The 114,964-nt window shown below is 36.2% G+C and overlaps 4 protein-coding genes and 2 long non-coding RNA genes across 21 annotated transcripts; 2 read left to right on the plus strand and 4 right to left on the minus strand.

Moving 5' to 3' along the window:
* Positions 1-4,640: 4,640 nt before the first annotated feature.
* LOC123556954 (uncharacterized) lies at positions 4,641-23,810 on the plus strand. 4 transcript variants are annotated; one of them, XR_008370964.1, is made up of 6 exons: positions 4,641-8,731; positions 9,068-9,950; positions 12,869-12,959; positions 14,784-14,913; positions 19,750-19,903; positions 21,176-23,810. It is a non-coding gene; the product is annotated as an uncharacterized LOC123556954 (long non-coding RNA). The 4 variants fall into 4 exon arrangements; XR_008370962.1 differs by having other exon boundaries at positions 9,068-9,186; positions 12,865-12,959; XR_008370963.1 differs by having other exon boundaries at positions 4,641-9,950.
* Positions 23,811-32,883: 9,073 nt separating this feature from the next.
* LOC123558918 (uncharacterized) lies at positions 32,884-36,869 on the minus strand. The gene is made up of 2 exons (XR_006687838.2): positions 36,734-36,869; positions 32,884-32,986 (listed from the first exon to the last, which is right to left on the minus strand). It is a non-coding gene; the product is annotated as an uncharacterized LOC123558918 (long non-coding RNA).
* Positions 36,870-39,712: 2,843 nt separating this feature from the next.
* On the plus strand, positions 39,713-56,109 carry LOC123556955 (ubiquitin-conjugating enzyme E2-17 kDa). Of its 2 annotated transcripts, none has more exons than XM_045348076.2 (5): positions 39,713-39,903; positions 40,033-40,113; positions 48,624-48,739; positions 49,293-49,381; positions 53,538-56,109. In XM_045348076.2, the coding sequence occupies exons 1-5, from the start codon at positions 39,860-39,862 to the stop codon at positions 53,679-53,681; spliced, it is 474 nt and encodes a 157-aa protein (XP_045204011.1). In that variant the 5' UTR covers positions 39,713-39,859; the 3' UTR covers positions 53,682-56,109. The 2 variants fall into 2 exon arrangements, with proteins under 2 accessions (XP_045204011.1, XP_045204010.1); XM_045348075.2 differs by lacking the exon at positions 53,538-56,109 and adding an exon at positions 50,411-53,017.
* A 2,383-nt stretch (positions 56,110-58,492) lies between these two features.
* Positions 58,493-63,275, minus strand: LOC123558919 (solute carrier family 25 member 43-like). The gene is made up of 4 exons (XM_045350756.2): positions 62,606-63,275; positions 60,468-60,658; positions 59,974-60,108; positions 58,493-58,824 (listed from the first exon to the last, which is right to left on the minus strand). The coding sequence occupies exons 1-4, from the start codon at positions 63,135-63,137 to the stop codon at positions 58,552-58,554; spliced, it is 1,131 nt and encodes a 376-aa protein (XP_045206691.2). The 5' UTR covers positions 63,138-63,275; the 3' UTR covers positions 58,493-58,551.
* Positions 63,276-66,469: 3,194 nt separating this feature from the next.
* On the minus strand, positions 66,470-95,107 carry LOC123556957 (glutamic acid-rich protein-like). Of its 12 annotated transcripts, none has more exons than XM_053543276.1 (10): positions 94,859-95,105; positions 79,325-79,363; positions 78,172-78,417; positions 75,267-75,353; positions 73,262-73,480; positions 72,527-72,652; positions 71,412-71,630; positions 69,216-70,490; positions 68,745-68,870; positions 66,470-68,183 (listed from the first exon to the last, which is right to left on the minus strand). In XM_053543276.1, exons 1-10 carry the CDS (start codon positions 95,007-95,009, stop codon positions 67,972-67,974), a joined length of 2,700 nt encoding a protein of 899 aa, XP_053399251.1. In that variant the 5' UTR covers positions 95,010-95,105; the 3' UTR covers positions 66,470-67,971. The 12 variants fall into 12 exon arrangements, with proteins under 12 accessions (XP_053399251.1, XP_053399250.1, XP_053399249.1 ...); XM_053543275.1 differs by lacking the exons at positions 71,412-71,630; positions 73,262-73,480 and adding exons at positions 71,104-71,322; positions 73,803-74,021; XM_053543274.1 differs by lacking the exon at positions 73,262-73,480 and adding an exon at positions 73,803-74,021.
* A 3,659-nt stretch (positions 95,108-98,766) lies between these two features.
* LOC123556959 (N(4)-(Beta-N-acetylglucosaminyl)-L-asparaginase-like) lies at positions 98,767-113,805 on the minus strand. Its single transcript, XM_045348088.2, has 8 exons — positions 113,615-113,805; positions 111,930-112,083; positions 109,568-109,680; positions 108,497-108,609; positions 108,052-108,239; positions 106,078-106,185; positions 101,035-101,168; positions 98,767-99,849 (listed from the first exon to the last, which is right to left on the minus strand). Exons 1-8 carry the CDS (start codon positions 113,772-113,774, stop codon positions 99,752-99,754), a joined length of 1,068 nt encoding a protein of 355 aa, XP_045204023.2. The 5' UTR covers positions 113,775-113,805; the 3' UTR covers positions 98,767-99,751.
* Between the last annotated feature and the right edge of the window lie 1,159 nt (positions 113,806-114,964).

Here is a 114,964-nt window from a genome sequence, read left to right on the forward strand (position 1 = left end):
TAGACTGTTTATTCTAAATAGTAACGTGCGCCGTGCATTTAGTCTTTTCCATGGCGGGAAACTAATACTTAACCCTTGCGCATGCGCCAAATTTCCAATATGTTGTTTTATTGAATCGGGGATTCTCGGTAATGTACGTTTATCACGGATATTGACGGAGGTTCCCGAGGCAATTCGTCCATGCGTTTGTCCGTGCAGTCTTTGTGAACACTTGTCATGTATGTCCAGTCGTCTTGTTTGACGGTGTATGAATGAAAGATAGAATGAGAGAAAGAAATACATATAATGTGGTGGAATAAAATGTATAGATCCATGTGCTTATTTGACTCGCACATTTCACGTTAGCTATGACTATTCGAATTATTAGTGTCATGTTTAATAATTTATTAGAAAATAGACACTGCATTTTCATTCACAGTTCATTAAATTTATTTTTCATCGTACGCCCAATCAGTACGCCATACTCAGGTTATCAACGTGCAGACCTACCACGTACTTGAGCGCTGCCCAGTGTAGCAGTCGTTCAGAGTATTAGTTAGCCGTTGGGATGACTGTCGTCAATAATATCCGTTTCGATATTGTCCTCGGCGTAGCCATTATAAACGTCCATGTTAGTGTTGTCACCGGGTTAGAAAATTGCCGTTGTCTTTTATATTACCGTAGTGTGTTGCCGACATCATCGGTATCGCCGCCGTTGAAGGTGAAGTCGTCATTTTTGATATGGATCTCTGCACCTGCTAATCAGGAGTTGTTTATCTCCTAATAAGGACTTACTTAGTCATGACTGGGAGTATCTAATGTAGTAACTTCTAACTCAAAAGTACTTACTAAATCCTAATTAGTAGTAAAAAATACGAACCAAGTTTTACACACGTGGCACTAGGACGCTCATAATCATATTTCATGAAATAATATACATTAAAGACCCACCACGACTTAGTGACTTACTTTTTGCACCCACACAAAGGTAATACGCAGCTATACTACAAGTTTTCAGGTGGACAATTTAGGCCGTTTCTGAATAAATGTGTTTCAACAACTTCATTTGCAAACTTTCTCAGTCAATTTCTCTTCAGGATAGTTTTAAGAATATAGATGAATAACTATCTTACACTGAAGTAACAAAATGCGATTGAAAATAAACTAAATACACTGATTTCTATACATATTGCTACAATTCAATGAAATGTTAAGACATTATTCAACACATTGTCTTGACCTTATATATCACTGTCAATTTATAACTAAATATTTGTATATCTCATTTTTTTTCATGCAAATCCTGTATACTTAAGAAATAATATATATATCATTTAGTGATTTGTCGCTGAATAAATCATTGTTTGGAGTTCAGATGTGAAGGCAATTATTCTGACCAAATTTCATGAAGATCAATTGAAAAATACAGTCTCTATCGCATACACAAGGTTTTTCTTTGATTTGACCTATGACCCACTTTTTGACCCCAGATTGCCCATTTTCGAACTTGGCCTAGATTTTATCAAGGTAATCATTCTGACAAAATTTCATGAAGATTAGTTGAAAAATACAGCCTCTATCGCATACACAAGCTAACTATTGACAGACAGACGCCGGACGTCGAGTGATCACAAGAGCTAAAAATCAAAGAGTACAAATATGCCCCCAAGAGTAAACAAAATAGTGTGGAATAAATTTATTTCAAGGTAAATACAGTATTACAGCAATATAAGTAAATAAAATGCATTTTCATATTTTATCTGTAGATCTTCTATAAAAACTTGAAAAAGTTAACTTCACAGCGCGACAGTTTGCACAGCCAGACCAGGATTCGAACCTGGAACCTCCCCAAAACACAAATTACCATAGTTTTTTACGTAATTTCCTCAATTTTGGGTTGCTCTGCCAATTGAGCTATCTGGCCAGTGGAACTGCAATATCCTAGCAATATCACTTAAATTAAGATAAATTTTCGATTTCTGGTTTTTAAAGCTGAAAGGGAGCACTAAAATGTGGAAAAAAAATGGTATTAAATGGGGATTTTAGTAATCATCCAAGCTTTCTAATGTTACAGTTATTTTTGACAGTCTGGGCCCCTAAATCAAAATAGCTAATTTATATCCCTGTTACTGATGCTCTAAAGGAATAACCCCCTTATTCGTATTTTTTGTACACAAAAAATAGTTTCTGAAAGGTCCCACTTAATAATAAAATCAAAAAAAATATTACTGACCTACCTACCTATTTTTCTTGAGCATGTTACTGGAAACAAAATTTTTTAGGCCTTACAGTACATGTATACTAGCTAAATTGTAGTCATATAGGGTATCTTAAACAGGAAAGTGTGCAGATTGGAAATCATACACTGTTTTTCAAAGTGTATCATGTATTTGAATGGGACTAAAATTACATTTTCATTTTTTTTATTGAATGGGTGTGTAATCTCTCTATAAATCTATATCTACGGAAATACTCCCAACAATCAATTTCTGATCATAACTGGGAGGTCGGGGCAGTTGTTAAAAACTACAGAAATCTTCAAATAAATAAATGTAGCACAAAATATGCAATTAGCTGCGGTCTCTTTAGCAGAAAAACCTGAAAAATGTATTAATGTCATAATCAAGGACATTGACTTTAATACCCTATAAATCTTCATCATTTAAATTCTATGTCAAAAGCACAATTGATTTGTCATTCATACACATACAAGTGTCCAAAACACAATTTTCATCTTGTAATCAAAACTAGCAGAAAAGTAGTGGTTGTTATTTATCATCAGGAAGTACGTACCAGAAGACTGAGAGTCAAAATTTATCACGAGGTCTCAAATCGCCCATTATCTGGACTATCATTGGACTTTATAATAAGATGAAATGCCCCCTTGTGCAGGACATTGGAATATGTTTAAAAATAGCTCGCTTTAATAATAAATTGGAAAAACCTTGAACAGCGCCACCTGCCGAGTGTAACATATGTACATGTGTAGTAAATTCGCGCCATAAGTCACATAGTCTATTGTTTACACTTTTCCGTCTTCAAAAAACTTCAAATTTATACTCATAAAAATTAAAAAACTTACATCAAAATGCTACTCTGACTGCAACTCACCTCTATAAACCTATGCAAAATCCATGTTATTTATTTAATATTAAAGTTTATTTAAACTAGGTCATCACTTTGGGTGACTTGCTAGGACTTTGGTTTATTCTACAATTTAGTTCCACACATGAATATTCAACTGGCACTAAAAATGCACTAAAAACTTAAAACCTGTATGTATTGTCATTGGACTAGCCTTAAGTTACTTCTTTGGCTTTATATACCGGAATGACTTGTTTTATGAAATAAAAAATCACAGGTTAAAACGGATATCTTCCAGTTATAACATGCATAGATAAAACAAATAGGAAAATCACTAATTTTTTCATATTTTCCGAAAATTCTGAGTGATCCATATTGGCAGAATGTCTGCGAAACAGGTCTAGGTTTTAAAATATATACAGTACATATATGGACAATCCATGAATTCAAAGATTTTTCAGTCTATAATTTTACAGAACATATGAAATCCTAGACCTGTTAATTTATCTATCTCTTTAGACAAGCTTACTGTCGCTGAGTGGCTGCTTTTTTAATTTCTGATATTTGGCTTTGCAGCCTCAGTTTGACCGTCACAATTATATAAAACAAACTATCGATGTACGTCGGATCAGTTCGACTATCTATCTCTTTAAAGTACTGCCTCGCGCCTCTTATTACTAGGAGTATCACTGTATGTACAAATTCTCTCTGACACAGGGGCGGTCTCAAATTAATAAATTAAAATGCCTAATGTTTCAGTAACTGCAGGACATTCGGATATATTTATAAATAGCTTCGTTTAATAATTGGAAAAACCTTACACAGCGCCACCTGCCAAAAGTAGCATTTGTACATGTATGTGTAGTAAATTCGCGCCAAACGTCACGTGGTCTATTCATGTTTACACTATTCCGTCTTCAAAAACTTCACATTTATACGCATTAAAAATGTTACTTTGACTGCAACTCACCTCTATAAACCTATTAAAATGCGTAACTAAGCAAAAAGTCTTCTAAAGCATGCTATTCATTTATGTTTCCTATTGATAGTGTAAGTAGGTCATCACTTGGGGTGACTCGCTAGGAGTTTGGTTTATTCTACAATTTAGATCAACGCATGTGAATTGGCACTCAAAATGCAATGTTGCCAAAAACAAAATTGTTGGTAACTTACCTTGTTCTTGACAAAATCCACTTCAAAATATTTTAATAAAAAAAGACGTCACACTGACATGTACAGCAAGAATGACATAGTTTTCACTGCGCATGCGCGAATAGCTGTCTGTGCGTATAACTTGAAAGGCTGAAAATGATCAAATCCGATTCAATATAATGCAAATTCTACAATTATTGCAAAATATTAACCTGAAGGAACAGTATCAAATAATATCAATTCCATTATTGTTGCGATTACACGTTAGAATATTCACTTTCCGAGTGCCAAACGAAATTTTAACAGAAAATATGACTCGAAGGGAAAAAATTGTCAAAACCGAACCCATGGCACATTCTTAAACCACCTCTATATGCCCGGCCCTGATGGGCCGTGCAATTACAGTTGAAGGGAGGTAACTCAATTTAAGAAAAAGACCACTAAAATCATGCCCTTGCTTAATTTTATTGTGGCAAAAATTTATTGTGGTAAACAACATTGTTTGTTTTTAAAGAAAAGTTCACTCTATTACAATTACCTGATGACTTCAAGTAATTACACGTGACTGTGACCTTGACTTACTGACCTATTTTCTTGTTTTTTAAGATACAGCCTTTAAATTCTGATGACATACACAGTTTTGCACACCGATCTTAAAACTGACTTTCAGAGACCATGAATGTGACCTACTGACCTGCTTTCTTAATGTTTCATTGAAACATGTTCACTCAACTAAGAAAAGATTTCAATGCTAACTTATTTGACTTTCTTACCTGATCTCTTACACATGTCCATGTAGCTCAAATTACTCAGGTGAGCAATCCAGGGTCATCGTGACCCTCTTGTTTGTGAAGATCTTGAGTATATTTTGTTCTTATCATAAAATCCAGATTTTCTTGACAGACAGACTGGTAAAAATAACATTTTAACATATGAACTGAACATTCCATTATGTACATAATTTAAGAGTTTCATCCATTTTTGTTTTGCTGATATATATGTATGAAGAAATGAGAGCATTTTGAACACAACACCCTTTGTATATAAGTGATGTAGATTTGCATTAAAGTAAACATTGTTTGCATTGTAAATATTGTCTTATATTCTTTATACCCCCACCAAACATGTTTGTGGGGGTGGGGGCCTATATAGGAGTCAGTTTTGTTCCGTACCGTCGCATTGCGTTCCGTCGCGTCTCGAAATCTATTATCTCAGTTACTACAAAATGGATTTGGTTCAAACTTAAAACAGATGTATCACCTTATCATCCACATCATGTGACACAAGGTGCATAACTCTGACACCAACTTTTCATGAATTATGCCCCCTTTTACTTAGAATTTAAGGTTAATTTTGATGCATTTTCACTATATCTCAGTAATTACTGAATGGATTTGATTCAGACTTAAAATAGATGTTCCACCTTATCACCCACATCATGTGACACAAGGTGCATAACTCTGACACCAATTTTTCATGAATTATGCCCCATTTTGCTTAGAATTTTAGGTTAATTTGGAAGCATTTTCACTATATCTCAGTTATTACTAAATGGATTTGATTTGAATTTAAAATAGATGATCCATCTTATCACCTACATCATGTTACACAAGGTGCATAACTCTGAAACCAATTTTTCATGAATTATGCCCCTTTTTACTTAGAATTTAAGGTTAATTTTGATGCATTTTCACTATATCTCAGTAATTACTGAATGGATTTGATTCAGACTTAAAATAGATGTTCCACCTTATCACCCACATCATGTGACACAAGGTGCATAACTCTGACACCAATTTTTCATGAATTATGCCCCATTTTGCTTAGAATTTTAGGTTAATTTTGATGCATTTTCACTATATCTTAGTTATTACTAAATGGATTTGATTTAAATTTAAAATTGACGATCCATCTTATCACCTACATCATGTGACACAAGGTGCATAACTCTGAAACCAATTTTTCATGAATTATGCCCTCTTTTGCTTAGAATTTAAGGTTAATTTTGATGCATTTTCACTATATCTCAATTATTACTAAATGGATTTGATTCAGACTTAAAATAGATGTTCCACCTTATCACCCCCATCTTATGACACAATGTCCATAACTCTGACATCAACTTTTATGAATAATGCCCCCTTTTACTTAGAATTTAAGGTAAATTTTGATGCATTTTCACTATATCTCAGTTATTACTAAATGGAATTTATTCAAACTTAAAACAGATGTTCCATCTCATCACCCACATCATGTGACACAAGATGCATAACTCTAATACCAATGTTTCATGAATTATACCCCCTTTTACTTAGAATTTAAGGTTAATTTTGATGCATTTTCGCTATAGATAATTCTGATTGGCTTAAAGCCAAAGGGAAGTAACCTTTTTTTAGCTCACCTGTCACAAAGTGACAAGGTTAGCTTTTGTGATCGCGCGGTGTCCGTCGTCTGTGCGTGCGTGCGTCAGTCCGTAAACTTTTGCTTGTGACCACTCTAGAGGTCACATTTTTCATGGGATCTTTATGAAAGTAGGTCAGAATGTTCACCTTGATGATATCTAGGTCAAGTTCGAAACTGGGTCACGTGCCTAGAAAAACTAGGTCAGTAGGTCTAAAAATAGAAAAACCTTGTGACCTCTCTAGAGGCCATATATTTCTTAAGATCTTCATGAAAATTGGTGAGAACGTTCACCTTGATAATATCTAGGTCAAGTTCGAAACTGTCTCACATGCCTTCAAAAACTAGGTCATTAGGTCAAATAATAGAAAAACCTTTGGTACCTCTCTAAAGGCCACATTTTTCATGGGATCTGTATGAAAGTTAATCTGAATGTTCATCTTGATGATATCTAGGTCAAGTTCGAAACTGGGTCACGTGCCGAGAAAAACTAGGTCAGTAGGTCAAAAAATAGAAAAACCTTGTGACCTCTCTAGAGGCCATATATTTCATGAGATCTTCATGAAAATTGGTCAGAATGTTCATCTTGATGATATCTAGGTCAAGTTCGAAAGTGGGTCACTTGCCGTCAAAAACTAGGTCAGTAGGTCAAATAATAGAAAAACCTTGTGACCTCTCTAGAGGCCATATTTTTCATGGGATCTGTATGAAAGTTGGTCTGAATGTTTTTCTTGATGATATCTAGGTCAATTTCGAAAGTGGGTGACGTGCCTTCAAAAACTAGGTCAGTAGGTCAAATAATAGAAAAACCTTGTGACCTCTCTAAAGGCCATATTTTTCATGGGATCTGTATGAAAATTGGTCTGAATGGTCATCTTGATGATATCTAGGACAAGTTTGAAACTGGGTCACGTGCCTTAAAAAACTAGGTCAGTAGGTCAAATAACAAAAAAAAAAACTTGTGACCTCTCTAGAGGCCATACTTTTCATGAGATCTGTATGAAAGTTGGTCTGAATGTTCATTTTGATGATATCTAGGTCAAATTTGAAACTGGGTCTACTGCGGTAAAAAACTAGGTCAGTAGGTCTAAAATTATTAAAATCTTTTGACATCTCTAGAGGCCATATTTTTCAATGGATCTTCATGAAAATTGATCTGAATGTTCACCTTGATGATATCTAGGTCAGTTTTGAAACCAGGTCACATGCGGTGAAAAACTAGGCCAGTAGGTATAAAAATAGAAAAACCTTGTGAACTCTCTAGAGGCCATATTTTTCATGAGATCTTCATGGAAATTAGTGAGAATGTTCACCTTGATGATATCTAGGTAAAGTTCAAAACAGGGTCATGTACCTTCGAAAACTAGGTCAATAGGTCAAATAATAGAAAAACCTTGTTACATCTCTAGAGACCATATTTTTCAATGGATCTTCATGAAAATTGGTCAGAATTTTTATCTTGATAATACCTAGGTCAAGTTCAAAACTAGGTCACTATATGTCAAATAATAGAAAAAACGACGTCATACTCAAAACTGGGTCATGTGGGAAGAGGTGAGCGATTCAGGACCATCATGGTCCTCTTGTTTCTATTAGTCCTATGTAAAAAGTAAAGACTTTTTTCTGTGGTAACTTGTGTTGGTAAAACATTTTTTTGTATTCATTTTTAGTGTATCTCTTATATTAGAGATTTTTATATTTACCTCATCCCTCATTCTGGGCACATATACTAGTATTACTTAAAAGCCCAGGATGAAGTACTCCAAAGAAGGGTAAAAAAAACTTTTAAGTATTAATTTTTTTTACGTTTTATATTATTCTAAGTATTTCTAAAATGTCTTATGGTTGATGGTTGCCATTCTTCTGTGACAGGACCGTATGATGGGGGTATAAGTCACTCATGTGACAGTTCTAGTTTAGTTGTACTTTTATAAACTACTGTTTATGTATGTCATAAGATATAACTTTAGGAAATATCTCTTTTCTTTTTGAGGAGAAATATATGAGGTTGCTGTTGTATACCATCGCAAAACCAAGAAGTTCAGACTGTTTTGCACATACAACATGTACTTGGATTCCTCATGTATGGCCTTGAAGGGACAGTCATAGGAAAATGGTAAGAAAGATGCATGTGTAAGTATACGGTATGTACTGGTGTAAACCAAGGAATCAACATTTTAAGCTCAACTACACAAAGTATCTGGAGAGCTATCCAAATCTTCTGGCACAGTTTTGTGGAACTAGTAAATCTAATACATGTATATAAATTGGATTCTATGATTGAAGGGAGATAACTCAATTCAAAACTTTCCTACTATTTAATTTTATAATAGTAATGTTACAATTGCCTTTCTGCAAATATCACTTTAAAGGTTGAATAATATTTTAAACAGCAAGTATTTGTATGCCTTGTATTAAATGAAATGAGTTTTGTCGTTTTTTTGAAAACAAGTCGTAGTAAAACAAAGAAAAAAAGCTACATACAAAGAATTCTAGGCATACAGGGTTGTAGATCTTCGAAGGATCTTGTTGTGAGATGGAGGGAGCTGCCTCGCAGATTGAATGTATAAGGTAAGAGACTTAAGTATTATTGATTAAAATTTGCATTCTTAAACTAGGTTCTGTCTTTAGGTAAAATGAGATTAAACATGGATGTCTCGTAAGAAGAAGTAACTAGAAGTTTTTTTAGCTCACTTGTCACATAGTGACAAGGTGAGCTTTTGTGATCACCCTTCACCTGTCGTCCGTTGTCAGTCAGGACATGCGTGCGTCCATCCGTCAACAATTTCTTGTCTGCACATTAGTGGTTTCATTTAATATTTTATTTTAACCAAACTTGCACACAACTTGTATCACCATAAGATCTCGTTTCCATTCTTGAACTGGCCAGATTCCATTATGAGTTCCAGAGTTATGGCCCCTGAAGGCCAAAATTAGCTATTTTGACCTTGTATGCACAATATAGCAGCTTTATTTATGAGTTGATTTTTACCAAACTTGCACAAAACTTGTATCACCATAAGATCTTGGTTCCTTTATTGAACTGACCAGATTCCATTATGGGTTCCAGAGTTACCGCCCCTGAATGGGTCAGAATTAGCTATTTTGACCTTATCTGCACAATAGCAGCCTCATTTATGATTTTATTAGCTCGACTATTCAAAGAATAGTCTAGCTATTCTACTCACCCTGGCGTCGGCGTCGCCATAAGTTTATAAGTTTTTGCATGCAAGTACATACAGCTATCATTTAAAGGCATATAGCTTTGAAACTTATTTTTTCTTTTTCTAGGTCAGTTACCAACCTCACTGGGTCAAGTTCCATAACTCTGATATGTATTTTGAGCAAATTATGCCCCCTTTTGGACTTAGAAAATTCTGGTTAAAGTTTTACATGCAAGTTACTATCTCCAAAACTAATGCAGATATTGAATTGAAACTTCACATGTGTCTTCGAGGTTATAAAACTAGTTGATAGCATTGAGTTCCATAACTCTGACCTTCATTTTGGCCAAATTATGCCCCCTTTTGGACTTAGAAAATTCTGGTTAAAGTTTTGTGTGCAAGTACATACAGCTATTACTAAAAGGCATATAGATTTGAAACTTATTTTTTCTTTTTGTAGATCAATTACCAACCTCACTGGGTCAAATCCCATAACACTGACATGTATTTTTGGCAAATTATGCCCCCTTTTGGACTTAGAAAATCCTGGTTAAAGTTTTACATGCAAGTTACTATCTCCAAAACTAATGCAGATATTGAATAGGAACTTCACATGTGCCTTCGGGGTTATAAAACTAGTTGATAGCAGCAAGTCCCATAACTCTGATACGCATTTTGGTCAAATTATGTCCCCTTTTGAACTTAAAACTCTTTTGATATTTAACATTTTGGGTAATATTTTCCTGCTTCGTGGACAATATTTCGAAAAGTCGAGCTTGGCTGTGTTATGGACAGCTCAAGTTTTAACCAAACTTGTGCACAACTTGTATTACCATAAGATCTTGGTTCCTTTGAACTGGCCAGATTCCATTATGGGCTCCAGAGTTATAGCCCCTGATAGGGCAAGAATTAGCTATTTTGAACTTGTCTGCACAATAGCAACTTCATTTATGTTTTGAATTTAATCAAACTTGCACAAAACTTGTGTCACCGTAAGATCTTGGTTCCTTTCTTGAACCGGCCAGATCCTGTAATGGGTTCCAGAGTTATGGCCCCTGAAATGGCCAAAATTAGCTATTTTGACGTTGTCTGCACAATAGCAGCTTCATTTTTAGCTCACCTGAGCCAAAGGCTCATGGTGAGCTATTGTGACCACTCAATGTCTGGCATCCGTTGTGCGTCGTCCATCCATCAACATTTCCTTAAAAGATCTTCTTCTTGAAATCCACTGGGCAGAGTTACACCAAACTTCACAGGAATGATCCTTGGATGGTCTTCTTTAAAAATTGTTCAAAGAATTGAATTCCATGCAGAACTCTGGTTGCCATGGCAACCGAAAGGAAAAACTTAAAAAATCTTCTTCTCAAAAACCAGAAGCCTAGAGCTTAGATATTTGGTGTGAAGTATTACCTAGTGGACCTCTACCAAGTTTGTTCAAATCATGACCCCGGGGTCAAAATTGACCCCCGCCCCAGGGGTCACTTGATTTTACATAGGTAAATCTTAAAAAATCTTCTTCTCAGAAACCAGAAGCCCTGGAGCTTAGTTATTTGACATGTAGCATTGCCTAGTGGACCTCTACTAAAGTTGTTCAAATCATGACCCGGGGATAAAAATTGACCCCGCCCCAAGGGTCACTTGATTTTACATAGATTTCTATAGGAAAATCTTCAAAAAAAAATATAAAAAAATAGACCAGAAGGCGTAGAGCTTAGATATTTGACATGTAGCATTGCCTCTTGGACCTCTACACCATTTGTTCAAATCATGACCTCCGGGTCAAAATTGACCTTGCCTCAGGGGTCACTTGATTTTACATAGGAAAATCTTCAAAATTTTTCTAAAAATAAACCAGTAGGCCTAGATCTTAGATATTTGACATGTAGCATTGCCTAATAGACTTCTACAAAAAACTTTCAAATCATGACCCCGGGGTCAAACTGACCCTGTCCCATGGGGTTACTTGATTGTACATAGAAAAATCTTCAAAATTTTCTAAAATAAACCAGAATGCCTAGAGCTTAGATATTTGACATGTAGCATTGCCTAGTGGACCTCTACAAAATTTGTTCAAATCATGACCCCTGGGGTCAAATTGACCCAGTCCCATGGGGTTACTTGATTGTACATAGAAAAATCTTCAAAAATTTCTAAAAATAAACCAGAATGTCTAGAGCTTAGATATTTGACATGTAGCATAGCCTAGTGGACCTCTACAAAATTTGTTCAAATCATGATCCCCGGGGTCAAAATTGACCCCCGCCCCAGGGGTCACTTGATTTTATATAGGAAAATCTTAGATATTTGATATGTAGCATTGCCTGTTAGACTTCTACAAAATTTGTTAAAATCATGACCCCCGGGATCAAATTGACCCCGTCCCATGGGGTTACTTGATTGTACATAGAAACATCTTCAAAATTTTCTAAAAATAAACCAGAAGGCCTAGAGCTTAGATATTTGACATGTAGCATTGCCTAATGGACCTCTACAAAATTTGTTCAAATCTTGAACCCCAGGGTCAAATTGACCCAGCCCCAGGGGTTACTTGATTGTACATAGGGAAATCTTCATAAATTTGCTAAAAATAAACCAGAAGGCCTAGATCTTAAAGCTTTAGCTAAGAAATTTGTTCAAGCAAGCAACTCGACTCAGGTGAGCGATATAGGGCCATCATGGCCCTCTTGTTTTATATCAGAGTCTCCTACTTTTCTCCTACTTTTTCATCAAAGGTCGCTTGAAAGCCTGCAGTAAGTAAACTGCCCTGTTTCTATTGCTATGTTATATCAAATATAGACCAAGTTTATTGTACTTACCTGTAGAAATATTGTCTAGAAATGATATCTGTTCCACCAGCATGGCAAAAAAAGTAGTTCGACTGGTAGGGATATTCATTCAGTCTGATATTTTGGGACAAGGGGAAAAAGGCACATATATAAACCATACACTCGATTTTATACAATGTTGCAAGTCACTATAATGTATGGATGTCAATTTAATGAAGAGAGAGATATGTAAATGAGATAAATTTTCTTTTATAGCAGTGTGTGTCTTCTTGGTTATAATGTTCGAGATTTTTTTATAGGTAGATGACCTAAAAAAGACGAGATACAGCGGGTACAAGTTCTCAAAGAGAGGGAGGTCTGTCATGGTAAAATCAGAGTTGGGCATTTAAAAAAGGTATTGTGATGCACAGTTTAATAATAGCATTATGATATTTGCTGTATGCCTTTTATCAGTAAATCTATGAACACATTATTATTATTATTATTATTATAAATCTTGTATAATAATGATAATAATAACACATTAAAGGATTTGAGTCAACTTTTAGTTGGTCAAGGTCAAAGTGACATGATATCATCATCATCATCATATCCTGTGTTTATTTGTCGACTGCTGCAGGTGTCCCAGTAACTAGGGTAGGCAGCAGGTGGCTAGATTGTTTCACACCGAGTCTCCATGCTTCTCTGTCATGTGGGTCAAAGCTGTCAAGGTTGTAAGCCTTCAAGTCCCGCTTGACACATTCCAACCAGGTCTTTTTAGGTCTCCCACGTCCTTTGGAGTTTGGTATGGACATACTCAAGATCGAGTTGATGCATGAGGATGCACGAATGACATGACCATACCACCTCAGGCGTCTGGTACGAATAGCCTCTGTCACCTCCTGTAACCCCAGCTTTGCGTACAGTGCTGCTATGGGTACGTCGTCATTGGGTTTGATGCCACAGATCCATCGGATCATTGACCTGTCGTTTCGACGGAGCCGCTGTAAATCTGGAGCAGAAGGCGCCCACGTTTCACTACCATGCAGTAGGGCAGAACGGACACATGCATTGAACACTTTTCCACGAGTCTTGAGGGATACATGCTTAGAAGTCAGAATTGGCAGGAGTTTCTTGAACTTTCCCCAGGCAGTACAACATCTGGAAATGATGGCAAGTTCACAGCCTCCACCAGCACACAGCATGTCGCCAAGATAGCAGAAACTGGCTTCCACGTCAAGCAGAGTACCATCCACATCTACTTGAGTGACTGGTTTACCATCAATTGGCCTTGCCTGGCCACAGCATCTAGGACATACGTATGATGGATTGGCGCTCAGTCTTCCAATGATGCCACTGCACTTCTTGTGAACCCAATGTCTGCACTTGGAACATTCGATGGAGTTTACCCCAACACCACTCCGACAGACTGCGCACGGAAAAGCACCGGAGTCTCGCAGAAGATCCAGACCAGAGCCAGAGATCATAAACTTGGTCTTCTTCATGTTCACTCTCAGACCCTTGTCTTCCATACCATTCTTCCACGCCTTCAGATAACTGAAAATAATGTCTGATCAATAACTAGAGACTGCATGGGCTTACAGTGGTCAAACTTGAATTTCCAGTGTAGTATGCTCACTAAATGACCCTTTTGCTTTAAGGGTTGGTAGGTCAAAGGTCATGGTAATGGTGACATGTGGACTGGAAATAGTCTCTGGTCAGTATTTATAGAATGCTTTGACCTATGGTAGTCAAACTTCGAAGGGTGATTACATACGGTCAGTTGTTGACTATATATTTCCAGGTATGTAAGTTAAGTTCAAGGTCATAGGATATTTGAAACCAAAAATTACACACACGGTTACATTTGTATAGCCATCAAAATGTGTTTAACGAGCAGCTCTTTCATTTGTAATAACTTAGTGTTTAGTGGTTAAGGTTGCTGGTCCCAGACCAATGTGAATTTCAAACCTATCTTAGGTGTAGAATTCTTCATGTGAAGAAGCCATCTGCCTGGCTTATGTATGGTCAGTAGTTCTACCCAGATGCCCACTGGATCCAGGAACAATGTTCAGGAAAGAAATTACATATGTATGTCATATCAAAGAATTAAAATGTTACAAAGAAAACAAATATGTAGGCATTTTTAACAATTCAGTATTAATTAAATTAATATTTAAAAAAAAATTGATAAAGAATTTGTACAAGTATATGGAGCGTATTATTTTCATGTTTCCAGTCGAACGATTGTTATTGTCCTTTGATTACTCAACATTAGAATACATAAGTGTCATCCTTGTCTGGAGCATTTCTCAGCAACCTTTGGCTGGAATTCAGCAAAAATTCATAGACAGCTTCACTGTCAAAAGGTAATGCACATATTATTTTCATGTTCTGCTCCAGTGAATTGAGTAATTGCCCTTTGATTATTAACACTCCCAGATGTAGTGGTGGAGACATATTGATTTAGTGCTGTACATCTGTCTGTTTGTCCGTCAAAGAATTTGATCAAGTAATTCTCCAATGCCACTGGACGAATTTACACCAATCTTCACAAGAGTTATTGCCAAGTCCTGTTGTGCACATCATCAGTATTTTACTGTTTGTTGATTTTCAATAGAGTTATGTCCCTTAGTTCATCAAATTAACGGTGGCCGAGTGGTTATGGTCGCAGACTTCCAATCACTTGCCCCTCACCGATGTGGGTTCAAGCCTCTCTTGGGGCGTTAAATTCTTCATGTGGGGAAGCCATCCAGCTGGTTTACGGAAGGTCGGTAGTTTTAACCAGATACCCGCTCGTGATGAAATAATGCACGGAAGGGCACCTGGGGTCTTCTTTCACCATCAAAGTGGAAAGTTGCCATACGACCTATAATTGTGTCAGTGCGACGTTAAAACCCAACAAGCATCATCAAATTCACTTCTCTTATATCACTGGACAGGCTTCAACCTAACCTTACAGGAATGATCACTGCTAAGCCTCAGTGTTCATATTATTGATATGTTCTTGTTTGATGATGTACAGCAGAGTTATGGCCCTTGATTCACCCAATTTTATTATATTTTGGCCACTTCTCTTTTATTATTGGGTGGGTTTTCACCAAACCTTACAAGAGTGATCAATGCCAAGTGTCATTACACCTTTTGTCTGCATGTACCAGTTCTGTGATATTTCATGGAGTTATGGCCATTGATTTCTTGTATTTTCACCTTGTCCTGACAATTGCTTTGAGGAATTACACTAACATTTACAAGTGTGATCATTTCCAAGACTAATTGTGCATATCTTAGGCAAGTTTTTCAGCAGATTTATGGGCCTTTATTTGTCAAATTTTATGATACTTTGGCAACTTCTCTTACACCATTGGGCAGCTTTCAACCAAACCTTACAGGGGTTATCAGTGCCAAGCCTGGTTATACATATCGTCAGATTGTTCTGATTTAGTGATTTTCAGCAATGTTAAGGTCCTCGATTTGCCATTTTTTAAGTGTTTACTCTACTTGCTGTATAATGTTAGGTCGAATTTCACCAAACCTCAAAAATGATTGTGTAAAGCATAGTTAAACATGTTATTATTATGTTCTAATTATTTTCAGCGGAGTCATCTCTGATTTTTGATTGTCAAATTCTTTGATATATGCTACTTTTCTGATACCATTGATTGGAATTCTACCAAACTTCGCAGGAGTTATTACTGCCAAGCCTGGTTGTATGTATAGTTGGAGTGATAATTTGTTCAGTGGTTTTCCCTGGAGTTATGGCCCTAAATTTTCATCATTTAACAATTTTGCATGGTAAGAGGTGAGAGAGATACGTTTTTACTGGAAAACAACATCAGTATAATATAGCATCATTTCTTGTCCAGGGTATTTCTACACTGGCTGGAACTCAGGGAAACTTCATAGGAAGCTTCACTCTTAAGAAGAGGTGCACATAATTATGTCTCCCCCAGGAGACATATTGTTTTTGCCCTGTCCATCCGTCCGTCCGTACGTCACACTTCATTTCCGAGCAATAACTGGAGAACCATTTGACCTAGAACCTTCAAACTTTATAGGGTTGTAGGGCTGCTGGAGTAGACGACCCCTATTGTTTTTGGGGTCACTCTGTCAAAGGTCAAGGTCACAGGGGCCTGAACATTGTAAACCATTTCCGATCAATAACTAGAGAACCACTTGACCCAGAATGTTGAAACTTCATAAGATGATTGGTCATGAAGAGTAGATGACCCCTATCGATTTTGGGGTCACTCCGTCAAAGGTCAAGGTCACAGGGGCCTGAACATTCAAAACCATTTCCGATCAATAACTAGAGAGCCACTTGACCCAGAATGTTGAAACTTCATAGGATGATTGGTCATAAACAGTAGATGACCCCTAACGATTTTGGGGTCACTCCATCAAAGGTCAAGGTCACAGGGGCCTGAACATGGAAAACCATTTCTGGTCAATAACTAGAGAACCACTTGACGCAGAATGTTGAAACTTCATATGATGATTGTACATGCAAAGTACATGACCTCTATCGATTTTGGGGTCACTCCGTTAAAGGTCAAGGTCACAGGGGCCTGAACATTGAAAACCATTTCCGATCAATAACTAGAGAACCACTTGACCCAGAATGTTGAAACTTCATAGGATGATTGGTCATAAAGAGTAGATGACCCCTATTGATTTTGGGGTCACTCCATCAAAGGTCAAGGTCACAGGGGCCTGAACATTCAAAACCATTTCCGATCAATAACTAGAGAGCCACTTGACCCAGAATGTTGAAACTTCATAGGATGATTGGTCATAAAGAGTAGATGACCCCTAACGATTTTGGGGTCACTCCATCAAAGGTCAAGGTCACAGGGGCCTGAACATGGAAAACCATTTCTGGTCAATAACTAGAGAACCACTTGACGCAGAATGTTGAAACTTCATATGATGATTGTACATGCAAAGTACATGACCCCTATCGATTTTGGGGTCACTCCGTTAAAGGCCAAGGTCACAGGGGCCTGAACATTGAAAACCATTTCCGATCAATAACTAGAGAACCACTTGACCCAGAATGTTGAAACTTCATAGGATGATTGGTCATAAAGAGTAGATGACCCCTATTGATTTTGGGGTCACTCCATCAAAGGTCAAGGTCACAGGGGCCTGAACATGGAAAACTATTTCTGGTCAATAGCTAGAGAACCACTTGACGCAGAATCTTGAAACTTCATATGATGATTGTACATGCAAAGTAGATGACCCCTATTGATTTTGGGGTCACTCCATTAAAGGTCAAGGTCACAGGGGCCTGAACATTGAAAACCATTTCCGGTCAGTTACTTGAGAACCACTTCACCCAGAATGTTGAAACTTAATAGGATGATTGGTCATGCAGAGTAGATGACCCCTAACGATTTTGGGGTCACTCTTTGAAAGGTCAAGGTCACAGGGGCCTGAACATGGAAAACTATTTCTGGTCAATAACTAGAGAACCACTTGACGCAGAATGTTGAAACTTCATATGATGATTGTACATGCAAAGTAGATGACCCCTATTGATTTTGGGGTCACTCCATTAAAGGTCAAGGTCACAGGGGCCTGAACATTGAAAACCATTTCCGGTCAGTTACTTGAGAACCACTTCACCCAGAATGTTGAAACTTAATAGGATGATTGGTCATGCAGAGTAGATGACCCCTAACGATTTTGGGGTCACTCTTTGAAAGGTCAAGGTCACAGGGACCTGAACATTGAAAACCATTTCCGGTCAGTAACTAGAGAACCACTTGACCCAGAATGTTGAAACTTCATAGGATGATTGTACATGCAAAGTAGATGACCTCTATCGATTTTGGGGTCACTCCATTAAAGGTCAAGGTCACAGGGGCCTGAACATTGAAAACCATTTCCGGTCAGTAACTTGAGAACCACTTCACCCAGAATGTTGAAACTTAATAGGATGATTGGTCATGCAGAGTAGATGACCCCTAACGATTTTGAGGTCACTCTGTGAAAGGTCAAGGTCACAGGGGCCTGAACATTGAAAACCATTTCCGGTCAGTAACTTGAGAACCACTTGACCCAGAATGATGAAACTTCATAGGATGATTGGTCATGCAGAGTAGATGACCCCTAACGATTTTGGGATCACTCTGTTAAAGGTCAAGGCCACAGGGGCCTGAACATGGAAAACCATTTCCAATCAGTAACTTGAGAACCTCTCGACCCAGAATGTTGAAAATTCATAGGATGATTGTTCATGCAGAGTAAATGACCCCTATTGTTTTTGGGGTCACTCCGTTAGAGGTCAAGGTCACAGGGGCCTGAACATTGATAACCAGTTCCGATCAGTAACTTGAGAACCACTTGACCCAGAATGTTGAAACTTCATAGGATGATTGAACATGCAGAGTAGATGACTCCTATTGATTTTGGGGTCAGTCAGTTAAAGTTCAAGGTCACAGTGGCCTGTTCATGTAAAATCATTTTTTGGAAATAACTTGAGAACCACTTGACCTACAATGTTGAAACTTAATGGGATGATTGGACATGCAGAGTAGATGACCCCTATTTATTTTGAGATCACTTGATCAAAGGTCAAGGTCACAGGAGCCTGAACAGTGACTTGAGAACCACTAGGCCAAGAGTGTTGAAATTTAGCGGGATGACTGGCCATGGCAAGTAGATGATCCCTATTACACCCAACCATCAGTGTCTCTTTGACTTTCGCTCCTGACCCCTATTGACTTCTTGCCTATAGGACTTTGCATTTGGGGAGACATGCGCTTTTTTACAAAAGCATTTTCTAGTTATTATTTTAATTTTCCTCTAGATGATTTTTCCTCTGATTTTCTGGCTTTTGATTATTCAATCAGTATACTATAGTGTTGACCTTGTCCAGAGTATTGCTCAGCAACCTAGGGCTTGAATTCAGTGAAAATTTATGGACAGCTTCACTCTCAAGAGGAGATGGGCATGTTGTTTCCTTGTTCCAGTCAGATGATTTTTCAGTGAGTTATTGTCCTTTGATTATTCATTCTTTGTAATCTATATTGCCATCTTTGGAGTCTTTCTTGATGAATTCCACTTTTGTGGTTTTAAATGGTCATACTTTGGTGAGTATCCATTGGGCTTTCCCAATATTTTCTTGTTAGATAAATAAGTTTTGAAAATTTAGACTATAAAATGAAAATTATTTTTTAAAAGTTGTTTCTTTTAAGATTGAAAGGTGGAAGAACCATTGCTTGGGACAGTGGATGACATTGACTTAATTTTTGAAAGCATGAGACCTTGTCATGAGTACAGGTTGATGGTCTAAGCCAAGACACCATCCAGTATAGGCGTCACCTCCAGTGTCAGTGTACACAAAACTTGGTGAGCTGATTGCTAAGTCATATATAAGTTCTGTGTTTTTTCTCCATGGTCTTTCAGATTGTTTAAAAGCTTATTTCTAGTGTCATTTTACTTTAAGATGTTTGTAAGATTTCTATCAAATATTGGAGGAATTATTAAGTTCTTTTGTCATAATTGTTAAGTCTGTTTAGATGTATGCAAACAAAGGTAACTAAAGTGTAGATATATAAGCTAATTGAAAGAACTTGATTTATTTGTGCAGAGAACACAGTTATAATAAGCAGTCTAACTGTGGTTGTGTGTTTTTTTTTTTTTGTTGTTTTTTTTAAAGCATACTTTTACCTGCTAAATCTTACATTCAGCATCATAAATTTTTATTTGTGGACACTTGTAGCATTTACATTATTTAATAGAGTTAAACTTAGTCTCCTACTGGTTGAAAAACTATAGGATTGCGCTTTTCCGTCATTCTGTTCGTAATTTCATGTCCGGCCCATAACTCTTGTCATTCATCAAGGGATTTTAATATTACTAGGTCATTCGCACAACCTGGGCCTTAGCTCAAAGGTCAAGGTCACAATTGGAGGTTAAAGGTCAACAGGGCTTTCCCCTGTCCAGTCCATAACTCAGCCATTCCTGAAGGGATTTTAATATCACTTGGTATAAATGAACCCCATAATAAGATGTGTCATGCACAACATTCAGACCCCTAGCTCAGAGGTCAAGATCACACTTGACAGTCAAATGTTAACAATGTCATGGACAGGGTCTGTTTCGTGTCCAGTCCAGAAATCTGTCATCACTCAAGGGATTACAATATTACCTGGTGTAAATGTTCCCCATAATCAGACCATGTGTCATGCGCAACATTCAAACCCTATCTTAAAGGTCAAGGTCACACTTGGAGATCAGAGATCAATAGTGTTTTTGTCCTATCCAGTCTATAACATTGTCAATCAAAACAGGATTTGAATATCAGTTGACACAAAAATTCCCCTGTCATGCACAAAACCCTTAGCTGAAAAGTCAAGGTCACACTTGGAAGTCAAAGGCCAACAGGGATTTCCTGTTACTTTTATTGCATCACCAATAATCCATTATTACTATCAAGATTTGTGACGCTTTAGTTGTTTTCCTTTGTTATTGTATAGAAAACTTTAATAGACATCTCAGCATCAAATGAGTTCAGAGTGTTTTTGACAGAAGTAAGAATGGAAGAAAGCTATATATCAAACCCAGCCTTGCTTTAATTTAATGGTTACATGTAGTACATAAATTTCTCTTTCCTTTTAGCCAAGACCAGGGAACAAGTGGACCAAGTAGAAGTTGTTATGTATGAAGCAGACACAAGGAGTATAAAGACTTCATCAGAATATTTTGTGATACAAGGTTGATAAGGGACCTTTGACGTACCAGGAACCACTGCTGCTTGAATTTTAAACATTTATTACTGGTAGTTACTCGATCTAAGTTATTGTCTCTTGCAAAGAAAGCAAAAAGCTATTTATATTTTAGTTGTCCAATTTCAGTTTCTCTATCCGTGGTTCACAAGTCAGTTTACAAAGAATTCATGACCCAGTGAAATAGCCATTTTAGGCAAAGCCAAGAAATTTTATACCCATGAAATTAATCAAAGCCTTGATAAACCCGCAACCAATAAACAATGACAATGTTTAACTTAAACACAATAGCACGCTGATAATTAGATGTAAAAATTGAATTTTTCATATGACATTATATGTTAATTAGAAGAATTTTTTTTAAAAGATGCTTTAGACACAACTCCCACTTTTTCATAAAGATTTTGGGACAAAATGTTTCTAGTATTTGATCATACTCTAGTTTGTATATGTGTATCAAGACTAAAGTACCTCTTCCACTTTTAAGCTCAAGATTAGCTACTCTGATCACTAACCGTCATGCATCAGTTTGTCAAGATTTTCTTCAGACATTTCTTTTGTAACCATTAGTTGTTACTTGGCCTGGATGCTCCTTGGGTAGTCTTGTTCTAAAGTTTTTGAACAGTTCCTCATGGTTGCATAATATTATAGGTTCCACCCCAGAAAAAAAAGATAAAACTCTTTGAGTGATATCTCCTTAATCACAGCTCTGATTCTGAAATTATTTCACAGAAATTGTCCTTAATGACTCTTTACCAAGGTTATTATGCCCTCAACATAATGTCGGTGCTGTTCATACATTCGTCTGTATGTAGATCAGAAAGTACATACGTCACAAAATGTTGGTGTCCAACTCCTCCAACACAATTAGTCTGATGTGCTTCAAACTTTTACAGATGAATAAGCTTGTGGATGAGGATGTGAATAATCTGTAAGGAGGAATTATTTGATGAATAATCTGTTAGGAGGAATTAGTTGATAAATAATCTGTAGGGAGGAATTATTTGATAAATAATCTGTAAGGAAGAATTATTTGATGAATATTCTACAAGGGATAATTATTTTATGAATAATCTGTAGGGAAGAATTATTTTATGAATACTCTATAAAGGAAAATTATTTTATGAATAATCTGTAGGGAGGAATTACTTGATGAATAATCTGTAGGGAGGAATTATTTTATGAATAATCTGTAAGGAGGAACCATTTGGTTTAAACAATATTTTATTAATCAAATAGCATGTATTTACAAAATATTTTTTCAAAAGCTAGGGATCGAGTAGAAAGCTAATAAGCTTTTTTAGAAACTCTTACCCAAAAATCATTTGATGAATCATATGTAAGGAGGAATTATTTTATGAATAATCTGTAAGGAGGAATTTTTTGATGAATACTCTACAAGGGAGAATTATTTGATGAATGGTCTGTAAGGATTTATAGCGTTAAGCTATAATCACACTGCACCGGATGGGCTTGCGGATGAGTTCCAGATAGCATCCGTAGAACTCCTAACTCATTCGTAAGTCATCTAGTGTGTCTGTTCAGAAATAGGGGGCATCCGGGGCAAGGGAATGTTGTTCAAGTTGAACATGCTCAAAATTTTGCCACGGATAATACATCCGCAAAAAATCTGTAATAAATCTGTAACAGTTCTGAAAAAGATCGTAACTGTCCGGAAGACGATCACTGTGGTAAAAAAATACGAGCCATTACGGTTTTATTCCGGTTCTAATAAGGTTAATTAAGGTTCTATTAAGATTTCATTAGAGAATTATAACGTAACCAATTCGCAAAATTCATTTCTTGCACATCCGGAGCAATCCGGGGACGGGAATCAGGAGCTCGTCCGAAAGCCCATCTTGGGCAGTGTAATTCTATCTTTAAAATAAAATACCTTTTATATCTTCTGAACTGTTAACTGTTAAATGTTAATCAAGTTGAATAAAGAAAGACATGAATCTAATATTTCTATTATCTATACTCTCTTTGTGAATATTTGTGTTTTTAATGAAACAGACAATGTATAAAGATTCCTCATATATAACAGGTATGGTCTGTAAGTTATTTAAGGATTGACATGGCTTAGAATGAACTTTTTATTAACATTACGGAACAGATTGGTGTATGTCACCACTAATCTTTTTTCCTATCGCACTGGACCCAAAATATAGCTTTAAGTGAACACATTATATAGTTCACTACTAAATTTTCATCTATGGTCCAAAAACAGCCTTTTTTACCATGGGTATATTAAGCTTTATTTATTACCTGGTTACAGTGCTAACATATGTTACAGTTAATGATATCGTAATGGATCTGTGATGTCACCGATAAGGTCTGCTATCTACAAGCACAAGATTGAATGTGCGTACAAACGATCAGTGCATTCACCATACAATAGCATAAGTAAACCATAGATTTTGCTGTTACTGTTATTCTAGTATTCTGTTCATTTTGTTACACATCCGAAATTAAAAAAAAAAAAGTTTTAGAAAAAAACATACTCGTACAAATTTATTAATACTAAATTGAAGGCGTTAACCAAAGAAGTATAATTTATTTTTATGGCTCTTTGCGTTAACTAATTTAAAACAAAAGTGTTCATGGAGCAGAAAAATAAATCCAAATTGTTCTTAGTTACCGTCATATATCAACATCATTTTATTTTTCGGCGACGCCGTCTAAATTCGTTTTCGTTACCTATGCCACGTGACTTCAGTTTGCAAATCAAACTACTTGATAACGCATTATAGGAATAAGGTCAGTAATTCGGTCGAAAATGTGCTTCCGTCGAAAGAAGTCCATAATAAATAGATCCTAATTTTCCCATTTTCTGCGCAAATTCGTGTAGAACGAGTGCTTTAATCACACTTTTTCGCTACTAGAATACATTCTGCATGAAATGAGACGGTTTTCATGTTCATACAACCCACATGGCAAGTTTTGCAGATCGAAACCGGAAGTAGGTGTTTATTGCGCGGAGGAGAGCAAATATGCGCCATTTTTAGGGTAGCAGACTACAACTGACTGGCATTTCACTAGGAACTATTCAACCCCCTATTTCTTTTCATTTTTTCGTTAATTTGTGATAGAACTTTCATGAAAAATTGGTGTAGGAAAAAGTGATGTTCTCTAAAGATACGTAAAGACGACATGAAGTTGTCGTTTTTTATATGAAACAAAGAAGGATTTGAATTACTGATCTTTCAAAATGGAAGATTTATGCAACACTGCCTGATTGGACGAGAGAGTCAATTTCTTTCACTCTGTTGATTGTGCTACGCTGAGTGAAATGTAGACATTTAGCGTTTATCCTAAACGACGCTGTTCACAGTTTTAAAGCTAACTTTGGCTCAGTATATTTAGCAAGAATATTGATATATCTCAAAATGATAAGTAAGTTTAATAAATATGATAAAAACCTGTTCAAATACTAAGATATATCAAATTAAAGAAAGAGCTGAATACGGTCTGCGTATCACATGAATAAGGGTGTGATAAGAGATTTTTATGTAGAGAAGTGCTTTTTAAAAGATTTTCCTTGTTACAATTGTCGTCTGTATATGAAAAGGTTTCTTGCTTTTGTGACCGTTCCAGATTGCATATTAAAATGAGTACTTGTTTGCTTTGATATATTTGTTATAAATTATTTAACTAATTTATTATATATGAATATTTTTCTTTAGTATGGTATGCAAATATTGAACTCAGTTGAAATCTGTTTTATTATATATATGCTATATAATGACTGAATCTCATTACACTGAAATGAAGGTACGCTGCATACAGTTTATCTATGTGATATGACTTCGGTTAAGCTTTGCTTATAAAATAGAAATATTGAATTAATTACAATTGTATGTTTTGCTTGACCTTCACTTTTTATAGTTGTGACGTCATTGTCCAAAGATTCATGAATAGCAAATATGCTATTTGTTAAAGCGGGATCAGTTGGCCTATTTTAGAAATAAATAAAAATAATAAATGAAAAAATCCTTTGATTTTTTCTCATGTATTCTAATCAAACTTGATTTGTAGCATCTTTATTAGGCCCGCAGCAAACTTTGTTCAGCTGGGACATTTGACCCATTTTAGGGGCTGCTAGAGCTAAAACTAGAAATGCCTTTATACAGTGTCTCATGAACAGCTTGGTGGATCTTTGTCATACTTGGTCTGAAGCATCATTATAAGGTCCTCTTCCAAATTTATTTAATATATAGGAACTTGGGCCCTATTAGGGACCACTATAGCTAAAAGTAGATATGCCTTTCTTCGCATTAACCACTAAAATTTAATGGATTTTTATCAAACTCGATGTGTAACAATATCGTAAGGTCTCCTGCTATTTTGTTACAAATGGGGATAGGGACCAATTTAGCTAAAAATATAAACACGTTTAATGACCTCTTCTCATGAACCGCTTCATGAATCTTCATCAGACTACTGCTGTAATTATTCGTCTAAGGATAAATGAAACAAAATTGCAACCCTACGAAACCTTTGCGAAAAATTAAAAGAGAACCATTTAAATTGTTAAAGTGCGGTGTTTAGTTTTGCAATTTGAAAAATGTTAGATGAAAGATGAATGTTAAATGAACAAGAGCTGTCTCCATAGGATGACACATGCCCCCGATGGCACTTTGAATGAATAGTTTTGGCCAATGTTAGAGTTTAGGACCTTTGACCTACGGACGTGGGTCTTGCGCGCGACACGTCGTCTTACTGTGGTACACATCCATGCCCAATATTTTTAAAATCCAAGCGTGAATGACAAAGATATGGACCGGACACACCCATCAATGCACTATGTTGAAATATGACCTTTAACGTCTAAGTGTTACCTTGACCTTTGAGCTACGGACCTGGGTCTTGCGCGTGACACGTCGTCTTACTGCGGTACACATTTATGCCAAGTTATTTGAAAATCCATCCATGGATGACAAAGATATCGACCGGACACGAATGCACTATCATGAAAAATGACCTTTAACGCCTAAGTGTGACCTTGACCTTTGAGCTACGGACCTGGGTCTTGCACGCGACACGTCGTCTTACTGTGGTACACATTCATGCCAAGTTATTTGAAAATCCATCCATGGATGACAAAGATATGGACCGGACACGCCCAACTATCATGAAAAATGACCTTTAACGTCTAAGTGTGACCTTGACCTTTGAGCTACGGACCTGGGTCTTTCGCGCGACACGTCGTCTTACTGTGGTACACATTCATGCCAAGTTATTTGAAAATCCATCCATCGATGACAAAGATATGGACCGGACACGAAAATTGCGGACAGACTGACAGACCGACAGACTGACAGACGGTTCAAAAACTATATGCCTCCCTTCGGGGGCATAAAAATTCATAAACTTCTTTCCTTATTACAATTCGCCGACCATCATTTTTAAAGATATTTCTTGTTTGTAATATGTTTCATCCATTAATTGTTTATAAAGTTAACACATGTGAATTTTGTAAAGTGTGAAAAAAGCCTTATGATCGGGCATAATTTAAATTTAAAGGTACACTGAAATACACAATTATTTTTGACCCAATATTCAGTTCTTCGTTGAAACAACTAAAACTAAATGAAAAAGTTTCTGTTGGACTCTCTAATTATACAGTATGCTCCTTAAATAACTGACAGACCATACCTGTTATATACGAGGAATCTTTCAAAATATCTGCCACACAATTTACCAATCATACAAAACCTTTTTTACTATGATAAAACAATTAAGTAAAAGAAGAACTGACTTCTAAGTCGGTAGTAGAAATGTAGCGGTGTGTGTTACCATGGCAACGGTTGATGAAACTTGTCAAGTTCGAAAGTTCAGATTAAAAAAAAAAAATGATTTCAAACTAAAACTACTTGATATTTTTTAGTGAAACTTGACATACGGTATTATTTCTTTTCTGACAGTTTTAATAGAGATTTTAGCACAAAAATAGCAGTAACATGAAATAACGCTATGAATCTAATTTTAAAGAAGAAATCGTTAAAAAAAAAACAAATTAATAATTATCCACGTGCCAACTATCTAATTTTGCACGTGCGCCACAAATCTTGCTCAGCGAGATAGAAATTTCCATTATGTTAAATCTATGTGATGGGTACTTACTGTCTTTTCTTTCACATTTGATCACAGCGCACTTAAAAAAATAATAACCGGCCACTTTAGTCATAGAAATACTTAGTATATGAGACATACATGACAAATACAAACACGGATAGAAAACTACAGTCCAGAAAACAGCGCGTCTAACAGTGGCAAAAATTGCAGTCTACCCACAGAAAAAGACCAAAAATCGCGATCTGAAAAATAATAGAAACATCGTCGGTTAATTCAAAACATGCATTCATATAAATACGACAAACAGGAAGACGACAGAAAACGGCGAGTCGAAAAATGCGCGTCCAAACGCTGCAAATTTTGCACTCCATCTGCGAAAAACACCGAGATCGCGATCTGAAAAGATGAATTCTTTCATGTCTGCATGATTCAGAAAAAGCTCAAGAGGGAAGGGGCGCAAATACCTTTCAGTTTCTTCTGGATTCATTTTAGAATTTAATCATGTAAATATATAAAGTATAAATATGTCAAATGTAAATATATAAGTTATATAAATAAAGTCAATAAATTAATTTTACAAACTGCCAAACACGAAGAAACTGCCTTAGCCTTTAAAAAAAAACCTCAAGTCATCAGAAATTCTTTCATTAGTACAATTATGATGGCAAATGCAAACACGGATAGAAAACTACCGTCCAACAACAGGGCGTCCAACAGTGGCAAAATTTGCAGTCTACCCACAGTGGCAAGAGCGTATTCCGAGGGGGTGCGGTGGGTGCGAACGCAATCCTTTTCCGACAATTAAACTTCATTACATCAACATACTTTTTAACCCATTTCTATATGTTTCTATATTTCTTCCGGCTCGCGTATATACTTACGTTATAAGTTGTCGCATATGCAAATTGTCTGCATGCAAAACAGTTATTAGGCCTACTTTACAAAGATTGCAAATTGTACCCCTATCAGCCGTTTTATATAGTTCATTAGCCGGTCGTATAGTGGATTTTATTTAGTACATAAAAAACATGAGGTACAAAGTTCTTTAAATATGATTTATTCATTCCAAAGCCCGAAATTATCCTGAATTAATTAATGCATAAAATCTCTCTCCCTAGATGCACATTTAAAATAAATAATTCATTCTTAAATTAATGTATCCATAGTTCCAAAATAGTCCTTTAAAATACGATAAGTTTAATAATAATAATTATAATTTAGAATCTTAAATGCCAAAACTGAGAGACACCCATCATCTTACAGCTCTGTTCGAAAGCTAAGGCGCTCTGCAGCAAAAGCGCTGCCTAGCTAAGGTGCTCTCGACATCCTACATCCTAAACCCACATATCAGTCTATCAGTGAGACAAGAGTTATATAGCAAAACCGTAAAGGATGATGTGTCAACTGCTGACCATTTCTCATGCCACCTTAGTGAAATCAGTATATAATATATTCTAACAAGGTATATTTAAGGAAAACTATCCAGTAACGTCTTATAATAGTGATTAATATCCGCACGCCGAATAGATACCACTGTGGCATTTCTCATACTTATCTAAAATTGCTGACCCCTAAATTAGTCTCGCCTTTACTATAGTCGAGCCATCCTAAAGGAAATGAATATGATTTAAAGTTTAGAAAATAGGTAAACAATAAAAACTCTCGTTAATAATTACCATAACGCTACAGTCATAGTATTATAAAATTTTGAATCTGGCGAGCATATACTTTTGATAGCCTAAAATTGAGATTTTAGTCAAAACTCTCTGCTCGTTTCGCTCCCACAACTTTAGTTCAATGATATGTAGTTGGAACAGACAGTAGTCGGATCAAAAGCTATCCCCTTGTTCAAATTGCTTTTTGAAACTACAAATTTAAAAGATGACATTGTCTCAAATATTGATGTTCAATTATGTCCAATATAAGTCAGACTGCACCAGCTTGCTGAGGAATACTTGCCAACATTGTCTGAGGGGGTTTACCCCAACCCCTCTAGAGACTCCGTCCCTCTCCCCTACTTGACCTAAATTCTGAACCCGCCTTTAGTACATGCAGCTGCCCAAAAGATCTGATCTATTGCTATGCCGCATGCCATCGTTTGATACAGTAAGTGTACTGCGAATGGTTGTTCCAAGCAGTTTAAACCATATAAAGGCATTTTGCATGATAGATGTGAATCTGCACTTAAGTCGCGCAACCGGATTATCTATCCGAATATTTTAAACGTCTTGCTCAAAATAAAATGCACACTAGGTACCAGTTTTAGTTACACACGAGCGTGGGTGCAGATGCATGAATATGGATTACAGGTGATCGCATTGCTTTTGATTGTTTTTTTTTTAGCTTTTCCCAGGGAATTTGTTTTATTGTTTAAGTCAAACCGACACAATTTTGTTATGAAATTTATAAGCTTCCGTAAATCAGCTAGTATTTTTTCTCACATGAAAGAATTCAAATACCCAACTAAAAGTGAGTAGATATCTGCGACATCTGAAATCAGACATTGCTTTATCATTTCACGATGTTTAAAAATTAAAATATTTCAATTTATCACATGTTTGACGTGGTTGGAGTGGAATAAAGCCATTACATAAATATGATAATACACTAGTGTAATTAAGCTTTGACGTTGTTCGAATTGACTTGGTCTATAATAGGTAAAGAAAGACTTTCCACTTCGAAAGTATCGCATTTTATCATTTTATTCAATTCGTTTAAAAAAATTCAATATGAAAAGACACCGTCATGTAATCTCTAATCCTCTATCTAAATGATATATGAGCCGCGCCATGAGAAAACCAACATAGTGGCTTTGCGACCAGCATTGATTCAGACCAGCCTGCGCATCCGTGCTGTCTGGTCAGGATCCATGTTGTTCGCTTTCAAAGCCTATTGCTTTTAGAGAAACCGTTAGCGAACAACATGGATCCTGACCAGACTGCGCGTCTGGATCCATGCTGGTCGCAAAGTCACTATGTTGGTTTTCTCATGGCACGGCTCATATATAAACTAATAGCCATTCAAGCGTCATTGTTCACTACAATTTTTTTAATGAGGCAAACATTATTCACTAATTAAGGAGAGTCCACTTCACAGGTGGTCAGCCGCATCTGAGAAATATCTGAAATTTGTAATTTTAATGGTTCTGTGTGTTTCTTTAAAAAGCAAACCAAGTTCAAGTTCTAATCCAACAAGTTCTCAGGTAGGCCTATACGTCAATTAGCATGCAATGCATTCCAGACTTCAAATTTCCTTGGAGAGGTCCCCATACCGCACCTGCAGCGCTATGACGACGTTTGTAGTTGCGTTGCTGCTCAAAATAGCCACCATAATAAAGCGAATCAATAATTATTTATTTCCAGGTCTTCTGATACAGAGGTCGCTCTAGACAATTCCAGAAGCTTCCCCGATTCTTTAGCGTGACATGTGCAAAGCACCCATATGCCTAGACCGGACTCTTATCCCAGTGTTAGTATTTTTAGTTTGTAGAGCGGAGGCTCATTTCGTTTTGCTTGTTTGTATGTTATCTTATATATAGACGCCACTGGTTACTCATATGGACGACTCCTCCAGGAGACTGTTAGTAATGTTAGTGAAAGTATAGTGCAAGATACAGAAGACGCTCCAGTTCCAGAAACTTCCCTGGTTCTTTAACGTGCCATGTGTAAAGCATTCATACACGCGACTCTTATCCCAGTGTTAGTAATTTTTAGTCGGAAGAGTGGAGACTGGAACTCGCGTTTCCTAGCAGTTAATACAGGCAGGGTGTTGCCATTGGCAATACAACACATGCGCAGTTGCATGGACGACAAAATAAATAATGTGCTTCAAGGAAGTGAAATAGGGCTGACTTTTTCTGAATATGATTTGTTTTCCTGAAGTGGACATATATATTGACCTGTATTTCCTCGGTAAGACTCCCGTGTAAACTGGATTTGATCTCGGCAGAAATCATTCCAGATGTTCTAAATATTACGATTGGCTATCCCGTTTGATCTATTCTAGATTTAGATTTCAACCCCCATCCTCCACCCCCCCCCCCCCCCCTCCCCCCTCACCCCTATATTATATTCCATAAGAAGATACTGCGATCCGTAAAAACACATCATTCCATCACTACCTTCCTATATTCCAAGTTTCAAGTCCATAACTTTAATACTTTTTAAATTATGCTCTGGACAAAATATGATGGACAGATTTGACATTGCTGTAACCGCCCTGGTTCATGTACTCTGCACATCGTCAAATTGCCACCACCTACCTACATCTCAAGTCTGAAGTCAATATCTTGAATGGTTAATAAGTTATGCTCCGGACACGAAATATGATGGACAGTTCTGACCTTTGAGCTCAGTTTGTGACACTGACCTTTGCCCTGCATCCCCGGTTTAAAAGCTCTGCACATCATCTCATCGCCACCTACCTACAAGTCATTACCTTGCATGGTTATTTAGTTATGCTCCGGACATGAATTATGACGGAGGGACAGACGGACGGACGCACGCGTCATCACATAATACATCCGTTATTTTTTTCAAAACGGGCGTATAAAAAGTCTATACTCTATAATACCAATATATGTCACTAAAGAGAAAAACATATCTTACCCATTATCAAATGTAGACCAAAGTTTCATTGCATGTTATACACTGTTTAAAGGAGCCGTGTCACAGCTTTTTGAAAAATAACGTATTTCCCTCGAACAGGGATTGCTGGATAAACTACAATTAGCATTGTTCTATCTGTATACACTAAGACTTAAAACACTTTTCCAAAATATATAGGTTAATACAATTTAAAGAAAAATATATAAATAAAATAATACAAACCATGGAAGATTTTGGCGAATAAAATTCCATTAAGCATTATACATCACCTTATAACATTGAAATTGATTTTAATGCATGGCGAAGTCTTAATAGATAGCAGAATGTAGTGACAGATTAGTTTACGATATTGTTACGGAAGAAAATGATAGGTCATAAAAATCTGTAAAAAGATCCTTTTGAGGCATAGAATGCAACCAAGCAGAATAATAGCAGACTCTATTTGACCGTGGCTGGGTCTGTTCATGAAAGGTAATGAAATACGCAACACCTCTCACGACCCCTAGCACCGGCTTAAGCGTAACTCAACATATCCATAATACCAAAGGACTAGAAAATATAACAACACTGAATCCAAGTACGGGTTTTTCAACGCCCCCCCCCCCCCCCCCCCCCCCCCAACTTTCAAGCCTAGGGACACAGTTTAAGTCATCTTGCGACTTTCTAGCTTATGATGGTGGAGGAAGACGCATGGTGCCCCTTCGTGCATTATTTCACACTGTCGGGCATATGTGTAAAACAATCAACCCTACCCAGCTGCAGCTGTCTGGCTTCACCACAAGAAAGAAGTCTACGCCAAAAGTGAAAGCCAAATTCCAGACTTACACTGGTGAAGGACTATTGTGATTTTAACGGTTAACATTATGCCATGAACATAACGCAGAAAATACAGAAATAAAAAGAAGACACACTAAAAGATGTTTCTTGACTTTATTAACAAATTATAAAAAAAATAGTTTCATAAACTCTGATGCATATAATCACTTATTCCTCGTCTATCTCGTCTTGTGGCTCTTCCCCTGAAAAATACAATTGTGAGAGTATAAAAACTAAAAAAATGTTCAGAGATGTCACATCTGTTCACTCTAATTTGTGCATGCATTTCAGACAGAGGAATGAAAATGAAAACTCGACACCACTGAACATTCTTGATTACACAAAATTGTCTTTTAAATAAAATAATATTAACTATGATAGTTACAGTGAGTGGGTATAAGTGAAATATCCAGGACATAGTTATGATCAAGGCCAAAACAAAAACGTTGAAAGTCATAACCTAGAAATTAGGCGAATCATGGGCTATATCATGGTGCTATACTATAATTAAGAAAATCTTTAAGAGTGGATGCTTGTCTGAGCAACATGTCAGTTTTTATAATTAGTCAAGTTAAATACATTTTTGAGTACGTTAAGAACAAAATGAGAAATCATGCTAGTTAAATGAGACTAAAGATGATATCAGAGTCCGTCTTCTTGAAACTAGTTCCAACTATTGTTGAGGCCGCGATCATATTGAATAGGTAAAGTATATGCGTGCTGGGGAAAATATTTCATGATGGACCTGTGAATTCTTTACTTATGGGTGAAACAGGTCTCATAAGCGTAAATACGACTAGCTTCTACTGATTATAAAACATACCGTACGATTTGTTGTGATTGTTGTACTTTTAGTAGTTCAACCGCCACTCTTGTTTAAGAGCAACATTTAAAAAAACACGTTTTTTTTCATCCTCAAGTAATAAGTAAGTAGACTCGCCCAGTTTAATCAATCTAGACGCATAATCTAACTCTATACATAGAGCGCCTACTTCACCCGATTTACATTCGGAACATTTTCACGCGTTTCGGGCTTTATCGTATGTTTAACATGGGATTTTTGAACCGTCCAAAGATGTTGGAAATGTTTGTCTCATTGTTTATTTTTTTTAATAAAACTGTTACTGCTTTCATTGTCTACCACTTTTTTTCACCCTTGCGTGAAAAAATAGTAATGAGTTTGTACACTGTTCAGACAATTGTGCTCTGTTGAAATTTAACCAAACACAAGTTTACCTGCATAAACCAAAGAGCTATAAAAATAAAGCCGGTTGCCATTCTGTGTATTTTATACTTCTTTGCAAAAACAGAAAGCATGATATGTCACCATACGCGGATCCAGAGGGTGGAGGGGGGGGGGGGGGACCGGGGGTCCGGACCCCCTCTGGAAAATCTTTAAAAAAGGAAAGAAGACAAGAAGGAAAGAAAATGTTTTTCGAAAAAGGCAACATTAGGACTGCATGTAAAGTATATGCGGCGGCTGTGTCCGTGCATGGTCACTATACCTGTCCAGTACTGGACATTATGGTAAACGCTTCTTTCCTGCACAAATGACAATTTCGCAACTTCTGTCCGGTTTGTACAAATTTCTGGCCGCGATAAACCATTTGACTTGTACTCTACTGAATGGAGACCGAAATATTCCAATCAGTCCAAAACTTTATCCGGGAAAGCAGACGATTTTCATTAGCATCTGTTCACTGAATGCTATATGCTATATAGACTGGCATCAGTCGTTAGAGTCATTGGATGTAAAGCACCTGGCCATAAAATAAATCCTCTCTGATACCACTTTCTAAAAAATTTTACAATATCTCTTGCCTCCGTCTCTAACTGTTGAGATGAGCCTAGAGAGAAAATGTTTTTCCCAGAAATTAATTTAGTGTCAGTGTGAAGAAATTAATATTATTACAGACTATTTGATCTCAACAGACTTTGTAAGTCTATATGCTATACTGCTCCACTGGCGATCCGAATGAATATATTTTCCTATTATCTTTTTTCGTTCTTTTGCTCTTTCTGTGTTAATCTCATTTAATTTACCTGACAACTTAATAGATATATGATTACCACTCTTAAGTACTTTAAAAAAAAAACATGTTCTAATATTTCGCACATTAATTAAGGCTCTTCTACTCCTACTTTTTTTCCATATTAAAAATGTTTTATTTCAGACAAGATTATAAGCACTGCCATGACGTATTTATTAGGCGTAAAAAAAAGTGTTCGTTTCCGGTATCCCGACCTACCCTAAGTTTTTGGCCCGACCTTAAATGTTTTTATTGCCGCCTTGGAGAAAATTGTTTTTCAACTTTTTGACAAAAAGTTGCAAAACTGCACTTTTTTTGCTTTAAACATGATCAGTGATGTTAGAAATCAACTTACTGATGCTCTAAAGGTATAACCCCCTTATTTGTATTCATTTTTTTTGACACAAAAATAATTTCCGAAAAGTCCCACTTAATAAAAAAAAATCCAAAAAAAAATTCCGACCTAGATTTCTACCTACCCTAATATTTTTGAGCATGTTACCGGAAACAAAGAATGTTTTTAGGCCTTACAGTACTTCATTATAGGAGAAGTAGCTTTCGGATCTAATCCTTTTTAATACATTTATCTTCTGTATTGCGTAATGTAGATTTGTAAACCTTAAAGGGATCAAGAAAAACACCGACATGTGCTAAAAAAAAAATAACGCTCCTCTCCTATATAACTGCTGAAGCTTCCTTTGAAGTTTTGTTAAATTCCAGTCTATGGTTTCTGAGAAATATCTCGTATAAAAAAAAATGTCACGACGGACGGACGCGGAAGTCTTCCCAGAATTTTTTCGGGGAGCACAAAAACATTCTTCAAGGACATTTCTTTCAATTACATTTTGATCTACCAAATCCGAAGCAGCTTTTAAGCGAAATTCGGATTGTAAGATCCATCTTTAAGTTATACATCGTCCTAAAGGTATGCGTGGTAGTTTGAAATTTTTGAATTTTAAGATTATAGATATTATTTATAATGTCGATTTTATGTTCAAAATGTATATTTCCTTCTTCGAGATAAATATCCTTGTCCGCGTTCAATATTTTACAGGGAAATGATCCTTTTATGACAATTGCATATTTTTGTAACAAATTATGTTCCTCAATGGTCACATTATTTTCTTCTTCCGATGTAAGGGTAGAGATCCTGATGGAACGTCTATACCCTGCGAGTATAGAACCGCATATACTCTTCTGAAAAAATACATAGATGAAAATAATGTGACCATTGAGGAACTGTATTTATCTAAATTATCCAAAAACGGTTTCAAGACCCGTAGAATGATATGTTGCTTATATCTGGCAGAAAATAATGTTATTGATTTGGCGAATCAACCAATTATAATGAACTTACATAGATATTATCAGTCTCGGCATGTTGTAAAAATCGTGACGCATTTACTTTTATTTTTCTATGCAACATATACATTAATTTGTTACAAAAATATGCAGTTGATTTTAAAATGATGTAACCACTAAGCATAAACATATATGAGCCGCACCATGAGAAAACCAACATAGCGCATTTGCGACCAGCATGGATCCTGACCAGCCTGCGCATCCGCGCAGTCCGGTCAGAATCCATTCCGTTTCTCAAATTGCAATAGGGTTTCCTGACCAGACTGCGCGGATGCGCAGGCTGGTCTGGATCCATGCTGGTCGCAAATGCGTTATATTGGTTTTCTCATGATGCGGCTCATTTATTAATCTTTAGAATCTTATACTATATGATATACTAAATGATAATAAAACGCGTGCGTGCACGCTTGCATATTGGTGTGGGTGTGAAACACTTCCTTCTGAATTGTAATCACTTTGTCTGCTGATGAGACATGCTGTTCTTTAGGCCTAAATGGCAGTGTTTGCGGTTAGGCCTAAATGTCACAAAAGTAATTTACAAGATTATGTTAAACTTACTGTAATGGATATTATATGATAAGTTCGGCTTATACAACAGATCCCGTGTTTCCATTTTTATCTATTTGATCAAAGTTCTCTCTATCCGTATTCGCAGTTTTCGAGTTACTATAACGTTGACGTCTAAAATGATGACGTTTTGAATAGACGTTGAACGTCACCGTTACGTTGAACAAGGATTGACGTCATCCATTATTTTTATAATCTATTTTTATTTGGCGAATCAAGTCAAGCAGTAAAAACAACTAAGAATTTACAAATTAACAAAAGTCCTTGTAAGTAACAAATTGAAACAGGTCAGCATCGCGCTATGTCTGTAACAACTATGACTACACAAGCAGTGTTTTCAACATGACAAATAACCCTAGAACAACACCAACACCAAACCTCACTGATTTTATTTATAATGGGTAGTAGCCAGGCTGCTTAAACAAATTAGAGCGCCTTTGTCAGCATGTTCTCTCAGAAAAAAATGTAGAACTGCTCTAGTGTATTTTGGCTTATATTAAGGGGAATTTATAATCTAATCCATTTGGAAATTATAAATATAATAAACCAAGAATGTTAAAATCATGTGCAGGCACGGGTCTTTGGACTTAATAGTAGTTACGCGACAGACAAATCTCTCCTCTAAGTCTTTCGCAGCTCAGAAATGTGTGGGACACAGTATACGCAGGCTACAACATCACGTCAGGTTTTTCAGGGCCGCTTGAAAGCTTTCTAATTTTATATTTAAGACAAACATAAACTCTGACATAAAGTGAATGACAGACTTATTTGTTGATGAACAAGGGACAGATTTAGGTTTTTTCTTTCTTTTCTTTTTTGTGGGTGGTTTGGGCGGTATGCCCCTTCGAAAATGTTTTGGTTAATATACTTCAAATGGTGCAATCTGAGTATTTCAGCATAGACATTTGACTCGATGTTATCTTTTAAATGTGTAAATATTTGACCCAAATGACAGCTGTAAGCAGCACGGTTCAATTCTGGTATTACCTTACATAATTAATGTATAAAATATATGATTGATACATAAAATTAAACGTGCTATACTCTATTTTTGCACATCTTTATGGCTAAGTGATAGAATATATGTGATACAAATTTAAAAAAAAATGTTTGACAGAAGTTCACCTATAATTGTTTCAGGTATTAAACAAACCTCATAAGCTGCATAAAAGCTACAAAGATAAAAAAAGACCACCAAAAAAAAAAAAAAAAAAAAAAAAAGAGTGGACATGTAGAGAGGTTGATACAAAAGGATAACCGATTTTGCAGTTCATGCACATTTATTCCTTTTTTGTTTAACTAAGACACATAACCAGAAACTTGGTCTGTCTTCTACTACTGCTCAAGACAATATTTAGCAAACGAAGAGAGCAAAAAAAATCTCAAATGACCTGAAGTCTGATTTTAGAAAATGTCAGTTTGTCACGGGGTATCGAAAGTAAACTGTCTTAATTATAAAGTTTTATATAAACGGTCGGAAGTTTTATTGCCGAGGAGACCTGGTTTCGCCCGACCCAAGACATTTTTTATTGATATAGTATTTGTGTGTCTCAAAATGTGGGTACTTACATTTGTCCTTGTCCGTACGTCCGTCCGTCCGACTTTGGGTCGTGCATATCGCAAAAAGTGTTTAACCAAGAATCGTCAAATCTCATTGCATGGATTGTTATTCAGCATGTAAAATTACGCACCTGGGTCCGTTTCACATAGTTCGTAACTTTCATCCTAAGTTCTCTCCTAAGAATGATTTTCAAAACACATTTCTTTCATGGGGTATCACTTGTATTAACTTTAAACAATGTCTTTAATTCAATTTCAGGACAAATCTAACTTATTATTGTTCGTCGCAGCTTCTAAAAATAGACGTAATTATAGTTAAAATATATGTCCGTGAACCACCTTACTCCAAAGTTCTAACTTTGTCCTAAGTTAGTCGAAGGCCTTTCACGATGATAATGAGCATATGATAAAATGGTCATCGATATAAAAGACCATATTTAGGCCTAGTTATGGTATCCAGAACTAGTCCTAAGTATGCTTCGTGAAACGGTCCCTTCAGTTTAAATTGGGTTTTCATACAGCCAGGCCAGTGTTATCGCCATTGACTTATTCAAGAATGCATATAAGGGCCACAGAGTTTGTGTCGCATGTATCTCGAAACTATTTGACTTAGGGTTATGAAACATAAAAGGGATATTATTCCGCATGTGAAATTGCGCATCTGTAGTTTTGTTTGGAATTTCACTCAGCCAGAGTTATGGCCCTTGAATTAGTCAAAAATATACTTTAAAGAACATAAGATATTGTGTCGCACTTCCTTTAAAAGGTATTTGACCTAGGATCATGAAACATTATTGGAATATCTTTTTCTTAGACATAAGAGTTATTACCAAAACGACAAATAAATAAAGTTGTGCACCTGGTGTTTTGTTTGGTATTTCGCTAAGCCAGACAAGAGTTAGCGACATCTATGGTCTTTGACTCGATGAAAAAAAAAACACAAAGTATTTAAAAGTTTGTCGCATATGCCTTAAGAAATACTTCACCTAGAGTAAAATATTATTCAGCATGCGGATTTGTGCACCTGACTTTCTTTGGTGGGGTGTGCGTATTTGCGTATTTCACTATTTGCAATACCAGAGTTATGACCCTTGACTTGGTCAAAATTATGCATCAAGTGTACAAAAGTGTGTGTTCTTTGCCACATGATTGCAAGAAGTATTTGAACTGGAGTGTCATATACGCCCCTGCAGACTAGATCTAACTTGTTTTGTAACTGCTTCGTGTAAAATTGCCTATAAAATCAAATACATTAGTTATTTTAGACCACTAAATACACTTTCTAAACGACTTTTGCTTCGCTCTGAATTTTCCAGAATAATCTGTAATGAAATTGATATTATTGTGGCTCAATCACATGATACGCACGTGACTTTTATATGTATTCGATAATTTTGGAAGTATTCCAAATGGAACATAATGAGAAATCCCCGGATGTGGACGTCATAGTAAAACAAAACGGAAAAGATACAAATACATAAATTACGTCTTTCAATCAAATTTTTTTAAGTTTAAACTGTGATATTTCATTTAAGTGACTTTCAAAGTGTGTGTATAATGTCAACACCAGCAAGGAGAAGATTAATGAGAGACTTTAAAAGGTAAATTATGTGTGACCTACGGTTTGTTTTTAGAAGAAAAAATGGCTGACGCTGACTAATTAGACTAATGATACGTAAATAATATATTATATTTTGTGTTATAACTAGCGTAACACTGTATATTTACAGATTGCAGGAAGATCCACCTGCTGGTGTCAGTGGAGCGCCAACAGACAACAATATCATGTTATGGAACGCTGTTATATTTGGGTAAATGTTATAAAATTCTAGTTCATTCCAAGAAACTGAAAGTGATGTCATTTGTGGTTTTCCATCTTCCTATCTATCTTCCAATTTTTATAGAACCCTTAATTGGCACACCATGTCACAAAGGGTGTTAAAGGAAAAGTAGAAGAAATTAAAAAATATTTACAATGTTCAAATGTAAAATAGTCTGTCAATAGATCTACATAGCTTATGTTGTCTTTCAAAATTTATGTAACACCGGCACAATAAAATCTGTATCTGGTATACTAAAAAAGTATTGTTAGCTCGACTATATGAGGTATGGAGAGCTGTCCTACTCGACCCGGCATCAGCGTACTTCCGCTGCTCCGCATCCGCACCTTGGTTCAAGTTTTGTTGCACTTTCTCTTTATCTCTGTAAATTAATTCTTTGATGGATTTGTTTCAAACTTAAAATAGTTATTCCTCATCATCACCCACATCATATGGCACAAGGTGCATAACTGGCACCAATATTTCATGAATTATCTCCCCTTTTTACTTAGAATTTAAGGTTAATTTTGATGCATTTTCACTACCCGTTTCTCGTATTCTCAGGGTTTCTCATATTCTCGTTTTTTGCTTTAAAGTTGTCAAATAGTTTATTGTTTGTTATTTTCTACACAGGAATGGTACAAAACTGACACACTGAAAATTTCAATTGATTTGAATGCTAGTTGACGAAACTATCGGCATTTTACAGAATTTTCAAGAAAATCCTTATTTTTTTCTGGTGGTGTTAGCAAATTTGCCATAAATTATTCATTATGCAATTAATTGTCATATTTCTTGATGTATTTACTACAGATTATACCTTTTTATTCCACAATGGTAATTTTAATGCTTTAAATTCTACAACTTATTTGTGATGGAAAGTCAAATCTAAATCCACAAGAATATGAGAAACTCTTGGTCCATTTCTGCGGGTGAGGGTGGTATCAAATACTGTAACAAAATAATTAAATGGGATAATTTCTGTAACATTTTATAGCTCCATCTGAAAGACAAATGAATTTTCTACAAAATAACACATAAATGCTGTTTAAGAAATGGTTAATCTGTTACTGGGAATAAAAACAACCCCTTAGACCCCCGAGAATATGAGAAAACAGGATATATCTCAGTTTACTAAATGGATTTGATTCAGACTTGAAGTAGTTGTTCCACATCATCACCCACATCATATGACACAAGGTGCGTAACTCTTGTGCCAATCTTTTATTTATAATGCCCACTTTTTGCTTAGAATTATACTTATTTAGTGTTTTGATACACTTTATCTTTATTTCCCTTATTAATTTTTTTTGACACAGTCTCAAGCTATTATGCAATATCTTCAGGGCACTGGACAACTTTTGGGGACTGGTACCCATACCCTCAGGAAGGGGAATTTTTCGACATTTTAAGACAAAAAGGGGAAGTTTAAGCCATGTATATGTAACTACTTTTCACACTTATTAATACTGTTTTCAATCATTTCTAACTGATGTGACTATATTGCAACAGTAATCTTCCTTAGAGGCACTATATAATATTAAAAGAAAGAGTTAATATCTATTTGTGTCAAACAACCTATCATCAGGGGAATTTTCTTCTGAGAAAGGGGAAAAAAACATATTATTTTAGGAGGGGAATGGTACCCATATTCGGTCCCAAAAATGGCCAAACGAGCGCCCTGATCTTCATCCACCATTGGAGTCATAAAAACACTCCAGAGTCCAGTGACAGCGACAGCTCAAGCTTCCTCACATGTGCCCAGTCTCACTAACCAAATCGAAATAGTCAAGCGCGCTGTCTCCTGTGACAGCTCTTGTTTTGTTTCATGATAACTTGTATGCATGTCATTGTGCATGAAAAGAGTGCTATATAAATGTTGTATGATATATATATATATATATATATATATATATATATATATACAAATAAAAAAAAGTAGGAAGGTTGTCAAATTTAAGGAAAAAAACAACAGTATAGAAGCTGGTTAAGGCTGTAGATGGTCAATATTTATGGCTTATGTCGGCCATACTAAATTCTTTTTTAGCTCACCTGTCACAAAGTGACAAGGTGAGCTTTTGTGATCATGCAGCGTCCGTCGTCCATGCGTGCGTAAACTTTTGCTTGTGACCACTCTAGAGGTCACATTTTTCATGGGATCTTTATGAAAGTTGGTCAGAATGTTCACCTTGATGATATCTAGGTCAAGTTCGAAACTGGGTCACGTGCGGTCAAAAACTAGGTCAGTAGGTCTAAAAATAGAAAAACCTTGTGACCTCTCTAGAGGCCATATGTTTCACAAGATCTTCATGAAAATTGGTCAGAATGTTCACCTTGATGATATCTAGGTCAAGTTCGAAACTGGGTCACGTGCGGTCAAAAACTAGGTCAGTAGGTCTAAAAATAGAAAAACCTTGTGACCTCTCTAGAGGCCATATATTTCACAAGATCTTCATGAAAATTGGTCAGAATGTTCACCTTGATGATATCTAGGTCAAGTTCGAAACTGGGTCACGTGGGGTCAAAATCTAGGTCAGTAGGTCTAAAAATAGAAAAACCTTGTGACCTCTCTAGAGGCCATATATTTCACAAGATCTTCATGAAAATTGGTCAGAATGTTCACCTTGATGATATCTAGGTCAAGTTCGAAACTAGGTCATGTGGGGTCAAAAACTAGGTCAGTAGGTCTAAAAATAGAAAAACCTTGTGACCTCTCTAGAGGCCATATTTCTCAATGGATCTTCATGAAGTTGGTCAGAATGTTCACCTTGATGATATCTAGGTCAAGTTCGAAACTGGGTCACGTGCGGTCAATAACTAGGTCAGTAGGTCTAAAAATAGAAAAACCTTGTGACCTCTCTAGAGGTCATATTTTTCAATGGATCTTCATGAAAATTGGTCAGAACTTTTTATCTTGATGATATCTAGGTCACATGTGCTCAAAAACTAGGTCACTTTGTCAAATAATAGAAATAACGACTTCATACTCAGTTCAACACTGGGTCATGTGGGGATAGGTGAGCGATTCAGGACCATCATGGTCCTCTTGTTTTAAGAAGTGTTAGTAAAGATGGGATATCAGTTGAAGAGTTATTGTGGTGGTAAACAGTCCATGGAAACATGAAAATTTGTACTAACCTTTTGAGACTGGGATTTACCTATAACTCAGCAGATGGGCATATTCACAGTGTGTATGCATATTGGATCCCTCTCTGTGGTAAATGAGAAAATGGATGCCTCTCTGTTCGCGCTAAGGACCTTGCGGTATTAATGAACACCAACAATGTTACATCAGGGAGCTCGGAAAATCAAAATTTTCGTCCTGAGCACACGTTTTTGCATAAAAACATTTGAACCACGAGAAGGCGTAGCTATATACCGTTGCTTGTTTTATCGTAACATTTGTTTTATCAGTTGACACAAGTCCAAGTGAAGATGGACTGTAGGCGGAGGGTACTGGCTCGGATGAACACCGTGCGATGTTTATGAAACAAGTACGACTTTCCTTGAATATAGCAAGTATCTAGTACCTTAGATGTTAAGCCGTTGGTCCCATCTTATTTGTAAATACACTTTATTTGGTTATTTTAATCGTGTTTTCTTAAAAACGCCCTTCTTTTGATTTCGTTAATGCACGGGATCCCTCTCTGTCAGCACAATTTTGCCTCACAGGATCCCTCCTCTGCATCTGGCACGGGAACCCTCTGGGACACAATTAATTTTCAGTCAGCACCGGCGCCATCAGTGTTAAAATTATAAGAAAAAGCAGCACAATAATTATAGGTCGGGAAATACGCACAAGTTCTGCAGTGGAGATATTGCGTGACTAGGAGCGAAATATATTGCGCGACTTTAGAAGCACGATATTTTTCCGCTAAAGAACGAGTGCATTATTCCCGATGCAAAAATAATAACCTTTTTATTATATAAGCATGTACATGTATAAATGTAATGTAACTATTATAAATTTGTTCAATAGCCTGAATAAGATTGACAATACTGAACTAAATAAAAGAATAAATTACGTCACACACCCAATATGTAGAGACCGTACCATAGCTCTTCGCATACTTTGATTTTTCAAACTAAAGTGATTTTTACTAGTGCACCGGTTACGATAAAAATGTAAACAACGGACTCTGTCTATGAAACTTTGAAATGAATGAATGACAGTCGATCTCAGTCATAATACTGATTGACAGTGAATGCTAATGACTCCATGTGTTGCAGAAAGGTATTTAGTTTGTAACTGTAATTTCCCATCAATTGAAATCCTCTCAAAACTGGTAAAATAATTACTTATATTTGGACAAATCTCATCGTCTTTGCCGTTCGGCAGCTGCAAAAAGGGCAAATATAAAAGATTCAGTGTAAGTAATATTTCACTGGTACTGCCAGTTAGTAAGTTCATACTCTGAACAACACGCCAGAGAAATTTGGGCAGATTTGACCAATTATGACGTTGGCAGCATTAGATTATATTTTTTCTTTACACAAAAATTGCCGTTAGGTAACAAAACGAATACGCCGATAATCCGGAGTTCACCGATTATTGTTCCAGTTCACGCAGTGTAATCCAGCAATTAAACTGCATAGCTATTAGCTACTGCTGTTATAGGGAAGTGGTAGAGTGTCTGCCTTAGGGGTGAGAGGTCCTGGGTTCGAGTCCCAGTTAGAGCTTAACTCTATTTAGATTCTGCTAAAGCATAGTTTTGCTGTTAATAGACTGTTCCAGATGTTCTAAATTTTTAGCACACAGTATCATGGATCAGTATTTAGCAATCTAGATCAAAGTTGAATGTTAAATCAAATGCACCCAATTAGAAAATATTGACTATATTATGTCCCTTTGATGTCTATGCTCTCCATGTTCAAGAAGAGTTACATTTCCTTAATCACAAAATTTTCGTTATCATGAAAATATTAAATGCTCATAACTCCGCACTTCTGGTTAAAATATTGTCTATATTTCTGTTTTTGAGAAATATATGGACATTTCTCTTCATTTCAAAGCTTTTTAACTTCAAACCTATGATTTGAAAAACTTAGGTACTATCTCTACAATATGAAAGCTAGGCGTCAGTGTATTGAAGCATATTGACGTTTTCTGTACCATTGTAACTTATCGGAGAATAGAAACGAGTATGTAATAATACAGACTTTTGTGCTTGGACGGACGGGTGTTTGTTATGATACAGATGTGTCGCTGAAATGCCCCACTTTCAGATTAATTAGCTATATGCATGAATAGCCCCAATTTGTATCAAATCAAATTATACAGATTCTAGTATTTGAGTATCACTAAGGTAAAGGTAAATTTGATAATAAAATTTAACTATGCATGTAATGTGAAATTGCTAATTTATTTTCAATTTAAAAGCATAATTATTAAGGGAAGTAAAAATACCACAATTTATTTCCCTTAGAAAAGATTGTTGTTCTCAATAAGAATACCATCTCAAAATTCTAACATTGAAGTTGAGGGTGCAGGTGCAGATTGAAAATTTTGTCAAAGAGGGTTCCTGTGCCGGGTGCAGAGAGTCAAGAGGGATCCTGTGAGGCAAAAATTGCACCGACAGAGAGGGATCTCGTGCATTAATGAAATCGAAAGTAGGGCGTTTTTTAGGAAATATGATGAAAATAGCCACACAAAGTGTATTTACAAATAAGATTGGATCAACGACTTCACATCTAAGGTACTAGATACTTGCTATATTCAAGGAAAGTCGTATTTAAGTTTCGTAAACACCGCATGATTTTCATTCGAGCAAGTATCCTCTGTCTACATTACATCTTCGTTTGGACTTGTGTCAACTGATAAAACAAATGTAACAATAAAAAAGCAATGGTGTATAGCTACGTCTTCCCGTGGTTCATATGTTTTTATGCAAAAACTTGTGCTCAGGACGAAAATTTCGATTTTCCGAGCTCCCTGACGTTGGAGTTCATTGTTTACCACAAAGAAGGTCCAGTGCGTGAACTGAGAGGGATCTGTTTTCTCATTTAATTACCACAGAGAGGGATCCGATATGCATACACACCGTGATATTAGGAGGCTCTCCCAAATTAGTGAGGTAACCTGGGGATGATGACATACAAAATGGAGAGCCTACAGTCAATACAATGAAAACAGAGTCTGCACCAATGTGTGACTGCATCTTTAAGGGGTTGAGAGTTTACTTTGACATTTCTTTGAAAGAATCCGAGAGTTTGGTTTGTTGACCTGGTGTTTTCTGATGATAAAATACTAAAATGTGCATTGTTTTTGCTTGCATCTTGACCATGAGGAATGTATTTATGTCTTAATTATTTTTGCAGCCAGTGTTGAAAAACGTCATTTCTTTAGTAATTATGTCTCCCCCTCCCCCCACACTGGGCGAGACATATTGGTTTTGCCCCGTCCGTCTGTCACATACCCTTTGACCTAGAACCGTCAAACTTCATAGGGTGGCCGGGCTTATGGAATAGACAACCCCTTTTGTTTTTGGGGTCACTCCCATCAAAGGTCAAGGTCACAGGGGCCTGAACATGGAAAACAATTTCCGATCAATAACTTGAGAACCACTTGACCTAGAATGTTGAAACTTCATAGGATGATTAGTCATGCAGAGTAGATGACCCCTGTTGATTTTGGGGTCACTCTGTTAAAGGTCAAGGTCACAGGGGCCTGAGCATGGAAAACCATTTATTGAGAACCACTTGACCCAGGATGTTGAAACTTCATAGGATGATTAGACATGCAGAGTAGATGACCCCTATTGATTTTGGGGTCACTCTATTAAAGGTCAAGGTCACAGGGGCCTGAACATGGAAAACCATTTCCGGTCAGTAACTCGAGAACCACTTGACCCAGAATGTTAAAACTTCAATACAGAAAATGGAAATCCATTTCCGGTCAATAGCTTGAGAACCATTTGACCTAGAACCATCAAACTTCATAGGGTGAAAGGACTTACAGAGTAGATGACCCATATTGTTTTTGGGGTCACTCCATCAAAGGTCAAGGTCACAGAGGGCTGAACATAAAAAACTCTTTCCAGTCAATAACTTGAGACCACTTGTTCCAGAACGTTGAAACTTAATAGGATGATTGGACATGCAGAGTAGATGATCCCTACTGATTTTGGGGTCACTTGATCAAAGGTCAAGGTCACAGGGGCCTGAAACATGGAAAACCGTTTCCAGTTCATAACTTGAGAATGCACTAGGCCCAGAATATTGAAACTTAGTAGGAAGATTGGACATGCAATGTAGATGATCCCTATTGCAGCCAACCATCAGTGTCTCTTTGTCTCTTTGGACATTCGCTCCTGTCCCCTAATGGCCCTATTGACTTCTTGCCTATACGGACATGCGCTTTTCTACAAAAGCATCTAGTCACCATTAGTTTCCATTCAATTCAGATGAAACATGAAATGGACAAGCACTTATTGTGTGCATTGTGTACTCAACTCCAACGTTCTCCATCTAGTTTAGATGAATTTGGTATACCGGTATATCTGTTATCATCTGCATACTGTCTCTACTCTAATGTCAGGTTTTATTTCTTTGGTTATGGACGTTTTTTGGACTTTAGACAATTACATAGATCTGTATTCACCTCAGTTTCCATCCAGCTCGGATAAATCTTGGTATCTTATCAGCATGAAGTGGATATGCTCATATTATTGTGCTTTACTAGTAGATGTCTCACAGGCTCAGCTCGAAAGTTTTTTTAGCAACTTTCAGAACTTAAGTAAAATACACAAAAGTCATGTAATTAGAATATCACATGAGAAAATAGCCATATTTCAAGACAGGCAGAGGAACATAACAGTTGTTTCATCAGTATTTTATTTTAGCTGTATTTCCATCTTGCCTTGTTTTACTGTCATTCTCTTTACAGGTTCACAACAGCTTATTCTAAATCTAGCAAAACTTGAATCGTTTCATGTTGTTTTGATGACTGAAGAAAAACAGTTTAAGAATCTATGAATAAACGCACAATGTAGAAATAAAAGTTATAAGTATTTTTCTTCGGATAAATACTGATACCTAATCATATATATATATATATATATTATACTGGTATGTACAAATATCTTGTTGCAATTCTGTATGCAATGTTCATTGACATGAACCTTTCAGTGCACTATTGTGCTCAAGTTGTTGCTTAAATTAAGCAATAATATATTAGCATCGGAATTATACAGGAACTACATATTTTGAGCCATAGTTTCCTGTTACTACTGTCAAAGTAAAGGTAGTTGTTCTACATCAGCAAACTTTATTGCAAGCAGCAAGTAGTATATTATACAGTGATATACAAATTTTTAAAGTGATATATTAATAAGGAAAAGAGATATGACAACTGTATGACTCATTCTAGATCACCTCTCTTAGTCCTAAAGTCAGAAGCTTTTCATTTTTGTTTAATACTTTATTTTGCCAGTTTGCATGATATCTTGACAATTTTTTTTTGAATTACTGAATTATTGTACAATTTCCTTTTTTTTTTTCAGGCCACACGATACTCCATTTGAAGACGGAACCTTCAAATTAACTATAGAATTCACAGAAGAATATCCTAATAAACCTCCTACAGTACGATTTGTTTCTAAAATGTTTCATCCAAATGGTAAGTGGGCTTATTTCTGAATTTACAATTTTTTCCAAGTGTTGATCTTGGGAGTACCATAAGTTTTTTTTTTTTTAGCATACAACTAACTATTTGTATCTCAGTCAGTAACAACTGCATATGTGTTTAGTTGAAACTTAACACAAGGCATCCTTCTCTTCAAATTTGCAAGTTAGATAATTTGGTTGGCCTTTAATAATAGCCTTTTTGCTAAGTGAATTTTATTTAAGTTTTGTACAAGTTGTTATAACTACCATAGAAAAGTTTTATTCATTATAAAATAATTCAGCTACCTAAGTCTCCTCTGAGAGTCTGATTAAAAAGGTAGGTTGGTAGGTTTTAAAAATGATTGGGATGCTAATTCTGATATAATGTAGAATAGATCAAAGTATAGTCTTTTTATACTAATTATGAATACAGCAAAACTTCAAACATGATTCTAAACTTTTCTTTGGTCATTTATCAGCACTGTACTTTTGCAGTCCTCACTAGGACAATTAATAAGTGTTTTTATGGAATATAATTGTTCTATACATTCTTTATTTTGTTTCAGTTTATGCCGATGGAAGTATATGTTTAGATATTTTACAAAATAGATGGAGCCCTACTTATGATGTTTCTGCCATTTTAACTTCTATACAGGTAATATAGCATATAATTTTTCTGTCTTTCACTATAAATGAAATATATTTTTTATTGAAAAACAAAGAGCTGATTTAAACTGAAATTTATCTAAATTTTACATCTCTGATAGGGGGTACATTGTATGCAGAACATCAGAAAAAAACGTACCATAGCATAAATAAGTTTTGTACTCATCAATGTATTTCACATCTGTCTGTCTGACATGTTTGGATACTTTAAGTCTGCTATTACTGAAGCACCAGATTTGAATTCTGCCAAATGTAGCAAATTGGTAAATTTCAGGCATGATAATAAATGCTCCCCAGTTAGCATTAGTGGAAACAAGTTTTCTTTGGCATTTGTTAACAAAGTAAAACCTCTTAGTTGTTAAATTGGTAAAAATGATTGGTGATATTTATCATATTGACTAATGTAAGAATATGCTAGGCTACAAATCACCTAGGAGAAACTATTAAAAGTTTTTATCAGTTGGTGTTTACATGTTTATATCAGTTAGTTACTATATTATATGTTGTCTATTGTTTACAACAGGTATTGCATGTGTTCAATGTGTCATCCTAAATGTCATCACCATCATCATTCCAATAATAAAACAAATTAACCACTGCTTTTAATATTGAAATGTCTATACATTTCCCCTCACTCCTGTTAAATTACATGTATATTCTTCTAATTACACATCAGTGAGTTCATCAACCTAGAATTATTGTCAGATTGTCTGATACAACTAAATTATCTTTTAGGCAAGTTAAAAACAACTGACAACAGTATTGCTTATGTTTCCATTAATAGACCAGCATATTACATTGGTTATGAAATGATTGCATTTAGGAAAACAGACTAAAGTTCTTTGTTTAGAAGCCTCTTTCTGGAGAAATGTGACCTTGACAGTATTTTTTGAGGTCCAAGATTTCGAAGAACGAGATTTTATTCCAATCTTCATAAATGATAGTTATTGAGAGTGACTGAATTCTGTTTTTTCAGCCATAATCTTATTTTTCTTCCATGTTTTTTTTTTTCTTCTAGTCTCTACTTCACGATCCCAATCCAAATAGTCCAGCTAATAATGAAGCAGCCCAGTTGTATCGGGAAAACCGTCGGGAATACGAGAAAAAAGTTGCTGCAATAGTTCAAGAGAGTTGGAATGATGATGATGAAGATGATGTTGACAACGCATAGCATTAGCTGAAAACATAGACAAAACCTTTTTTGAAAAAAAATATAAATTTGTGGTGATGATAATGTAACACTTTGACGTCTTTCAAATGTTGAAAGATCTGCGACGGGAATTTTGTTGTGACCATACAACGTATATTCCAAGTTTTTAACACTGGAATATGGTACCCATAATATTCCATTTTTAACTGAATGTTAAGATGTTGCATTACTCAAAACTCAAGAACAGATGTGGTGGTTTTGAACAAAAAAAAAGTAAAATTTTATGATAGAATTTATCGGAAATATGATAAATTATTAAAAATATGCAGGGTTTTTCATCCTGTAGTCCAGATTTATTCAAGGCAGATTTGTTTTGTTCCCTATATATACAGAAACTCTATTCTATTATGCTCTGGAAAAGTCCCTGTACTCTGATGAAGTTCATATTCTGATTAGTTTGAGTCTTTTGAGCGTCTTACTCTCTGTAAGATTATTGTACCATCTTTGCTGTTTTAATGTGAACTTTTCCTGACTGTACACTCCTTTAGTCTTTGTAATACAGTTTTCAACACTAACTATATGGGCATTTGTTTTGAAGAACCATTCATTTCTTGGCTTAATTCATGTGCCATTGTTTGAGTGAATGAAGTATGAGTTTTATGTCAGAAAATCTGTTTCCTGGTATTGTTAACATAAAAACACCTGTGAAAATGTTAAGCCTTGTATAATCACATAAACGTTTGAATTTGAGAAAATGTTTCAAAATTGGAGAATGGCGAGGTGGTAATGTTTTGTGTAAATGTTTGGGTTTAAGGAGTTGCTAGGGGGAAAACGGACACAAAATATCAGATATTGCGACATATAAACCTTGTTCATTTAAACTTAAGAAATTCCATATCATTTTCAGTTGTTTAAGTATAACTTGATTTAGTGGTTTGCAAGAATGATGTCTACTTCATTTTCAATTTACGATTTTTAGCTCACCTGTCACAAAGTGACAAGGTGAGCTTTTGTGATCGCGCGGTGTCCGTCGTCCGTTGTCCGTCCGTCCGTAAACTTTTGCTTGTGACCACTCTAGAGGTCACATTTTTCATGGGATCTTTATGAAAGTTGGTCAGAATGTTCATCTTGATGATATCTAGGTCAAGTTCGAAACTGGGTCACATGCCATCAAAAACTAGGTCAGTAGGTCTAAAAATAGAAAAACCTTGTGACCTCTCTAGAGGCCATATATTTCACAAGATCTTCATGAAAATTGGTCAGAATGTTCAGCTTGATGATATCTAGGTCAAGTTCGAAACTGGGTCACATGCCGTCAAAAACTAGGTCAGTAGGTCTAAAAATAGAAAAACCTTGTGACCTCTCTAGAGGCCATATATTTCACAAGATCTTCATGAAAATTGGTCAGAATGTTCAGCTTGATGATATCTAGGTCAAGTTCGAAACTAGGTCAACTGCCGTCAAAAACTAGGTCAGTAGGTCTAAAAATAGAAAAACCTTGTGACCTCTCTAGAGGCCATATATTTCACAAGATCTTCATGAAAATTGGTCAGAATGTTCATCTTGATGATATCTAGGTCAAGGTCGAAACTAGGTCATGTGCCTTCAAAAACTAGGTCAGTAGGTCAAATAATAGAAAAACCTTGTGACCTCTCTAAAGGCCATATTTTTCATGGGATCTGTATGAAAGTTGGTCTGAATGTTCATCTTGATGATATCTAGGTCAAGTTCGAAGCTGGGTCACGTGCGGTCAAAAACTAGGTCAGTAGGTCTAAAAATAGAAAAACCTTGTGACCTCTCTAGAGGCCATATATTTCATGAGATCTTCATGAAAATTGTTCAGAATGTTCACCTTGATGATATCTAGGTCAAGTTCGAAAGTGGGTCACATGCCATCAAAAACTAGGTCAGTAGGTTAAATAATAGAAAAACCTTGTGACCTCTCTAGAGGCCATATTTTTCATGGGATCTGTATGAAAGTTGGTCTGTATGTTCATCTTGATGATATCTAGGTCAAGTTCGAAACAGGGTCATGTGCGGTCAAAAACTAGGTCAGTAGGTCTAAAAATAGAAAAACCTTGTGACCTCTCTAGAGGCCATACTTGTGAATGGATCTCTATAAAAATTGGTCAGAATGTTCACCTTGATGATATCTAGGTCAAGTTTGAAACTGGGTCACGTGCCTTAAAAAACTAGGTCAGTAGGTCAAATAATAAAAAAACTTTTTGACCTCTCTAGAGGCCATACTTTTCATGGGATCTGTATGAAAGTTGGTCTGAATGTTCATCTTGATGATATCTAGGTCAAGTTTGAAACTGGGTCAACTGCGATCAAAAACTAGGTCAGTAGGTCTAAAATTATTAAAATCTTTTGACCTCTCTAGAGGCCATATTTTTCATGCGATCTGTATGAAAATTGGTCTGAATGTTCATCTTGATGATATCTAGGCGAAGTTCGAAACTGGGTAACGTGCGGTCAAAAACTAGGCCAGTAGGTATAAAAATAGAAAAACCTTGTGGCCTCTCTAGAGGCCATATTTTTCATGAGATCTTCATGAAAATTAGTGAGAATGTTCACCTTGATGATATCTAGGTAAAGTTCAAAACAGGGTCATGTAGCTTCGAAAACTAGGTCAATAGGTCAAATAATAGAAAAACCTTGTGACCTCTCTAGAGACCATATTTTTCAATGGATCTTCATGAAAATTGGTCAGAATTTTTATCTTGATAATAACTAGGTCAAGTTCAAAACTGGGTCACATGAGCTCAAAAACTAGGTCACAGATAATAGAAAAAAACGACATCATACTCAAAACTGGGTCGTGTGGGAAGAGGTGAGCCATTCAGGACCATCATGGTCCTCTTGTCTAATGAAGTTAACTTCAAGGAGAAAGTGACTTTACTTTGATGGTCATTAGTAAAGGGGCTATTTGTGTGAAGAAAATTGTATGGGAAGTCCGGAGAATATTTATGTTTATCTTTTTCTTACTTGCTAGTCTTTACTGGATGAGCCAAACCCCAACAGTCCAGCGAATAACCTTGCTGCGCAGTTGTATCAAGAAAACCGTCGTGAATATGAAAAGAAAGTTAAAGCTGTGGTCGAGGAAAGCTGGATATATCATGGGGAAGTGGCCAGTTGAAAAATTTTAATGATATTATTGGTAGAATAATTTAACTTCAGAGAGGTGATATATAATAATAACAAGCTGTGAAAACAGAAAGCTCACATTGCTCTTATATAGAAACAAGTGCGTACAAAGTACAAAAAGGGACTTTAGGGTTAGGGCTATTTTTGTGTTTATATGTTTTATCTTTTAATTTTGTTTGAACAAAAGATTTTGCTGTACACAGAAGACAATGTAACTTGAAAAAGTAACATTTGCATATTTTAATTTTGTAATGGTTGGCACTGGAGTATTTTTGCGTAAATTCCCAGTTTTGCGTAAAAGTAATATTTTCAGATGTATAGCCTAAAGACATATGTAGCGACATTATGGCATACTTCCGTCTAGTATCCAAAAAAATACCATTTTGAAATGGTATTAATGACATTTGTCCTTTTTCGATTGGCATATGTGAAAAATATTTTTTCATAGGTGGAAGTTTATTGAGAGACATGTTATATAGGGTATAAAAGCTAAGGTTTACAGCTTACAGCTGATAAATCGGGCTGTCTCTATATTTGCATAACTCAAGTGAATACTGTTGAGTCAAGTTTCATTTTTGTTAAAATTTATATTACTTGTTATGGTTTTATATTTTGTCTGTATTTTGACAACAGTGTTTTTTTGTTCAGAGATTTGATTTTTGTAAGGGTAGTCACAAGTAAGTGTCACTAGTGTCTTTTTATGGGAGTATGGGGAGGGGTCAGGAAAGGTTTGGGGGATGTTACAAAGGGACAGGGGAAACTTGGGCATACTATAAACCTGTGGTACTAACTGCCTTTCTGCCCAGATGTTTGGGCATCTGCCTCTGTATTGTATTAAAGTATTTATCTGTGCTTTTGTTATTGACAGAATAGTAAAAATTGTTAAGTTACTGTAGATGTAGGGTTTTGTTTGCAATGCTTTTAAATCCGAGAGTAAAGAAAGGGAACAGCCTCATTTAGCTTTTGAATCCTGAATCTAGTTAACATTCATTGTCAAGTTGCAGTGTTTACAATTGTTTTGCATTCAAGTGGTTGAGGTTGATTTCAAATTACTTGCCCCTGACTTGGGAAGACATCCTGCTAGCCTGTGGAAGGTCGTTGATTCTAGCCAGATACTGGCTGTGTTTGAAATAATACTTCAAGAGGCACCAGTATTCTTCCTACACCATTAAAGCTGGAAAAGTGCGAAATGTCTAGAATTGTGTCAGTGCGACTTTTAAAGAAATGCACGACTTATGAAAATTAGTAACAATAAAATCATTGCAAGTATCACCATATCTACAGTTATGTTATAAAAGCTATGTTGTGCTACTGCATTGTGAATTACTGACTGAATTGATGATGTTTTATGACATTTGTATGAAAAATATAACCATTGCCTAGGGCATGTGTAATGTACTACCGTATTAACTATTTTTCTGTAATAAAGTCGAAACCTTAATTGTTTATATTGAATTGGCTGGACATTCATTTGTTATTTTTGTATTTATGGACTTATAACTTTTCAAATTAGAAAAAAGACATACACGCACTTAATATATGAATAAAAGTGTCATGATTTAAAAAAAATGTGAAAAACCAGCTTTTAAATGACTTGTATTGTATGGACTTTGAATTGTTCAGGACTGGTCCTGCATCAAAATTATAATTGTTTACCTTTGTCTGTTGGTAATATGTAAACCTGATGCAAAAAATGTTAAGTTCAAAAACAGAAAAGAAAATTGAGTTAATAATAATTACTATTCCCATGCAGTTTTAGGAAGTAAAGTGTTATGAAACGGTAAATGTAATTTGGGTAAAGTGTATTGACACTACTTGCCAACAATATGAACTCTTGTTAAAAGCAGTGAGTCAATGTATTTAGATATTCAGGAGCCTCTGTGACTGAGTGGTTAAGGTTACTGATTGAATCATTTCATTTTACCCACTGTGGGTTCGAAACCTTGCTTTGTGTGTAGAATTATTTCTTTGAGGAAGCCATCCAGCTGTTTAGGTTATTGTTGTTTGTTCTACCCAAGTGCCTGCCTTTGCCTGAAATAATGCAAGGAGGGACTTCTGGGATCTTCTCTACCCTGAAAAGCTGGAAAGTTAACAAAAAGTGTCCATGTGACATTATTATGATTATACCCAACAAAAATGAAAAATCTGTGAGGAATGCCTTGCCTTTCTGAAGGTTTGGTCCAACACTTGTAAGTTATTAAGGACTATTTACTATTAAAGTTGTGACTGTTCAGCTTATTCAATATAACAAAGTGTGAGTGATTATAATTGTACAGCTATATGTTTTTCCTAAATGTTTCATTGTGATATAAAGGTTCATCTTTAGGAAACACATTTCGTTGTTTTGTAATGTTTTATTTTATCTGGTATACTAATTGGTTATACCAGTACCATTTTTGAATAAACATCTTTATTGTAAATTATGTGTTTTAGTTGTTTGTTTGCTTTTTAGTCCCACACTTCTTCCTCAAAATCTGGATCTTGCATCATGCTTGGTATTTTAAGGTGATTAACCCTTACCGTGCTGGACACGATTGATTCTGCCTTTGCGACCAGTGCAGATCATGATCAGCCTGCACATCTGTGCAGTCTGATCATGATCTGCACTGTTTGCTATTCAGTCAGTATCTACCTGGTATGCACCCCTTTTAACAGTTAATGGTACTGTCCAGATTGCAAGATTGACCAGTTCATTATAGAAATTTAGCAGGGTAATGGTTAATTAAGGACCATACTGAGATACATATCCTTTTACTTTGCTGCCTTGTTGCTGTGGCAGTAAATATGACAAGAAGAGGGGCTATATTGTTTGGCTCATGAATGATCAGCAGACCATTAAATTTCTGTTTCAAGGTTAATGTCTGGAGAATGCCTTGTCTCACAATTGTCAATTTTTTTGTATGATTGCCTGTGGTCAATAGATCACCCTTCTTGTTTTGGTGATCAGTAGGTCAGAGATCAAGGTCCCAGTGATCTTGAGACTGATGATGGTTTCATTTCAGTATCAGAAGAATGCTTTGGCCTACAGTTGTCAAACTTCATTGGATGATGCCTGTGGTTGGTAGATGCTCCGTACTGTTGTTTTTATGCCCCCATTTTCAGTGAGGGGCATAGTGTTGCTGCTGTCTGTATGTACGTACGATCCGAAATTTTGTCCAACACCTCCCACACTATTAGCCTGATTTGCTTCAAACTTTCACAAATGAACAAACTTGATGTGCAGATGACCATAAAGGAAGGAACTGTTTCTGTGACTATTTTTACAGCAGTTATGGCCCTTTGATAGCTTTGTTATATAGAATAGAGAGAAAAATCTTGCGTGTCCAACTCCACAAACGCCATTGAAAGGATATGCTTGAAAGTTTCACAGATGAAGGACCTTGATGTGAAGATGACCATAAATAATGGACTTTTTACTGTGGCTATTTTTTCTAGAATTATGGCCCTTCTGAATTTCACAAAAAAGGCCATAGTGAAGAAATTTGGTGTGTTCAACTCCTCATACACTTTTTGAAGGAATGAGTTCAAAGTTGCTCAGGTGCACAACCTTATTTGAATCTGACCATAAAGAATGGCGCAGTATGTGGGAGAATCTTTGTCCTATTGACACAGTTAAGCTTTGGATCAGTTTTTCAAAGGCCAAGTTACCCCAAGACTGAAAATTATTATTGTGCAACAAGTTTAGAATGCTTTGGTCTACAGATGTCAAACGTCATCAGATGATTGCCTGTTGAAAGTAGGTGTCCCCTTTAGTTTTACGGAGTCAGTAGGTCACAGTGATCTCGACAGACTAGAAATGGTATCCGCTCAGTAACATGAGAACCCATTGGCCTACTGCCTTTACAACTCGCAGGGTTTTTGTATGTGGTCATTAGATGTCTCTTAACGTTTTGGGAATCAGTAGGTCAATGGTCAAGATTATTGTAGTGATCTCGGGACGAATGGGACAGGCCATGGGGGTGGGCGTACAAGTTTAACAAATAGTTCTTTTGTCCATTTTACTGCCCATCTCTCCGTCACAAAGGTTGGAATCAGCCATATCTAAAAAGTACAAGAGATTTTTAGCTGGTCAGATTTTTGTTCTGGGTGAGCTTAGAGTAGGTGGATGGTTCGGCATCCATTGTCCTCTGTTATTATGCTTGTGTCCCCGCCCCCTCCCCCCCCCCCCACCCCATTTTTTTATTGCGAGAGTGGGGCACTTAAGATTTACCCTTGTCTGTAGATCTGTCTGTATTGGAGAAAACATATATTATTTATTGCTGTGATTTTTCGTCCGTCCGTCTGTCAGTCACACAAAGGATGGACCAAGATTATATTATACCATTTTTATGTTTTTGTTACATCTATATGGTGTGTGCTATAGCAACAAATATTTCTGGTAGGTGAATTTGATAGCCACGCAATGTTCTTGTTTAAATGGATAAGTTCTTTATGTATTTTTTTTTCAAAACTGAGAAAGATTTTTTTTTCAATAATAAATGTGATATTAGGTGAAAATTGAAACAAGGGTATTCAGTGAGTGCACCAAATGACTTTAATAGGAGTTTCGTTTAAGCTTTGTGTCCTGTTAAGATATATTAGGTTCAATGTCAGTAAAGGGTTCCAATAATACAATCCTGTTCCTAGTGTTTATTGCCCAAAAATTACACCACTTTACAAATGTTTGGTAACTGGGGATTTTCCCTGTATGTCTGATTTTCGTGCGTTTTACCACCAATCTCAGAATGACTGATATGCGCACCGCTATGCGCCATTTTGTATGGTGTCCTGAGATGGCACTTTTTCATGGAGTCTTCAGCAAAGTAGAGCAACAATGTGTTACATGTACTCATTTTTATTTCTGAAAATAGGTCTACTGTTACTTAATTTTTTTCATTTTTGTCATAGATTTTGTTTCGCTTTTTCTTGTTCTCTTTCAGTTCTTGTTGTTCCATAAGGTATAATTTAGCATATCTCACTGCTGGGGGGTCGTCATTAAGCAGGTCTTCGAGTAACATGTACTCCAAATCATGTATGTCTTCCTCGCGCCGTGTCAATAGCCGCTCGTGGTCCTGGGCAGGTAAACCGTTGTGCCGTAAGCATAGCCGCTTACATCTGTTGTAGGACCATAGCATCAGTGCATTGAATGGTACCAACTGAAATAATCAGACGAGCAGAACTACATAATGTTTAACTGTACCACTTACGTAATTGTAAGATATCTAATGATTATGCTTGGTCACTCTATTAAACATCAGTGTGTGCACTCGAAGTTTCGCCATTGTTGCCACTCGGACGGCAGTCATAGACGTCACGCATTTGTATAAATTACCTCCCCAAAAAAAAGCGATTTTTGCCATCAGAATAAAAGAAATATTGTTTTGCAAACAGTTCTTAATTAGCTAATTATTGTCATTTTTGCTTTTTGGGGTAGTCAATTTGAATGATGTCAAATGTTGCGGTGCACCGTAGGATATCGGCATTTATTTTCCTTATGATAGCCATTGGTATGTCAATGGCAAAAGCAAATGTTGCCGATATTTACGAATTGTGAAACTCCGAAGGCTCCACTGTATATATGACTGCACTAAAGTCTATCATGTCAACAAATTTTCTGGATTGGAGGGCGTAGAGCGCTCTTGACGCAAAATTGCATAATCACAGATCGAATCAGGCTGTAAATTATTATACATTTTTTGTAGCCTACATGTAATTTGAAATGAAATTAAGGCCAGTAAAGCTCTTTCGACTGATGTTAGAATAGGACTGAATTAACCAGTTTCTTAAACTTCTGACAAGATCACGGCCACGAATTCTCATGTAAAGATGGCGACAGTTAGCGAATATACATTTTCTCCAATCAAAGTGTTACTAGTATGCTCTGCTTGAGAGGATGGGGAACGAACCCAAGAGTCCTTAATTCTCTTATTACTAAGAATATGAAGCAAACGTGTGATAATAAAAGGGTGCCCCCTCATGCCCGTTTCAAAAGTCTAATGTATTTTTTGCCACCCACGCGGGTTTTGATTTCATAAGAAGTTTGAATCGTGTTGTCCTTCATCTATACGTCTGACATGAGGTCATAAGCTAACAATCAAATTTACCCATGAACGTATAAAGCTCAACGACTATTTAAGTAAAAACAGAAGCATACGTTAGATAAATCACCAGGTTATCCTTTGCATATCCATGAAAAAAGTCTTTAGATTAAAAGCAGTTTTTAGAAGGTAAACCATCATTCCGTAACAATATACAATAGATTGCAGATGATTTATACGAGTCTGTAAGACCGAGAACAACCTTACCCTTAGAGCGGCGGGTGCAAATCCTGCATACAGACCAAGAAACCATTGGTTTCGCCAAATATGTCCAAAACATTGTCTCAAAGATTTAACCTCGAAGTCCACTCCACCATGGTTCTCCAGATGAAGGGAATACGCCTGTAAAAAGGAACAGAAATGTTGACAAATAGTAATAAAATTCTATAACAACCGTAATGGCTGATGTTCATCTTATTTTGTGGGGGGAAAAAACCGTGCCGCCTGGTCCTGCTTTTTTATTCGTGTTTTTGCAAACAGCTGTCAGCGTTTGTATAAATATAGTGTTCTTTGGCTTTAATTGACCAATTCTTTCTACTTTGATCAATTATAGGATTTGCTGGTAGCAAGTAACCTATATCATCTGCCAGAATTCGAATACTTCACCTCTTCATCACTGTTTTTCACAGGAATAGGGCACGTGAGTAATCCATATGTGTCAAGTTTTTTTTCACGTTCAGTTGTAATAGGAAACCAAATACCTGCATTTTCTTTCGACAAGTATCCAGCGGATGAGTGGAAAGAAGGGAGATTAATGCGGCGGTCATGCCATGAGTAACTCGCTTCCCGTCCACTACACAGTCATTGATCACGCTGGGGACGTCTGCACTAAAAATGTATCTGTCCAACAACTCATATGTTAGAAAAAGCGACATCGTTGATGGTACAGTAGCTAAAAACATGAAAAAGAAGAAAAGACTTGATTAATTTAGATTTTCAGTAGTGAAAAAGCACAACTGATATAGAATAGTGCAGTTTTATCTGATTCACTATGGTGGTCTCATTTCTCTAAATATTATGAGCTTATTTTTTTTCTTTAGACTATTTCACTGGTTGAAAGCGTGGATTGAAATATCTGGCTAGATGGTAACCGTTAAGGCGGTAACATGGCTCTGCCGAGTCACCACAAAAACAAGTTTACCGGCGATACCAAGATAATTCCACAGAACCTTCTACGAGTTTTATTGCACACCGTATTCGTCAAATAATAGAAGAAATAAAGTAATAAAATGATTTTTTTTTTATTTCAAGCCCTATTTTATTAGAAGCGTATGAATTTACGCATTCATTCATTAATTACAGCACGAAAGTCATCTTACACCCGGGGTGTATGCTGAGTTTTCCAGCCTTAAGATTATGACTGGAAGGAGCTTGTCAGGAAAACAGTGTTAATCTATAAAGGTTAGGTGCAAAGATTAAAAGATGAAGATAAAAATAGAGTGAGAGAAATAGGAGAAGGACACGATAAGTTACTTTGTAGCTTTTTTTCATAATCCTCAATTCATTTGTAGAAATGTTGTATTATGTTATACTTATTTGAATAAAAATACTGTTTAAACTAAAATAGAGTGCAAAGGTTAAAAAATAAAAACAGCAAGTTACGAGCTAAGAAATGACCGTCACCAGCCTCTGGGTAAAGATATTGAAACTAGGACTAGACTGAATATGACTATGGAGACTGTTCCAGTAACGTATAGGTCTAGGGAAGAAGGGGTTCAGGTGATACTGAGTACGAGATTGGGGCATGAGGAAGTTCCAATTTCTAGTGGATATGAGGTGTTCATGGTCAACATAAACAAGCTAGTGTTGAATGTTATACAAGAACATGAGAGAGTTATTGACCCTTCGATGTTCTAGAGTTTTCCAGTGGAGGTTGTTTATCATTTGTGTTACACTGCTGGTGAAATCATAATTAGTACAAACATACCTGGCCGCAGCTCTCTGGACACTTTCGATGTTTCGGCCAGGGGTGCCAAACAACTGAGCAGTACTCAACTTGTGGTCTAACGTATGTGGTGTAAACAGCTTCTTTGACCTTTCTGTTTGAAGTTTGATGTTTCTTTTGTAAATCTAAATGAATTGTTAGCTTTTGCTGTGATGTTGTTTATGTGCTGGGTCCAGTTTAAATCCTTAGAAATGGTCACCCCTACGGATATTTAGCTTTGTCATTGGTTTTAAGTGTGGTGTGTATGGGAAAATAGCAGGGTTTTTCTTCCTGTTGATCCTTAGGACCTCACATTTATCTGGGTTAAACTCTATAGCCCAGTCTCGTTCCCAGCTTTCAAGTCTATGTAGGTCTGGCGTCTGTTTTTAAGCTAATTGTCAAGTATACTATGGTGTCAGACCTAACTTTTGATGGATTCAGGTAAGTCATTTATATAGGTAAGAAAAAGGCAAGGACCAATGACGGAGCCGTGTGGAACACCCGATAGCACAGGAAGTTCATCAGATAGGTGACCATCAACCGCCACTCTTTGGGAACGGTTATGCAAAAATGACTTGGTCCAATTTAAGGTTTCTGGATTTACACCAAATTTACAGGGTTTGTGGATGAGCTTGTGGTGATCTACTTTATTGAAGGCTTTTGAGAAATCCTTTACAGTTACATCTGTCTGTTGACCTTTTTCAAGATTATCAAAAACTTCTTGTGTAAAGCTGACCATTTGGGTCTCACAGCTTCGATCTGACATAAAACCATGTTGGAAGGGGCTAAGAATACTATGTTAATCAAAATAGTTCATCAAGCTGGAGAGAATGATGCGTTCCATGAGTTTGGAAGCAATACAAGTGAATGAAACTGGCCTGTATTTGCTGGGTTTGAATTAAGGGCTTTTCTTACCTAATAATGCCGCCGACAGCCCTTTCCATAATGACCTGACGCCTTCAGTGTATATCATCATTCTCCAACAGTCTATAATACCTCTGTAGAATGAACGGCCCTTGTCAAACGGCTGGGCTATTAGCCGTGTCTTTACTGTATCTATAGGGTAGGTAACTATAGTTGATGCATAGCCCGCTGTAGCACTGGCAAGCGTTGTCTGAGTCATTGTCATTTCACCCGTCTCGCCGGCAAAGAATGTCTTTAGACTGAAGTATGTCGAAAACTGAATAATTGACGCAGGAAACATCTTCAGACAACTGGTCATATTTCCCTTGTAAAGGGCCCGTGAACCCTCTGTTTGTTTCACGTATTTTGCTAAGCTGAAAAGACCGCCGCCCAAATAAGCTCTCTGGTTGGCATGCGGTACCCCAACTTGGTACAATACCTTTGTTACATCCAGTGGAGCTGTTAATGTCCGAGACAAAATACCGCTAAAGGAGCCACAGATAGAATCTTGTGTAACTGTTAATCTTGTATCTCTACTAAACATAGCTATGTGTAACTGTTAATCTTGTATCTCTACTAAACATAGCTATACTCTTTAGAAGTTCGACTTTTCAAACAAGTGGTCACGTCAACTGGTTAATTTGTTGCCAGTTTCCACACTGACGCCATTGCCATGACGCGACGTCAATTTTTACTGAAAACGAGGCAAATTACTCCCAAAAGAGTCGAAATATTAAAACATTCTCGTAACGACTGAAAAAAATATTACCGTCGTAAAATTGTAGCGGTTCTCGTGTCGGATGGCCTCGGTAGCTCAGTTGGTAGAGCGTTGGCACGGTAAGCCGAAGGTCCGAGTTTCGAGTCCCGGTCGAGGCTGCACATTTTTCCTGAGACTGTAACATCTGTAGGTTCTACCGGGATGTTCATCCTTGGAACCCATGCAGGGCGAAGCAGATTGGCTGGGGTGTGCAACTGAATTCGGTTAACACTCTGCGGCAGACATTGGCCAGGAGTGCCAATGTCTCGCAATAAGAGGGAAGGTGTGTAGCGGTTCTTGTGTCAGGTGACCTCGGTAGCTCAGTTGGTAGAGCGTTGGCACGGTAAGCCGAAGGTACGAGGTTCGAGGCCCGGTCGAGGCTGCACATTTTTCCTGAGACTGTAACAAAATAATGACCTTTTATTATATACATGTTTAGCCCGCTGATGTTTTGTTTTAATCTTATTCATAACTGACAATACATTCCTCTGAAAAAGAAATATTTATTTATTGGAGCATAAATATCTACTGAAGCATTTAGAGTAGGGAATGGTATTTTCGCCTTGTTACTCCTTTTCTGGCTAAACAGCATGCATGCAATTTACATGTTAAAACTTAGAAGACTAGCATATTTAATAAGTGCGAAAGTGAAAATAAATCGCGTTTTTCTAGCTAATATGCTAGTATAATTGGAGAAATGATAAAAATTCAGAAGATATTATTTTTAGTATTGTTGAACTTAAATTGCAAATATATAATCAGTTAGTATTTGTTGGTATGTCTATTTATTTATTTAGTTTACCAGTCCTTTAGACTTACAAAGTCTGTTGGGATTAAGAAATCTGTAATAATGATTATTTCTTTCTTCGTTCAGACACTCAGTTTTCCAGAAAACCGTTTTCTCTTTAGGCTTATATCAACAGTTAGAGCCAGAGATAAGAGATATTGTATTTTTTTTTCAGGAAGTGCTATTAAAGAGGATTATATGGCAGATACTTATTTTAAGGACTCTAACGACGGATGCCAGTCTACGACGGATGCCAGTCTATCAGTCTTTCTGTATTTTCCTTTGTTGCTTGAACAATTGTTTTTTAACCTGAAAGTCACACTGAAAACAAGATTTAATTTTAAAATTTTTCATGCGTTTACTTCGCTAAACAAAGTCATCGTTATTACCCGCTTATAGAGGTTTCATCGAAAATTTGACCAAATTTGAAAAGAAAACTCTTGCCGTGCTGTTGCTAAACAAAAGGAAAATTAGAATCACTGAAGGAACCGCCGTGGCCGAGTGGTTAAGGTCGCTGACTTGCCCTTTATCGATGTGGGCTCGAGCGACTCTTACGGAAGGTCGATGGTTCTACCCATGTGCCCGCTCGTGAAAAAATTTTGCACGGAGGGGCTCCTGGGGTCTTTCTCCACCATCAAAGCTGGAAAGTCGCCATATAACCTAAAATTGTGTCGTGGCGACATTAATCCCAACAAAATAAAATAGAATCACTGAATATTCTTGACTGCCAAACAAATGTTGTTGTATTTTGTGTTTTGTTTTTTTCGATTTAGTAAGGTATTGCCCGTCCATAAGGTCACCATTAACGACTTGACCTAAAACAATGTTCAAATGAAAGTGGAAAAAGTTCGGTGTTCCGTTTTGACCACCGATATTTTTATTCCTGAACTCCATATCTCGAAAGTCGAAATCACGAAACTACGATGATGAACGTGGAAACCACGAAATCACGATGGCGAAAACACGAAACTACGATGGTGAAAGCGCGATGTCAGTTCGCATTTTCACCATCGTGGTTTCGTGTTTTCACCATCGTGGTTTCGCCTTTCATCATCGTGCTTTCGACTGTCATCATTGTGCGTGCTTTCGACTTCTGATGTTGAAAGTCAAAACCACGATGATGAAATTCGAAACAACGATGTAGAAAGTCGAAACTACGATGACGGAAATCGAAAGTCGAAAGCACGATGATGAAAACACGATATTTTAACCACGATGGTGAAAACGCGAAATGATATCGCGCTTTCATCATCGTGCTTTTGTTATTTCGACTTTTACCATCGTAGTTTCGAGTTTTCACCATTGTGTTTCCGACTTTCATCATCGCCGTTTCGTGATTTCTAATTTCCAGTTATAGGGTTCAGAAATAAAAATCTCGAAGATCCAAACGGAACACCGTAAAAAAGTCCACAGATCACGGTGTGCAAAAAATAGAATTTTGATTTTTGTTACAGCTTTAGATTATTAGAGGAAGACCCAATGCGCGTTCCAAATCGGGCACATGTATTCATTAGGTACTGCTGGACACTTAGGTGGTACCATTGACCTTCTTCGGGTCAGTTGCATGACATCTCCGAGCGTGGCTTGAGCTTATAGCAGAGTGAGACAAGCGATGTGAAATCATCAGCCAAATAGAGACCTATAAATTACACAGATGACTTGTGGGAGATCGATGGCTAAGAATGCCCAGGGATCATACGAGTCTTCTTCTCAAAATCAAACCTTGTGGCATATCCTTTGTATGTGCATATAGGCAGTACTTGAATACGGATTATTTCACCTTTTATTCATTCTTTTATCATAAAATGAATTTACACAAGTCACATTCCATCGTATAAATTTTGCAAACTCTTTACAGTCTAGTATTGACCTAGAATAAGAAGAAAAAAACTCATAACGACCATCCTTATACATAATACGTTTGAACAATTATAGCCAATTACTACTTCAACAATGTTGCATCTTTAGACATACTTATGCCTTCTGATTTTGCTTAACAGAATTGACCAAACCTGCTGAAATGCACTCAGCTGTTGTGTAACTGTTCGTATGTACAGATTCTGCTTTGATACAATATATATAAGCGTGCGTGTATTCTTGCGTTTTTGTTTTGTTATCATGCAGTGCCATTTATTAGGTAGCAGCAAAATATAAATTCCAGAAAAAGATCTGACATAACTTTTATTTACATGTCTATAGTTGTAATTCGAACCTTTTATCTGGCACGAAGCTGCGTGGCCGCTCGAATCATCTTGAAGATTTTAGTGAAGTTTGATAGGCAAAGGCTCTAGGAGGAAAATAACAGTAGAGGCAGATAGAACAAACAGATGTGTGTAGAGTAAATTTATTCAACAATATTTTCTATAACAAGTCTATTTACAATATTCAAACCACAGTTGTATAAAACTTGTACTTATAACCAGGATCGCACTGGAAACAATCCTGAATTATGATTCTCTAAATTTGACTAGTAAATCACATTAAATAATTCTTAAGCGGAACACATACATGCCACTTTCTGATCCATAAAATTATATGATAAGTACTCTTCCAGAAAATAAAACGTCACCTAGAGGGCGCTCTGTTTGACCATCAGACGGCGCCTCAACAACAATCCACACAGCTCTCAGAATCCATCAAACGGAGTCTGCTATTATTTTGCCTGCATGCGTTCTTTGCTTCCATAGGATCATTAATCGTGCAGATTTTATTTTTATTCTCAATAGGTACTGAGGTAGCAAAATGATACTTTCAAGGAATTTAGGGTAGAACGTTTTACATCCCGGAAGAGCTCTTGCATTCATTGCATTTATTGTATATGTACATAAGAAATAATGCTGTTTGTACATGCCGTATCATATGTTCACATGTATACGTAAACTGCCAGCTTGTTAAGGCGCACTCATTCTATCATAACATGTATATATATATATACATTAGCTAAATCACTATAATTTGTTTGATCTGACGGCTGAAATATGAAAAATGAATATGTTTTTGTTTGTTGAAAAGTTAAACAAAGAAAAATGATTCTGTTGTAATTTCAAATTAAAACTATCACTGTCATAAAAACGACATTAAAAACTGGCCATACACTCGAACCAATACTGATATCACACAAACACAAGAAAGAAACATAATGGAAGTTCGGTTAAGGAAATTTCCCTCAAAAATGTTTTACATTAAATGTCTTATAATTATATTACACCAGCATTAAACCGTAACTGCAAGCACTTCGCTTGGCCTTAAAACAAATATTGTCTCTGTGATATGGTAACTATGGACACACATTTTTATACAGTAAATATTGTTAAAATTGCACCCTGTTTTGAATTTTTACCCTTACTTCACTGACATGAACATATACATTCCAGCGCTACTGTATATACATGTAATTGTGTATTTGTACCCATGATTTCGTCCTATTTTTAGCTTTTCAGATGCTGCCGCAACACATCTGCCGACAGAATATGATTAAATGTCCTAAAACTGTTTTGCTCAACTATTACGAAATATATAGTATTGAAATCGAATAAAAACCTTTAATCTGACGATATATTCTGTCAAATACCAACAAAAAAATGAGCAAAACTGATTTCTAAAACATGCAATCCAACGTTGATACTGCAGTCCTCAGTATAAGGAAGACAAATAACTTCTAAATTAGACACTTTGTCACACTAAAACAATCTTAATTCAAATTACACTGTGTTTGTCCAATCAACATACAAGTGCTGTATTCGTGTATGGCACCATTCAATGCAAAAAAGAAGATTTTATCACAGTTCTTTTTCTCATTCTTTAAGAAAACTGGTAAAAAATACGAGCAGTTTATCACAAAGTCACTGTTTTTCTCACACACGTATTTTCACAGTCATTCAATGTTTTGAAATTATTTCCATTTCCTTGACATCCACCATATACAAATACTTCGCACTCTCCTGATTCAGAGTTAAAAAAGAACCGCCGGAAGTAAGCTCTACAAGGTCCTGTTTCTGCCGGAAGTGAACAATCATTCTCGTTCGTCTGAATCTGTTCTTTTGATGCTAAAAAAGAAATTCGAAGTCAGTTAAAAATTTCGATTTTCTTTTTTAAACCATTTCTTTATTGTCTTTTCAAATTTTGATGCCAGTTTTGTCAATGTTTAGGATCTAATACGCTAACTTGATTTTTTGTTTGTTGTCGAAACAAAATTATCGGGCTTGATTTATATACAACATTGTATACATTTGCTTAAAAATAAAAATTAGTGATTTCATATTAAGGAATAAAGAGGAGAATATTTTAAGAAAGAAAGGGAGTGGTGGTCAAGCAGTTGCAGGGTCTGCCGCTCTTTTAGGAGTGGATGCAAGTGCTTGAACCCAACGAAAGCGTGCCTCCTCATTTGTCACCAGTGTTTTTTTCTAAGTAATCGGACTTGAGTCTGAATTACTATATAGCAAAGCTATATTAGTGTAACTATTCTAAAAACATGGAATTTTCCTATTCCGCCTAAAGAAATCCCAGTAACGCGTTCTTTGAAATATCATTTTCGACATTCACTGATTAAAAGCTGCAACTAACAAGCCTGGAAAAAAACGATTAAGTTTAATTTGTTAGTATATTACCTTCTACAGGACCCAACTGAATGTCTATTAGAGATCCTGGCGGCTCTACTTCCTCATATATAAGATTGTCGTTATTGGTATTTTCTGTTTCTTCTTCGTTTTCTTCTTTGTCAAACAAAGAGGATTCTATAACAAATTAAAATTATTTGCAAACCATCGAATCTAATTTCATGTATATATAAACGCTTTGAGAATTATACATCTTTTAGAACAAAACAGAACACAGATTTTTTTTTGTTTACTTGTGTACATAACACCATCAATATAAAAACGTAAACACGCAACATATTAATGTAGTGCAATTAACGAAGCACCGCAAATCAATCAAGATAGGGAATTATCCGAAAACAGAAACACAAAGTAATTGGCAACAAAAACTTGCAAACGAAAAAGAAAAGGAATGTCCATGATGAGTTTAAAACTATAATTTTCATATTTTACATTCTTGTTCAGAGTTGGCAATTTGCTTACCTTTAATAGCGGCATAGATGATACTTGGTTCTTTGATTGAAGGGGGCTGCAATGGATGTACTTCATCAAATGATTCCATTTCTTCTTCATTCGGTGCATCCTGTTCATTTTCTTCATTATTTTCCAATTCTATGTTTTCTTCCTCTGTTTCATCTTCGTCGCTTTCCTCTTTGTTGTTTTCTTGTTCATCTTCGTTTTCTGTTTCATTTTCTTTGTTGTATTCATCTTCTTCGGTTTCTTCTAATTCTTTGTTTTCATGTTCTTCGCCGTCTTGTATCTCCTCCTCTTTATTTTCTGTGTCTTCTTCTTCTTCTTCTTCGGTTTCTTCTAATTCTTTGTTTTCATGTTCTTCGCCGTCTTGTATCTCCTCCTCTTTATATTCTGTTTCTTCTTCTTCTCCCATTTCTTCCATTTCATTTTCTGTTGTATATTCTTCGCCCATTTCGGCTTCTATATCTTCTGTGTTTGCTTCTTCCACTTCTTCTTTAATCTGCTCTACTTCATTTTCACTTTCATATTCCTCTTCAATTTCCTCTTCATCATGTTCTTTGTTTTCTTCTTCAGTGTCCTCTAGTATATCTACTTCTTCGTTCATTTCTGACATTTCAGTTTCCTCATCAGATGATTCTCCAGCTTCATAGTTTTTAAAGTTAACTTCTATTGTGTTTTCTTCTATTTCTGGGAAAATCTTATAAGTATCCTCTTCGGCTGATGTTTCAGGTTCACTGAAATCTTCTTCCGTCTCATTTTCAAGATCACTCCCATCCATCTCTGATGACTCGACTGTTTGTTCTGATGGTGTAATTTCCTCAATTTCAGAAACAGTTTCTTCCTCATTGTTTCCTTGTAAACTATCACTTTCCATATTAGCATTAAAATTGTCTTCATACTCAATTTGTTCATTGTTAGAATGGTTTATTACGTCGTCATAAATCTCAATATAATCGGGATTTCCTTCAGAGCCACTGACTTTATTTGTAAATTCTTCGTTTTCTTCCCATTTTGATGGTACAATTATTTCATTCTTTTTGTTGCTCATATCATCAATGTTGGCTTCTATATTGTTTTCAACGTAATTTTCATGAAATGTACCATCCAAATCTTCTTCTGGACCATAGGTATCGATTTCCAAATTATCTAAATTCTCTTTCTTTTCATAAACATCAGCAATTTCATTTTTAAGTTTGTCGGTTATGTGTTTTGGTTCACTATTTGTTTCTTCTTCGTGTACTTCAATCTCTTCTTCTGTGAGTGGAGGGTCCGTTTCCGTTGGTTCTGAAAAAGGTAAATTATAAGAATTTTAATTTTTTACGGATGCTTATCCCTTTGTAGTGAAGCAGATCATATGTTGACGAACTTCTGACAGGGGTGCGGTGGTTAAAGTGTCGGCCGCTCAACCCGGGTATCATGGGTTCGAACCCCAATGGGGTAACGACCAGGCCTTCTCAAATGATACCAGTATTTCTGAAAGCGGACTCGAGAGTGGTTCAAATAAGCTCGAAGCGTTCATCACAATCGAGCTAAAATAAGTTGAGTATAAACCGAAAACTAAATTGATATAAACTTAACCAGTGCGAATATAATTGAATGTCATTTAATCATTTCGGACCCCGAGAGCAAATTGCGACAAGAAGACCAGTTTCTCTTTTGTTTTGATGAAATTACTTCATGTTACAATATTGCGTATCTTTTTTGAATGATACAGACACTTAACGATTATAAATCAGTTACATCTTGTCACATTTTAAATACATTTGCATCTATAAATATAAGGATCTACAGTCGCAAAACCGCTGAACCTTAAAATGTGAGGACAATGTAGCATTCGAGCCACTTTCAATAATACCAATGCTAATTAATACAAAACAAACAGTCTAGACTGAAGCACCTTTGCACATGGGTTTCCCATCATACTGTGGTAGCCAAATACATTTATTAGGAATAACGGGTAGCGGGGTGCATGTAAGGTTCCAAACAGCTTTTCCATCAGCAAAAACAAGCCCAGGATCACATGTTAGCAACACATTACACCCGTCTGAGTATGGTGTTCCACTCAAAATTTTTAACGTACCCCGAACTGGTGTTGGGTCGGGGCATTGAGGGCTATCTATGAAGTACAAAAGGTTGTTTATATATACTGATGGTTAAATAAATTCATTGTTTTTATTATTATAACTTGTGTATTATCAAATCTACCTCTACAAATGGGTTTTCCCAAATTAACCGGCACCCAGACAAGCTCAGGCGGTGTAACCGGAACGGCCAAACAGGTTAAATTCCAGACAGATTTGCCATCAGCAAAAACGAGCCCAGGGTCACAGGTCAACAGAACATTACAACCGAACGAGTATGGATGGCCGTGTAAAATCTTCATTGTCCCTCGAATGGGTGTGGGGTCGGGGCATTGTAGGTCATCTACAATGTATAGTGGGTCAAAAGTTATATCTTAACTCCCTCTATCTTACTATTATCCGAATGAAAGACGATCTACCCAGTATATAACTTACGAAATGCAGATTTCCAATAATAGACAAGTCGAAAGATTTCCTGCGGCCACAAGTTATACCAGGCTAAAAAGTAACTTATGAGTGAATATCGTACTTGTTTTTTTATCATACCATTACGCTTTACATAGGAAAAATAACTCCATTCTACATGTTGTACAAGTAGACGTATGAAATATATATTTCTTAATTCTGAAAGTTATTGTTTTGAGCAAAAGTAACTGTATTTTCCTTTCATGTATGACATCATTTTTAGCTCAACTGGCCACATTCCTTGACTTTTGAAATACTTTACTAGAGCTATCACAAATGTGATTCATGCCTTCACCTGGACTTAATTGACATATAGAGCATAAAAAACAAAACAAAAAAACTCAAGACCATAATCCATGAAATTAAACAAAGAGGAATCTAAAAAATCCCTTATGCACAATTAGGTATCAATATTGATCACTGCTGAAAGTTTGAATAAATTATATGAAATAATGAATGAAGAATTCAGGTCACAATACTTTCTCTATATATATCATACAGAGTGCCAGCTTTATTGCAATAACGGCGTTCCATAAATGCGATAAGCCAATCGCATATCGGTAAAATATCACGTGAAATCACCCAGTCTCCATGTGCTTTACTACTTGTTGCATTCCAATATACCTGCGGCCTCCAGGCCGCAGGTAATTAAAATCCACCAAATTTTATATTGTGTTAAGATAACTTCTTACATTTTATTTATTCCTCGATTTGTTTCAGAGATATATATATCAAATGAATTTTGAAAAGAAAAATACTCATGTTCATAAGTACCATTAACATCCCTAGACACGATCGTCTGCTTATCTTCATCCGTTTCTTGATTCTCTAATATTTGTACTACATCGGCTTTATCTGTTTGTGTTGTTTCTTGTTTTTCTAACTCTGTTAGTTGTGGTTCTGAAAATAAAAAAGATTCAATTAAATCTTCGGCAATTTAGTTATATTTGCCTCTTAAAAGTTTACTTTAATTAAAGTAATTAAAACAGTAGATTAGCAATGAGTTATTCCCCATCAGACACGAATTATGATTTCTAACTGATTCGCATTCATGAGCCGAGCGAATTTTGAATTTCATCTTGAGTGAACTATTTGCAAAATAATTAGACATCTTGTATGTTGCGTTAGGATTTATCTATAACTATTGAGAGATGACGACACTTTAAACATCTACTGTTCATCTCATTTTTATAGAAATTTTCTCCAGTTTTTACATTCCTCTGAAAATCACATTCCTCTGAAAATCAAACTGTTTTTCCAGTGTTCATTTTCTCAGGACATACCACATATATTCTAATAGCAAATGAGATATAATGTCCTTATATAATCCTCTGATGACTCTTCTTTGGAAAAGTCACCAATTTACATATTGAACGCCTTTTTGTCTAATACCAAGACCTGATATTTCAACTTCTTTCTCTAGGATGTAGAAATAAAGGAAATCGTTTTTGCTCTTTAGGAAAATTTGATCACAAACGTTTAGCAAGTAGGATAATGACAGAATTGAACCTTTGCATGTAGGAGTTCCATTATATTGCGGTATCCAGACCAAAGCTGGTGGAATATGGGCCACGGGGACGCAAGTTAAATTCCAGACCGTCTTTCCGTCATTAAAAACCAGTCCCGGGTCACATCTTAATGAAACTTTACAGCCGTCTGTAAATGGTTTACCGGATATTACTTTAACAGTACCTCTAATTGGAGAAGGATCTGGGCACTGTAACTCATCTATAAAGTATAAAAAGTGTGTGTTACATAGTGTTCGCGCATATTAGCGTGTACCTTTACATATTGGCTTGCCGTCATGAACTGGCGCCCAGACACACGTTGGGGGCTGGACAGGAAGTCCCAAACAAGTGAGGTTCCAAACAGATTTGCCATATTCGAAAACAAGCCCAGGGTCACAGGTCAAAAGAACATTACATCCGTAGGAGAATGGGTGCCCATGTAACACTTTCATTGTCCCGCGGACTGGTGTAGGATCCGGGCATTGTGGGTCATCCATAAATAGAATAAGTTCTATTTATAGTTCAAAACATTGTTTTTATACCTTTGCAGGTTGGTCTGCCGTCATGCATCGGTACCCAGACGCATTTCGGGGGCAATACGGATAGCCCTAAACATGTTAAGTTCCACACGGATTTGCCATCCTCAAAAACAAGCCCCGGGTCACATGTCAATAGCACATTACATCCATACGAGAATGGGTGCCCATGTAAAATCTTCATTGACCCTCTAATCGGTGTCGGATCCGGGCATTGTGGGTCATCTATAAAGTACAAGGGACCTTGTTACTAAACGAGCCAACATACAGAGCTTCAATTTGAATATTGTTTGTGACATCTAACATCTATTATCTTGTCCTTAATTATATTTTAGGTCATTGCACACGTCATATCACCTAAAGTATAATATGAAAATATTCAAACCGTGTCATATCAAATCAAGGCATGTTTAATTATTACTATAGTTTTAGTTTTATTTTTTGATTTAGAATAGTGTTTTGAAATGGTGTCGATGGCTTGTCTTAATATTGTTTCCAATTCTATTTTTAAATCTTTAGAGTGGATTTAATCCCTTTTTAGCAAATAGCTGTTCTGCCTACATCAGGTTTAATGAAGGACTGATGGCATATGGTACGAATATTAAAGAGACTTTTATTTCTATTTTATTCTTTGTTTTAAATGCCAACCAAGATTATACAATTAATTATAAGGATCTTCTGCTGAGGAACTGCCGATAAGAGCCGAGACAATGTGTGTTAATGGACGTAGCGCCAAACCAAACACCATTACCAGTTAGCAAATAAAACCAATTTAAAGGATTGAGTCATTGTACTTTTCTGCAGCAGTCTATTCCTGAGTTTTACACGAGTCCTAACCTTTTATCCGTAACTATTAAACAGCATGAATGAGAAGTAAAGTACGAATGGTTTTCATCAATCGTCTAGGAGAACATTCGCGAACTAACAGTCTCCGGATATGCGAAATCCCAGCGGACGGTATTTCATTAAAGGGACACTACTGCGTAGGTGATTGCCTTATAGGTCCATATATATATCCTTCCTACTAAGTTTGGCGGGCTTCAAAAATATTTATGTCTTTTTTATTTAAACTAGACTAAAGTGAAATCGATTAAATTGATGAAGAGTTTTAAAATGGGCATTATAATGGGATGGTCTAGTGAGTCAGGAATTAGTCGCTTGGCCAAAAGGTCGAGGGTTCGAATCCCACTTTGGTCAAGAGACACCTCCTCATACGGCACCTAGATCTATGATTATAAAGATGCATTTGGTAATCAGTCTTGAAAGTCTTACACCTGTTTAGTTAAGTCTACTCTCAGTCTCGAAATTGACCAATGGAGAGGTTGCACAGAATTTGTTTTTGGCTAATATAAAATTAGATTCAAGCTTTCTTCATACCGAAACCAAAACCGGTTCACAAAATTGACAGTTTCACTTAATGACTTACGAATACGTAAATAAAATTGTAAAAGACGCGTTATCTCGATATACCTTTATTTCTATCTTGTGAAGGATAAATTGGTAAATCATCTTGTGTAGGTTTAGACGTCTTTTCGTTATCTTTGGTATCTTCTATATCTGGAAAGAAGGAATACTTTCTTTATAACGAATATTTCAAAATCCAAACAGCTTTACTTAAAAGCTCACGAACAGTTTGTTTAAAAAGAGTCTAACACTGGTATGAGAGATCAACTGCATAAACTTCCATTAATTTCATTACAAAAATGAATTGATTACGTCACGAGCAGATAAGATTATAAACTACTCCTATATATTGTTAATCAATTTAAATTTAAATAGTAGCTTGGATGAAAAGCTTTATCTCCTTGCAAAATGTGAGAGAATATAGAAAGAAGCATAAATTTTCTGCCTGGTGCAAAAAAAAAAAACAACACTTCTTCATGCCCGTAGGATAACAATGATTACATTAGAAAATATACAAAAGGCTTAAAAGTACGGTTTGTTTGTGTGAAATACTGGTTGGTCCATTCATTACGAGATCATGCTAAATCGACTCTTGGTGTGTCTGGTCCCTGGGTTATGGCTAGGACAAGTTGCAAGAGGTTAGGGCTAGGGTTTGACCTTTTTTTTACACTTGGGTATCTTAGATAAGGCGATGCATTGGATGGCATAAAATAAATATAATATTTAAACCGTTTTATTAAACGTACCTCTTGTATTAATGTTAGAGAATCAGTAAATGTTTCACATTCAAGGCTTTTAAAGAAGAGGCTTACGTTTAAAAGGAGGCAGATAAGCAGTACTAAAATTTCCGCAAAACATTATCCAAGACCAATTGATCTTCTCCCGGGTATGTATTTTTCCCTTGAATTATGTTACGAATGCTTAAAGTTCAATAAGGCTTTAATTTTAAAGTTAAAATCAGACAAAACAGCTATCCAAATATGCTTAGAATAACACTACTTTCATTACTGAACATGAAATGAGCCACGCTATGAGAAAACCAACATAGTGGCTTTGCGACCAGAATGGGTCCAGACCAGCCTGCGCATCCACGCAGTCTGGTCAGGATCCATGCTGTTCGCTAACGGTTTCTCCTCTAGAAACTAGAAAGTGGCCAACAACTGCCGGCGTGACATAAAATCCAAAAGAAACAAAACAAAAACAGAAAACGCTGCGAAGGTCCATGGGATTGTGGCGTGGGGGATCTCAAGCAGTTTTCTCAACTCTGTTTTCATAGGGTTTATTCAGCTTATCCGTGTGTAGAACTGGTATCCAATCGTACGTGGTGGTGCATTTATTTTAAAGATACGCGCTGAATAATATATCGTAATATATTTTGATCCTGCACAACATAAATTTGCAACTACATAAATCTTAAATTTGCAATTGTAGAAAATTCCAAGTCTTTTGCATTTATTTTTTTGTTTCTAATGAAACACGTTTGTCTGTGCCTCGCGATGTAAAATATTTCTCATGAAAGGACTCCATCTCGAGAGCTGTTACTGTTACCTCGACCCGTGGAATCAATATTAGTGATCTTTTTTATTTATGAAATAATATATTCCAAACGGTGATTTTATCAATGAATAAAAGTGTTGTTTAGATTTCACATGTGAAGGAGGTGGAGCCGGTGTGATATAATAATTCGGACCTGAACGGCAAACAAAGGAAACACTTTTTTTTTTAGATATCTTTCGACTCCAACATAATATCAATGATTATTATCTATCTATATCCTTGGCAACATCCACATTTTTTCCTGCATTTTTCTGCTTATTTTGTGTCAAATCGATTTTTTGTTTGACTCTATATCGAAACACTTCTGACGTACAAACAGTGTTATCGCAAAATAACACTTTCAGTATTCTTTGTTTAATAGGAAAACAGATCCAGTGGAGTTAGAACAGACAACAAATTGACATAGATAACTTATTCTTTATTCAAAAAGATATTCATACAGTTTTATACGAATCTGTACTGTGGCTGTTAACTGGCTGTCACATTGCTGCGAGAGAGAAAATCGTGCAATGTTAAAAACATGGACAATTGAGCAAGTTTATACTCGTAAAAACACCCAAAACAATTCTATGATAGTGGATTTAACGGTTCAACTATCTATCATTGACTACATTGACTATCATCAAACGTAAAATCTTTTATTTTTTGTATAAAAGTCGTACGGCAAGGGTTTTTACTTTGGAAAAGAATAGCAGTTGGGAAAATCTGCTTAAAGGTCCTAGAAAAGTCCGATGTCTGTACGAGATAATAATGTAAACTGCATCAATCTATGTTTGTAATATCATTGTTATCTGTGCTAAAAAAAACCCCAAATGTTTCAATGTCTTCAGTCTCTATCGGACAGTTTATATGTGGGTTTCTCTAACATATTAAAAACAATAATGTTCCATAATATATCAGATAAACAGTCGACATGTTCAATGTCATCAATAGCTCACCAGAAACCAAAGCATAATATAACAAAACAAAAATCTGCCCAACCCAAACTTTAGAGGGAAAAAATTAGGCGGCAATATATAAAACGAAAATCACAATGCTGATTTGCCTTTTTAACAATACACGAAACTATGCAGAAACAGAATAGGTCTAAAATCGCAAGCCAGATTGCACAGTATACCCGTAGCCAGAAAATAAAGCCAAATGAGCCGCGTCATGAGAAAATCAACATAGTTGGTTTGCGACCAGCATGGATCAAGACCAGCCTGCGCATCCGCGCAATCTGGTCAGGATCCATGCTGTTCGCTAACGGTTTCCCTAATTGCAATAGGCTTTAAAAGCGAACAGCATGGATCCTGACCAGACTGCGCGGATGCGCAGGCTGGTCTGGATCCATGCTGGTCGCAAACCTACTATGTTGATTTTCACATGGCGCGGCTCAAATGATTTTTCAAAGCGGTAACTTCTAAATTCACACCTGATGTACAGTTGAAATCGTACATGAGTTGAAAATCATCTATGGTCGTCCATGCTGCCATGCACATACACGGATGCGGAAGTGGTTGACATTGGACTGTTACCATTGTTTTGTTTGATTCTCTTCCGGTAAAATGTTTCCCGGCATTACACGTGACCTGAACCTTGCTTGACATATGGGGCGGGTCACCAGACACTTTTGTTACCTTATTGTTGTCTGTTCCAGGCTTCGGGCACACAAGAGATTCTGAATTCAAAAGCCAAATATAGGCACGTTTTCTGCTTTATTTGCAATTTTATTTATTTTATTTTCTCCGGCATCATTTATAATAATACATTGAAAAAAGACTTTTTACGAATAACATTAAAGGTAATAATATTGTCCTATTTCAAGAAACGTGTAAATGATTTAAAAAACATTTTCTAATATGAAAAAAAAAAAACATGTTTATTTTCATAGCATCATGGCATTATCGGCGTCATGTCGACAAAATAACTGGTGCCATACAGGCGCCGAAAATGAGTGCTTCCTTATTTGATCTGCCATTGACATAAAAAAGACATTTCAGAGTCGAAATGGTATAACAGAAAAGTTTTACACTGAATTCACAAACTGACTTGATTATTAGGCGAATATGCAAACCTAAATTATTCAGAGGGGCATCTTCTTTACTGTGCCTAACACACATTTTAGTTTATACTAATTTATTTTAGCTCGATTGTGATGAAAACTTAAAACTTATTTCAACTACTCTCGTGTCCGCTTCCTGGAAAAACCAGTACATGTACTGGTGTCATATGAAAAGACGTGGTCCTGACCCCAGTGGGGCTCGAACTCACGACGACCGACACCTTAACCATCAGACCACCGCTCCCCTCTTTGCATAATATATATGTATACAATAGTCGAAATGATAGTAATTTACTAGTATATTACAGAACAAATTTGAATATACCTATACAATGCAAATTGGTTAGACGCCGCTCGGGCTACGCATACGTGAAATTATTCCGCTTCGTCATCAAATATATAAAATATTATTTCTTAAATACAGACAAGACAAACTGAGAAGAAGAGAAAACCCCATGCACAAAATACATGCAAAAGAAAAAGAGCATGTATTCCAACACCAAAGGTGAAAACAGAAGGTTACCTAGGAAACGACGACGGAGTCCAGATGTTTCAGCATGATCTGTGGGGAACAAAAATTTAGTGTTTTTAAAATTAGAAAACTGCTAATATACACTGACGAGATAAAGAAACGTCTCATTCAAACTCGGTATACAATTTTTCTTTAACCGTGATTCAAAATTAGAAAAGAACAATTCCATTCGCAAATTAGATGCTTTACAAGAATTTATGGTCAATAAGAAATCATTTCATTGTCGCATTAAGCTTAAATCTTGAATTTTAATAGCCCGGTCGGAGAAATTGCATTAGAAAAATCAGTAGCGCGTGTGGCCACCTCTGCTAGCAACCACAGCAGCAAGGCGACGCCTCATAGAGCCGCACCAGTTGCGTAACAGATACCGTGGGATTCTGGCCCACTCCTGGTGCAGCGCTGCTACCAGTTCCCGGACGTTTGCTGGCTGGGGTTGACGTTGGCGTAACCGCCGTCCGAGATAATCCCACGCGTGTTCAATCGGATTGCAGTCCGGTGAACACGCCGGCCAAGGTAAAACATTAATGTTTCTAGCCTGTAGAAAGTCCCTGGTGACGCGTGCAACGTGAGGTCGCGCGTTGTCGTGCTGATAGACTAATCCTTGACGTTGACGGAATAAAGGGACAACTACATGACGTAATATCTGGTCGATGTAACGCCTGGCTGTGAGATTACCTTGGCAAACGACGAGTTGGGACTTAAACCTATGGTTGATTGCTGCCCACACCATTACTCCACCTCCACCGTAACGATTGTGCTCCAAAACGTAATTGTTTGCGTAGCGTTCAAGGCGTCGTCTATAGACACGGATACGTCCGTCGGCGTTCCACAAGTTGAAACGCGACTCGTCACTGAACACTACGTTCTGCCAACGCTGGCCACGATGGTTGCGGGCCCAAATAAGACGTTGGTGACGGTGGCGTAACGTTAGAATTAGACCGCGGTAGGGCCTACGACAGGTAATTCCGCGTTCTCTGAGTCGATTTCTCACTGTATGTCGACTAATTGGACGTCCACGGTTACCTACAACTATACGTGACGTAGATTGCGCCGTCACAAATCTGTCACGTAAATGACGTTGACGTATATAATTACCCTGTCGTATTGACGTTACACGCGGTCTACCTGAACGTGGTCTATAGATAGACGTTCCCGTGTCTCTAACACGTCGAATAAGACGCACAATTGTCGAACGAGAGACGTTAAAACGTCTAGCAACTTGTTCCTGCGTTCGCCCACATTCAAGCATAGCCAAAACCTGAGCCCTCTCTTCAGAATTCAGCCTCGGCATTACGAAAACTAATGTTTTTTTCAGAGAATAGCTGAAAATATGGTTGTGTGTCATATTACACATGTACATGTGCAAAAATCGTTCAATCAAACCACATGGTTTACATGCACGGACTGCACGAGGAAATCATGACCAGGTACATGAAGTGAACAAATGGCTGAATGAAATCGCGCGAGTTTTTGTTCACTGTGTTTGTCGGTCAGAGTACATGTAGATTTACTACATTTCACAACAATTAAAAGCGTTAGGAAAAAAATAACGCCAAATTTCAATGAGGCGTTTCTTTATCTCGTCAGTATATTAGTAAATACTTTCAATTAAATTGTCAGTGACTGAAATGGGGACTTGATTCCGCCTGGTAATGGAGTTCGAAATGTTCCCGGCGTCACACGTGACCTGAACCTTACTTCCCATATGAGGCGGGTCACAAAACTTTTTGTAGCCATACTGTCACCTGTCTTTGGGTTTGGATACAAAACTCTTTCTGAATTTAACAACCAGATGTAAAAGCAAGACAGCACGGATATGTTCTAAATATTCGTGTGTATAGGCAGACGACAGATACCAAATAAAGCAAAGGAATGAAGTTAAATTCGATAACACATGTTTCTGGAAATTGTAAAAATTATACAACTTACTTTTTATTTCGGAATCCCAAAAAGAAAACCCTGCACAATTCTTTAAAGTAGACCATCTGTATATGCATAGCAATTTATATAAATACTGATCCTTTTTTTGTTTTTGTTGGGTTTAACGTCATACCGACACAATTATAGGTCATAAAGCGACTTTCGAACTTTTCATGATGGAGAAAGACCAAAGGTGCCCCTCCAGGCATCATTTCATCACGGGCAGGCACCTTGCTTGAACCACCGACCTTCCCTAAGCCAGGAAGAAATGATACTGGTATAATGTATTAAAGCTTGAAAAGAAGGACAAGAGGATACAAAAATAATGTTCACCTTTGCATAAAACAAATAACCCAGAACAATCCCTTAAAAGTAGACGAAAATCCAACTCCTAAGGTGGAAACCAAAAGTTACCTAGGAAACAACGTCCCGATGTTTTGAGAGGTTCTACGGAGAGCAAGAATTTATCGTTTAGATATATTATTAAACTTTTTACCATACGACAAAATGAAATTTTAGACAAAGTGTCATAATACAGACAGAGACAAAACAAAATTTTTGTTGACTATAATTGAGCCGCGCCATGAGAAAACCAACATAGTGGCTTTGCGACCAGCATGGATCCTGACCAGACTGCGCGGATGCGCAGGCTAATCTCTAACAGTTTCTCTAATTGCAATAGACTTCGAAAGCGAACAGCATGGATCCTGACCAGACTGCGCGGATGCGCAGGCTGGTCTGGATCCATGCTGGTCGCAAACCCACTATGTTGGTTTTCTCATGGCACGGCTCAATATATTTTTGAAAATGACACTGATCTTGCAGACGAGTTAACTTTTTATTGTGGTTACAGACTTTTGTGTGGGTTTTGAAAGTCAAGTAGGCGACAACAGGCCGAGAAGCTCTGAAAACTGTTTACTGCCTCCAAAAGGTGACGAAGGAAATGACAACGGATTTTCAAAATGAATCTGTGAGGAGCAAAACAGCATAGATTGAAATAAAAACAGAATACTACGACAAATAAGTAACATTGGTCTGAATACGCAATTTAGTTCAATGACTCATATGCCCATCATGTTGATATCAAAAATTTTTTGTATAAATTAGGCAAATAAAACGAATTTAGTACAATTATCCAGATTTTTGCTAAAAATTCCTCGCCAACCAAGAAGTTCCTGGTATTTGAAGGACCGTATACATATATCTACTTCACGGTGACAATTGTACCATCTTTGATATAGAGATTTTGAAAAGGACGGTAAACATCAAAGACAATTCAATAGACGCCACTTGTCTCCTGGATTTTAATTGGTACATGCATGTATCACCAAGCCTACGGTTACATTACACCCCGGACTAACATGCAGGGACGACGGGAAATTTTAAAATGTCGCCAGTTTACACGACTATCTGAAATTACCTTTCTGAAATGGATTTCAAGAGGCGGTACGGGCCAGTACCTAGCCGTGTTTCCCGCTGACAAATCACGGTGTCCGTGACGATGGATATCCTATTCTCTTTTTACGAGTCAATTAATTAAGATTTTGGCCGCGGTTTAAGGCTCCGATATCGGTACTGGACACAATAAGATGTAAAAAGATGTCATATAAAGAAAGAAACTTGTTAATGGGACTGGCGAAAGTTGAGGCTGGTCATCGTCTCACATAAACTTGATAATTCAATTAGATGACAGAAAAAGCTATTTAAATGATGAATCAAACTCGGGACAATCCCCCTCTCGAAAATGTTGTTTGATATTAAAATATGAAACATTGCTAAAACCTCGGAGGCGTATATCAAATTAAAATATCAACCTCAGCGATGTCGCGTTGAGAAAATAGCTCTTTATATCTAATAATAATTAATAACTAGAGCCTTTTTATCTATATAAATGGAAGGAGATCTTTTTTATGTATAAAATTGTTTGCATTTGCATTTGTTCAATATGTTGCAAACGTTGAATAAAGCTGCGACAAATATATGAGCCGTGCCATGGGAAAACCAACATAGTGGGTGTGCGACCAGCATGGATCCAGACCAGCCTGCGCATCCGCGCAGTCTGGTCAGGCTCCATGCTGTTCGCTTTTAAAGCCTATTGGAATTGGAGAAACTGTTAGCGAACAGCATGGAGCCTGACCAGACTGCGCGGATGCGCAGGCTGGTCTGGATCCATGCTGGTCGCAAACCCAGTATGTTGGTTTTCTCATGGCACGGCTCATATATCTATGATTGCTTTCGTACGTTTGAGAGCTAATATCATTTTAAGCATATTGGCTTATTTTAATGTTTTTTTTTTACGTATTGAATTTATATTAATTATCTCGGATCTTCTGTTATATGTTCACATTAATGGTGTGAATTTTGCATTAAAATTAATTAAAATGAACATATCTTAAAATAATGATATGCAAATGAATGACTGTAAACTTTCAATTTTAATTAAATAACAAAATACGCTATGTCATTTTCAATTTATGATAATTTTTCTATACAGGGATGGTACAGAAGATTTGTATAGTTTTGTAAATCGTTAAATTTGAACCAGGTGAGAAAAATCTCTCTTACGTTTCTATTATATCTTCTATTTCGTCGAGCCAGGCACGAGGTGCCCGAATATGTTAATGAAATAATTTATTTTTATTTCATAAGTAGTTTGTACCAAAAGCCGACGTACACGGTCAGCAATAAATACCATATACGTATTTACGCTTTTATTTTCAATGAACTTTGATGTTAAGGATGTAACCGTGACTTTTATCTAGAGCCCGTGTATTTTGTCTTATATATAAATGATACTTAAGGGCACACAGGTCTTCTCTTAAAGATGCACTTTATCGTTAATGAAGAAGGGGAAGTGCTGCTGCTGCTGCTGCTGATGCTGTAGGTGTTGTTGCTAATGGTGATAAATATCATTATTGTAAAGTGCGACTAGAGGTAGCGGCATCAAAACAGTATATAATATAATACAATATTAGATGACGATGATAACGATGCTGCTGCTATTGTTGTTGTTGCCGCTGCTGCTGCTGCTGCTGATGGTGATTATTATCGTTATTGTTATACATTTCGAGGTGTGTTAACAACAGCAGCAAAACAATATATAGCTGATAAAACAATAGATGCTGATGTTGATGCTACTGATGCTGCTGCTTCTGCTGCTGCTGATGATGATGATGACATGGTGATGAAGAGGACGTCTGCGGTTACAACGAATACGAACCGACAGCAATAATAATAATAATAATAATAATAATAATAATTTGATGATAATAATTATATTAATGAGATTTATTGCAAGTATTATCCTTACATGCAGTGTTTTCTCAATATTTAGCCAGAAATACGCCATTCTAATGTAAGAACTTCCTATGTTAGAAAGTACGGTGAAATCGTTGTATGCCAAAAAGTGTACTTAATGTTATCTTTCAATGTTTGTCCGACAATATGCGTTTCGAAAATTTATCTTTTTTTTGTCTTCAAATGTTAATAAACATTTAAATTGTAAAACGTACAGTGGCTACTATTTTAATGAATGCCTCATGAACGAAATTTAACAGGATCTGTACAAGCCCATGTATTTTAAAGTTCTCTTATCAAGCCTGAATAGTTGCATTGAAATATTCATGGTAAGATAAGAATAGACGGCTAAACATAGTTCCGCGAGGAACGTCAACAAAACAATCGAAAGAAATAATATTAAACCTACATGACAATTATTTTAATTTTGATGTTTTTGCTTTAATACAATGCAAATTTTGCCACTGTTTTCCTTTAAATCAAATATTCATAATTTACAAACACAATTAACTGATTACACTCTTTATGTAAATGGCATATTCTTACATATGCAATTAACATTCCTGGTATTTTAGTATTTTAATCTTTGACAGCTTCAGCCTGCACTGGTACCCCTCCAGCGTGTCGGCCAGTGCCCGCTACATTTGGTGTCCCTCGGTGATAAATCGCATCATACCGAAGTCTGACTGAAACAGCCGAAAAACTATAAATGCTGCCGTTTGTGGAATAAGTTACCTCACCGTTGTTATTTCAAATATCAAAAGGAACTACACTTTAATTCGAAAATTCAGTGTGGTTATATTTTCTGTTCCTTTGGAAGTCCACTCAATGTTTATGGATAATAGAGTTCCGCTTAAGCCGGTAATAGGGGGCGTGAGGAGTGTTGCGATTTCCATTACCTTTGATGAACAGACTCAATCAATACACAGTCCACTATTATTTTGCCTGGTTGCATTCTATGCTTCCAAAGGATCTTCGTACAGAGTTTATTGCTTAATATAGCCTTATGTTAGCCTCGCTGCCGTAAAATGATAGTGCTAGCCAGATTTGTACCAACATTGCCTTGGCTATCTTCATACATTTTGAAGCAGGCTTAAAGCAAAAATCGGTAGTGTACGTATGCCTACACTGGAATCATCAAATCTGAATTGCAATTGCATACGTTGTTCATGAGAAAAGTTACACTGAACGTGACAGTCTACTCAGATACACACCGGTATGTTTGATAGGAAGTGCAAATGCACGGGTACATTTACACACGCATTTTATCTGATATAATAATTATAACACTGAAGATGGTACAACCTTCGCGACCTAAATAGTATTGCATATATATAATATAATTATATGATATAACATTACGACTTTAATCATTTACATTCTTATTGTCAATGCGTCGCGTTTTAGATTTAATCATTTTCTTAAACCCGCATTAATTTTGAAATCATTAATCAAAATAAAAGAATGAAAGCTTTCATACTGTTCCGATAAAATAATAATGACTAAAAATAATGATTAAAACGTTGTTGTTGATGATGATGATGATGATGATGATTTTTGTTGCCTTAAGTGGAAATCATAATAATAAAACGAACGAATCTTTAAGGGACCTTGATTTTATGTATTAACATCAACATACTGGTGCCTGTTACCTTTAGTGTTTATATCAAAACTACCTTTAGTGTTTATATCAAAACTACCTTTAGTGTTTATATCAAAACTAAAACTGCTTTGATTTAGTGTGAAATTTTCACGATCAAAATCTCTCTATATATATGGGGAAAACGTTTGACAAAGTGACCGTAACTTTCCAGTTGCGTTCGTTCGAAGTTTTTGACAGAAGTTAGATGACAATTTTGGTCCATTAACATACTTAGATATGCTTGAACAACTTAGTGAGTATAGACGATGTTCTATGAGAAGAAATTTATTGTATAATCTGGTGATTATGGTATAGTTACGTGAGCTTATGTGAAGTCATCTCGAATGCACGGTATAATGATCTCGTGCACACGACTGAAGACATTGTCCGCATGTCTCATTTTCTATTCTCTTATATGGCAGAGATATCTTTTGCGCACTGCATATTGGTACAATGAATAAAATAAAAGATAATTACAAACACGTGCATTATCACGAACGCTCGATATACCATGTTGCGCACACGAGGAGACTGTGTCGTGCACATAGAATAATAACGTAGTGTCCAGATTATTTTATCAATCTGTTCTAAATAGCTTTATTCTACATAATTTCCGATAGAGCGGCCTCCGTGGCTGTACATGTGTGGTTAAGACCACTGACTTCAAATCTTCTGCCCCTAACCGATATTATGGGTTCGAGCTTTATTCGCAGCGTTGAATTCTTCAGGTGGGGAAACAATCCAGCTGGCTTACGGAAGGTCGACGGTTCTACCTAGGTGCCATGAAATAATGCAAGAAGGGGCATCTTGGGTCCTTCTCCATCATCAAAAGCCTGGGAGTCGCCATACGACTTAAAATAGTGTCGGTGTGACGTTAACCCACCCCGCCCCTAAAAAAGCAAAATTTTCCTATAGTGCCGAGTAGATTTCATTTCTCACTTAAATGCATTTTAGAATTCCTATGCTAGTGTAGCAAAAAGCAACGATATCTTTAACAGTGTTTTTTTTTTCGCCCGAGGAAGGCAAAGAAATTGTCCACAACCTCATATTACTAAAAGTGCCTATATGAATAAAACCATTCAATTGCAACATAAAATTAAAAAGTAAATTGTAATAATCACGGAAAACGGACCTCCCTCATTTATATAGAATCCAATTTCCTTAAACGTTTAGCGGGTACTTAAGAATAGTGTCTATTGAAATAAACGAAATTTAAATTATAACAAAAATGAAAGAAAAGACATTCATGCATTCCGACGATTTTCAGCGATATATGTGCAGTGGGAACATTCAACTCTTAAAACATCATGCACGAAAAAAAAAAAAAAGAGAAACAAATCTCAAAAAAAAATATTGGGTGAGTTCTTACATCCCGACATCGAATCAATATTTTAGGAACAGTTCTATTCAAAGTCTATGAAGCTGGGACCAGGGTGTGTTGAAGTGAGGGAGAACTTTTTCATGATTTAATTATTTGTTGCTTTAAATGAAATTATTCGGTATAGTAATTGATAGTTCTCTTTTGGTTATTTGTTTAATCATGTGACTGTTTGACAAATTTCAGCGACCTTGGGAGGCGCAGCGTTGCAGGGGAAACGCGTGGTGAACTCCTAAGCCGGAGGTTGCACGTTAAAATTTTGATAAATTGGTCATTTTATCTACATCCATATAACAAATTAACATTCACCCTGCTAAATTTCTAAAATGGACTGGTCCATGATCAGCCTGCACGGGGATAATCTTAGTCTGCACTGGTCGCAATGGCAGAATCACTTGCCGCCAGTAGGCTAAGGGTTAAACCTTCGGCAATAGAAAATGCATCAATCAAAACCTAGAAAACCGCTCATTAACATATAAAGTAAACATTTTAAGAAACTGTGCATTTCACAACATTGTACACACAAAATAGCAATGTTTATTTTTAAAGAAAAAATCAACAAAGCTGTCATTATCAATTTCTTAATACTTTAGAAACCAAAGAATTTACAGTAACTAAAGAACAAAAAAATGAAGATTTTCAAATCAATTTAAACTAAGCTGACTGTCATTTAAAGTAGGTATTTATCAAATAATAAAAAGTCCGCAAAATGGTCGGCATCTCAGGTACCCAGCGCTAAATTTGAAAAGACTTAATTAACTAGTGAACGTTGTAGATAAAATGGCACCATTGTATGTCTAAAGACGGGAGATAAGTCTTCTTTTCTCTAATTGTACGGGCCTAAATCGTAAACGCCTCGTGACAGTCGCAGACGAACAATTAACTGAATGTGTCATTATTAGTCGACGGGACTTTTGAAAGTTTCTTTTTTCTCAAAGAGACTGTAGTGTTAGGTTTATCGTCCATCGTGTTATTCAAGTTCGAAATCAATTACGAACGGTTACAAATTACGTTTAATGTATTGTACTCTTTGTTAAGTATGAATAGAACATTGCAACTTTGAAAGATTTATATATTAATATATTTCATTTCTTATCTAAACTAAGCTTATGTAGAAATGTATTTGTCGGAATGAGAAAAAAAGGTTTTAACTTTAAAGGGGCATGCCACCAGAAGAACTTCACAGTTTACCAGTATAATTGAGCCGTGCCATGAGAAAATCAACATAGTGGGTATGCGACCAGCATGGATCCAGACCAGCCTGCGCATCCGCGCAGTCTGGTCAGGCTCCATGCTGTTCGCTAACAGTTTCTCCAATTCCAATAGGCTTTAAAAGCGAACAGCATGGAGCCTGACCAGACTGCGCGGATGTTGGTTTTCTCATGGCACGGCTCATATAAACTTTCTAAAACGGATACCAATGTCTATGAAATTTAAAACATAAAAAACCTGTATATCAAAAACAAACAAAATATTTCAACGGTTCTCTTTACAACACTATTGTACTGTATATCTAGTGTCTCTACCGATTTTAAGGACTCCCAAAATATTTAATAAATTTAGATTTTCTCGATTTTCTCGGATTTATTGAATCGCTATAATACAATTAGGTCATAATCACCTAAATTAATAGTTATTTATCAACTTCAAAAAATGACGTACATCGTTAAAATAATCATGAATGCAATTCGTTTCTCAAGCAAAGAAAGTAACAGTTATGTTATTTCATACGTGCTCCTAACAATATGCTTTTATGTGACTGTTATTACAAAATGCATAATCTTGATACACCCATGACCCGTAGTTTATAAATAGTAGATAAACATAGCTGTTGTATACATATTGGCTAAAACTCAATCGTTGTTTAAAATGATTATCATGCTTTAAATATTATTCAAACATTTAGGCGATTTCCGATATTTCTCCAGTTTGCGGTATCATGCCACTAATTGTACAACTATTCCAGTCCATCAAGGAGTTGCTTGATTGGGCACGAAGAACTTGTTCCTGTGAGTTGCGCCGGCTGGCACAACAACATTTGATATGTTGGCTCGGACACATTTTCTTTTCCGGTGTTAACCCCGTTCTCACAGTACGCATACACTGGGGCCTTTTATGTTAGATCAAATAATATTATCAAAGGGTTTCAGATAATTGAGCGGTGAATTGGAAACAAAATGTTTGATGAACTCTGCAGATAATTACGTATTGAACGGTATAATTTGAATTCGAGCCGCCATACTTGCAACTTGTGACCTTAATGTGCAGCTAGCTTCAATTATTGTCACTATCCTATATGCAATTGCGATTGATGTAATGAAAGTGTATTCTACAGCTAAATGGTTTATGAAGTGACCTTCAAAAGCAGAAGGTCATGGGCTCATCCATACGCCCTGCAAAATAACGTTCTTCTGGAGGAGTCGCCCATAAGGTCAAGCAGTGGAGACTATAAGGTAAATGTTAAATTTTTTTTTTTTTAATATATGACAGTGTCACTCTTTTTGAACGGGCCAGACAATTAACTTTAATAGATACACACAATAATTCGGTAGCAAGAAATATCGAAACAAAATAAAAGATGCAGCAAAAATGCGGTATAATGCAGGCAAAAAGTTATTCTTTTAGCTATTTCTATAACATGTTTTTCAGTGATTTATCGAAATATTAGAGTAAAATAATTATTTGCTATTTTCACAGTGAAAAATTAATTATCAAATATAGCTGTCACTATTAAAAGCGGTAAATTTAGTCAAAACATAAAATAAAAAGAAAATGTGTTTGTTTCACATGTAAGATAAAATTTAATATATCTTTCACTCAAGAACACCTAATCTTACATTTTCTATCGTGGCTATGCCACTCATGAAAATATTGCATCTGGTGTTCACTAATGAAAGATATTTCAATCTTACACTGAAACAAACAAATATCCTCTAGATCTTACAGGTTGATAGCTTGCTCAGATTTAGGAACTTGCAGCATATTGTCATACAATTTATCAATTAAGTTCTTACTTTTTGATTTCGTAAGAATATCTCCAAAATAGAGTATTAAAATCCGTCTTCATTGCCCTATAGAGGATATTGGTTTGACTCGGTCTAAAATTGAAATGTCTTTCATTAACGATGTACGAGCGTTTTTCTTCTTCAGGATATCCGTTATTTTGAAAAAAAAAAATGTTTCTTTAAATATTTCTTTGTAATAAAATTTATGCCGAAAATAAATACTTAGATATTTCATCTTCCATTGAACATAAATTTTGCATTTATTTCAAGTGTTTCAATGGTTTTAACCAAATTTTTTATATTTGATATTTTTTCCGCTTTTGAAATGACAAGCTATAGCCTTTCGTTCTAACGTTAATATTTCAATGAGATACTTAAAACATGTAATAATAAATCATTTGAGCCGTGGCATGAGAAAACCAACATAGTGGGTTTGCAACCAGCATGGATCCAGACCAGCCTGCGCACCCGCGCAGTCTGGTCAGGATCCATGCTGTTCGCTTTCAAAACCTATTGTAATTAGAGAAACTGTTAGCGGATGCGCAGGCTGGTCTGGATCCATGCTGGTCGCAAACCCATTACGTTGATTTTCTCATGGCACGGCTCATTTTATGCTTTTCAGTGAAATACTGGATTGTATCAGTGAAATAAAATTGATATTTTCACTGTTTTAAAGCAGTGAAAATATCATTTTTATTTTTCAATGGCACGGAACTACACTTGGATGCGAAAGAATATGAATTATAAATACACAGAAATTTTCTCCAAAATATACTTCAAAAGAGATAAAAATGTATATAAATAGCTTTAAGAACATATGCTATACAATTCACCGTATCAAAATGCAAAAGAAATCTAGATATCTCGTAGAACTATTTAACTTTTTTTTTCAACATTGATATTTTGCCGTGAAGACATTGTGCAGTCATGGCACAATTCGCGTCACGTTGCGATTTGAAAATAGGTATATTTGTGAAAACCATTGAAATTGTATGATATAAAAGGAAAGCTTGTTTGTTTTACATGCAAGATCAAAATACACTTCTCTCGTGAACATCGTATGTTACATTTTCACAAGTGGCTGTCCCACTCTTAAAAATATTGTATCTGACGTCCATTCGGTAAAAAAGATTTTGAACTTACACTGAAACAAACAAATATCCTCGTTATCACATTTGAACAGGAAGCTGCAGTAAGATACAGAATGACAATGTCTGTATAACAATGCAATGCAAGAAACAGCGGGATTCTTTAAAATGTCGGTTCAATTAACAAAATAGAGATATGGTTCCCTTGCGAACTGAGAGTAACAGAATGGATCGTTTTCCTTTTCATATCAATTTTACAATGTTATTTTCTTTAATTAACCTTTACCCTGTTTAATCTCTAAAATGGACTGGTCCATCATTCAATTTGGGTAGTACAACTTCTTATTCAAAGGGGTGTTCACTAAGAATTTACTGACTAAAAAGCGAATAGCGCAGACCTTGATCAGCCTGCATGGATGTGCAGACTGATATCGGTCTGCACTGGTCACAAAGGCAAAGCCGCTTTCCGCCAGAAGGCTAAAGGTTAAACACATTTTTAACGATCTGTATCTATTCCTTATAATTTTGCTTCTTGTTTGGAAATGCAAATAGTGGTACATTTAACTGAAATCCTTGAGAGATAATGGTAATAATGCTGTGTAAGGTAGTTTTTGATATGAAATTTGATGAACTTTCAATTTTATGACATATAGAGAACATTTTAAACGAATATGTTGAAAAAAAAATAAAACACAGAAAAAAGCGATAAAAAGTTACGAAACAGGTTGTAAATAACAACACCAGTCTGCATTTTGACATGTACTTCTTATGTACATCTTTGAACGGTGTTTATCTATACGTATCTCTTTACATTTGAGGTCAGTACCGTTTCGTACCACTTATTTCAAAATCTTAATCAGCCAACACACTTTATCGAAATTCATTGTCCTATATTTATTTTGTATATGAATTATATACAAAAGTAAAATTAACAAACAAAACGAAATTCAGCCGTGTAACGCATTTTTACATCGGTGAAAACAAAATTTTGTTGCAACCAGCAGATTTTTTTTTTTGAAATGTGACAAGTTTATGAAAATAAAAATTGAGACCAGAATTTCGAAAATTACTCTTCACCCCGTATCTTATCACGTGGATAAGGCGTTCGAAATATGTGTACACTGTTACAAAATCATTGCATTTGATATTCTACATGTATATAAACGCATATCTTAATATTCGCAATTGCTGTCACCTAAACGGCCGGCCAGATGTCCAGATATGTTGAACACTTATCTTAAAAAGTTTTATTCTTCGTTTGCAGTCTTAGTCGGAATATGCTGATAGAACCATTTAATAAAAAAATGGCGGTTTTAATTCATCATTTGCTTTCATTTTCATTATCATTCATAACTGATCTGACATAGTGCCCGAGAAATCGTGCATGCGAAAATGCTGCCATTCAGAATGGGACTTAATTTGGAGAGTCAAAACTACACGATGAATGTTGCATGCACACCTCTGTCGTTAATAACAATGCCCGAAAATACACTAGCATCTTAGAACTTTTCTACGTTCTTGAAATATTAGAAATGAGCCTAAAGCAACTCTTTCATGTACAATTTGCCTAATTATAAACAATATAAACCAGAAAAAAAAAAAAAAAAAAAAAAAAAAAAAAAAACATGATGGGTTCTTACCGTTGTTTTCTATATGTCACGAAAACAAAATTTGCTGTGATAAGCTATACTTGACCGACCGAGATCTACACAAAATGAACTTACTACATGCTCTAATCACAGATATCTTTAAAAAATATTTTTTTATATACTTAACTTAGATCCTAACGAAATAATGTATGATTTAGTTAAGACCAAAGGTAATTTTTATATAATGCAATAAAATACATTTATTCTTAGTTTAAAAAAAAAGTGATTACATTTATATTAAACGGGTCACCGCCGACTTTGTTTAAACAATCATTTCCGAGTAACTATAATAAAAAAGTTATTAATCGAGTACGCATGAAAACGTCTATAGAAAAGAAATAAACTAAGGAACTTAGCTGCCATTCAGTCTTTCTAATAAAATGTCATCTTACAGAATACTGATTTTTGGGGGAATTTTAATATTTTAAGAAGATTGAAATTGCACTCTAGCTCGGTTTGATTTCCACAATACGATGAATAAATGCAAACTACAACTAAAGTCAATCAGAAGATGGATCTTATAACCTCCACACAATTACTACACTAGAAATTAATCACTTAAAATAAAAAATCCATTCACAAAATTTTAAGTTTCAAGATTTTGCAAAATTGGGTTATCATTAAACGTTTATAAAAAGTGTGTAGAAACTGATTACTCTCTTTTTCAATATGCTGATTGCAACCTTAATTTTGCCAATCAAAACTACTAAACTATAAAAAAAAAAAAAAACAATACAAAAAGTATTTCATAGTAGAAACATAATCTTGGTCTTTGCGCCTCCCATACCCAAACTGTATATATATTAGCTTACAATTTATATAATACTCTAGTAAAAGATCAAATTAGAAAAATACTAGGTCATTTCATTCTGATGTAACGTTTTTCATCACTTTCGAACGTTGAAGAGGAAAGAGAACGGCCTATAGTGCCACACAGTATACACTTTTTGAATGCCTTGCCGTCAGACCTATATTCCCGAGGTCCCAAGTAATGCAATCAGTGTATTATTATATATGACATCAGAAATTAATTTTCATTCCTGACTTTAGCCCAGCAAACAGAAGTTGAATATAGATATACTATGGACGGGCGATTTTTTGTTGTTGTTTCTGTTGGGTCATATGGTGACTTTCATCGGCGATTTATATATTAAGCAGTTATGTAATCATAACAGAGACAGAATGTGTTTCTCCGCCATAAATTCTTTATTATATCTGCAGATTCCCCCCCCCCCCCCCCCCACTATTAATTCGTTATTTTATTATACGTTTGCCCATGTTAACAGAAATATTTGCAGAACTCACAAATCCATCGTTTATTAAAACATTTTGCAGAACTTTTTTCCTGCACGTGCAGCTAAGATTTAATATTTTAGACAAATATATGATTACTGACATGTTTACATGGAACAGATAATGTCAATAAGCAGATCTTAAATGAACTACACATGCACTAAGAAATAAATGTGACTGACATTATTTGTATAGTAGCACACCCACTTAAACGAAATAATAGAAATTTATATTAATTAATTAATTTACAAACCTTTAAATGTAGGAAAACTGATTCCCTCCTCAGCATCCTCGTGTTTAATTATTTCCTCGCTCGGGTCTTCCTTTCTTTCTTCATGTACAACAGAATTCACAGAAAATACCAAAAATATTAAACACACAGTTATCGCAAAGTATTTCGCCATTTTGTCCGAGCCGACTATATACAGATCACATGATCAAATGGTAGTGACTTACACTATCTTCTCACACTGATCCAACGGCGATACGGACGAAGGATCACCGAATCTTACTCCTGGTACGGTCTAATCGGATAACACTTCGGCAATGATCGGAATGAGATCGGATTACTTTGCGATAGATCGAATATCCCCGAAGAGCCGAAGGTTATCGGGTTTAATTCACAATGTCAACGTTAAATGTAAATACAACTTTCAATAGATTGAATTTCATACTTTTTTTAAGATAAAAAATATGTACTATTACATAAAGACATGCGATTTTATCGGCGAATTAAATAGCAAAAAAATGGGAAGCAACGGCAAATTATTATTTTTTCTTTACATGCGCCAATTCATTTGTTTTGTAATTGTGTGAACTATTTGCAGTGCACAACCGTCAGGTATAAACGGGAAGTGTATCTCCTGGTACTAGTCAAATAAACATGATAAAGCTTTTATAAACAAACAACGAATGAAATTTATTTAAGAGGGTCATACAAAATTCTCAAGCTTATTTTAAAATATCTTACACGCAACCAAGAAACCTCATATCATTGATATTGAACTAATTTACCATCTAAACGATCATTCAGCATTTTTAGCTCATCTGATTTTTTGAAAAAAAATGATGAGTTATTGTCATCACTTGAGCGGTTGTCGGCGTCGGCGTCGGCGTCTGCGTCGGCGTTGCCTGGTTAAGTTTTATGTTTAGGTCAGCTTTTCTCCTAAACTATCAAAGCTATTGCTTTGAAACTTGGAATACTTGTTCACCATCATAAGCTGACCCTGTATAGCAAGAAACATAACTCCATCTTGCTTTTTGCAAGATTTATGGCCCCTTTTGTACTTAGAAAATATCAGATTTCTTGGTTAAGTTTTATGTTTAGGTCAACTTTTCTCCTAAACTATCAAAGCTATTGCTTTGAAACTTGGAATACTTGTTCACCATCATAAGCAGACCCTGTACATCAAGAAACATAACTCCATCTTGCTTTTTGCAAGAATTATTGCCCCTTTTGAACTTAGAAAATCAGTTTTCTTGGTTAAGTTTTATGTTTAGGTCAGCTTTTATCCTAAACTATCAAAGCTATTGCTTTAAACTTGCAACACTTGTTCACCATCATAGGCTGACCCTGTACAGCAAGAAACATAACTCCATCCTGCTTTTTGCAAGATTTATGGCCCCTTTTGGACTTAGAAAATATCAGATTTCTTGGTTAAGTTTTATGTTTAGGTAAACTTTTTCTCTTAAACTATCAAAGCTATTGCTTTGAAACTTGCAACACTTGTTCACCATCATAAGCTGACCCTGTACAGCAAGCAACATAACTCCATCCTGCTTTTTGCAATAATTATTGCCCCTTTTGGACGTAGAAAAATCATTTTCTTGGTTGAATATTATGTTTAAGTCAACTTTTCTCATAAACTATCAAAGCTATTGCTTTAAAACTTGCAACAGTTTTTCACCATCATAAGTGGACACTGTACATCAAGAAACATAACTCTATCCTGCTTTTTGCAAGAATGATGGCCCTTTTTAGACTTAGAAAATCATGGGTAGGACAATATTTCTATTATACAAAAAAAATCAGATGAGCGTCAGCACCCGCAAGGCGGTGCTCTTGTTTATAAGTGCGTTAGGTCTTGAGCTCGGTACTTTGGCGGTGCAAATTTTCTCCGTGGTGTCTTTCATTCTCCACTTTCGTTTCAAATGAGGCAGTTGTAAGCTACTTGCGGGGAACAATTTGTAGACCTAGGCCTACCTGTCCGAAACTTTAACCGGCTGTTAGACTAACCGCCTCTTAAATTTCGATTCAAAATATTAATCGTTGTCGGAATGCTGGTATGATGTTTTAATTTTACTGTATAGACGTTTTAGTGTTCATAATTCTTAACCCATACATTTGTTTTTGTAAGTCTTGTAAAATGTAAAAATGTATCTCTTAAAGTTAATCGACCGTTAGCTTAATCGCCTGTTTCGAACAACTGGACCCAGCTCCTTAACTATTATATATTTTTTTGTTGTTTTCTCCTATATTTCAAATGTAGTGAATGGAGCCAGTTTATATCCCTATGTCAAAAGTTTTAATCTTACAATAATTCCTCAGAGAAAGTCACCAGAACAGACTAGCTTTTTGACTCATATAAAGTTACAGTAAAAGAAATTCAAGAATAAAATGTTTTGGTAATATTCATTATTATCAGTCAAGGTGACTAGTGTCAACTGTTTGCAATAGTAAAAAAAATCTAGAAGTACTCTTTTAGATTAGGTGCACTAAAGAATGTGTAGGATAAACCTTGTAAGACGAGTCGCGGCACTGCGGCGCCGCTTTAAAACGTAAGTTATACTCATTATCTGAATAATCTAAACATTTTTTATCCGCACAGAAATACTGTTCTGGCAATTAGGATGAGAATACAAACAGAGGGTTGGTCAGAACCTTGATCACATCTTGCTCGGCAAAAAAAGTTCTCATCCGCATTTTTATACCCGGAAGCAACATATTCCTCACTTAAATCTTCGTAGATGCAGGTTTATGTCCCCCGCCCCCATAAACGTTATGACATGTAATCGTAAGCACACTAGTACACCCGTATACTTATAATTACAGAAAAATGCCATATATTGGGGGCGGGCAGGAAAATAAACACAGTATGATCAAGCTTATAGGTTTCACTTTGGTATAAGCTCTGTATAATATACATCAGCTTCTTGAACATGTTGACACATTCTGAAGAATTACTTGCTGCCTTTTGTTAATATGCACTAATGAATTTTAAAAACGCACAGGTTATATAATGCTTAAATACAGAATTACATCACCTTTCAAATTTATTGAAATTTCATACACATCAGTAACAATCCGACTCAAACAATTATATAAATGTCATCAAAAAAATGTGAATATTTGAGGGATTTAGAGTGTTTCTTTGTAATGTTTCAGTACAAGCACAATATTCTGCTGTGGTAGTAATTTCCTCTCTTGCACGAGGGCCTGAGAAAACTGGGGACAGTCTTGGGCGGTGGAACACGCGCATGGACCAGGAATCAAATGCTCCGTAGGAAATACGTCTGGAGAAAACGCGGGCCTGTCCATGATCTGCACGCTGTTGACCTGGAACCGTGTTTTATCCGTAAATCATGTGTTTTTGGACTGTGAAATTAAAAACATTGTAATGCAGGGTCCAACTAGCACTGCGCCTGCTTAGTTTGCGGATCGTAGGTCAAGGTTTTCTCAAGATATTGTGTGGAAATGCTTTCTGTATTAACAGCTCCAGTCTCAGTGATCTTGATCATTATCATACTATTCTTAAACTCAGTAGTCTAAGTTTGAAGACGATAGGTCAATGCATTTTTTGGTAAATTGAGCTGAACAGGTTTTGTAATAACAATCACTGTGAGCTTGATATTTTCATAACAGACTTCAAAATCAATAGGGGTCATTCACTGCCCGTGAACACTGAACCCGCCAAGTGAGAGGTTTAAGTCTAATATTATTGAAAAGAAACTAAACTGCTGACAGACTGCTATTCAGACTGACGGACGACCAGCGCCATCACATAACACGTCCTTTCGTGAGCATAGAATGACAAACAGAGGCGCTGCTTGACCAAATGTGTAACAATAGTTAAAACTGTACCCTAAAATGACTTTGCAGGGTCAAATATCACTGCCAAAGAATGACTATTCGTCAATTCTCACTTGAAAAATGAAAAAAGGTTTAAATTTACAAAGTTTTATTAAACAAAAGGCAACAACACTCAAAAAAGATGAAATAGTAAATACAAATACAGCAGAACTTCGAATTACTGAAAATAATGTAAAGCGTCAATACTGAACTAATCATTACATATATACAATAAAAAAAAGTCATTTCAAATTTAGTCGCAGGCTTAAACAAAGATCATGCAAAACAGGACACCATAAACATAACTGTGTTATTACATTACTGATTGAGAGGCACAATAATACTACAAAATAATTAGCGCAAATTTCAAATGAAAGTGCAGATTGATTCAGGAAAAAATGGAACTCAATTTTACATTTTCCCCTTCAAAAACACCACAAGTCATTGGCTTACATACAGACAGACATACAAACAAACACGCTGCAAACAAACTACAATTGTTTACGCATTGACAAAAAATGAAAAAAAAGCTACAATGCATTTTCGATAAGAAATAATTATATCAAAAACTTTGAAAAAAGTTTGCTGTTCAAGATTTTTTTAAAATTATGATTACCAATCAGGTATCACATAATAATAATTATATAACTTTTAATTTTAACTATCAGATCAGTGAAGAGAGATTCCGGTTATTAATATCTTGTTCTCGGCCGTATCTTGCCAAAAAAAGGTATATTGCATGATTCACACATATTGCAACGAACGCCATTGTCAGTAACCACGCGAGCACAGAGACATTTTCACATATTCCAACAGGATGGTTGAGCAAATCAACGTGCAAAAACTAATCAAAAACACGTAACGTAATTACAACATCAAACACGCCACCGTGAGCTGGCAAAGGCGTCTTAAGAATATAACCTCACGCCAAATGGAACTTTAGCGCTCATTTCCCTGTGAATGGAATATGTAATTTTTGGTCAGAAAACAGTGTAAGGTTGTCAGATATCTATTTGTACGCATGCGCGTAGAATTAATGAAGGCGATGTTTACAGTTTCCTCTAACAACTGACGTTACTAGTTCATTGTACAAGTAACATTTCTCACTTGAACCTCCGGAAGACTCGGCATCATATAAGTTATCTGAAAGTTCGTCCAAATATGGCAAGATACACCTGGAAAAGAAGATATGCTTGAATTAATGCTTCTACAAAAATGATTTCGATTACGTATTCATTTAAATTAGGGAAAAACTTCCTCTTGAAAAATATAATACAGATTTTTTAGGCCAATACTGACATTTTTAAACAAAATTGAAAGCTTCATTAAGGATCAGATTTTGGGATATTATTGTCGGGGTTTAGAGTCACCTCGACACGTTTTAGGTAATATTGTTTTCCAGCATTTTGATGGTGGACAGGAGGATGACCTCAGGTGGCCCGTAGGGTACTTTTTCTGACTTGGGCGTGCTCCTGGGTAGTACCAGTAACCCTCCGTAAGCCAGCTGGATGCTTTCCTCACATGAAAAATTTTACAACCCAAACGAGGTTTCGAACCCACATCAGTGAGGGACAAGTGAATCGAAATCGGCGACCACGGAGGCTCCGCGGGATGAATGACCATAAAGGTCCGAAATAGTCCATAAAAAGAACATTATAAGAAGACATCTCATGTACGAAATTGATTTGGAGCAAATGCTTAAACTGGCTTTTTTGAATTCTTAACAGTGCGTTCTGCTGGCTCGTTACTTTGTTTAGCCTATATTGCTTTTTGATCAAACAGGATTCTCTCGATTCGCTTATGAAACTGAACTATACAATCTTGATCCACGATTATACAGAAATCTTTCACTTCTTATATTAACTACTTTCTACAACTGCTTTTATGTACCCCAGCGCCCGAGGAAGCTGTGTCAAACACCATAATGCGATAAACAACATCCTGGTTCGAAGTCAGACGCCCTACCACTACACACCTGAGTCTCACATTAATGCACGTTCTCCGTTTCCATTAACATCATTCACATAAACATTTCTCGCCAATAAGACAGAGTAGTCCGAATAGAACAACAATGTACTTATTTTTTCTCAAACCAGTCAAGCACTACTTTATTTGAATAGGCCATCGTTTGGCGGATGCAAGAGTTTTGCCATAAAACATGGAAACAACAGTAAACCGAGCGACTAGATGATAAATCCAATACGCTGAGATGTATCTTAAACTCAGCAGAACCTCCTCTCAACCTCAGTTTAGATTTCCTTCTTCACAAATCATAGGAGCGTATATAGCTTTTAAAGCGTAATCATTGATAAGAGACGACAACAAATTTTAAATTATCTTTGAAAATTCGGTGGACTCACCTATTTTTCCCATTGCATCAGCAGCGACTACAGCCCCCTTGAAATCGGGATACTTCTGTTGTATGGTTTTAACAGCAACATCAGCAGACTCTTGTGCAGACAGCCCAGCTCTCATTAAAGTCACCGCTGTATGACTGTTGAAAAATAATATCCAGCTTTAGAATACAATCTTACATGGAACATTGTTATTTGTTGTGATTTACATCATACCGACACTATAAGGACCATATGACAACTTTCAAGCTTCAATGGTGGAGGAAAACTCAAGATTTCCCGTGACTGCATTAATTCAGATACAAGCCCCGGATATAAGTATTGATTTTCCACAAGCCAGCTGGAAAGCTCCCTCCGTTTAGAATAACGATGTTTCTCATTACAGATCTGGTGCAGTCGTTGTGCGCATGTCACAAAATCATTATCATTGGAGCGCACGGCAAACATACGAAAATATGTGCATGTCCCGTGCGGACATGCACAAATTTTCGTATGTTTGCCGTGCGCTCCAATTTAGTGTATAATATGTATAATATATTGTGTAGTTATACACGGGAAACAAGAGGATGAAGGTATTCAGAAGAGCCTCACACTAGCTATGATCAATGAAGACTTTCCTCCGGAAACATGGACTCATGTCTATACAAATGGATCAGCCGCATGCGCCATCAAAGATGGAGGAGCAGGAGGTTTCATTTCATTCTATACCCATCTGGCAAGAGAGAACACTACAAACAGCCACAGGAAAACATCGCAGCAATTACAAGGCGGTGACTGAAGCACTCATGAAGGCCGTCTCAATGATTGAAGACTCGGCAGAAGAAAGCTCCTCAGTCGTCTGTCTCACAGATGCACTGTCTGTCATGGAAGCTCTGATCAACAATAAAGCTCCACAGCTAGCCAGGAGAATGCAGAGCCTGAGTATCACCTGCAAAGTAGCACTTCAGTGGATTCCATTACATTGTGGACTTGCAGGCAATGAAGAGGCAGACCAACTGGCTAAGCTAGGAGCTCAGTCAGAACAACCAGCAACACCTGTGAGCTACAAGGAGGAAGTCACCATCATCAAGGCACTAACGAGACCAAGGATAGAGGAAGATGTCTGAACAAGTGATGCTGGTCAGGCTTCGCTCAGGGCACAACAAGCTCAGTGCTCACATGTACAAGAAATACAGACTGGCACCATCACCAACCTGTCCATGTGGTGAGGATCAGACTACGGAGCATATACTCCAGAAATGTAAAAAGCATGACCAGGAGCGAGCTGCGACTTTGCCGATAGATACCTCAATCCACCAGAAACTGTATGGAGGCATTGAGGATCTGCGGCAAACCACAAGTTTCATCGAGGCTACTGGTCTGACAGTGTAGGTCGAACGAAGAAGAAGAAGAAGAAGAAGAAGAGGAAGAAGAAGTATAATATATTGACTAAAGTTTAGGGTTAGTATTACCATAGTTACCGAATATATACATTAAAGATACTCTTCGTTCCAATCGCTTGAATCCGGTATATACCGGAGTCTGGTATATATCACCACACTGGCCATAGCTTTATCAGATCAAGTGGTTCCAACGTTGTTTGAGCGGTGAATTTTACGCCGATCAAATGGAGAAATATGGCCGATACTACAAATTTCTGGTATTGTAAGTATGATTTAAAGGAATTTCTACCCGTTAAATAACGAATCAAATGAGAACGATGGGTGCACCTGGAGCGCCAATGTGTCTAGGTTTTAGCACATATGTCCATTTAGCTGAGATTTGTGCCGTTTGTTCAAACACTTCTGTACAGTCCGGCGGGGGAAGGAGATTTTTGACAGTTTTTGACAATATCGCCTCAAATATAATGTTTATCGTGAACAAGCAACTGTTCAAACACTTTTTATGTAAAAAGCTACCTCTTAAAACAAAGCATGTGTATTTTCATAGAATTATTCAGCGTTGTTTCTGAAATATCGGCCGAAAACCTAATGCAACGCCGTTTCGAGTGGGTCGCTCTGCAACGCAATCAAGTGGATACCGTTCCGTGTCTTACTTACGAAGTCTTATCCGTCTTAAAAACAGTCATTAAAGCCTAACAATAAATAACTTTAGAGAGTTTTATATCATTATAATGATCCTGCCATTTCTAATGTATTGTACTTTTACATTTTTATGTTAGCTTAACATTTAACATATTTTTGTGGACATTGTCAAAAAACATCAACACAAAAACATAAAGCAAGGATGAACATCGAACAATATCATTAAGTAAATAATAGTAATAGTTCGTAAAAACAAGAACCAGTTCACGGATATTTTTCTCCTTCACGAATGATACTGAATAGCGAACAAAAAATCCTGTTGACTCTTTTAATCAGTATAGTTACAGCTGGTTACTTTTTAGTCCCTTAAAACCAATACAATGCGATTTCATTCCTGACTTGTTGTGCATTTAAGCTGTTCAGACAAAATAGATAAAATTTGGTCCATGATTAAAGTATTGATTAGTTGTTTGTATATTTTTTCATTCATATTGCTGGTGTAGCGTTCATTTATTTTCTGAGAGATAAATCACAGAGAACGTTAAAACTGGCCAGGGAAAAGACAAGATTTTATTTGTCCTCCATAAAACAGAAACGACGTAATAAACCTCTTTATTATATACCTATAAAAATTCTGTAAAATGTCGGCTTGTATTTCACAATTAGATATGGACAGACAGACATAAATTCCGTATTGTACCTTTTAAATTCCGTAAGAGACAGGTTTTTAGACATTGCGAGCGACAAGGCTATCCTGAGACAACTTTCTGAAGCAAAAGATACATTATTAATAAGATTTTAACTCTTAATATGACATCGAATAAGTACCCGTTGGCAAACATCGTTTTTCTTCTTTGGTTAGAGACATTTATATAGTACAACTGTGGCACATCTCTATTAGTATTGCTAGTCCGTTTATTTTCTTTCACTAGTGTCTGTATTTCATTTGTATTTTCATTTTTGAACGGCGACCATAGAGGTTTATTACGTCCTTTTCTGTTTTATGGAGGACAAATAAAATCTTTTATTATATACCTATATAAATTCTGTAAAAAATCGGCTTGTATTTCACAATGAAATATGAACAGACAGACAAAAATCCCGTATTGTACCTTTAAAATTCCGTATTGTACCTTCCGTATTGTATGCTGCCGGACTATTTTCATTAATATGCATGATCCGACACATTTCTATAAATAGCGCACATAAAAACTTCACTAAGTTCAATTTAATATCGATAAAAATTGAAGATTTCGTTCAAGAACAAAACAAGAATCAAAATGGTTAAGGTATATAACAAAAAGGTCATTATAACAGTAGCTAGATCTGGGACTTTGTATTCGGCTCTCTTGGATTTTGCAAGGTCGGATCACACTCGGCGTTTGCGCGCCTCGTGAGATCCGATCATGCAAAATCCACTCGAGCCGAATACTGCATCCCAGATCGAGCTGTTGTTACAATAACCCTATTGTCTTTTCCCTGGCCAATTTTAACGTTCTCTGTGATTTATCACTCTGAAAATAAATGAACACTTCCACAGGAATATGAATGAAAAAATGTATAAACAACTGTTCAATACTTTTATCATGGACCAAATTTCATTTATTTTGTATAGTAACATTCGTGGAGGAGATAAATATCCGTGAACTAGTTCTTGTTTTTACGAACTATTACTTTTATTTACTTAATGATATTGTTCGATGTTCATCCTTGCTTTATGTTTTTGTGTTGATGTTTTTTGACAATGTCCGCAAAATATGTTAACTGTAAAGGGAGCATATAAATGTAAAAGTACAATACATTAGAAATGGCAGGATCATTATAATGATATAAAACTCTCTAAAGTTATTTATTGTTAGGCTTTAATGACTGTTTTTAGGACGGATAAGACTTCGCAAGTAAGACACGGAACGGTATCCACTTGATTGCGTTGCAGAGCGACCCACTCGAAACGGCGTTGCATTAGGTTTTCGGCCGATTTTTCACAAATAACCCTGAATAATTCTATGAAAATACACACGCTTTGTTTTAAGAGGTAGCCTTTTACATAAAAAGTGTTTGAACAGTTACTTGTTCCCGATTAACACTATATCTGATGCGACACTGTCAAAAACTGTCAAAAATCTTACCCCGCTAGATTGTACAGAAGTGTTTAAATAAACGATACAAATCTCAGCTAAATGGACATATGTGCTGAAACCTAAACACATTGGCGCTCCAGGTGCACCCATCGTTTTCATTTGATTCGTTATTTAACGGGTAGAAATTCCTTTAAATCCTACTGACAATACCGGAAATTTGTAGTATCGGCCATATTTCTCCATCTGATCGGCGTAAAATTCACCGCTCAAACAACGTTGGAACCACTTGATCTGATAAAGCTATGGCCAGTGTGATCACAGGCGCACCAGATCTGTTTTCAGTCACATCCTTAGAATAATACCATAATCCGGTCGTGGTTCCAAACCCTCAGTGCTAACTGGTGTTTCTATGTTAGCGGCCTTACCCACTCACTTATATGCAGCTGAGGCGTGTATAAAAATGCATTGAAATTAGTGACCTTACGTGAGTTCGATCCCCCGCTACTGTTACCAAAAATTACTAACGATGAGATAACAGTTCTGTCTATGGCTGCTTTACATCCGGCACGCTAAAAAACCAGGGGAGCTTCTGTTATTGGAGCGACTTACTTACCTTGCACTATCCTCAATGATTTTCTGAGAAGCGCCCATATGGTGGCGACTATAAGTAAGTCCATGTACAAACATGTTGTGGCACCTTGCCGTGATTTGTCTGGTGTATTGAGGATTGAGGTGGTCGTTTGGTCGTATAATCTAATATAATCTAATCCATTTATACAAGCTAACGTTTGTTAATCCTGGTGAAAGTATCCTGTTGTTGTCTATTTATATTTAATTTATCTTTAGATTTTGCTTGGTTTTGATCTACGCTTCCAAGGCTAATATTTATAGTCAAAAGTAAGTGTTGCGTGATGACGAACTACATAAAATTAAAAATTACCTACCTTGGAAGGAACCGCATCATTATATCTCCATTGCCCGTACATGCGGCAGCCCCTACGTTGTTTTCTGCGTATGATCCGGCACCTGCGATTGGAGAATCGCCAACCCGGCTGTAATGTCACAAAATCGAAAGTGTTATTAACAAATGTCTTAAAAGTGACGATAAAATTTAATATGAATAATTGTTGCTGACTGTGATTAAAATCAGCAACTAAATATCTAGCAATAGCTATTTATAAAACCCTTATGCTACCATCCCAAAGATGACCACTCGCAGGTAGCTGTTTAATATTCAGTCTCATGAATTCTATGACATGAAAAGCGATCTACGTTCCATAAAACAGTCGTGCCATGAAGTTTGATAGCCATAGCCCACCAACATTCTCCAGTTAAAGACCATAAACCATTTTTAATCATGAGGTCAGTGTGACCTTGACCTTAAACTCTTGATCCCCAAAACAATCGGGGTTCATTTATAAACCAAAGACGATAAATTTCCATGTAAAGACCAGAAACCGTTTTAGCCTAAACGTCTGCTGACCACATGCAATCATCCTTTGAAGCATTTTCCAGACATTGATTTGCAACCTCTTTTAAGTCTCACAGTGGGCTTGACCTTTGACCTACAGGTTATCAATACTATATGAGTCATCGACTAACAACAGTTTAGTTTGACATCCACAGATTAAGACGTTCTACAGTAATCGATCGGAAATCAAATCGTCTTCCGACGGACGACCGACCAACTAACAGACAGACCGACCGACACGAGCAAAACAATATACCGCCTGTTCCTTTAAAGGGGAAATAGTACTTACTACTCATAAATAAAGGAGGAGGACAGTTACCTCTAACTGTGATAAAATACATTCAGGCATATGAAAAAATACAGTGCTTAAGTATTCACCCGCTTCAGAAGCACAACTCAGACAGAAAACCGTCTTTAGCAATCAGGGAACAAGCCTAGACCTAAAAACTGCAAATATTGAATTTTCAATAACTTCCTTAATTGCGTGTGTATACTTGTGAAATTTGAAGTTGTCTGAAGTTGTGGAATACACGTGCATATAATTTTTCATTACAATTTGCTCTTATATAACAGAAACGGTGTAAAACGTCCAATCTGATGTCTCAGCTTATGCTTCAGACTTTGGTTTTAATAACTATGGACCTTGTTCTTTCATTTTTTTCCTTTCCAAAAGGTTACTAAAGCAGAAAGAGTTATCACTACGTGCTTTTATTGTTTGACTGTATTTTAAGTCCGAGTCCTATCGACATATATTACGTGATATAGCGATATTCCAGCTTTAATGGTAGAAGAAGAATAGGGAGTCACGATTGCTCTATTTCACCCATCGGCACAAGACAGGTCCCAGACTTTCGATATATGTTTTCAAAAGTTAATATATAGCGATGTTTTTTTCCTAATAAAAGTCCTCAACTTTGGTACTGTTTGAAAAAAAAAATGCGCACTATAAACTTGTCTGTGATCTTGCGGTCTTATTCATAAAAAGATTTGTTAAGAAATTACGGCTCCAATGAGTTAACAGTAAAACTGTTGACGGATGGATACGGACGAAAATACGACTACGAACGAAAAAAAGGTTGACGAACGAAAAGACGAAGAATAACGAAAAGACAACAACGGACGAAAAGACGATGACGAACGAAAAGACGAAGAAGAACGAAAAGACAACAACGGACGAAAAGACGATGAAGAACGAAAAGACGAAGAAGAACGAAAAGACAACAACGGACGAAAAGACGATGACGAACGAAAAGACGATGACGGACGAAAAGACGATGAAGAACGAAAAGACAACACGAACGAAAAGACGACGACGGACGAAAAGACGAAGAAGAACGAAAAGACAACAACGGACGAAAAGACGACGACGGACGAAAAGTTATGACAATAGTTTACTACCAGTGAGAACTTTGTGCTTAAGTGAGGTAAACACTGCTTTAAGGCATACCCAGGAATCTTATATTTAAGTCCATTCGTTGAGGCACCTGAAGCAATGTTCCCTTTAGCGTCCATTGCAATAATTCCAATTGTGTCGTGGTTGTTTCTATCAACGTTTTTCATATATTTGTCAATAACTTGAGAACTTCTGATTGGATGATATGGACCACATGACTTCCGGGGATCGGGAGAAACATTCTAAAAGAAATAAAAATAATAGATCCAGATATATAAATATTTAATATTTGTACACTCTATCCGACAAAATGATGTACATAGATCCAAACGAAGAACTGAACATGTTACTTTCTAAAAGACTCAATACTATACGACTGTAGAAAAGAAAAGCTTTGCAGAGGACACATTTGATTTATTCATTTGTTTTATTAGTTCTCAATTAGTATACATTTGCACTATTTGAACAATGACTATGAGTCACGCCGATTTCCTATTACCTCTCGGAAATTTGGTTGGCAATTATTATTTCTCCATGATTTCCAAAGTTGTTCTGAGTAGGGTGTGGTAAGATTTTCTTCTTTAAAACCCATCTCGACTGCGAACTGTGTTGCTGAAAGAACACAAGAATAAAAAGATAAGATTAAACCTGTGACCTACTTTGTGCCGAACGTTTCAGGAATTGAACGTAGTTTATTGTCTGTAATATCGGACTATCTTGGAAATCCTATGTTTTATCATTGCAATTTATGCGGTTCATGTCTCTTTATTTTCAGATGAAAATTTATTGTGATGACAAATGCTCTGACCCGCCACGTACTGGTAGAAATGGCAAGTCCTAAACTCATCGATAAATAAACGACAAATCAACGTAACGGATGCAAAGACCACGCCACTTTGTTGTTAAACTGTCATTTAGTTGTCAAAATGTTTTCAGGACTGCATCATCTTGCTTACACTGGAAGATATGCTCTATGCTTTTGTCTTGTACAAAACTACAAACCCTACTGATATTGAGAAGCATCATTTATAAAACAGATGACCTTCTCGGTAAGACCATGACCGATATGTTTCCTCCTGAAGGTCCCGAATTTGGTATTTCTGGTGTGTATGTTCTATTTTCAACACAAATCCCGTTCACAATGACATGTAATTTCCGCCTTCGCGGTGATACTTCAATCGATATCAAACGTTTACAAAATGATACGTAAATCCGGCTTAGATAATGACAGGTCAAACTCACTTACACAATGATACGCCAATCCCGCTTACACAATGACATGTAAATCCCGAATACACAATGACACGTAAATCCTGCTTATAAAATGATACGTCAATGTCGCTTACACAATGACACGTACATCCCGCGTACACAAGGACACGTAAATCCCACTTACACAATGATACGCCAATCCCGTTTACGCAATGACACGTCAATCCAGCGTACACAATGATACGTCAATCCTACAAGTCTCCGAGGGCGGCATATTGAACAAATCAGACGACAAAACAGATTAATGGTAAAGAATCGTTGTTGGTTCAAACATGTAATTTTTGGATTTATTTTATACCTGCCTCTCCCACCAGCAGAGAATGATCTGTGTTGTCTAAAACCTTTCTGGCAACAGAAATGGCCTGCTTGATCCTTCGTAGTCCGCCAACGCCGCCAACATTGTGTGAGGCGCTGAAATAAATACCGACCAATTTATAAACTAATGAATTCCCATCTAAAAGAATATTCTTAACTGTTATTAAAATTTGATGTTAGAAATAATTTATTGCAAAACCGTGTTTTAATACTATTTATACACGATGGGCGGTTATACGTCGGGTGTAATAATTTCACGAGGGCTGCTCCTGTTTACATAATGTGCACCTGAACTTTCGGATGATGAAATGAAAAGAGCTAAATAGATCTATCACACCCTCATTTTTACACTATAAACTGGTAACTCACAATAACTTCACACCAAAAAAAAAAAGGATCATCGGGTTGATATTCCAAATTTTAAACAAGAGGGTCACGATAACCCTGGATCGCTCACCTGAGTAATATGAGCTACCTAGACAAGTGTAAGAAATCAGATAAGAAAGTCAAATATAATTAAGCATTAAAATCTTTTCCCAGTTGTGTGAACTAATTCAAATGTCAAACTGATGCTAAAATATTAAGAAAGTAGGTCAGTAGGTCACATTCACGGTCACTAAAAGTCAGTTTTAAGATCGGTGTGCAAAACTGTGTATGACGTCCGAATTTCAAGGCTGTATCTTAAAAAAAACAAGGAAGTAGGTCAGTAGGTCAAGGTCACAGTCAAGTGACCCCTTATTACTTGGGGTCATCGGGTAATTATAATTAAAAAGTCTAGGAAATATGATCAGACAATTTTTGAAGTATTTTTTCCTATATAACTCATACAAAAAGTGACCCCCGGGGCGGGGCCTCTTTTCACCCCAGGGACATAATTTGAACAGTCCTGTTAGAGAACCACTAGGCAATGCTACATACCAAATATCAAAGGCATAGGCCTTGAACTTTCAGACAAAAAGATTTTTAAAGTTTTATTCCTATATAAGCCTATGTAAAACTTGGGACCCCCAAGGGCAGGGCCTCTTTTCACCCCAGGTGCATAATTTGAAAAAAAATGGTGGAGGACTACTAGGCAATGCAACATACCAAATATCAAAGGCATAGGCATTGCAGTTTCAGGCAAGAAGATTTTTGATTTTTTTTCCTATTTAAGTCTATGTAAAACTTGGGACCCCCTGGGTGGGGCCTCTTTTCACTTTACGGGCATAATTTGAATAATCTTGGTAGAGGACCACTAGGCAATGCAACATACCAAATATCAAAGCCTAGGCCTTGCAGTTTCAGACAAGAAGATTTTTAAGTCAATGTAAAACTTGGGACCCCCGGGGCGGGGCCTCTTTTCACCCCAGGATAATAATTTGAACAATCTTGGTAAAGGACCACAAGGCAATGCTACATACCAAATATTAAAGGCCTAGGTCTTGTGGTTTCAGACAAGAAGATTTAAAAAAAAATCCTATATAAGTCTATGTTAAACTTGGGACCCCCGGGGCGGGGCCTCTTTTCACCCCAGGGGCATAATTTGAACAAATTTGGCAGAGGACCATCAGGTGATGTCGCATGCCAAATATCAAGGCTCTACGTCTTGCGGTTTTGGACAAGAAGATTTTTTAAGTTTTTCCTTTCGGTTGCCATGGTAACCAGTTTTGTGTGGAATTCAATTATTTGATAAATTTTGAAAGGGGACCACCCAACGATCATTCCTGTGAAGTTTGGTGTAAATCTGCCCAGTGGTTTTCAAGAAGAAGATCTTTTAGAAATTGTTGACGGATGGTTAAAAGCAGCTTTTCGTTCTAAAAAGACTTATACATGCTGCGTATGAAATTGCCAGTTTGAAGGGATTAATTCCTGCAAGTATGCAGAATTGTGATAAGAAACATGCATTGCTCAACGTTAGAGATTCGTTAACTAAATCTCAATTTTTTCAATAATTTCTGTTCTATGCACTTTGTGTTTACACCACATAAACCCTATCATATTTATTTAAAGGCGAACAAGTTTCTTCCTTTTCATAATTAGGTAAAATAACATGTAACAAAAGAATCGTGAGTGCCATATCCGTTTTAAATGAATTTAAAAAAAAGATACGTTTCATTGTTACGTGCAGTACATCTTTGCCATCTTTTAGCTCAACAGGAAAAAACAAAATACCTAAAATCAGGAAAATATGTTTCATTGTTACTACACAATTCTGATATCAACTTAGTTCGAAATAAAGAAACAAAATACTTAAAATCGGTAAGTTGTATGTTGAGCATATGCTCTAAAGGGAAGTAATTCTGTTGTAAATACAGCAATAGAAACAGATCAATGGCACTAAATCGTCTAATTATGATTTTACATACCCGTCCATTATCATCGCATCTAGTGTTGTTTCTCCGCTTTCGTCGGGACTGCCTCCAAATCCGACGGTGTGTCGGCATTGTGCCATCTCACATGAATGTCCAGTGGCTTCAACAGCGTCAATTGCGGCATGTCCATTTTTGATGACATCCCAACCTTCATCATGATTAAAAATTATTGCCGTATTTTTTATTATAAAGTTTACATTGTTTTTCTTAACAGAAATAACAAAAATGAAATACAAATGTGGTAATAAATGGCATGGTTCATACAAATCATGTAAATCGAAGACTTTATTAGATTATCATTAATCTTATGAGTTTATTCTGAATTATTTTAGTTCGACTGTAGGCCCCTATAACAAGTTCTGCAACTTGTATTAATCACACTCGACACCTCATTCCTGACGGTATCCTGCGTGCGCCAAGCAAGGCAGCTACTGATACCATTTTACTATTCTTTGGCATAAGACAAAACTTCACACGATATATATAGTCATTACATGAAGTTTTGTACAGTATGAGTGTACAAATTGATCTAAATATGTTGGGACTGAATGTATAATGAGAATGTGCAAATTTCAAAATTGAACGATATATAGGTAAAGAGGCCAGGTATCAAGAGGGTACATGTATGTAAAACAAAATAGAACTATAAACATTAGATCTACATCTATGAAAGACATTGAAAGTATCGCTAGCCCTGTTGGTAAGATTCAGCCGTGCATATAATCATATACATGTCTTATGCACAATGTGTACAGAGATAAGACAGATAACGAAAGCATGATACTGCATTAATATAAAGGCCTAAGACATATATTTTAATCATGCACACTTTAAAAAGACAATTATACATGTAGTTATACATATATATACAGTGCTTTAGGGTATAGCGGATTTTAGGGTATAGAGGATAGGTTGATAAATTTTATATTTAGACTTGAATTATTGTATAAATTTTCATATCATTCTTTTACTGGCATGCAAACAGACATTCTGACATACATTTTAAATATTTGCTCGTTGTGTTATTTTTCATATGTCATCAAATATAAAATAAAGCTATCCCCTATAGATTAAATCAGTGCATATGTAAAAAACGTCAGTGAATGAAATGTGTTTGATAGAAATTTAAAAAGCTGAATGTTTTTGAAAAGAGAATACATTATTATTCTGATTTATAGTAAAGAAGTCTTGGAAAGTTTGTTAAGATGTGGATTTCAAACTAATAATGTAAAAATTGTCCAAAGCTATCATGTACACCCTAAATCAGCTCATATGTAAACAATGGCGTGGAGAGAAAAAAACACATGAATTTCTATGAAAAGCTGACTGTTTTAAGAAGAATAGATGTTTTCTGTCTGATATACTAAAAAAAATATTATTGGCATTTCTTTGAATTGGAATGCAGGAAAAATTAGTTAGCTATCCGCTATACCCTAAAGCACTGTATAAATATCCATTTCCGATCGATTTTGTTAAAACAACTAAAAATTGAATAACAAAATAATGTACTATAGATATTTTGTATAGATTTATTATAACGCAACTATTGTCATACTATTATGCATATTTAGGCCGCAAATATGAAGATGGTAAGACGACAGCCGTATCTCAAATAATCCGATTTCGGCCGTTGTACCAGCTTTTATACAGGGCCGCCCGGGCTACTAATTAAAACTAACCTGCCTGTACTGCATCTCTATAGCCCCATGTAGTTAGAATCAATGGAATCCACGGCGATTCTTCTTTCTTATATGGGCCTTGCTGTTTAAAACCATCCGAAACCGCAGAAAAACATACCGTGATTAAACTAAAAATGTAAACAAACATATAAGCCGCCATTTCCAAGTCATGTGGCTACCAGCGGCGTAGCGGGATATATGACGCACTTGCTTTATGTGATGATTAGAGTAATCGAGTCTTTTTTAATTTTATGGCGCTGTCTACAGCACAAGAACTGAGTACTTACTATTTTAAGGCAGTATATTTTGTACATTAAAACTAAGTAAGTCTATATATTTAATTTATATAAATAAAAATATTTATAAGGTATTTTAATTATGTAAATTTTGTTCTGTAAAACAATAAATAAGATGATAGAACATACGTATCATACTAATGGTGAAAACTGTGAAATTCATAGATCGTTTCAGTTTGACGTTACAGTCAAAACAAACCAGGGACTAGGACTTCACTCACATTATTTTTTTTTAAGTTTACCAAATGATTTTCTCCGTAGATTTGCATGTTTTCCCTCATATTTATTTGTATATTTCGCCAACATTCATTATTTAAAATCACATACTGGTAGAGAAAATGCATTTTTCATGTATAGTTTTCTAACAAAATGGTATGCCTTTGTATGTATGTATGTATGTATGTAAAGAATAGGCAAATCTGAAAGTTTAATTTTTTCGACGTACCATTGACATAAATGAGAAAATGAATGAAAAAAGTGTTAATAAAGCTTACCGTGAACACTTAAATGCAATTCTTTTTTTAGAAGTTTTAGCAGTATGATTTTGAGGAAAATAACAAATTAATAACCTGACTGTTTTCCAAAAGAAGAAAATGCATGTAAGTCCTTTAGAAAAATGGTTTTGTGAACTTTAATTATGCCGATAATGGTACGAACAAAGGGTTCATTTAGCACAAACATTTATAGAAGTAGGACCAGGACAGGTCACCTGTCCAATTTTCACGGTAATCAATCGTTTTAATGATACATAGAATGTTTACTTTTTGAGGTAATGGACCATTAATGACAAATTCTCCGTAAGCGATTTCGGTATTCTTCGTTTCTTACAGAAACCCGTTTGCGCGTCGAGCTATCTTACGTCCGAAGAATGCCTGCGGAAAATACGTTTTCGCGCGGAAAGTGCCCATTATCATTACATTATGACAGAATTCGAATAGAATTAGGCCTACTCATTACGTGGGTACAAGTACTCTATGCAGTCATGACTATAAATTTAAGGTTTAGGAGTATATCTTCAAAACACAGAAATATTTGATAAACGAACAGCATCTTT

This window comes from Mercenaria mercenaria, chromosome 5, assembly GCF_021730395.1.
Source record: "Mercenaria mercenaria strain notata chromosome 5, MADL_Memer_1, whole genome shotgun sequence".
Lineage (NCBI taxonomy): Eukaryota > Metazoa > Mollusca > Bivalvia > Venerida > Veneridae > Mercenaria > Mercenaria mercenaria.

What these genes read in the sequence shown, in the direction of transcription:
- LOC123556959 (XM_045348088.2), bottom strand. Translation starts at nt 113,774, where the DNA reads ATGGCGGCTTATATGTTTGTTTACATTTTTAGTTTAATCACGGTATGT. An exon ending in GATGCGATGATAATGGACGG is followed by an intron (nt 109,681 to 111,929) that starts GTATGTAAAATC and finishes TATTTATTTCAG; the next exon opens with CGCCTCACACAATGTTGGCG. An exon ending in TCTGCTGGTGGGAGAGGCAG is followed by an intron (nt 108,610 to 109,567) that starts GTATAAAATAAA and finishes GTGTTCTTTCAG; the next exon opens with CAACACAGTTCGCAGTCGAG.
- LOC123556955 (XM_045348075.2), top strand. Translation starts at nt 39,860, where the DNA reads ATGTCAACACCAGCAAGGAGAAGATTAATGAGAGACTTTAAAAG. An exon ending in TTAATGAGAGACTTTAAAAG is followed by an intron (nt 39,904 to 40,032) that starts GTAAATTATGTG and finishes GTATATTTACAG; the next exon opens with ATTGCAGGAAGATCCACCTG. An exon ending in TGGAACGCTGTTATATTTGG is followed by an intron (nt 40,114 to 48,623) that starts GTAAATGTTATA and finishes TTTTTTTTTCAG; the next exon opens with GCCACACGATACTCCATTTG.
- LOC123558919 (XM_045350756.2), bottom strand. Translation starts at nt 63,137, where the DNA reads ATGTTTAGTAGAGATACAAGATTAACAGTTACACAAGATTCTATCTGT. An exon ending in GCTGTCGGCGGCATTATTAG is followed by an intron (nt 60,659 to 62,605) that starts GTAAGAAAAGCC and finishes TCATGTTTTTAG; the next exon opens with CTACTGTACCATCAACGATG. An exon ending in CTTGTCGAAAGAAAATGCAG is followed by an intron (nt 60,109 to 60,467) that starts GTATTTGGTTTC and finishes TCCTTTTTACAG; the next exon opens with GCGTATTCCCTTCATCTGGA.
- LOC123556957 (XM_053543276.1), bottom strand. Translation starts at nt 95,009, where the DNA reads ATGGCGAAATACTTTGCGATAACTGTGTGTTTAATATTTTTGGTATTT. An exon ending in CGATTTCAACTGTACATCAG is followed by an intron (nt 75,354 to 78,171) that starts GTGTGAATTTAG and finishes CCTTCTTTCCAG; the next exon opens with ATATAGAAGATACCAAAGAT. An exon ending in TTCACAAGATAGAAATAAAG is followed by an intron (nt 73,481 to 75,266) that starts GTATATCGAGAT and finishes TATACTTTATAG; the next exon opens with ATGAGTTACAGTGCCCAGAT.